This window comes from Hyperolius riggenbachi, chromosome 3, assembly GCF_040937935.1.
Source record: "Hyperolius riggenbachi isolate aHypRig1 chromosome 3, aHypRig1.pri, whole genome shotgun sequence".
NCBI lineage: Eukaryota > Metazoa > Chordata > Amphibia > Anura > Hyperoliidae > Hyperolius > Hyperolius riggenbachi.
Window position 1 is genome coordinate 233836670 of NC_090648.1, and position 144179 is coordinate 233980848.

Consider the following 144179-nt stretch of genomic DNA (forward strand, 5'->3'; position numbering starts at 1 on the left):
ACTCCTTGAACAAAAAACAGGTATTATTTGAGCACTCTGCTTTCTTAGCAGATTAAACATGTAGGTCTGCGTTTGGAATTTTGGACTGTATTGGAGTGTATATGAAATTATATGTAGCATGATATGGTGAACATGTGTATGCATAGTACCACTCCTACTTAGAACTTGCCTAAATTCCTTTTATTTTTCACTGTAAGGATTAATAGTCAAGAACTAGAAATATCAGCCTCTCTGCAGTCAGGTTAAGACCAACTGCAGCATCATTAGATGTCATATGCTTGTGTGGAGCTGAGATGAACACTTCTGGTAGCAGAGATGAGATACAAATTCAATATGCTATCATTACTCTGAATAGAAGGGCATTTAACATAAGGAGCAGCAGCAGATGCCAGTGAGACAGTGAAGTATCAGGCTATGGATTCCAGATAGGTCATATTTAAAATGGGGGGGGGGGGGGGGGACATGGTGCCTCTCCCTGCCCCGATGCTGCTAGAGGAACAGTGTTTACATTTTGGGCCAGATTAAGCAACTAATGCTGGGAATACACGGTTCGTTTTTGCCTTCGTTTAAACCTTCGATTCGTTTGGTAAACGAATCGAGTGTTGAAAACGTATGTGAAAATAGTCATAATCTCATTATAGTTTCGATTAATAGACCCCAAAAACGAACGACTAGTGATCGAACATGTTTGATATTATCTCTCTTTATCCATCTAATCGAGCCATTGGTAGGCTTGATGGCTGTTCAGATCGATTATATATTCGTTTATGCTAGTCTGTCCCTGTAAAAAGGGATTTTCGTTTCGTTTCTTTGCAGCCTTCGATCATTGGAAAAACGAAACCATCAGAATAAAAAAAAAAAACGAAACCGTGGGTGGTGATATTAACCGTATGACCGATTATTTCGGGATCGAAAAGGACAAAAGGCACAATCGAAACGAAGGTTTAAACGAAGGCAAAAACGAACCGTGTATTCCCAGCATAAAGGGGCTGACCACGACAATGGTTTCAATTAACTAGTGTGAGGGTAGTACAAAGGTACACAACAGATTGCTCTGGGTATGGTGCTCATATTAAGTGCTATTAGACAGCTAGCAGGTACATTAGCAGAGGAGCTGTGACCACAGCATTGTGATACCGATTGCTGGCAATCACTTTCAATTACATTTTTCTTTTTTCCAGCACAATACTGCTTTTTTGTAATGTTTTTTTCTTGATTATGCCTGTGTTTTCTGTGCCCTGGGAAGGAATGCACATGTTTGCATCTTTGGAGAGAATGCAAGAATTGCTAGGATGTCATAGAAGGCAACATGATGTCATCATGTATCATCCATGAGAGTAGTCTTAATTCCCTGTGCAGCAGTTTTCTACTGAGATGTGTTTATGTACACCCTATAGAGTTACCATTGCTGAGGATGTTTTATGAGAAATGTCTCTTCGTGAGAACCGTTGCTCAAACATTCATAGGTAAATTGGACAAACCGGATAAAATATTCAGCATTTAAATTCAAGTAAATGCAGAAAAATGTCTGTTTATTCAAGTACCTGTAGCATAACAACAGCACACATACTGTATGCAACCGTCGTTTGGAGGATGACATAAAAATCCTTCCGTTTCCAGTTTTATGGTCTCTCTCAGCTGCATACAATATTGTGGAACCCCTGAGGCTGCCTCTGAGTAATCCCAACATTTACAATATACATTAGCAGTGCATACTTTGCTATATATTTAAACATTTTGAAGTAACTTTTGTTTGTACAAATATCAGCAGCACACCCAAGATGTTTTTTTTTTTTTTTTGTTAAATGAAATGTATGTCAGTCACTTTTACCTCAACATAAACAACAACACTATCCATAAGTAATGAAAAAAAGGCAAAATATGGCAATGCTGCAGACATTAATTTACTACCTAACTAATACCATTGGTTCAAAATACAGGATAAATTGAGCATATGCAATCTGCCATGATATATAGTCACATGAATAGTTTTTTTTTAAACAATGGATAATCTCAACACTTTAATTCACCTGTTTTCTTTGCAAAGATAAGAATCTATTTTATTTTGTTGGTAGTGAGCAAATATCTGAGCATCAAAGAGTTGAATGCTGGCTGACTGACTGACATATGCCATAAAAAGCAGTATCTCAGAATACAGACAGTTCAGTTTAAGGGAGTGTTTAGTTACATTTGCTGGAGGCCCCATGTAAGTCTATAACTGGAGGCAGAGCCTGTGGCAGGTTGTTAGTTGAATGGAAGATCCCAGCTTGGATGAACCTCCTTCAGAAGCTCTACAATCAACATAGAAGACTGCAATTCATTTGGTCAGAAGGCTACAATGTACCATACAGGAAGACCCCTGCACACATATTAGCCACAGCTGAGGTGCTTATTTGATTCTCTAATTCCAGAATAGTACTATAAAGTCTTATTTAGGGTGGAAGGCTAGGCCTCCTCTCCATTTCATAATCCTTACTACTGACAGGTATACAGTAGAAAACTGGTAAATATGAGTTATGTGAAACATCCACACTATATTGGTTTACCTCTGCTCATTACCAGCTCCTATAACTGGGTCGGGGCGCTGGTATATCTCTGGAGGGAAGCCCTGCTCAATTTTTTTTTCGGTTTTCCACAAGATTTAATATACTCAGCAATGTGGAAAGCTTCTCAAGCTGTGGTCATTGAGCTAATAGACAACAAACGCTTTTTCCATGGCTTCCATTGTGTTCCCTGTAATAGCAGAAACGTAGCAGAATGGAAAGTTTGTTGCTGCACATTATCCACTCATTATGCTGCATGCAGTGTTGTATACAGTCAATGTATGTTTCACTATAACGGATAACATGCTTGTTTGGTGGTAACGCACTGCATGCACTGTGTACATCACATAGGACTTCCATTGCAGTGTGACGTTCCACGTTACAGTTCCTCCACTGAATCAGTTTCGCACAGAGTGGAGAAACAATAATTATATGTTGACAGTTATATTTTATGGACAGTAATTATATGAAGTAGACTGTATGTGTGTATTTGGATATTATAGGCGTATCCTCACAGGTTTGCTTCAGGCAGCAAGACGACTAGAACCTGCCCTGCGTGCCCTGGTGTGTAGCCCCAAAAGGCTGTTAAGCTGTCAAAGGGACCCAAATGGGGCCCCCAGGCCAACTGGCCCAGTTGTAGCAGGACCTGCGGAGGGCCCTGTGGACCGGCCATGATTGTGAGTGAAGAGGGTGCATGTAAAAGGGGGTGATGCCACAGACCTATGGAGGCCACCACTGCCTTCCCCAGGTTAGTATGCGCCAGGAGAAGAGGTGGTAAAATAGGCGTGTCCAGGTGGGGCAGGAGGAAGTTCCCAACAAAATGTAACCACTGGGGGGTGATGGTGCAGTCAGTCAGAAAAATCGCCAGATGTGCCATGGTTGAGGAGGTAAGTGGGGGCCCTGGGACCATTGGCATAGGAGGTCCTACATCCCCCATGATGCCCAAGTGCCCAGGGGAATGCTGGCATTGGGGTGTAAAGGACAAGCCAGGATGGCTGGGGGAGGGGGGGCAATAAGCCCTGAGGGGAGTGAGATTTCTTCTCTTGGCGAAGCACTGCTTCTTTTTGGTTCCTGAAGCTTTCACACACACACACACACACACACACACACACACACACACACACACACACACACACACACACACACACACACACACACACACACACACACACACACACACACACACACACACGGCCCAGCGTTGCGCGGGTATGTATTTAACTGGTGTTGGCTCCACCCACTTTTTCTAGCCCTAATTCTCAATTAGGGCTTGTTCACCTTATGGGCATTAGCGTATTTTTTTTTTTAAGCGCTGCCGATTTTAGAAATCGCCCTAAAAGCACTTGTGCAATGATTCCCTATGAAAGTGTACACATTTGAGCGGTTCGATTACGATCCACTTCCAAAAGTTCTGCCTATACCATTTTCTGAGAGCTTTGGCTCAATGGAAGGTATAGGGAAATTACTAAGCACTTGAAAAAGCGCTTTGTATAGCGATTACCCGGTCACTTTTAAGAATAAATAAATTGTATTTATTCTTTTCCGGGTCAAAGAGCTCACTTCCTGAGTGATGTCAGGAAGAGAAAATCTCAATCGCTCATCAAAAACGCTTACAAAATCGCTTACACAAAATCGCTCAACGTTCAGAAAACACCGGGAATCGCTTGAAAATATCATGCACAAAACCGCTCAGTATTGCCCCATGGCGCACCAAATCAGCAACCAAAAAGCAGAAAGCTAATTGGTTTGACAAATCCATCATGGATCTAAAAAAAGAAAGGGTGCAGACTAGAAAGACAGTGGCGTATATCAGGGACTGAGGAGCACAAATCTAGCCTAGTACAACACCTCCGACAATACCAACAAGCAATAACCAAGATAAAATCAGACTTTATCTAGCACAAAATATCTACAGCCAACAAAAGAGCTGCTCAACTCTTTCACACAGTGGAATCACTCTGCAATCCTTCCTGCCTAGAAGCCCCAAACACATTCTCCAGGGAAAGGTGTGAAGAATTCTCTGCCTTCTTCACAAACAAGGTGTCTGCCATCCGTGCCAGCATTACACCATCAATTGACCACTGACCTTTGCATATGCCTACTACCGTACCACCATGGCAACTCTTTGACACTCTGAGTAAAGAAGATTTTGGAATTCTCATTCAAAGTCTCTGCCCCACTACCTGCGACCTGGATCCTGGCCCAAATGGATCCTTAATGCAGTGCCCAGAGCTGATCAGGCCAGTACTTCACAAATTAACTCAGTGCTCCTTGCAAAGTGGACTTTTCCCAGAAGAACTAAAGAAAGCAATCATAAAACCCCTCTTGAAGAAACCATCGCTAGATCCTGATTCTGTGACCAACTACAGACCAGTGGCAAACTTACCATTCCTATCAAAAGTTATCGAGAAAGTAGTCACCAACCAGCTGGAAGCCAGGCTTACAGATAACAACATTTTTGATACATTTCAGTCAGGATTCAGGAAAAGGCACAGCACTGAAACGGCATTAGTCTGAGTAATGAATGATCTACTTACTGCAAGGGACAAGGGTGATTGCTCATTTCTGATTCTTCTTGACTTATCTGCAGCATTTGATACTGTGGATCATGAAATACTAATCCAGCGACTGAAGAATTACTGTGGCTTAAGGGGTACTGTTCTTAGCTGGTTTCAGATCTTCCTATCTGGTAGGACACAGCAAGCATGTCTGGGCACACACTACTCTAATCCAGTGCCACTTGCCTATGGAGTTCCACAGGGTTCTGTACTATCATCATTACTCTTTGCAGTCTACATGCTCCCACTGGGCAAAATAATCCAGAACTATGGCCTAGGATACGATTGTTATGCAGATGACACACAACTGTATCTGTCCTTCAAGCCTAGCACCCAAGACCCATCAGCATCCATAAATGCGTGTCTAGTGGATTTACAAAATTGGATGAACACCAGCTGGTTGAGGCTGAATTCTGACAAAACAGAGGTGTTGGTGGTAGGTGGTTCACACGTGATGGACAAAGTTCAAAATGCTCACCACCTCAAACTAGCATTTGGGGGATAAACCGTACAGTATAAAGACTCTGTGCGAAACCTTGGGGTGATCCTGGATGGAAATCTAAAACTCAGACAGCAGGTATCAACTGTTGTCAAGTTTTCCTTCTTCCATCTAAGAAATATAGCGAAAATCAAACACCTTATCCCAGCTGAAGACCTAGCAACAAAAATAAATCCACAGTTCCACTGCGCTCAATCGGAAAGTAACTTCCAAAGGAGTTATATAAAGCATCCGGGGAGTGCTGCTCCTTAATTACTCTGGGATTAAAGTAAATGCTCTGTAGAAAGGCAAAAAAAGAAAAAAGAAAGGAGCACTCTCTGGTGCATTACCCTTTTTAATGTATTGCTTTTTTAAAAAAAATAGTAGAATAAAACTCACAGTGTTTAAATAAGAACAATGCATATCACACTAAAAAGTGTACATCATCGAGACCCACAGACTAAAAAGTGTACATCACCGAGACCCACAGATGGTATCACCGCCAAGATCGCCTCCGCACTGTTTCCAGTAGTGAGGGGGAACCAAAAGTTCAAAGTGCCAGCGTGTTCAGGGGTTCGGTAAACAAATTGCAGCTGCCCTGCGCCTATTGCGTCATGACGTATTTCGGCGTTCCACGCCTTTGTCAGATCTGACGAAGGTGTGGAACGCCAAAACGCAGCTGCCGTTTGTTTGCCGAACCCTTGAATACGCTGGCGCTTTGAACTTTCGGTTCCCTCTCACTACTGGCTACAGTGCGGAGGCAATCTTGGCGTTGATACCATCTGTTGGTCTCGGTGATGTACACTTTTTAGTATGATATGCATTGTTCTTATTTAAACATTGTGAGTTTTATTCTACTATTTTTTAAAAGAAGCGATACATTAAAAAGGATAATGCACCAGAGAGCGCTCCTTTCTTTTTTCGCCCAGCTGAAGACCTACCTGCCCTGGTTCATGCATTTGTATCCTCCCGCCTAGATTACTGTAACGCCCTGTTCATCGGATCTACAGATAAGGTTCTGCGCCCCTTACAGCTAGTACAGAATGCTGCAGCCAGACTCCTAGCCAATGCCCCCCGCAGCTCACACATCACCCCAGTACTGCAAACTCTTCACTGGTTGCCAGTAAAATGGAGAATCAACTTTAAGATCTGCCTGCTGACATTCAAGGCTCTATACCACATGGGACCCAAATACATAGCGGATCTATTGGAACTTTATGCCCCTCCACGCACCCTCCGCTCTGCCAACAAGATGAAGCTGGTTATTCCCAGGATACACTTAAAGCGGAACTGTAGATTCAAATTAAATACATTGTTTCACAAAGTTCAAAGTGCTTGCAGAAGCCCCAGGTAAGTGAAACAATGTGTTTAATTTGAATCTACAGTTCCGCTTTAACATTTGGTACTCGGGCCTTTTCCTATGCAGCCCCTACTCTATGGAACTCACTTCCACAATCAGTACAAGAGGCTCCTTCTCTGGACAGCTTCAAAAAAAGGCTAAAAGCTCGCCTCTTTTCCCTAGCCTTTGAGACTGCATAATGCAGGGTCACAGCGCTTTGAGTCCCCAGGGAGAAAAGCGCTATAAAAATATTGTTGTTATTGTTATAATGTGAACATAGCCTAACTAAATTACTCAATGACCTAGTTTGTGAGCTTTGCGGTCTTTGGCATCAATAATTTGCATTGAAATTAAACAAATCTGATTGGCTGTGACTCCACCACCTTTTCTGAATTTGAACCCCAGTCACCCAATGACGAACTGTACCAGGTTTGAGGCTTTTGCCATTAACAGTGCAAAAATGGCAGCAATTAAATATTCCCCTTGAAAATCAATAGGTGAATTTTGATTGGCTTTTGTAGGCTTCACCCACTTTTCTGAATATTAATCCCAGTCACCCAGTGACCAACTGTGCAAAGTTTGAGAACCCTACCATAAACAGTGTAAGAATGGCTGCAGTTTACATTTTTCCAGTGAAATTTGTATTTGTCTCCGCACACTGATGATCCGGCATTGCCCGGGTATGTATTTAGCTGGTGTTGGCTGCACCCACTTTTTCTAACTCTAACACACAATTACTCAATGACCAAGTTTGTGAGCTTTGCGGTCTTTGGCATCAATAATTTGCATTGAAATGAAACAAATCTGATTGGCTGTCTGTGGCTCCACCCCCTTTTCTGAATTTGAACCCCAGTCACCCCAAGACCAACTGTACCAGGTTTGAGGCTTGTGCCATTAACATTGCAAGAATGTCAGCAATTAAATATTCCCCTTGAAAATCAATAGGTGAATTTTGATTGGCTTTTGTAGGCTCCACCCACTTTTCTAAATATTAATTCCAGTCACCCAGTGACCAACTGTGCAAAGTTTGAGAACCCTACCATAAACAATGTAAGAATGGCTGCAGCTTACATTTTCCCAGTGAAATTTGTATTTTGGTTATGGGGATAAAAGTATCCTACAGGGAGTGCAGAATTATTAGGCAAGATGTATTTTTAAGGAATAATTTTATTATTGAACAACAACCATGTTCTCAATGAACCCAAAAAACTCATTATTATCAAAGCTGAATATTTTTGAAAGTAGTTTTTAGTTTGTTTTTAGTTTTAGCTATTTTATGTAAGGAAACGCGGAAAGGCCGCCGTCTCTCAAGGTGAGGCGGCTGTTTCCGCGTCCAGCATGGCATCACAACGGGGAAAAAACGCCGCATGCCGCATAGGCAGTGCGGCGGAATCCGCATTGGTAACAGCGGAATCCGCATCAGAGGCGGCCCCCGCATTAGATACATTGCATGACAGTACTGGTGTGGCTGGGACTGATAGTCCACCAAGATTCAGACTTACACGCGCGCGAGCACAGAGGCAGAGTTTAAATAACTGTTAGAAGGGAGTCGGCTGACCAGCTGGGTCAGCTGACAATTTCCACTGCTCTCATTGGACCAGCAATTAGGGAGGTCCTGGAAAGGTCCTAGAGTATATATACTGCTGGTTGTTCACTTGCTCTTTGTCTGGCGTGCGATCACATATGTGGGAGCACCCAGATCCGTAGTCAGATCCGCAAGTGTGCCGGGACCAGCTGGAGCTGTAATCCTACACTTAGCTAGATTCTGTTGATAGCTAAAGTACTAGTTTGATTGTGATTATCTGTTATGACTTTTGCCTGCCTTGACTACCCTTCTGAACTCTGATCTTGTACCTTGATATTTCTGATACTCTGTTGCCGAACCCCGGCTCGTTCCTTGACTCTGCTTCTGCCTCCTGATTTTGTACCCCGATATATCTGATACCACGTTGCTGAACCCTGCCTGTACTTTGACTCCGCCTTTGCCTCCTGATCTTGTACTTTATCTGTCGTGTGTGTACGACCTGGCTTGCCCGACCTCGAGAACCGACCTTACTGTTAGAGGCGGTTCCTTGCTCTGTTAGTAATCCTTCCTCCTGAAGGTTACTTCCAGTCTGTCCTTCCTACTGTCAGTCTGACTCCTCCCGTCTTGGAGAGCTCAGGTCTGCGGAAGGAATCTGTGCAGTACCCCTTGCTGCACTGAGGCCTAGTCCTCTAAGTGTTACTGTTACACCTAACACTACACTCTACTCAGGTGAACAGAGGTTAGCTAGTATATCGGATTATCAGTGATACTGCAGATCACGTATAATCTGGTATACATCTGTATTCCCAGTGATTCTGCAGATCACTGGTAATCAGATCCTCTCTGTGCTTCACCGATCGTTACATTTTAGGAGGATATCTGTGTGTGCAGGTGACTATTACTGTGCATACTTATTAGGCAACTTAACAAAAAACAAATATATACCCATTTCAATTATTTATTTTTACCAGTGAAACCAATATAACATCTCAACATTCACAAATATACATTTCTGACATAAAACAAAAAAACAAAAACAAATCAGTGACCAATATAGCCACCTTTCTTTGCAAGGATACTCAAAAGCCTGCCATCCATGGATTCTGTCAGTGTTTTGATCTGTTCACCATCAACAATGCGTGCAGCAGCAACCACAGCCTCCCAGACACTGTTCAGAGAGGTGTACTGTTTTCCCTCCTTGTAAATCTCACATTTTATGACGGACTACAGGTTCTCAATGGGGTTCAGATCTGGTGAACAAGGAGGCCATGTCATTAGTTTTTCTTCTTTTATACCCTTTCTTGCCAGCCACACTGTGGAGTACTTGGACGCGTGTGATGGAGCATTGTCCTGCATGAAAATCATGTTTTTCTTGAAGGATGCAGACTTCTTCCTGTACCACTGCTTGAAGAAGGTGTCTCCCAGTAGGACTGGGAGTTGAGCTTGACTCCATCCTCAACCCGAAAAGGCCCCACAAGCTCATCTTTGATGATACCAGCCCAAACCAGTACTCCACCTCCACCTTGATGGCGTCTGAGTCGGACTGGAGCTTTCTGTCCTTTACCAATCCAGCCACGGGCCCATCCATCTAGCCCATCAAGACTCACTCTCATTTCATCAGTCCATAAAACTTTAGAAAAATCAGTCTTGAGATATTTCTTGGCCCAGTCTTGACGTTTCAGCTTGTGTGTCTTGTTCAGTGGTGGTCGTCTTTCAGCCTTTCTTACCTTGGCTATGTCTCTGAGTATTGCACACCTTGTGCTTTTGGGCACTCCAGTGAAGTTGCAGCTCTGAAATATGGCCAAACTGGTGGCAAGTGGCATCTTGGCAGCTGCACGCTTGACATTTCTCAGTTCATGGGCAGTTATTTTGTGCCTTGGTTTATCCACACGCTTCTTGCGACCCTGTTGACTATTTTGAATGAAACGCTTGATTGTTCGATGATCATGCTTCAGAAGCTTTGCAATTTTAAGAGTGCTGCATCCCTCTGCAAGATATCGCACTATTTTTGACTTTTCTAAGCCTGTCAAGTCCTTCTTTTGACCCATTTTGCCAAAGGAAAGGAAGTTGCCTAATAATTATGCGCACCTGATATAGGGTGTTGATGTCATTAGACCACACCCCTTCTCATTACAGAGATGCATATCACCTAATATGCTTAATTGGTAGTAGGCTTTCAAGCCTATACAGCTTATACAGTATATATATATATATATATATATATATATATATATATATATATATATATATATATATACAGATTTATATTTAAAGCCACGTAGCTTTCTCCAAAGATCTGAGGTAATAAAGTATCGAATCCTGCCTCTGGAACATTACTGTACTGTATTGTGTATCCTGTAAGAGGTACGGCAGTGACTGTCAAACACATAGCTTTTAGAGGGTCAGGACTACAACAACAGTGCAAATCTACTGTATAGAGTGAAAAGATGGACTTCTCAGAGCTCTCCACAGCTGTGGTTCCCAATGGCTGTTTTAGATTTGGCTCTGTCAGTTAAAGTGAACCTGAACCAAGTAAAATTATTTAAAATAAACACATGATGTCAGTGTAAATTAATATTACATACTTACCTCACTGTCAGTCCCTCTCAAAAGCTGACCATTTTCTTCTTACAATGATCCCTTCCAGTTCTGACAAGGTTTTGTCAGAACGGAAATATATCAGTTGCTGTCACTTATAACTGAAAGGACAACTGATGAGCAAAGTAATGACCATGTTTCCCTATGGATCACGTGGGCGATATTACAGTTTAACAGTGTGCTGAACAGGAAGCTGTTCAGCACACCTCCTTTCAAAATGGAGGACTGAGAATTCCACTGATCACAGTGGACAAACAGGACACAGGAGAGGAGAAATACTGTAGATTGATGAGTAAACTACGCAGGAGGTGATTATGACGTGTGCCATTACCATGCTGGAATGGTGTTACTTTTTCTACCGAGTGAAGGCTCCTTCACATGGCATGTTTCTGTAAACTGGTTCAAATATTGTTTTGTATACATAACGGACATAACAACCAATCTGTTGATTAGTCATTGCAAAGTACTTGTCAAGCAATTCTGCAATTCTGCTTACCTATTAATGGGTTAAAACAGTCCCCTATTGTTATTGAATATGATGTGTTGGTTAGTGAGTTACGGCAATAGATGGTTGATGAACTGAAAGGCCAAGCTTAGCAATTAATTAATTGGGACATTGTTCATTAATATGAACATTCACCCCATTGATTGACTGACTACTATATTATGCTTACTAATAGATATAGGAAATTATGCTTAACAGTAAACATTGTGTAATTAATTGACAATGTACCAGACCATATGTTATACTCATTACATGACTGCAAAGTAATGCTTAAAAGTAATTTGATACAGTATGTTTCAGTGGTGTAGCTAGAGACTATGGGGCCCCGTAGCAAAATATTTATGGGCCCATCTGATCTAGGCACTCTTGAACAATGCCACCTGGATATGAGTTTACAGGGTAATTTAAATTTTCATGCAATGTACACTGTGTATAGACCATGGGCACTGAGACAAAGTCAGAGAGTGGAGAAACAAAGTGAACACATCAAGTACCCCCTGGGCCCTCTCCTGTCCAGGGCGCTATAGCAGTTGCTATGACTGCTATGGCTATTGCTACGCCCCTGGTATGTTTACTAAAAGGAATATCTCAGTTGCCTTGTTATGTAGGTAGTTTTTAATACTGTGTGTTAATCTATTACTTGATGTCATGTATTTCTTTTCTAGTTTAAACACGTTTTGGGCTATTTCTAGTCAGGGACAGATCTAGGGGGGGGGGGGGGGGCAAGCGGGTCACTTGCCCCAGGCGCAGTTTGTTGAATTCTTAAAAAGGCGGCAAAATTTGGATGGAGAATGGCAGTTTAGGCGCCAAAACCTGACCTTGCCCCAGGCGCAACTTGGGGCAACTTGGTCTAGATCCGTCCCTGTTTCTAGTAGAGTTTCTTGTGACTGCAGCCTAGTCATTATATTGCTAGGAGCCATAGCATCAGAGAATTAGCTACTGGCACTGGTAATGCTTTGACCCTCCTTTTGTGCTGGTGTCTGTAGCTGCAGCTATAGATATATGCATATCTTTATTGGAGACTGTTGATTCTTCCTTCCTTGCCTGATTTTTTTTTGCCTGTTTGACTTTCTGTGTACAATCAGCTCGCACCTGCAGTTCAGATGATCATCAAAGGGGTATTTAGCTTTGTGGATACCCAGAATGCAGCATTGGTACATCAGTTCACCTAGGGAAAGTGTTTTGTTGACAACTAGCCCAGTCCCTGTGTTGTGTGTCTTGTATTCTAACTCTGAAGTCCTGTATCCATATACTTGAGTGTCCTATTCCATCTTCTGAACTCTGGCATTTGGTTTGCATCCAGCCAGTTCGTGGATTCCATTTGCCTGCAGTCTGCAGACTTCTTTGCTTTCTAATTGATTTCATTTGCCTGCAGCTTGCTCAGACCTCTTTTTGCATCTCCTCATCAGACCTCTACTCTTTCTTCCTGGACTGTGTTTGCCTGCAGCTTTCCCAGGCATTTGGTCTGTTTATGGACTTGCCCCTAACTATTGACTCAATATCCTGACTTGTTCTCTCTTGGTAGGTAACTTATGTTTGTGCCTGGCAACCCATTTACCTGTTTATTCTTGCTATGTCTGCGTCCCTAGCCTGTGACTCTCATCTCTGTGCTCCTCATACAGTAAAGTTCTGGGTACAGCCAACTGAGCATGGCAACCCATTTACCTGTTTATTCTTGCTATGTCTGCGTCCCTAGCCTGTGACTCTCATCTCTGTGCTCCTCATACAGTAAAGTTCTGGGTACAGCCAACTGAGCATGGCAACCCATTTACCTGTTTATTCTTGCTATGTCTGCGTCCCTAGCCTGTGACTCTCATCTCTGTGCTCCTCATACAGTAAAGTTCTGGGTACAGCCAACTGAGCATTGCCACCCATAACAGTGTGTGACATAGCACTAAGAGTTTCATATGCAGCCTGACAAGGCCAGGTTAACATGTGAGGTTGGGCAAAATACTGCATGACCTTTTTAAAGAGAATCTGTATTGTTAAAATCGCACAAAAGTAAACATACCAGTGCGTTAGGGGACATCTCCTATTACCCTCTGTCACAATTTCGCCGCTCCTCGCCGCATTAAAAGTGGTTAAAAACAGTTTTAAAAAGTTTGTTTATAAACAAACAAAATGGCCACCAAAACAGGAAGTAGATTGATGTACAGTATGTCCACACATAGAAAATACATTCATACACAAGCAGGCTGTATACACCCTTCCTTTTGAATCTCAAGAGATCATTTGTGTTTCTTTCCCCCTGCAGCTATCTTCCACTGAAGTGTCAGGCTGTTTCTTCCTGCAGAGTGCAGACAGCTCTGCCTGTATGTAATTCCTCAGTATGTGAAAGCCCAGCCAGCTCAGAGGAGGCTTTATCCAGCTTGTAAAAGATAATAGAGCAGAGAGAAGCTGCACTAATCTAAATAATACACAGGCAGTGTGCAGAGAGGGGCCTGGAGGGGGGGAGATGCATCACAGAACCACAACACAGAAGAACTTGGCAGCCTTCCAGACACAGGCCTGACAAGTCTGACAAGAGAGAGATAAGTTGATTTATTACAGAGATGGTGATAGTAAGACGTGCTGCAGTAAGCCAGAACACATTAGAATAGCTTTTGGAACTTGTAGGATGATAAAAAACAGGATGCAATTTTTGTTACGGAGTCTCTTTAAAACAGAAAGTATAGATTTCCTAATTTCCATGTGTCCAAAAACAGGAGATTTATCCTCATTTCAGGACAGTGGATTGAGTCAAGAGACGAATTCCGTTACGTCCCTATCAGCGAAACTGTGCATCCAGCACAGACACAACCCTGAACAAAATATGGCTATTCACTAAGGCTTAGAGCAGGGATGTCAAACTCCAGTCTTCAAGGGCCGAGGTCCTCACACATTTTTGGCACAGCTCATATTAATTGATGGGTCTGAATCAGGAAAGGTGTGGTTCATCAAGTAGAACACATTTCTCAGTCCATGCTTAACACTGGCATGGATATGGCCCTTGCGGACTGGAGTTTGACACCTGTGGCTTAGAGGATTAGTAGGATTAGTAACAATGTAACACTGCACTGTACACATCGATCTGGAATGCCAGATCTTTACATGACAGCAAGCCCTGAGTGCATTGTTCTCTTTCTTACCCTCCATGCTATTCCATCATGCACCATGCAATTGTTCCTCCTTGCCTCCCCATAGCAAGAGAGGCGTCAATCTGCTATAATTGGTGTCAGTACAGTGCTCAGCACACACACTGTCTCTTGAAGCATCGAGTTCTGATACCACTGGGCAACAACCATTGTGCATGTGTACGCACCCTACATTTACATAAATGTTTGCTGAAAGATCTACAAAATGAATGTATGCATTTAGCTAGGTGTTTTTGAAACACATATTAGCATTTTAAACCAAGAATTTGTACCCATGGAAATGGTATAGATATGCTGTGCAATGGGGCATTTGGCCATGTTAACACTAATTTCTCTTGATCTGGCAGTGCCCAAACAGCATACTGTATACACAGAACTTTGGAACCCTCATACATCTTTTTGGGTGCTTCTTAAAAACTGTTTAAACACTGGGAAGCTGTCTGTGTAAACACCTAACTAACCACCCGAATTTTATGAAGTGATTTAATAGGAACTAAACCCTCTGCTGAAAGGTATGACAGCAATGCAGTGTAATACAGAAAGTGTTCTCATGTTGTTTGTCTACATTTCTGCACAATGAGTGGAGCCATGCAAATCATTTCTTTATCCTTATGATAGCCAAACTAGGCATCGTCTAGGACCATTCAATGTCGTACCTCGCACTGATGAGAGCCAAAAAAACATAAAGCAGCTGTATGCAAGTTGGAATCCATTTCTCTGAAAACGTAAAGCTATGTCTGTGCTATAAAGCTGTAGTTTTAGATGCACAGTTTGGCAAACACCACATAAAACTAGTTTCCCTGTGATGTAACTGGTCACCTTGCTTCACAAGGTCTGCCAGAAAGGAAAACCCTAAAACATCTCTGAAGTATGCCCATGCCACAAGACTCAAGCCCAAAGGCAAACTGAGTTTTGTGTCAGTTTTATTTGTTTTATTTGTACCTTTAGATCACATGTGTCAAACTCCAGGCCTGGAGGGACAGATCCATGCCAGTGTTTAGGATGGACTGAGAAAGAAAGGAATGTAAACTACCTGATGGACCACACCTTTCCTGATTCAGACCTATCAATTCATTTGAGCTGTATCAAAAATGTGTGAGGATCTCGGCCCTCGCAGGACCTGTTTGACATACCTGCTTTAGACCATGGGCGCAAGTCAATCAGACCTGTGACCCCTGCCATTGCAAGGGGGCCCAGATGCTTTAGGGGCATCTCCTCCTCCCTCTCCCCAATCACAAGTGCAGTCAATTAGCAGAAACAAAGCTCCCTGTTCACTCACAAAAACCATCCCTGCCACCTCCTCCCGCCATGCAGAGTAGCAAGTAGAGGGAGCGTCTGTAATTTTTTCTGCTTCCAGATGCTGCTTCACAGCAGAAAACTCTCTGCTGCCATTTGCCGGCGCCCAGTCACGTGACCTGCATGGGGTTCGGGGACCGAGGGGACCCCATGCTAACATTTTTGCAGTGGGGCTCTATTAAGTCTAGTTATGCCCCTGCTTCAGACCCCATTAAATGGCACTGAATGTGGAAAGTTTATAGAAATGCAGCATGATATGCAATTAAACACAAATGCAAAGCACGGCATAGAGGAAATGCAACAATGGGATTCTTATGGCAAACTGCATGCCTATGTGATTCTTCAAGTGCGCCAAAAACGTGTAAAAACACATGTAAGCGCACATAGGGCTTGATTCACTAACCGGCGCCAAGTGTTAGCGCCGGTGTGCAAAGCCCTTTTTGGCCTCTGGTGCGCGCAAACCTACTTTGTGCGTAGCCCCGCAGCGCAGGTGTGCCTATATTAGTGCGCGGTGCGACGATAACGTTGCACCCGCTGCCCCTTAAAAGCCGAAAATGGCGCATCGGGTCCCCCCAAAGCGGCGAATCACAGCGCTGCTTAACGGGCACCCAATGCACCATTTTCAATGCACCGGGTGCGACTTTTAAGGGGCAGCACCGCGCACTATTACCCGTGCTGCGCGCGCAGTGAGTGGGGCTGTATCAAATGTGTGGGCGCAAACCACCTAACGCCGTGGTTTGCGCACACTAACACTTTGGGCACACTAACCGGGTTAGCGCCGGTTAGTGAATCAAGCCCATAGTGTCAACATTCCCTTATTGCATTATCAGTGCTCTGTTTAGTCTCATGAACTCAATGAAACTGAGGCCTTTTGCTGCATTTTACTGCAAGTTTTAAATACCTCCATTTTCCCATTCATTCATGATGATATACATGAGAACTGAATTGCTGAGGCAAACAAGGGAAATCATAATACTGACTCCTAAAAGGGAGGATTAAAATGACCTGGCTTACTCTGATGCACAGCATATAATCTTCTTGTTACGGTGTAGAGAAATTCAGCTGCGAAGCAGTTAATAATATGAAGAAGGATTACCCCAGTACAGCCATGTCATTATAAGCTTGAGCACGTGACGTGTTCATCTTAATTTTAGCCAATAGGATCCAGAAAGGGCTATTTGTGTCTCATTACATCATCTTTAACAAACAGGCCTCTGACTCCCCCCACCCACCGCACTAAACGCATTGCAGTCCAGAGGCCCATGAATAAGTTATAGGGAGCTGATGTTGTACTGACCCCTTCTGGGGTCTACTGACCCCTTTATAAGGTGGTTTCTTCTTCACAGTCCTTTACCGAGCCTTTACATTGCAGCGTCAGATCTTCGTGGACAGGCAGATGCCACAATGGTGCAGTAAGCTGCAGCCTAGCTAGCATAGGTTCGTCATAGATCTAACAATAAAGGCTGCTAAAAATTTAAAGTCTATCACATGATTAGAAACTACAAAAACACTTAATTTCAGTAAAATAGGTTTCATTTTGCAAAGTGCTGGCAATAAGATCTATCTGCTGAAACTGGTCAGATTCTTCTTAGCTACACTAAGAAAATGTCAGTCCTTTCTGAAAAGAGAGCTCTTCATTTACAGCTCCTATACTGATGTAGCTTTGGCTAAACTGTGTTGTTGAAGTTCCAGGCAAATAGAAAAAGATTGCCATTTAATAGTTTTCAACAGTGGACAATTCTTAAAATATAGCTTATGTGAGTTCCTGCACCTCTGCCGACATTAGAGCTATCAGGGAATCACTGGGAACTTGACTATAGAAGGGTGGACAGAATGATGACTTCATCAGTTAGCTGCTGACCTGCACTGCCCAGTCAATAGATGCGGGGAAGGTCATTGGCCAGACCATGTTGTGCAGCCACAGAAGAGAGAGGCGGGGCTGGGAGGGGGGGGGGGGAAGGGCACATAGCTGCTTATGCTGATTGTTCTGCATTGCTTGGAAGGAGGGAGGTACAAAAACGGGGGCTGCATCACTGCCAAGGGAGACAAATATTACAAATGAGAGCAATTTTCAGTGGGTTATAAGTACTGAATAGTGGCATTGTCCAACTGGTGTGGTCTGCCAGCAAACAGCACTTACCCTTCTGTGTAGTTTTGTCATTTCTATTTGTGCCCAGTAGTGCATATGAACACTATCCACAGCCACAGTACATCTACCACCTAGTTCAAGAAAATTTACTGCAGCTCAAGATCGTGGTTTTAACTGAATAACTGCAAAACATCATCTGTAAATCAATAGTTATAATAATACTTTCATATTTGTATAGCGCTGACATCTTCCGCAGTGCTTTACAGAGTATGTAGTCAATGACTGTAACTCAGAGGAGTGTTCACATTTGTAATGCTGACAGCCATCGCAAATTTGGTTGCATGTTTGGGGCTTCATGATTAACTTGAAAACTCAGTGCCATACTTCAATATAAAAAGCAGAAAGGCAAAACCAAAACTGAGAATGGCTATTTATTAGAAACTGGAACAACCACCCATTAAATAGTGGTTGTCCTCAACACCAAATACACTCTTTTGGAGGGACAGTCCCTCTTTGGGAGCCCTGACCATCTTTCCTCCTCATTTGTCCCTTTTTCAGGACTTTGTCCCTCTTTCTATTTAAATATATATATATTTCTCTACTAGAGATGTAGTGAACCTCCGATTTTCGGTTCGCGAACCTTCGCAGAAGGTTCGGTACATGGAAAAGTTCGCGAACCGCAATAGACTTCAATGGGGATGCGAACTTTGAAAAATAGAAAAATTTATGCTGGCCACAAAAGTGATGGAAAACATGTTTCAAGGGGTCTAACACCTGGAGGGGGGGCATAGCGGAGTGGGATACATGCCCAAAGACCCGGGGAAAAATCTGAATGTGAAGCAAAGCAGCGTTTTAAGGGCAGAAATCACATTGAATGCTAAATTGCAGGCCTAAAGTGCTTTCAAACATCTTGCATGGGTATACATCAATTAGGAAGTGTAATTAGAGTTCTGCTTCACACTGACGCACCAAACTCACTGTGTAATGCACCGCAAACAGCTGTTTGCGTAGTGACGGCCGTGCTGGACTGGTGCGCACCGTGGCGAGAGTGTAGGCCGTGGCGGTTTTCAAGCCCATATGGTCGCCGGGCTGTGGTAGCTCAATGATATAACAACAGTGACTGTCCAGCTGATCAAATTTGGTCTGTCCACAATGAAGCAACAACCTTATTATCTTCTTGTATGTAGGTAGGCATAAGTAGGTGTCCCAGTAGTTAGCTAGGCATAGGTAGGAGTCCCAGTATAGGTAGGTAGGCATAGGTAGGAGTCCCAGTATAGGTAGGTAGGCATAGGTAGAAGTCCCGGTATAGGTAGGTAGGCATAGGTAGGTGCCTCAGTAGTTAGCTAGACATAGGTAGGAGACCCAGTAGTTAGCTAGGCATAGGTAGGAGACCCAGTATAGGTAGGTAGGCATAGGTAGGTGTCCCAGTAGTTAGCTAGGCATAGGTAGGAGTCCCAGTATAGGTAGGTAGGCATAGGTAGGAGTCCCAGTATAGGTAGGTAGGCATAGGTGGGAGTCCCAGTATAGGTAGGTAGGCATAGGTAGGTGCCTCAGTAGTTAGCCAGACATAGGTAGGAGACCCAGTAGTTAGCTAGTCATAGGTAGGAGACCCAGTAGTTAGCTAGGCATAGGTAGGAGACCCAGTATAGGTAGGTAGGCATAGGTAGGTGTCCCAGTAGTTAGCTAGGCATAGGTAGGAGTCCCAGTATAGGTAGGTAGGCATAGGTAGGATTCCCAGTATAGGTAGGTAGGCATAGGTAGGTGTCCCAGTAGTCAGCTAGGCATAGGTAGGAGTCCCAGTATAGGTAGGTAGGCATAGGTAGGTCCCCTAGTATAGGTAGGTAGGTAGGTGTCCCCGTATAGGTAAGTAGGTGCCCCAGTAGTTAGGTAGGCATAGGGAGGTGTCCCAGTATAGATAGTTAGGCAGGGCCTGGCTGGCACAGTAATAACAATTATCAAGGTCCAGCTGCAACAGATAGGGCTGTATAATGTCAGTGAGCAACACATACAAAAAAAAACACATCTGGAAAACATTATCTCTCAAAAGAGCTGTTGAGGGGTGCTATTTTAGCAATAACAATCAGCCAGGAGCAAGCCAAGACCAGGAGCCTAACTAATCTTTCCCTAGGAGAACAAGTCTGCAGCAGCTGTCCCTAGTCTGTCTCTAGCAGGCACACGAGTGAGTGTAATGGCGGGCAAACCTGCCTTATATAAGGAGGGGTGGGGCTCCAGGGCTTAGTGTAGCCTGAATGGCTACAATGTGCCTGCTGACTGTGATGCAGAGGGTCAAAGTTGACCCTCATAGTGCATTATGGGGCGAATCGAACTTCCGCAAAAGTTCGCTTGGTCCAGGCGAACACGAACCCCCAAAATTCGCCTGGAACCGTTCGTCGGCGAACTGTTCGCTACATCTCTATTCTCTACTAAAAAATGTGTTTAACTCCCATTCTTTATATTGATATATTACTAATTTTAAAATGTTAATATGATGGAAAATGAACCAGGATAGAAAGGACCAGTGTGGTTTGATTTATAAAACAACATATTTTACTTATGAATTCTTTATGGCATGCGTGACTAGGTGTGTGGCAGGGGCGTGATTAGGGGTGTGGCAGGGGCGTGGCTTAAGTGTCCCTCTTTCTCAACTCAAAAAGTTGGGAGGTATGATACACTGCCTTTTTTAAATCTTTTGCCACACAGTTAGATAACTAATACATTCAGCCATACATCTGAAACAAGACACATAGAACAGTGGTGTTGCTAAGCACTGTGAACTAGGATGTGAGGCCCATATCTTTAGCCGGACGCCATGAGTTTCTCACCCCTACTTAAGAGATTGGCATATAATGGGCTGGTAAGTATAAAGTTCTTCTGTTGTACTGCTGAGTCATGTGGTAGTGGGGTTGGGGACTGGAAAGAATCACACAAACTAATAACATGACTAGGAATCTTCCTTTCCTCTTTTGGACTTTGCAAGCTACATGGTTATATAAGGTGACTTATTTCCCTTTGATACTAGGAGACATTTTTAAAGAACTAAAAAGCCAAAATGTTGACATTTGCCAACGTGCCAACGGCAACAAAGCAGCAGGAAAAAAGACATAAACATCTTCTGTGAGAGACAAAATACTGTACAGTCAAGGAATGCTATATTCAGTGAGAGACTACTGGCCTTTCAGAGTGTGCTTATCCCACTAAAAAGAAAACTACAGAATAAGCTATAAAATAACATTGCATTCAAAGTTGGTTTGATGTTTACTCAATGTAACAGTGAAAAAGTCCCCTATCATAAACTTCTGCCTTTAGTTTGTAACAACAAATGAAGCATTAACTTCTTGTCGACCGGCTAACGCCACTGGGCGTGGCCGCGGCGGCAGCCCCAGGACCGCCTACCGCCGATTGGCGTCAAGTCCTGGGGCTCTGATTTGCAGGAGATCGCGCGCAGGGTGCGCGCGCATCTCCTGCTCGGGGGGCGGAGCTCCGCCCCCTCTTCAGGGAGACAGTTAGATGGCGTGATCGCCGTCTATTTACATAGTACAGCGCTGCGATCAGCAGCGCTGTACTGGGGACAGCCGTGTGACACAGCTGTCCCCCTGGGGGACAAGAGAGCGATCGGCTCTCATAGGCAGAAGCCTATGACAGCCGATCGCAGGATTGGCTGGATGCAGGGAGGGAGGGAGGGGAATAACCAAACCAAACAAAAAAAGCATTTTTTTGTTTAAAAGACACAAATATAAATATTTATCAGCTTGGCCTTTAAAAGCTGCAGTGGCCATTTTAGTTAAAATGTGCCTGGTCTTTAGGGGGGTTTACCACTGTGGTCCTCAAGTGGTTAAACGCTTCTGGGTAGTTTCACTCCTTGACAGATGCCTTAGCTAAAGCCATTAATTGCAAATTGACTGTCAAGAGAGAGTTAAGCCCCATCTACATGATATGATTCTTTGTGCGATTTGATTACGATTCTATTTACGATCCGATTAAATCCGACATGTTCGATCGGGATTCGTTTCGATTCAATTCGATATGCCATTGCAAAATAATGGCAAATCGAATTGAATCGAATCACGATAGGACATGTCGGATTTAATCGGATCATAAATAGAATCATAATCGAATCGCACAAAGAATCGTATCGTGTAGATGGGGCTTTAGACCTTTTTTAAGCGCTAGTGATTTGAAAAGCTCTTGCTAATGTACTGCTATGGGGGATTTTTTATAAAATAACATCTCTCAAGTGGGATCACACACATAGCATTACATTAGCAAGTGCTTTTCAAATTACAATTGCTTAGCGCTGCTAGTGAGTTCCAGGCCTTAAGTCTCTTTCAGCCAAATGGCTAAACAGCGCATTAAACACAACGTTTAGCTTCTGATTGGCGGGGCCAAGCACACAACCGAATTAGAGCATTCGTACCATATGCATGTCAGGAGTTGAACGCAGTTTGGTTACCGCTTGGTAAAAAAACCCACTGCATGTAGCCTCCAGGACTAGCTACCACTGGCTCGGATGCACATGCAGGGGTGACTGAAGGTTCTGGATGCTTGCAGCCAGCTACAAGATGTTTGTGTAAAAAAGCCCTAAAGCTACGTTCACAGTGCTCAGTTACGTTGTGTCATAACGGAGGTTATTCAGATTATCGCACTGCAATGAAAAGTAAATGCTTGCGATGCGTGTCAACGGGATACATAAAAATAATGAAGATCTTGCTCTGCATTTATGCAAATATATGTGTTAGTCTATAGTAACGTAGGCATGTTTGAATATTTGCATTGAGTCGCACTGCGTTACAGGCAAAATGAAAATATTGCAGTGAAAATATTGCTGTACCTTTGTTCAAAGACATTGGGCTCTATTCACAATAACATGTGCGGTAACACTTTTTTTGGTCGGAAAATTACCTCCAGTGATAATTACCGACTAAAGATAGTTAGTACCACTATCTGTGGGAAGAGAATATTGCCGGTGGGTCCTATGGGATATAGGACCCACAAATGTGAGTGTCATTTTCCTGTACTATTGTACTTTGCTTATTAAAGTTGGATCTGGATTTGAAACTGAGGGAGCCCTCCGCATATCTGTTTTATGTTTCCCTGGTGTGAGTGTCTGCAGAGTTGGACCAGGAGGAGGGACGGCCCAGAATCAGTTTGATCCATTGGAACTTCAGCGCAGCAGCTTTCTACATGTAAGGTCGGAAAGTGCACCTTGACATTAGGCACACCCGTCTTCTCTATCTCCTTCTACGTACAATTGACATGAACTCACACAAACAAAGCCCGAAAGGCTCCATGTGAGACTGCAACAGCAGATATGTGAAAATTATCACCTGCCCCCTATAGGTGATAAAAAAAATCCTTGTTTATCACCATTTATCCGCGCATTTATTCAATGAAGAATTTCAAAGTGGAGGAAATGTAATCATTTTTTACTGCACTTTTACAGCACATTTACTGCATGCGGAAAATTAAGGAGATAAATCTTTGAGAACTACACAATGGTGATCTTTTGGGTGATAATTTGCACATACTATTTTACCGCATGCGGCAAGGCCTTGTGAATAGAGCCCATTATGGGCCTCACTTACTAAGCCGAGGGACTGCACTTTGCTATACCTTGGCTTTGTGTTTTTGCAATCATTATAGCAGGAGGTGAGTGGCAGCAGTATGTAGAGAGAGTTAGGCCTCTTTTCCATAAACTGTTGAACTGTGTGCTCAGCACGCAGTTACCAGGCAGCAGTGAGCAGTTACCAGGCAGCAGTAAGCAGTTGTGAGAGTTTGAGAGGCATTTCACTACCTTTCAACAGTCCGTGGAAAAGAGGCCCTATTATGTTTTATGTTAACCTGGAGCCATGTCCTGCTGCTCCATTGAAATGAATAGAAAAGCAGCACAGGTGCATGCGTGTTTTTGCAGCACCAGCCATCGCTCTGTACAGATGCAAGATTACCTACACTTTTATCAACTGCATTATATCTGCTGTAATGCTGCAAACCTATTTTTTCTTTAGCTTTATTTCACAGATGGATATCTTGACATTTTCCTGCAGTATATGCAAGCCAATCCAAAATGCCTAGTTCCACGAATGATAGCAGTCTGCCCTGTCAAGCAGGCAGGAAAATCCGTCCAACACATGATACTGTCCCTACTACCTTTCACAGAGAAGATAAGGTTCCTATGTTGGAACACAGCATTTGATATTACCACATAAAAGCTAAAAAAATATATCTTTGCTTCATTCATCTGCACAACATTTTTCCAGGAGCCTTCTGGGTAAATCAGGAGGTCTATAGTGCTGTTTCTAAACATTACTATAGCCATACCTCCCAACTTTTTGAGATGAGAAAGCGGGACACTTAAAGGAATATATAGTACTGGAGAGAAAAAAAACAGGCCCCGAATGCGGCATACAGACTGCTAGGGCACTTGTATTTGGCCTGAGGAAGTGGGTATAGTCCCACGAAACGCGTTGCCTGTGCTTAATATCCAATTAAACTTCCTTACTTAAAGTGAGTTTGTCGTCTGTGAGGTAAGCCACCTCAACCTTTTTTTTCTTTTTATTGATTTTAAAGTGTTTTATATACGTTGGGCGCCTCTTTACCCTCTACTTAAAGGAATACTATCGATTCACATATTTTTTTCAATTAACACAGGAATTGTTTGGGAAGTGCTGCTAAGTACTGGTGTATACATTTTAGTAGCAACTTCTTTGTTTACTGTTATCAATATACATTCAAACTTTACTGACGCCAAAACTGAGGCTGACTGAGCCATGAGGAGAGGGGAAATTCCCCTCACACTTGATCAGTTAACTCTATGTGTATCTCTGTGTGTGACAGAGAACAGAGCTCCCAACAGCTGTAGCTTCTGTGTCCTGTGTTTCTGACTGACCTGTCTGAAGAGAGCAGAGGAAATGTAGCTAATTGTCACAGCTTTTTCATACTGTTTTTGCTTTCAGAGTTTGATATGTTTGATATTTGCTTTCTGTAGTCTGATATGCAACTCTGGCTGTGCATTGAAGCAGACACCCCTTCTGCAATTGATTTGTCCCAATATAGCTAAATCCTATCCTCAATAAATTACAACTGTTGCCTCTGATATTTAACATGGAAAGTAGGAAAATGTTTACACAGCTACTTAGACATTATTTGCACATTGTCATTTTAGAACACTTGGGTATCGATAGTATTCCTTTAAGCCACGCCCTGTCACACCCCTGATCATGCCCCCTCACACCCCTAGTCACGCCTACCATAAAGATTTCTTAAGAAAAATATGTTGTTTTATAATTCAAACCACACTGGTCCTTTCTATCCTTGTCCATTTTCCTTCATATTAACATTTTAAAATGAGTAATATATCAATTTAAAGGATGGGAATAAAGTTTAAAGTCAATCAAACACATTTTTTGGTAGCTAAATGCATACATTTACATAGAAAGAGGGACAAAGTCCTGAAAGAGGGACAAATGAGGAGGAAAGAGAGACAGGGCTCACAAAGAGGGACTGTCCCTCTGAAAGAGGGACAGTTGGGAGCTATGCTATAGCATGTAACCCTTTATAACAGCTGCACAACAACCTTGGGCCCCAGTGCAGTTGCAGGAGTTGCTCTCCCAGTAGTTATGTCTTTGGATCAATGAAGGAAAATAGAAAACAAGATCTATTTCCTTGGTGTTCCCTCCAGCCCCTCGCAGCTGATCTGTCCCTCACCGCAGCTCCAGGGTCCCGGGGTCTCCTAGTCAGGTCGGCATCTTCTGCGCCTGTAGTTCCCCGCCTGCGCAGAATGCTCCCGGTCCACAGGAGCGCGACCACTGTGCAGACGACGCCGGCCTGGTGAGGTCGGCATCTGCAACGGGGTGGAGCTGCAGTGAGGGACAGATTGGCTGACACACACACACACGTGATCTTGCTGTGCTGCACCTGGGGGGGGGGCAGTTGTGTTGATATTAATATAAAGGGGTTTGTTTGCATATTCAAATATGAGCAATACACAGATAATTAGATTCACATGAGTTAGCCCAATATTTGTGCTGTATGAAAAATGATAATTGATCGGTGAATACAAGTGTATATTTGTGGGCAGAAATATGATGAAGGTAGAGAAGAACTTAGGGCTGGAACCCACGAGGGTGATTTTCAGAGCATTTTTGGAGCGTTTGAAAACGCTAGCGTTTTGTAAAAACGCTCAGCTACTGATAATGGATGGGGCAACTTCAACTGGAGCGATTGCGATTCAGAAAATCGCAAGTGCAGGACATGCAGCATTTTGGGAGCTTTATCGCTTCAATGTAAAGTATATCATCGCTGGCGTAATCGCTCAGCAAGAAAGATCAGCAGGACTCCCAGGCAACTGGTATCAATTAACCACTTCAGGATTCTGCGTACGCTTAAGTACGCCCCCTGAATCCTGAAGTGGATTCCATACGAGCGACCGTTCCATGTCAGTTCACGGAGGGTGTCTCCGTGAACACCTTACGAGCCTCCGATCGCGGCTCGCAGGGTAAATGTAAACACACGGGGAAGATCTTCCCCGCTGTTTACATATATACGGCGCTGCTGCGCACCAGCGCCGTAGAGGAGATCGGCGATCCCCGGCATCTGATAGGCTGAAGCCTATCCCATCAGGCGCAGGACGGAAATCCGTCATGCGCCGCTCACAGCGGGAGGGAGAGGGAGGGAAGGGGAAGGAGGCCAGAAAGCGCTGCGGAGGGGGGCTTTGAAGAGCCCCCCCCCGCAAGCGCAAACAGCCGGCGGCGATCAGACCCCCCCAGCAGGACATCCCCCTAGTGGGAAAAAAAGGGGGGAAGTCTGATCGCCCTGGCTGCTATCTGATCGGTGCTGCGGGCTGGAGAGCCCATGCAGCACGGATCAGCAATAAAAGCCCTGGCACAGAAGTGGTTAAAAGGAAATAAATATGGCAGCTCCCATAGGTCTCACCCCTCGGGTTTCTTTTAAAGTGGCTGTGCAAGGAGAGCAAGGTTATATGGATTAGATTGTGATCCCCTCTGAGGGACAGTTAGTGACAAGACGATATACTCTGTACAGTGCTGCGGAAGATATCAGCACTATGTAAGTACTAAATAATAATAATAATAATATGCTGGGTACTTGTAAGGGAATAGATGGCATTCCCTGCAACTGCTGCCTGTCACACAAGTGGAATTACTACTGCAGCTTGATAGTTTTTATTACATTTACAAAACAAGACTGACATCTAGTGGCTACATTCTATATTACATATTTACCTGAAACAAACACCATTACTTGTTAACTCTGCAGTTTATATATATACTGTAGTTATATTCTGGATATTGTTCACTTCCAAACAGCACCATCTTTTTCTATGCATAATGAATTCAGTAGTTTAATAGCCTTTAAGGTATATATTTCAATAAGGGCCTGAGCACATTAACACAAATTTAATCCAGTTTTCAGCAAGGAGTGATATGATGAAGTAAAGCAGACAAACACATTTGTGTGCTCAGGCCTATATTGTTTTACTGTATTGCAGTACTGTGGGCCAGTATTCAGTTTCCACTATGCAGTGGGTCAATAATTTGATGATACAACTCTTGGGCTAGTACAACACACCAACACCCCCACTCACACTGCAGGTCACACTCTCGACCTTATATTCACTAAATCCACCACCATTGCAGACCTTGACAACGCACCCTTTCCACCCTCAGATCATTACCTTCAACCTCCTCACGGAAGGCACCTCCAAACTACCTGCCCACCAACCTGGTCGATGGCAGCGAGACCTACGCAAGCTCAAACCTAGCGTCCTTGCTGACCCCTCCATGCCCTCTCCTCCACTCTCCCCACCCTAACCTGTCCTAATCTTGCTGCAGCTCAGTATCGCCAAACTCTCTCATCAGCCCTAGATGAAGCTGATCCACCAATATTTCACCGCAACCGACCCTCTAACCCCCAGCCCTGGCGCACTACCCATACTCACAACCTCCAGAGGAAAACACGCGCCACTGAGCGGAAATGGAGGAAAACTAGACTTAACCAGGATTTCCTACAGTACAAGTCCAACCTGCTGCAGTTCCACACTGCTCTTGCTCATGCGAAGCAGGAATACTTTACGAAGCTCATCGGAGCACAAGCTTCCAACCCCCCGCATCTTTTTGTCACTTTCAACTCCCTGCTTAACCCCCCCCCCCCCCTTCCATTTCCTCCCTCTCTGCCACAGATTTAGCCACCCACTTCACCAACAAAATTGTCTCCATCCGCCAGGAAATATCCAATCTTCACCTCCCACCCCCTCCCAACCAGCTCCTCCTCCACCCTATCCTCCCCTCACATCCTTCACTCCTACTACCACCGAGGAAGTCAACCACCTACTGCAGACTTCCCATACCACTACTTCCCCCCTTGACCCCATCCCTTCTGATTTACTCCAGCCTCACTTCACAGAATTGGCCCCAGTCCTCACTAACCTGTTCAACCTCTCCCTATCCACAGGCACCTTCCCCTCAGACTTCAAGCAGGCCACTGTACTACCCCTGCTCAAGAAACCCTCCCTCGACCCCTCGCTACCCTCCAACTACCATCCTATCTCCCTCCTCCCCTTTGCCTCAAAACTCCTTGAGCGTCTGGTTCACAAACGCCTGACCCAGTACCTCAATGCCAACTCACTGCTAGACCCACTGCAATCTGGATTTTGGCCTGCCCACTCAACCAAAACTGCTCTACCAAAGTGGTCAATGACCTTGACTTAGCTAAAGCTGAAGGTAAATACTCCATTCTCCTCCTCCTTGACCTTTCAGCAGCTTTTGACACAGTAGATCATCCCCTACTCCTCCAGTCCCTCCAGTCCATGGGCATTCACGATCTCGCCCTGTCCTGGCTTTCATCCTATCTCTCCAACCGCTCCTTCACGACCGCCTTCAATGAGTCCTCATCCATCCCCAACCACCTCTCGGTGGGAGTCCTCCAAGGTTCGGTCCTTGGCCCCCTGCTGTTCACCCTATACACTTGCTCCATTGGCAAGGTTATCTCCTCCATGGGTTTTAACTATCATCTGTATGCAGATGATACCCAGATCTACCTCCACACCCCTGACATATCCACCACTACCATGGACAAGGTCTCCTCCTGCCTATCAGCCATCTCCTTCTGGATGTCCGCTAGGTTCCTGAAACTACATCTAGACAAAATGGAATTTATGATCTTTCCACCTCGGACATCCATGAATCTCCCAGATGTGCATGTCACGGTTAACCACACTACCATTCGCCCTACCTCTCAAGCCCGCTGTCTGGGTGTCACCCTGGACTCCGCACTCTCCTTCACTCCCCGCATCCAAAACCTCACAAAGCCCTGCAACTTCCACCTTCGTAACAACTGTAAAATTCGCCCTTTCCTGACCTCTGCCACCACCAAACTCCTCATCCATGCCATCATAATGTCCCGCCTTGACTACTGAAATGCCCTGCTGTCTGGTCTCCCTATGACCCGAACAGCCCCACTACAGTCCATCATGATTGCGGCAGCCAGAATTATCCACTGCTCCCATCGCTCCACCACGGCGGATCCCCTCCTTGAATCCCTCCACTGGCTTCCTATCCAGTCCAGAATCAGATTCAAGATACTGTGTCTGACCTACAAATCTGTCCACAAAACCTGTCCAACCTACATTTCCGATCTTACTCAGAGGTACACACCTAGCCACTCACTCCACTCTTCCAATGAACTTCGCCTAACCGCCCCCCCCCGCATCACCCATTTCCATGCACACCTCCAGGATTTCTCAAGAGCTGCTCCAACACTATGGAACTCCCTACCTCCACCCATTAGGTCAGCCCCTCCTTCAACATCTTCAAGAAAGCCCTCTAAACTCACCTTTTCACTCTGGCTTACTACCCCTCACAAGTGCTCTAAACCCACAGCTGAATTCTGGTCCCCTACCTTTCGTGTCCTTACCTCTCCCTCTAGATTGTAAGCCTTTGGGCAGGGTCCGCCACCTTTTGTGTCCTACCTTATCATGCACCTCTATTACTGTGAACCCATGCTATGCATCTGAGTGAACCTAACTTGCCTAATCTCCATTCTCCGTTCCAGTGACTGACTAAGCATTACCTTGTACTCATACTGTGCTGCCTGATGTGGTCTTTCTTGTATTCATGTATTGTCATTTTGCTGTATGTCACCCCTAAATATTGTCTGTAACCTAAACTAATGTCCAGCGCTGCGTAATATGTTGGAGCTTTATAAGTACAATAAATAAATAAAATAAATAGACCATTTTGTTACTTGCCAAAGTACCTATGTTCTCTATTGGTTACGATGGCCGTGTGGATTGTACTGTCTCTGCGAAAGCGATGCAGAACATGCACAATCATACAGCACAACATAGGTACTCTGTGCATTATGGATTATGTAAGTTACCGTTATTGAAACACTGTGTGGAGATGGGACACTGACATAGTCGCATCGCAGCACAGCTGCACTGCAACCAATGCACGGTAATGGAACAGTTTCCATTGTAAGCTGGTTTTGCGGAGCATTGCGGAGCGATCAAAGCATCTGTAGATTCTCGCACAGCCGCATCCGCCCGGCGTCTCCTCCATACACTTCCGCATCGGCTCCCACACGCAAATGGAAATGGGCCCTTAATAAACGTGAAGTATTCTGGATATATAAATTAGGAACTTTGTTTCCATCCATTGTGAACAAAGATTATGATGTACACTTGTTTCTGTAACCCGTTTTAGGTCTCTCCCGTATCTTTATTACACGGACAAGAATCACCTGTAAAATGAATGGACTTTATACATAGTGTCACAGATAAGTGTGATTATAGACATGTGCAGATGCACATGCCTTGCATTTATGTTTTACTTTTTTGATTAGCCTGTAATTAGGCAATGATTGAGTCACTGCCTGTGTGGGAGGGGATAAATAGTGTTGCTTGTGTTCATTCCAGCTTCACAAAGGCTGGGGACAGCCAAAACGGTTGCTGTTGTCACATTTTGCTTTTGCTCAATAAAGCGCGTCGTGGGCTGCAAACTCCTTGGGTATATATATATATATATATATATATATATATATATATATATATATGCGTCGGCGGGTCGTAAGTGGTATAGCATGTAAACGGAGGCTCAAACGGCCTTTCCATGCCAGTTCACGGAGGGTGTCTCCGTGAACAGTGTGCGAGCCGCCGATCGCGGCTCGCACACGTAATGTAAACACGCGGGGAAGAAATTCCCGCTGTTTACGTCATACGGCGCTGCTGCGTATATTTGCAGGCACCCAGCAAAAGGTGCTACGCACCTGTAGAGGGAAATTCCTGTCGGCAGATGGCGCTGGGGAGTGCAGAGGAACCAATCCTCTGTACCTGCACAAGTGCCAGACAGGAATTGTACGAAGCGCAGAACGCAATCGCAAGAGAGGCGATTGCGAATGAGATTGAGCAAAGGGATAGGTTGTATGTGTGTGCGCCAATCCAGTCGCCACCCCGCGACCGCGCACACACAACAGCAGATACGAAATAGGAACGCGATCGCGAGAGGTGCGATCGCCAGACGTGACACAAGGCAGATCAGAATAGAATACGAGGGTAGCAAAGGCACAGCAAATAATACAATAAGGAGATACGGAAAATAACAAACGCTAGCTAACCGCGAACACCGCACTCATTCGCAACAGTGCACGCGGTTATGCGCGATCTCCACGTGATAAGCACAATAGAGACAAGCACGCCTAACTAACCATTAACAGACAAACATGAAACAGAGGACGCGAGCACTTGCTTAACGGTTACCTCACCGAGCCTCCAGCAAGCGTAGCGGACAAGACAGACACACGAAAACAGGGACAAACGAGAGATAGGATCCACAGCACTAGCGAAAAGTGGCTAGCGTGATCCAGGTACAGAGTAGCAGAACAGAAGGATCCCCAGCGCTAGCGAAAAGTAGCTAGCGCGATCCCAGAAGACAGAACAGAAGGATCCCCAGCGCTAGCGAAAAGTAGCTAGCGCGATCCCAGGAGACAGAACAGAAGAGATAGCTGGTAGCAACCGCTGCACCAGCTATACTCCAAGAACAGAGATCAGAACCATTTCCTGTCGACCACCATTGGGACAGGACAATGGCAACAGGCAAGGCAAGACAAGACAGAACAGGCAAAACAGATAATACAACCTGACTGGGCTAGAAGGGGAGCCTAAAGCAACCCCCAGGAATTAACTATACTAGATAGCAATGGCTGACACTCCAGCAGTGTCCATCAGGAACAGACCATGGAAAGGAAATGACCAGCGAAGCATTGTGGGAAAGACATAGTACTTATAGTACACGCCTCCAATGAATGTGGCCAGGCAATTTGCATGACAACGTACGCAAATTCCTCTGCAAGCACAAGCTGCAAAACTGACAGAAGCTCTTCTTTCCAGAGTCCTGCAGCATGCAAACCTACACAATGGTCAAAGGGCTGCCTGCCTGCACAGGCAGCTGAGCAAATCATCACATGTTTATAGCGTCGTCAGTGGACCTGTTTGCCCTATACGCGAACTGATGGGGGCAAGGTGAAGATCTTGAGGTTGGATAGCACCACCCGCTCTAGAGTTTTCATTATGATGGATGTAAGGGCTACCGGCCTGTAGTTGTTCAGGTCAGAGACTCCTTGTTTCTTAGGGACAGGTATGATGGTCGACCTCTTGAAGCATCTGGGGACTATTCCTTCACTTAGTGATTTGGCGAAGATGGCGGAGAGGATGGGAGTAAGTTGCCTGGAGCAGGTTCTCAGGCAGGCTGGAGACACGCCGTCTGGTCCAGGGGCATTCCTGGTGTTTAATCTAGACAGAAGTAGCAGGACATCAGCTGTGCTCACCACTAGAGAAGCAGCTTGACTCATGATGTTCTCCCCGAGGCGGGGGGGGGGGGGGGGAGTGGGCAGTTCCAAATGTACCCTTGGTTCCTCCTGCTTCTCAAACCTGCAGTAGAACTTGCCAAGTTCTTCGGCTAGCTCCGAACTGGGGGGGGGGGTGTATGTTGGGGGGGGGGGGGGGCTTGTAGTTGGTGGCAGCCTTAAGTCCCTTCCACACAGCTCGAGTGTCATTTGAGCGCAGGTTTTGTTTCATCCTCTCGGCATAGTCCCTTTTGGCAGCCCTCAATTCTCGATTAAGGTCGTTCCTTGCCTTCCTGTAGTCCTCCTGGTTGTTGGTCTTGTGTGCAATTTCCTTTTGCCTCCGCAGCTGCCATAGCTTATTAGTGAACCACGGCTTGTTGTTCGGGTATACCTTGAAGAGTTTGGTTGGTACACAGGAGTCTTCACAGAAGCTGATGTATGAGGCAACATTGTCTGCCCACTCGTCTATGTTGAGTGCCTCCAAGGCCTCCCAGTTGGTGCAGTCAAAACAGGCTTGGAGTTGGAGCTTGTCCTCATCCGACCATACTTTAGTAGATTTAAGAGTGGATTTAGCAGATTCTAAGCGTCTCTTGTAGGTGGGGATCAGGTGGATGACACTGTGGTCAGAGGAGCCAAGAGCTGCCCCTGGGACTGCCTTGTAAGTATCCTTCAGTGCTGTGTAGCAGTGGTCGAGAGTGTTCGCGCCCCTGGTGGGGCACTCCACGTGCTGGTGGTACTGTGGCATCTCTTGGCGAAGATTGGCCTTGTTGAAATCGCCCAAAACAATGAATAGTGAGTCTGGGAGGGACGTCTCCCACTGTGAGATGGTCTCGCTGAGGTCCGACATGGCACCTTTGACGTCAGCGCCAGGAGGAATGTACACACCGACTAGAACATAGGAGGAAAATTCACGTGGCGGGTATGACGGCTTGCAGTTGATGAGTATGAGTTCGAGGTCAGCGGAGCTCTTCCTGATGAGTACCGATGTGTTGGTGCACCATGAGGAGCTGATATAGAAGCAGATGCCACCACCTCTTCTCTTTCCGGAGAGGACAGGGTCCCGGTCTGTGCGGGTGAGGCTGAAACCTGGGAGATGTAGAGAGTTCTCAGGGATGTCCTCGTGTAGCCAGGTTTCCGTGAAGCAGAGGACTGGTGTTGTCCTTCTAAGGTCCCTCTTGTCGCAGAGGAGGCACAGTTCGTCCAGCTTGTTGGGGAGGGAGCGCACATTTGCCAGGAAGACTGAGGGGGTAGCTGATCGTAGGACCTTCCTCTTGAGTCTCTCGCGGGCGCCTGCCCAACAGCCTCTCCGCCTCAGGCCTGCACGAGGGCCAAGAGCCGGATCCAGGACCAGTCGGATGTGGTTCCAAACCAGCTTGGTCAGACTCCTCAATACAGGGGGTGAGGGGCCACATGGTTCCCACTTCAGGAGCTGCTCCCTGGTGTATGTCGTGCGTGTGGCATGGGGTGGTGCATGGTGGGCCCCGGTCCCCGGTGAGAGGGCGAGAGGTGGTGGGTCGCCAGCGGGTGGAGTGGAGCGTGACATTGCCTGAGCAACAATGGAACCAACTAGTGGGCCAGGCAGTAGAGCAGAGATCAGCATGGGGCAAGCTGGCCGGACATAGCACAGGACATCAGTGGGCCCCTATGTAGCCAGCGGCTAGTGGTCTCAGTGGGGCACAACGAGTGGCAAGCAGGTTGGGACCAGGGGGATCAGCAGGGACCAAGCAGAGTTCAGCACGAGGGGGGCAAGCTGTCCAGTCACTGCACGGGGAGACAGTGGGGCTAGGTACAAGCAGCAGTAGGACCAGCAGAGTCAGCGGCAGAAAGTTCAAGCCTAAGCTAGGAGTAGCAGGGGGGGGGGGGGTGTCAGCACAAGGGGTGAGATATAGCAGGCACAAAGTACAAGAGCAGGCCCTTACCCCTTCTCTGTAGCAGACTGTGGATGGCTCAGGCATCTCCTGTGGGATCAGCTGCGTCCAGTGGTTTGACCTCCGCATGACACCCTCCCTCCACCATATTTTTGTTTCATTACATTACCTATTTTTGGGCGCTTCCACCCCCAGTATTATACACTGTGGGCCTGCCAGGTAAATACAATAAGCAGTGGATGTGCAGTTGCATCCACCAACCATGTAACTGAAGCCTAAAACTGATAACTGGGCTGAAAAACAGGTTACTTCTATTGAATTGGATACTACCTATGTATTATTTTCCAGTTCACTATTAAAGCCCACAACATTTTCAGGGAGGGCATATTCACAGTGGGACGTGGCGTTGTCGCGTTGCGACGTTAAAGTCACAACGCAGCATTACAACGCAAAAAAATTGGTAATGCACATTAATGCTGTGTTCCCGTGGCATATATGTATTCTGGGTAATAGGAAAAAAGGGCACCGGCTAAGGGTGGGTGAACAGGGCCCCTGCCGTAGACTCTAATGCATTTATCGTTAATACGGCGTCCAAAGCAGAATAAAGGGCACCGATAAATATCGTTAACAAATTTCAAAAACTTTAATGTTTTAATGTTGTTATTCTAGAAGTTTGCAACGTTATAGCTTTTGTCATATTATTTTGTTTGCATGTACAGATTTTACGTTATCATAGATATTACTATTTCTATGTGTAAAAGGGTGTTTCTACAGGAGAGTGGTAAGTTAGTAGTTAAGCACCACTGAGGGGCGGGGGTTTAGGCACCACTCGGGGGGGCATTTAGGGTTAGGGGGTGGTGGCTAGGGTTAGGTACCACCAAAGGAGTGGTTAGCTTTGGGCACCACCAGGGGAGGTTTCTGTGTGAGAGTAGGGTCAGGTTACACTGTATTGTTGAATTACATAATGATTTTTAACATTACTATATTTTTGTTCTCAACTGGCCCTTTTTCCATGCACCCGTATTCTACCTCTGTAAGGATAGGAGCACATTACTTGGAGCACTAGCTCAGTCTCTCCAGCATAGGCAAGGTTAGTACTGTACAGTAAAAGCAGCTAGCACACAATGTTCTCATGTTGATCTCTGGAGCTGTATTTGTGTCTCTGACCAGAGTATCCCAGGCACCAGGAATATGAGCTATGTAGGTGTGACTGTAAATAATTAGATATCTTTACTGCTAGGAATTAAAACATTTATTAAAGACAACCTGACAGCTGTGCCTTGATTTACTCCCAACATATGATGGTTAGGTGTACAAAATCACAGCAGCTATGTGGAAAGAAAATGCGAATGTAGACTGAATACATGGATAGCAAGGTCACATGCAGGAATGCAGACTGCTTTCAGGGCCTCAGCAAGCTTATCCAACACATGGTGCAACTAAATCAGCTATCCTACCCTGCCAAACCCTGCTCAGAATGTAACCATGTAGAACATCTGATCATATCATTGCCCTAGTGTTCCCAACTACAGACTCCAGCACTGTACAGGACTTTCAGAATCAGCAGGGGTGTAACTAGACGTAATAGGTTTCCCCTGCAAAAACGATAGCATGGGGCCCTCTATTATTATTGATTTAGAAAGCGCCAACATATTCCGTGGCACTGTACAAAGTAAGAAACAAACATGGGGTACATAATACAGACAATGGTGTACACTAATATACAAGATACATAATTAGTGACAAAATACAAAAAATGATACAACATATAGAATACAAAATACAGAATTGGTAATGACAGTGATAAAAGAAACATGATGAATAAAATGTATAATGATTTCCAAGACACAAAAGGGGGAGAGAGCCCTGCCCTTGCGAGCTTACAAACTAAAGGGAATGGGGGGAAACAAGAGGAGGGGTAGTATACGATAAAATATATAGAGGCAGTGTATTTTAGGATACCTAGTAGGAGTGCAATTTGGTCTTAGGACAAAGGGAAGTGGCTTAAGGTAGCGCATATGCTTGTCGGAACAAATTCATTTTTAGAGAGCGTTTAAAGGTAACAAAAGGTTGGCGAGTGACGGATCTGTTGTGTGAAGGCATTCCAGAGAAGGGGTGAAGTGCGTGCAAAATCTTGTAAGCGTGAATGTGAGGAGGTGATTCTAGAGGAGGACAACAGAAGATCGTGTGCAGATCTGAGATTGCGATTGGGTTTGTATCTGGAAATTAGTGAGGATATGCACCGGGGAGAGAGATTGTGGAGAGCTTTGTAGGTTAGGGCTAGGAGTTTGAACTGGATCCTCTGGTTAATTGGCAGCCAGTGAAGAGCTTGACAGAGAGGGTCAGCAGAGGAAGATCGAGAAGAAAGATGAACGAGATGAGCAGCTGAGTTCAGTACCGCCTGGAGGGGGCCAGTCTGTTAGAAGGTAATCCACAAAGTAGTATGTTGCAGTAGTCCAGACGAGAAATTATAAGAGCATGTATTAACATTTTGGTTGTGTCTTGGGTGAGAAAGGGACGGATGCGAGATATATTTTTGAGTTGGAGATGGCAGGAGCTGGTTATGGAGTTAAGATGAGGAATAAAAGAGAGAGATGAGTCGAATATTACCCCCAAGCACCGTGCTTTGGGAACAGAAGTTATGGGAGTGTTATTAACATTTATAGTTACTTCAGGCAGAGAGGTGACCAGAGAGGGTGGAAAAATTGTTAGTTCTGTTTTACTCATATTAAGTTTTAGGAAGTGAGAGGACGTGAAGGAGGATATAGCAGAGAAGCAGTCAGGAACACGTTTGAGGAGAGAGTTAAGGTCTGGTTCCGAGAGGTACAGTTGTGTATTGTCTGCATACAGGTGGTATTGAAACCCAAATGAGTTAAGTTACCAAGACCATGCATGTAGATGGAAAAGAGGAGGGGACCAAAGACAGAGCCTTGAGGAACCCCGACAGACAAAGGATGAAGAGAAGAGATCTGATCTGAGTAGGAGACTGTGAAGGACCTTCCAGAGAGGTAGGAAGATAACTATGTGAGAGCGAGGCCCTTTATTCCTACATTTGAAAGTATTTGTAAGAGTAAGGCGTGGTCGACAGTATCGAAAGCTGATGACAGATCAAGAAGGATGAGTATGGAAAATTGACCTTTGGATTTAGCTGTAAGAAGGTCATTGGCCACTTTGGTAAGGGCCGTTTCCGTGGAGTGGTTAGAGCGAAAGCCAGACTGGAACTGATCAAGTAGGAAGTTAGCTGATAAATAATGGCTTAATTCTGCATGCATATGGCGTTCAATTAGTTTGCATGCAAATTGGAGAAGTGACACTGGGTGGTAGTTGGCGAGTGTGGTAGGATCTAGAGATGTTTTTTTTAAGTAGTGGTGTAACAACAGCCTTTTTGAGTGGCGACGGAAAGATGCCAGTGGAGAGGGACAGGTTAAATAGCGACGTTAGTGCAGGTATGAGAGATATGGATAGCTGCGGAATGAAATGGGAGGGAATAGGATCCAAAGAACAAGTGGTTAGATTAGCTTTGGATATTATAGAGGAGAGAGAATGTTCAGAGAGTGGAGAGAAGGCAGTTAGAGAGCAGTCAATGGGCGGCAAATTGCGCGCGCAAAAGTCCGCAATCGCGCGAATCGCGGCACTTTGCACAAGTCAGCGAACAGCACTTCACATGCTAACTGTTTAGCACACCCGTGCTAAACAGTTTTCACCGCTTTGTGAATCAAGCCCAATGAGAGGTGTGAAGGTGAGATTTGAGGGCTGAGTGGAGAATTCACTTCTGATCTTCTCAATTTTATCAGTGAAGTATGTTGCAAATTCTTCAGCTGATAAGCAAGATGAAGGAAAAGGAGGAGGAGGGGGGTGGAGAACGGAGTTGAAGGTGCTGAACAAGCGTTTTGGATTGTGTAAATGGGCAAATATTAGGGAGGAAAAATAGGACAGTTTTGCCACACAGAGTGCGTTTCTGAAGTTGTTCAAGGCTATTTTATATGAGATGAAGTCTTCACTTGTGTTACTTTTCCTCCAACGCTTTTCCGCTGCTCTAGAGCATCTTTTTAACTGTTTAGTGTATTGTATTTGGTCATCCAAGGTTGGCGACGGTGAGGGCGGACATTGACGAGGGGGGCGAAGTCATCCATGTAATGGAGCTGTTGTAGTGTATAGCAGCTGAGTCTGGGTCAGTGAAGGATTGTGTGAGGAGAGGTGTCAGGGCATCAGAGACAGATTCTGCGAACATGTGAGCGTGCTTGTGCCAAGGTGGTAGGAAAAGAAGAGGAGAGAGAGAGAAGGTAAGTAGATTATGGTCAGAGAGTGGTAGTGGATCATTAGTAAAGTCAGTGACAGAACAGAGACGAGTGAATGCGAGGTCAAGCGTATGGCCATCAGTGTGGGTTGGGGTAGAGGACCACTGAGACAAGCCATAGGAGGAAGTGAGTGATAGAAGTTTGTTGGAGACAGCGTTTTTAGTGTCAATAGGAATGTTAAAATCACCCATAATGATGGTAGGGATGTCAGAGGACCAGGGGCGTCGCTAGCCCTATTTTGGGGGGGCCCGTGCCCCCAATCTGTCCTGGGGTGCCACGGATCTCCCGGCCGCCGCTGGCCCGCTCTGCCCTGCTCCGCTCCGCTGACCCCGCTGCCATTCAGACATCGATCAGCGCCGGGCGACCAGATAGAGCGGGCGCTAGGACCTAGCGGACACAGCTGATATGCGGAAGTGACATCACTTCCGCATATTTGTGCCCGGCGCCCGCTCTATCTGGTCGGGTCGCCCGCTGATCCTGCGGTCTGACGCGGCAAGGTAGGTGGGGTGGGGACAGGGCTGGGCCGAGGCATAGGCTGGAGAGGCTCCAGCCTCAGGGCGCAGTGTAGGAGGGGGCGCATAATTCATTCAGCTGTCATTCCTAATTGTGTTTGAAGCAGAAAGAAATAATAAAAGGGATACATGGCAGTGACTGCAAGCCAGATAACTAGATATTAAGGTGTTGGGGAGATTGTGGGCCCTGTGGCGCCTCTTAGTCTAATAGCAATCAGTGTGTGATGGATGGGGAGGCAGGGATGGAGGGGCGCACTTTGCTGTCTCAGCCTTGGGTGCTAGAGGACCTTGTCCCGTCTCTGGGTGGGGAGCGCGCCTGTCACTCACTACCTAACGGGGGTCCCTGCTGTCACTCACTACCTAACGGGGGTCCCTGCTGTCACTCACTACCTAACGGGGGTCCATGCTGTCACTCACTACCTAACGGGGGTCCCTGCTGTCACTCACTATCTAAACGGGGATCCCTGCTGTCACTCACTATCTAAACGGGAGTCCCTGCTGTCACTCACTATTTAACTGGGGGTCTCTGCTGTCACTATCTAAACGGGGGTCCCTGCTGTCACTCACTACCTAAACGGGAGTCCCTGCTGTCACTCACTATTTAACTGGGGGTCCCTGCTGTCACTCACTATTTAACTGGGGGTCCCTGCTGTCACTCACTACCTAACGGGGGTCCCTGCTGTCACTCATTACCTAACGGGGGTCCCTGCTGTCACTCACTATTTAACTGGGGGTCCCTGCTGTTACTCACTACCTAACGGGGGTCCCTGCTGTCACTCACTACCTAACGGGAGTCCCTGCTGTCACTCACTACCTAACGGGGGTCCCTGCTGTCACTCACTATTTAACTGGGGGTCCCTGCTGTTACTCACTACCTAACGGGGGTCCCTGCTGTCACTCACTACCTAACAGGGGTCCCTGCTGTCACTCACTACCTAACGGGGGTCCCTGCTGTCACTCACTACCTAACGGGGGTCCCTGCTGTCACTTACTATTTAACTGGGGGTCCCTGCTGTCACTCACTACCTAACGGGGGTCCCTGCTGTCACTCACTATTTAACTGGGGGTCCCTGCTGTCACTCACTACCTAACGGAGGTCCCTGCTGTCACTCACTACCTAACGGGGGTCCCTGCTGTCACTCACTATTTAACTGGGGGTCCCTGCTGTCACTCACTACCTAACGGGGATCCCTGCTGTCACTCACTATCTAAACGGGGGTCCCTGCTGTCACTCACTATTTAACTGGGGGGTCCCTGCTGTCACTATCTAAACGGGGGTCCCTGCTGTCACTCACTATTTAACTGGGGGTCCCTGCTGTCACTCACTACCTAACGGAGGTCCCTGCTGTCACTCACTACCTAACGGGGGTCCCTGCTGTCACTCACTATTTAACTGGGGGTCCCTGCTGTCACTCACTACCTAACGGGGATCCCTGCTGTCACTCACTATCTAAACGGGGGTCCCTGCTGTCACTCACTATTTAACTGGGGGGTCCCTGCTGTCACTATCTAAACGGGGGTCCCTGCTGTCACTCACTATTTAACTGGGGGGTCCCTGCTGTCACTATCTAAACGGGGGTCCCTGCTGTCACTCACTATTTAACTGGGGGGTCCCTGCTGTCACTATCTAAACGGGGGTCCCTGCTGTCACTCACTATTTAACTGGGGGTCCCTGCTGTCACTCACTATCTAACTGGGGGTCCCTGCTGTCACTCACTATCTAACTGGGGGTCCCTGCTGTCACTCACTATCCAACTGGGGTCTCTGCTGTCACTCACTACCCAACTGGGGGTCCCTGCTGTCACTCACTACCCAACTGGGGGTCCCTGCTGTCACTCACTACCCAACTGGGGGTCCCTGCTGTCACTCACTACCTAACTGGGGGGTGCCTGTCACTACCTAACTGGGGGGTGCCTGTCACTACCTAAACTGGGGGCTCCTGACACTGCCTACACTGGGGGGCTCCTGTCACTATTTGAACTGGGGGGCTCCTGACACTACCTAAACTGGGGTACTCCTGGCGCTACCTTAACTAGGGGGCACCTGTCGCTACCTAAACTATCCAGGCCATCCAGCCCAGCATCACCACCAGCCAACCAGCTCAGAATCACTATCAAAAAGGCCACAGCATCACCACCAGTCAGGCCAGCATTTACTTCAACCAGCCAAGCACAGCCCAGCATCACTGCCAGCCAACCCAGCCACAACATCAGCCACAGCATCACCGCCAGCCAGGCCACAGCATCACTGCCAGGCCTTTCAGCTCACACATCATCCCCAATCCAGCCAAAAACAGTATTACTAGGTACAGCAGCCAGTAGAGGAGAATTCAGAAGCCAGGTGAGAGGTGTCTACCATATTAAGGGGGCATTCTGCCTATTTATGTGAAATGATGTCTATTTATGTGCCTCATGACTGCTGAATTTGTCTTGTTGGGGGCCTCATGATAGCTGAATTTGTCTTGTTAAGGGCCTCAAGATTGCTGAATTTGTCTTGTTGGGTGCCTCATGATTTGTTGGGGGCCTCATGGTTGCTGAATTTGTCTTGTTGGGGGCCTCACGATTTCTGAATTTGTCTTGATAGGGGCCTCATGAGTGCTGAATTTGTCTTGTTGGGGCCCTCATGATTTGTTGGTGGCCTCAGGATTGCTGAATGTGTCTTGTTGGGGGCCTCATGATTTGTTGGGAGCCTCATGGTTTGTTGGGGGCCTCATGATTGCTGAATTTGTCTTTTTGGGGGCCTCACGATTTCTGAATTTGTCTTGATAGGGGCCTCATGAGTGCTGAATTTGTCTTGTTGGGGGTCACATGATTGCTAACTGCGAGACTATGGGAAAAGCTGAATCATCATCATATGAGACAATCGCATTAAACCTACTTTTTTAGCTTTTTAAAACAGAAAATAAAACTGGGAGGTTCTAAAAAAATAAAATACATTTTTTTCAGGAGTAGGATGGATGAAATTGTTTATCTTTTCAGTTTTTTAACTTGGATTTTCCATAATGTTCATGTATGTGTTAAAACGTTTGTATAGTATTTAGTTTAAATTGCTTTTGCCACTTTGCGATAGATAAGTGACTTGTGGGTTGCAGTTTGGGCCTCCAAAAAGTTTGCCACCACTGTCCTAATCTGATGTACGATTGGCCCCACCCATGGCCAAGCCCACTCACTGCATGGCCATGCCCATTTTTTGACGCTAGCCACCGCCTAGTGCCCCCAGGTGCCACCGATCTCCAAGGACCCTAGGAACGCCCCTGCAGAGGACAGGAACTGGAGAAGCCAGGAAGAGAAATGATCTAAGAAAACAGATGCAGGGCCTGGAGGGCAGTAAATAACTGCAATTTGGAGGTTCGAGGGAGAGTATAGTCGGACTGCACGGACTTCAAAGGATGGCAGGGAGAGAGAAGGAACCCCAGGGTATTGGGAGCCGGTGAATGGCAGCAGAGAGTGTTCCGCTGTGAAGCAGCCCCTGGAAGCAGGGGGAAAAAAAATACACACACTCCTGCACATGGTTTTCGTGAGTGAATGGGGAGGTTTCTTTGCTAATTGGCTGCACTTGCGGTATCGGAGAGGGAGGTGGAGGGGCCCCCAAAGCCTCTGGGCCCCCCTGTGATGGTAGAGGTCGCAGGGGTGATTGCTATGCCTATGACTTTTAGTTCAGTATCCTCTTTCTGATTGTGTATTGGTTCATCCCTTTCTGGAAATCTACACCCAGGTTTGGCAGAAAATAAATAAATATCCCCAGCATAAAGGAGTCAAGGGATACTGAATCAAATACAATCAAGAGGTAAATGAGGAAGCTAAAGATTTGTGTGTGAGGCCTGAGACACAATGTGAGCGCTTTTCTGACTGTTATCGATGTGTCTGCATTTTTTTTTTAAACGCTCCAATTGACTTACATCATGGTAAACAAATCATGGTAAAATCACCACGATCGCGATTTTTCAAAAAATTGTGATTGCAGCAATTTTGCCACAAGTCAATGGGAGCATTTCTTTCTTTTTTTTTTTTTAAACATAAACACAGCGTTGACGGTCAGAAAAGTGCTCCCAGTGTGTCTCAGGCCTCGGGGTTTGTTATTTAGGGTTTGTTTCAACTAGGGGCAATTCCCAGCACTTCCCTGAACACAAATTCAAACAGGAAATTGCAGCCTACTGTAATCAGTGCAAGTGTTTCCAAATTTGCATGCAGGAAAAAACAAACAAAAAATCAAACAAACATAGAGGCTTCAGTATTTTTTTCAGCCGACGCATCCGAAACCCCATAGCCATGCATGGCACAGCTAGAGGGATTTGGATGATAAACGCATAACCACAATTTCCAGCATCTGTCTCTGAGACAGATGCCAGCACAAGTGGAAACAGGCTACAATGAACATTTGTAAAGTTTAAAATATAAGTAAAATGTACTGTGAATAACTTTTTCCAATTGTAGCTGTCACTTATAGTACACATGCCGCATTATTAATCTGATATCTCTGAACCTCTTGCCAACAGGCTTTGGCCTAGTCTGTCACCTCACCAGATTCTCAAGGTTTAATTTATGCACTCCCAGGCAAATAATGAAAGGCATAAATTTAGCATGAAATGTGCATAAACTCAGAATAAGTATCCCACCGACTATTCTCACCCAACACTATGAGGTTCAAAACAGTCAGATTACAGATTGTCAATAAGATGCAAATAATCCCACTGTGTATGCAGCTTGGAACAGGGCTAAATACACCTCCTGCAACTATCTGTACATCTCTACATCAGACCAATACTTACTGTGAAAGATCTATAGGAAAAAGGGATTGATGGTGCATTTTACTGTAGAACGAATAGAGGACAACTGAAGTGAGAGCTATATAGAGGCTGCCATATTTATTTCCTTTTAAAGTACACCTGAAACAAAAAAAACACTTATTTGTCCTTTGAATGACAGATTTATTTACATATTCTTGTTTGTTCATTTGTTTGTTGATCCGGATATTAGTATTATATACTATATATGAAACAACTCGTGAATGGGACACAACTGTCAACTAGGATAATCACTTAAAGAGAGTCTGAAGCGAGAATAGATCTCGCTTCAGACCTCATAGCTAGCAGGGGCATGCGTGCCCCTGCTAAAACGCCGCTATAGCGTGGCTTAACGGGGGTCCCTGTCCCCCCAAACCCCCTCCGTGCAGCGGGGGAGCGCTTCCTGGTTGGGGCAGGGCTAACCGCCGCAGCCCTGCCCCATGCGCGTCTGTCAGACGCGTATCTCCGCCTCTCCCCCGCCCCTCTCAGTCTTCCTTCACTGAGAGGGGCGGGGGAGAGGCGGCGATGCGCGTCTGATAGACGCGCTGGGAGGCAGGGCTGCAGCCGTTAGCCCTGCCTCCAGGAAGAGTTTTCCCTACGACCATTTTACGACCAACTTTTGCGGGGGGTGGGTTGGGGGTGAAGGGACCCCCGTTAAGCCGCGGGATAGCGGCGTTTTAGCAGGGGCACACGTGCCCCTGCTATATATAAGACCTGAAGCGAGATTTAGTCTCGCTTCAGTGTCTCTTTAATGCATCAAAAGAAAAAAAATGATATTTTTCATGCAAAATGCCAACGTAAATTATTATAGAGCAAAAAAGAAGAGAATTGGCTCTCTAGTGCATGAAAAAAATCCAAAATTGCTTTATTAATGGTAACATACCAAGTTAAAATTTATATATGAAAAGTACAAAAAATACATAACAAACACACAAATATATTTTATAACCCCTTATAAGAACAGTGACTATTCTCCATTAGGGCAACGATGAAGGGGCTGCAGTTCCCAGAACCTGTAATGAGAGTTCTACTCTGTGTAATAGATGGTGCAGTCTTTCTGGGTATCCATGTAAAAAGTAAATCCTGTAGGCGGCTCGGCACAAACGTCAGTCTCTATAGCAATGGACGATAGAAAATTGTAACAAGTACCAAGCTTCAGTGTAATATGGCCGCAGAATGTTGAGGCAAACCAGTTTCATTAGCCAGCAATTCACATATGGCCAGATATATATAAATGTAGAAACCCCAGCGATCACAAATAGCATAGCAGGCTCATGCAAATGAAGTAGCAAAGTTCATGCAATTACATCCCGCAATCACAGGGTGTTTGTAGATTATCTGCAAAGCCTTGATGGATGTGACAGCGAAGCAAAGTAATATGCAGTGGTTTCAGAGAGTGACAGCCATGGTGCAAGCCCTATAGTTACCAGTTCCAAAGAAATGCTGCCCGTCAGGTATACACAGAGAGGCTCACAGGTTGCCCAGAGGAGAGGTCGCGCTGTCAGGATCGCTTGACATGTTTCGCCGCACTAGCGGCCTTTTCAAAGGCTGGACAGTGTGAATGGCAGAGCATATACAGGAGGGATCCAGGAGGCTGCAGAGGATGGGGCAGGGGCATAGCAATAGGGGTTGCAGAGGTTGCGAACGCATTGGGGCCCTTGGGCCACAGAGGCCCCGAAGGGCCCTCCCTTAACTGCAGTATTAGCTCTCTATTGGTCCTGTGGTCATAATAATTACTTCTATAGGTATTTTGAATAGTGGTAATCATTAACAAACTGTTCCCCATCCCCTTTTTGCACCTCTGACACTGTAGTTGCCATTGGCAGGTTTTGGTGTGCCGTATCAATTGTTATGTATAAAGTGTTTGGGGGGCCCCAATGTAAAACTTGTATCAGGGCCCACAGCTCCTTAGCTACGCCACTGGGATGGGGAAGCCTCATTAGGATCAAGAGGCTTCCACCTCCCGGGGTCAGTACTCACATGGGAATTTGTTTTATTATTACAGATCCCCTTTAAGCAATACCAGTTTCCTGGCAGCCCTGTTGATCTGTTTGGCTGTATCAGTGTCTGAACCACAACGGAAACAAGCATGCAGCTAACCTTGTCAGAAACACCTGATCTTGAAGTCATATTATGTTGCATGTGTCCTGGTTAAACTATTTGATTGGACATATGGGGGAGGAGTGAAAAGCTGGGTCAATATTGAAAAAGAATTGGTCGGATTAGACCTGGCAAAGGTTTTTTGGCTTCCAGGAGTGTATAGGGGGCTGCCAGGATTAACACCCTTTTGGATTAAGAAAATAATTAAGGTTTGGGATGGAGTTAATAAAAAGTGAGGTTGGTCTGGGGGGGGATTTCCCTTTTGTCACCATTGGAGGGTTTCTCTTTTTTTCTGCCAGGTAAGGAAAACATTTTTTTGGGATTATGGGGGAATAGAGGAGGGGTGGTCTTAAAGGATATTTTGAAAAATGGGAAAATCAAGTCTCTCAATGTGATGCGAGAGGAATTTGGACAATTTCCATTTGACTTTTGGAGATATGCACAGTTAAAGCATTTTTTGGCGGAGAAGGAGAGAACCTCTTACTATAGAGTTGAGTTGTCTGAGTTTGAAAAGTTATTTGTTTTGGAGGCTCCTCCTGTGCATCTAGTGTCGTTCCTGTATAGAGAAATGAATCGGAGGGGAGAAGGAAATTTTCTGGGTTATTTTGATAGGTGGGAGGAGGAAATTGGCATCTCTTTGGATAATGGTCAGAAGAGGAAGATCTGTATTTTAGCTCATGCTACGTCTGTAAGCTCTAGAATAAAAGAAATTAATTTCAAGTTGTTATCTAGGTGGTATAGGACACCGGATAAATTAGCTGTAATGTTTCAGGGAATTAGTGATAGATGCTGGAGAGGATGTGGGGCAAAGGGTACACTGTTGCATTTGGTGTGGGAGTGCCCAGTTATTTTGGGTTTTTGGAAAGGTGTGTTGGAATGTATTGGGGGATGGTGTGAAGGAGAGGGTGGTTTGGATGTTGTGAAAGTGTTGCTGAATGGAACATGTACTACTATGTTCTATTGGTAGATATAAGAGATCCTTGTTACCTCAATTATTGATTGCAGCTTAAGGCCCATACACACGTCGGATTTTCGTGAACGACGGGTCGTTTGAACGTCCCGTCGTTCAGTCGTCGCCCGCTGAATCGGGCGTGTGTACAGACTGTCGTTCGCGTGATAAGGGTGAGTTTGAGCGATCCGCCCGGCGGATCGCTCAAACTCACTCTTATCACGCGAACGACAGTCTGTACACACGCCCGATTTATCGGGCGAACGACTGAACAACGGGGCGTTCAAACGACCCGTCGTTCACAAAAATCCGACGTGTGTATGGGCCTTAAGAGTTTGATTCCGACTAAGTGGAGATGCCAGAGTCCTCCATCCCTTAAAGGACTTACGAGCTGAAATAAAAAAAAAAAGTTAATTACCTTAGTGCACTATTGAAGCTCTGTGTAGACGATCTGTGCCTCCCTTGTAGTTTCCAGACCCTCTGTTATCTTAATCCTCTTATCATTACAGGCCCCGACCTAGCCCAGGGTCGTTTTATCTCTGTGCACTACAATCGCTGCTTTAAAATCCCTCTGCCTGCTTACCTCAAAGAGACATTGCTGCGTAGGATCGCAGCCCATCGTCACTCCGTACACTGAGTCATAAATCATGTGGGCATCACCACATGACCGCCCACATGACTGATTTCACTTCAAGCCAGCCGTCTCTTTGAGCTAAGCAGGCAGAGGGATTTTAAAGCGGCGATTGTAGAGCCCAGAGATAAGGCGACCCTGGGCTGGGTCGGGGCCTGTAATGATAAGAGGATTAAGATAACAGAGGGTCTGGAAACTATAGGTCCGTACACACGCCGGACTGGAGGCAACCTCCAACGCCGTGCGGATCGCTCAGAAGCAGCCGTATCAGTCCGCCGACAGTGCGTACACACGCCGGACTGTCGTTGGAACGCCCACCCAGCGGGAGGTGACGACGGACCAGACGTTGCCTCCAGTCCGGCGTGTGTACGGACCTTACAAGGGAGGCACAGATCGTCTACACAGAGCTCTAATAGTGCACTAAGGTAATTAACTTTTTTTTTTTATTTCAGATCGTAAGTCCTTTAAGGAATGGGTTGAAAGAGTTAATAAGGTAAAGGGGTTGGAGAATCAAATTGCATTACAAGATAAACTAGAGGGGTTTAATGTAAAATGGGAAAAATATAATGAGTCTCAGGATACAAGGGAATATGGGGATATTATGGAGATGTAGGAGGAGGAGTACTCAAGGGAATGTAAGGAGATATTATAGGAGGGTATGGAATTTAAAGGGAAGGTCCAAGCAAAATAAAAAAATGAGTTTCACTTACCTGGGGCTTCTACCTGCCCCATGCAGCCATCCTGTGCCCTTGTAGTCACTCACTGCTGCTCCAGTCCCCCGCTGGCAGCATGCCGACCTCGGAGGTCGGCGGGCCGCATTGCGTACATTTTTACGCATTCCCGCTAGTGCAGGAACATTAACAAATACATTTATACACGTTAGTGGTTCAATGCGTACATTTTTACGCATTGAACCACTAACGCGTAAGAATGTATGCGATAATGTTCCTGCACTAGCGGGAATGCGTAAAAATGTACGCAATGCGGCCCGCCGACCTCCGAGGTCGGCATGCTGCCAGCGGGGGACTGGAGCAGCAGTGAGTGACTACAAGGGCACAGGATGGCTGCATGGGGCTGGTAGAAGCCCCAGGTAAGTGAAACTCATTTTTTTATTTTGCTTGGACCTTCCCTTTAAGGGGATACATGAACATTATGGAATTTTTTTTATTTTATTTTTTATAATGAGATATTGATATGATGATGATTATGTTTGTGGATAAGGGAGGAGGAGGGGATTGGGGAGTTCTGTTTTTGTTTTTGTAAAATTTGGTGAAATGTATACCGTTGCTTGGAATATAAGATTGGAATGTTAATTTTTCCATAATAAATTATATGAAAAAAGAAACGCCTGATCTGCTGCATGCTTATTCAGGGTCTATTGCTAAAAGTATTAGAGGCAGAGGAGGAGCAGGACAGCCAGACAACTGGTATTGCTGAAAAATAAATAAATATGGCGGTCTCATATACCTCTTACTTTAGTTGTCCTTTAAGCTGCCCATTAACAGTACAATTCCACAGCTGATCAATAATTTCCAATTCCTGCAGCAAACCATTGGAAATGATTGAATTGCAGCTAATCAATTCGATCAGATCTATGGGATTAATTAAAAAAAAAAACTGATCGATTCTACTAGCGTGAATTCACCTGTAAATAAGCATGACCAAACGTTTCAGATGGATTATTGCAGCGATCAGAAACAATTGGTTAGCCGTAGAATTGTGCTATTAATGGGCTACTTGAGTACACATTAGGGTCATCTGGAAAGAAACCGCAGTTTTATAGGAAATATTTTATTTTAGATACTGGGCACTCGCTGTAATTCTGCAGAAAAAGCGCTTCTTTCTGCTTCATAAACTAGGCATATGTAAATTACTAATTGCTCCTGACCGCCGGGGGGGGGGGGGGGGGGGGGGGGAAATGGAGTGTGGAGGAAGAGACTCCCAGGAGAATATTCCATGGAGGAAGCCAGTCAAATACAAAGACTACAGGGAATGGAAGGCACCCCGAAGACAAGCATCATGAGGAGTGACAAGTGTATGGCCAGCTTTAGTTTCCTTAATGCTGGTTTTACACTGTGTGCAATGTGGTGCGCGCAGAAATTATGATTTATATGACCCCACACCACAGTGCGGTGATAGGGTCATATGTATAGGCCAACCCCCACGGATCATTACTGGAATTCCTGTTGGGGCTAATTCACACTGGGCAATTTTTCAGCGCTTTGCTGAACGCCAGCGATCTGCAAAGCGCTGTTACAATGTAATCCTATGGATACATTCACACAGCAGAATTTGCAATTTCGATCAGTCACAAATGCGCTGCATGCAGCGTTTTGGGGTTGACTGCGCTGTGATTCTCGCTCTATTGAACGGGAATCACAAGTGCAAATCAGGCTGAATCTCTAGATTTTGCCTGCAAATTGCGATTGCGGAGCCGAACGCAATCGCGGGCAAGCAGTGCTCCAAGTGCCAAGTGTGAACCGTCCCTTGGTCCGCGTATGTGCACCACACCGCACTCCAGTCGTGCACACTGCCTGCATTAGCCCATTGACTTGCATTACTGCATGATTTGTGTGGTAAGTGCGGTTCATGCGGTAACATGCTGCAGCCTTTGCAAAATCATTGCGGCGAATTGGATACTTCTGACACACCGCATTGCATCAACTGACCAAGTCGCCATAGACTTGCATCTCCCTTGAGACAAGCTGAGGAGATGGAAAGTACCACGGAGCAACGCAACAAGGCCAGTGTGCAAGGAGCCGTAGGCAAACCTGGGGGAAGAATAAAGTTACTTACCGCAGTAGCAGGAAGGCTCTTCATGATCCAGAGGCTTCTCCTGTCCTCATCCAAAACACCACTGCTCTCTGGGACTATCATTCTGATAGTGGTGTGTCTTCATGAACACATGCAATTATGCCAACACATTGTCACTCTGATAGTGATGTGTCTTCATAGACACATGCAATTATGCCAACACATTGTTATTGTGCACTACCCCACACCTGTTTGGCACAGGAGACACTCCCCATTGCTCTGCCTGAATAAGGACCGTGCAGTCTCCTATGCTCAGAGCAGGAGTACTTGTGAGGATGATGGCTTGGTGGAACTATCACCTTACCTAGACTATGTTCATTACCACAGCATCTTGCTTAAATTTACATATTTGTATACACACACACCAGTGCGAGGAATGTTAAGAAAAAGCATCTGAAATGGGTTTTAATGGCAACCCCACCTTCATTAGTAATACATCAGTGCTACACATACCATTCTGTAACATATTATGGACTACCTTTTTCATTCCAGTCTGTAGTAGATATAACTTTCATAACGTTATAAACAGTAAGTGTAATCTCAGCTGTGGACTACAAGATAGCAGCATATGAGACTGGTATAAAAAAGGTCTCAGAAATCTGCAGATACCAGAAATAAAAAAATCCAGCATATCAGGGTCTCTGCATTCACTGTAACAGCCCTTTCAGTGCCCAGGAAAGTCTAAGCACATCACTATGGGGGGGCATTCTTTCTATACACACCCTACTCACCACTTCCTGTCAGGAATATATTGTAGCACATTCGACTATCAGTTCCAGAACACAGCAGGTATGCCTGTGTAACAAAATACAAATGCATAACTCATCTGCAATAGAATTGTCCTTTGGTAGTGACAGTAGTGTGACATTTGGAGCTTTATGTTTAGCTTCCAACTTTTATCCTTTTAATACATGGAGAGAAAAAAATGAAAAATAAAACATTTTAAGAATAAGTGATTACATTGCAAGAATTTTGATCACTAATCTGTAACCACTGTTGTGTAAAATCCTGAGAGCAAGCAGTAAATAGAAATGGCTGCCCATCAAGGGCGTTTCTAGGTTCCTGTGAGATCCGGGGCACCAAGAGGGAATGAGCGTGTGGCACTCGTAGCATGCCGCTGTGAAAAATGGGCGTGATTATGCCGCAAAAAGTGGGCATGGTCAAAGGTGGGGCCAAATGTGCATGAACATAGCAGTGATGTAACATAAACATATTCAGTAGGCAGCATTTCACATATATAAGCCCCTCACCTGGCTTCTGCCTTGTCTTCGGCTGGCTGGTTGGTATAGGTTATAGGTCGCTTCCCACAGCGTAGGTTAGATAGGTAGCTTCCCCCAGTTTAGGTTAGATAGGTAGCTTCCCCAGCGTAGATTAGATAGGTAGGTTCCCCCAGTATAGGTTAGATAGGCAGCTTCCCCCAAGGAGGAGGGAGTAAGGAGGAGGGGAGCTGGGCGGAGCGGGCAGTTACAAACTCACCTCCGATCGCGGCAGACACAGCCTTCAGCTCCTGCCGACTTCCTCCTCTGGCGTAGCTCGCATTGGTAACAGCGCCCCCTGTGAGTCATCACAGGGGGCGCCGTAACCAAGGCGACGGAAATCGGAGGAGGAAGTCGGAAAGAGCAGGAGGCTGTGTCTGCCGCGATCATAGGTGAGTTTGTAACTGCCCGCTCCCCGCCACTCCGCCCAGTGCCTCCTCCTGCCACTGAATCGATCCAGGGCACCATGGCAACAGGTTCCAGGCTGGTGCCCCAGATCAAAGGCCCTAGCGACGCCGATGCTGCCCATCCAATCCAGGTTGTGACATTAGTGAGGTATTCTTCATGGATTTCCCCTTCCAATATTAATGGCTCATTGCAGAAAACCTAATCATTTTGTTATGCATTACCTCCAAATCATGCACCAAATTATTTCAAACATGGCAAACTGGAGGTGTTTTGTATATCAATCAATGCCCCATCACTAGGCTGTGGTGAAGGAATGTTTTACAATTTTGGAAGACATAAAAGTAAATCGGAACTCACTTTTGCAGACACCCAACAAAAGTAATGGGAATCTGTTTCCCTCAGGATAGGAACACACTAGGCAGAATCGCACATGCAGTTTCCGCTATAGAAACCGCATATGCAATTCTGCCTAGTGTGTTCCTACCCTTAGACACTTTCAAATATAGCTCGTTTGCAATTTTAACCTCCCTGGCGTTATGATTATTTCCAGATTTGGGGTTTAAAAGCTGTGCAATTTTTTTTTACAAGCTTTAATGCCCTAAAAACAGAAAAAAAAAAAAAACATATCACAGAGAGCTCTACAGCAGCTCTTGCATAGAACACTCACTCAGGCACAGGATTACCGCTCTGAGCTGCAGATTTCTGTCCTGAGCCTGACTTGGTATCACCGCTAAGCTAAACTGACCATATAGGACCACACAGGAAAAGCAATTGGCTGTTGCTGTGCCCTCCTGGGTGGTTAGTGTAATGATTGGCTATTCCTATGTCACCTGCCTGTCTTTTTTTATGCGGTCAGTGTAATGAATGGCTGTTCCTGTGTCCCCCTACATGGCCAATCTAATGATTAATTGTTCTTGCGTCCCCCTGTGTGAACAGTATAGCTAAGGTCGTTAAGAGGTTTCCACAAGTGGCGTTTGAATCCAGGTTTCTTCATTTGGAAACACCAACACTATCCCCAAGATAGAGCCTACATCCACACTTATTTGAACACCATGTAAAAATAGGGATGCAAAGGAATTGCATGGTATAGGTGTGATGCAACGCATAGTCAGTGAAAAGTATGCTACACTAAATGCGCACACTATCTGCCAAATGAAGGGTATGCAGCGCAGTATCAAACAGATTCCACTGCATTGCTAACGCACCAATGTGAACATACCATCATGTCACTAGCTGTTCCTTAGAGGAGCATGAGCTCTAACTTTGGCCTTTCCCCTTCAACCTCTGACTAAGTTGTGCTCCTTACCAAATGTAAACTACAAATACACGACCATGAGGCATACATATTATACATTACCCTACCTTGTTTCCTCCCTATTCCTTAAGATTGTAAGCTTTCAAGGGCAGTGATCTCTCACCCTTTGGTGTCTTGGAATTTGCTATACCTTTATTGAATACCATGTCAGGGCCAGTGCACACACTAAAAACCACTAGCGGATGTGCAAACGCTAGCAGTTTTTGAAGTGGTTTTTCAGAGCGATTCCTGGTATGTTAAGAGAGATTTTATAAACATGCCTGGTGTTTTTTAGAGTGTTTTTGTGCAGCAGATTTTATATTTTGTTACAGTAGAGCTGTAACTGAACAGCTACTGTAACAAAAACGCTTGGAAAACTGCTCTGATCTAGCGCTTTTCTGAGCGGTTTTCCCACTTTCCTATACTTAACATTGAGGCAAAATCGCCTCAGAAATCAGCAAAAAAAATGCTGCAGGACTCACGTTTGCATTTGGGGAAAAGACGAGCCGCTCTGGTGTGCTCCATTGAAATACATTAGCCTAGCTGTTTTCAGCCCGAAAGCGTTTTTAAAACCGCTCAGATACGCTCTTGGTGTGCACCAGCCCTTACTATGATTATTAGGACTACCGATTCTGTATTATGAACCAATATCAATATTTTGTGCGTATATTGACTATCATGTACTCCAGGGGGCATATGCAATTAACCTTTTCTCCTGAGTTTTCTCCTAGGAGATAATTTTTCATCTTCTATTTAAATTAACTTTTTAGCACTTTGCAATTGAAAAAGTACCAAAAAGTAGGTAAAAAATTACTATATTCATTATTTTAAGTGTTTTCTTGCTTTTCAGTGGTTTAAAAGGCATTTTATTGGTAAGTTTAAAAATATCACCTAGGAGAAAACTCAGGAGAAAAAGTTAATTGCATATGGGGCCAGGTGTGTTTCTTACTCTGTACAGCACCACTGAATAGGTTGATGCTTTAAAATCAATACTGTAATATGAAGCTGAAGTGCAGGTAGAAAACCCATATGGCCACTAAGCACTGTGCATAATGAGATATAACCCTTCGATGAAGAAACGCACACGGCCGGACTGCGGCAACTGGCCGAATTACCAGGAGCTGTAGTGGAAGATCCAGGAGGAGGAGGAGGAGGAGGAGGGAAGGACGGCAAGGAAGCTGTAAACCTGGAGGAAGCCCCAAGTATGCCTATCCCCCTCACCCCTTTCGTCTCAGGTACCCTTTAAAACCATAAACTATGCCAGAAAGTTAATTTGCAGAATCAGAATGATGATCAAAGCTTTTATATATTAAAAAAAAAAAAACATACCAAAAATATTCTAAATCTGGCCGTACACATAGATCTCCACCCAATGTTCCACAACAATCCATTCTTTTCTGAAACTGAATAGATTCAGGAGGAATCAAACTGCAGAGTTGCACTGTTCAATGCAGTGCAAATCTATAGACCATCGATCTGTCAATGCCTGCCCCTGACTGGTTTAAATGTGTTTAAAATCAATTAAAAAAATAAATAAAATCGATCTGACATTTTAGAGAATAGATTTCTAGCAGATGAATCAAATCTGCAAGGAAAATCCATTAGTGTATGGGCACCTTAAAGAGGACCCAAACCAAACATTTTTTTAATTCAAAATATTTAGTTGCACCACCCTGACACATACAAAGATAAATAAACACTCCTTCAAGCCTATGAGCATTTCAGTGCATGTTTTTTTCCACCCTCCTCTTTGCATAACTAGGGTTATACAGGTGGCAGCCATTAGCAATTCCTCCTTTGCCTGACACCACCTACTTCACCAGTTTGCCGGATTCTGTCCCGGCAATATGAAAGGAAGGGAGAGGTTCCTCCAATAAATGTAAAATATTTTATATTTGTCATCCTGCAGCTGAAAAAAAGCTGCTATTATTATGATTTAGAAAACAATTTTATTTCTGAAATCTTGTATTTTTAGTTTGGATCCACTTTAATACTTTATTGCATATAAAAAGTACAAACCCCCAAAAGCCCATCAGTTACAATTCCTTGTAGTGACCTTGATCAGATAGTTAGACCTCAGTAAGCTCATATAGCTCCCAAAAGCCAATAAAAACATGATCCCAAAGCACCATATATGGATGTGCAACATGTAGAGTGTTCCGCTTGCTGTGTAGACTACAACTGGAATGAACTATAAACCAGTCCCACACACACCAAACATGGAAGTCTATTGGTTGCAGAACAAAATGCTGATACTGCCTTAGCTCGTAGCAAACAAACAATACACCAACCCATGTTTTGAAGAGTCTGTCAACACAACATCCAGTGTAGGACCCATAGGGTCAGCGAGCTTAGCCTCCCAATGTCTTCATTGCATGAGGAGGATACCAGGAAACCCACATTACTGTGTTGTCTGTAGCAGTTGCCCACAGGCAGGGCAGCATAGGCATTTGTTCTACAACCCATTGGCCTCCATTTTTGGCATGTGTGTGGCGGCTGATGAGTGTGGAACCAGTCTGTAGTTTTGTCATAGTTGTGGTCTACCTTGAAGGCAAATAAGCGCTTATGTATTGCATAGCTCAGTTGTGGGGTATTAGGAGCATGCTTTATGGGCTTTTGTTTGGGAAGCATCTAACTGTGGGGATAGACTATCTGGTCAGTCAGAAGGCATGGCTGAAGGTCTTTCATGGGGTTTGTACCAGTGTTGAGCGAACACCTGGATGTTCGGGTTCGCGAACGTTCGCCGAACATGGCCGCGATGTTCGGGTGTACATGCTACATACCCCAAATTTGCAGGGTATGTGCACCTTGGGAGTGGGTACAAGAGGAAAAAAAAAATTTGAAAAATAGCTTATAGTTTTTGAGAAAATTGATTGTAAAGTTTCAAAGGAAAAAATGGTCTTTTAAATGCGGAAAATGTCATTTTTCTTTGCACAGGTAACATGCTTTTTGTCGCCATGCAGTCATAAATGTAATACAGATAAGAGGTTCCAGGAAAAGGGACCGGTAACGCTAACCCAGCAGCAGCACACGTGATAGAACAGGAGTAGGGCAGCGCAGGAGGAGAAGGCCACGCTTTGAGACAACAACAGAGGCCTTGCATGAGGACAAGAAGCGTGCGGATAGCAATGCATTTTGTCGCCATGCAGTCATAAATGTAATACAGATAAGAGGTTCCGTAAAAAGGGACCGGCAACGCTAACCCAGCAGCACACGTGATGGAACAGGAGGAGGCGCAGGAGGAGAAGGCCACGCTTTCAGGCGCAACCCAGGCCTTGCATGAGGACAAGAAGCGTGCGGATAGCAATGCATTTTGTCGCCATGCAGTCATAAATGTAATACAGATGAAAGGTTCAATAAACAGGGACCGGAAACGCTAACCCATCACAGATGTTCATTGTTCATGTTACTTGGTTGGGGTCCGGGGGTGTTGCGTAGTTGTTTCCAATCCAGGATTGATTCATTTTAATTTGAGTCAGACGGTCTGCATTTTCTGTGGAGAGGCGGATACGCCGATCTGTGACGATGCCTCCGGCAGCACTGAAACAGCGTTCCGACATAACGCTGGCTGCCGGGCAAGCCAGCACCTCTATTACGTACATTGCCAGTTCGTGCCAGGTGTCTAGCTTTGATACTCAATAGTTGAAGGGTGCAGATGGATTGTTCAACACAGCTACGCCATCTGACATGTAGTCCTTGACCATCTTCTCCAGGCGATCGGTGTTGGAGGTGGATCTGCACGCTTGCAGTTCTGTGGGCTGCTGCATGGGTGTCAGAAAATTTTCCCACTCCAAGGACACTGCCGATACCATTCCCTTTTGGGCACTAGCTGCGGCTTGTGTTGTTTGCTGCCCTCCTGGTCGTCCTGGGTTTGCGGAAGTCAGCCTGTCGGCGTACAACTGGCTAGAGGAGGGGGAGGATGTCAATCTCCTCTCTAAAGTCTCCACAAGGGCCTGCTGGTATTCTTCCATTTTGACCTGTCTGACTCTTCAAGCAGTTTTGGAACATTGTGTTTGTACCGTGGATCCAGAAGGGTATAAACCAAGTAATTGGTGTTGTCCAGAATGCGCACAATGCGTGGGTCGCGTTCAATGCAGTCTAGCATGAATTGAGCCATGTGTGCCAGAGTCCTGCCAGAATCCTCATCATCCTCTTGTGAGCGTTGTGATAGTTGTGATGCATCATAGTCGTCACCTTCTTCCTGGTCTGCTTCTGCTGACCATTCGCGCTGAATTGTGGAAGTCCAACGTGCACCGCTCTGGCCCTCGTCAGTGGTGGCATGAAATTCCTGCTCCAACTCCAGCTGTTCCTCCTCCTCTTCTTCGTCATAGCTGCTGGGGCCAGCGTTTCCTAAAGCAGATGGCCTGATGTTGGTATCATCACGCTGATCGTTTTCTCCTTCAGATTCCCCCAGTTGCATCATGACAGCTGTTTCCTTGATTTTCAACATTAACTTCTTCAGTAAACACAGCAGTGGTATGGTAATGCTGACTGAAGAATTGTCACTGCTCACAAGCAACGTGGATTGCTCAAAATTTTGGAGGACTTGGCAGAGGTCCAACATGTTGGCCCAATCGGATCCACAAAAGCTTGGCAGCTGTCCGGATGCGCCTCGGTACTGCTCGCAAAAGCGGGCTAGCATGTGCAGCGTAGAATTCCAGCGCGTAGGGACATCACACAGCAAGCGATGGTGGGGGAGATTAAAGCGCTCCTGCATCTTGGCGAGTGCCCCCGAAGCAGTACTGGAATTTCTACAATGTTTGGCCACTCGTCGCACCTTCAACAGAAGATCGGCCACGCCTAGGTATGTCCTCAGGAACCGCTGAACTACTAGGTTCATCACGTGCGCCAGGCAAGGGATGTGTGTCAGCTTAGCCAACCTTAAAGCGCGAATGAGATTACTCCCATTATCACACACAACCATGCCCGGTTTCAGGTCCAGCGGTGCCAGCCACAAATCCGTCTGTTCCTTTATTCCCCTCCAAATTTCCTCCCCTGTGTGCTGCTTATCCCCAAGGCAGATCAGCTTCAGCAACGCTTGCTGGCGCATGCCAACAGCTGTGCTGCACTGCTTCCACGATCCTACTGCTGCTGGGTTAGCGTTTCCGGATGAGGTACAGCTTTGAGATGCGTTGGAGGAGAAGGAGTCAGAGAGGTAGGTGCTGCTGTTATCCAGTGGTAGGGACGGCGGTGCAGCTGTTTGCGGCGTGGGCAACACCCGCGCCAAGCAGGTGAGGAATCGCTGCCAGGCTCCACAAGGTTCACCCAGTGCGCGGTAAGGGAGATGTATCGACCCTGGCCGAACGCACTCGTCCAGGTGTCAGTGGTGAGGTGAACCTTGCAGGCAACGGCATTCTTCAAGCTTCGGGTTATTTTGCTGACCACGTGCTCATGCAACTCAGGCACTGCAGAGCGCGCAAAGTGGTAGCGGCTGGGAACCACGTAACGTGGGATGGCCACTGACATCATGCCCTTGAAGCGGTTAGTCTCCACCACTCGATATGGCAGCATTTCGCAGGCCAGAAGCTTGGCTATGCTGGCTGTTAGTGCCACGGCCCAGGGGTCATTTGCTGGCAATTTCCTCTTGCGCTCAAACATCTCCGAGACAGACAACTGAACCGTAGGGCTGCACACTGAAGGGCTGTTGGTTGTTGTGTTTGATGAAGACTGGGAGACCTCAAGAGCACTATTCCGGAAAGTGAGTGTCAGCGTCATCTGAAGTTTGTGAATGTTGTTGTGAACCACGCAATGGCTGGGCTACTGCTGCTGCTGAGGAGGGTCTGGTGGTGAGTCTGGTGACCCCAAGGGAGGCAGTGTTGCTGGTACCCTGTCCTGCCGCGTTTGCCCACAGAGTGGAATGTTTGGATACCATGTGGCGGGTCATGCTGGTGGTGGAGAGGTTGTTAATATTTTTCCCCCTGCTCAGGCGGGTCTTGCACACCTTGCAAATCACCATGGTACCATCCTCACTGCAGTCTTCAAAGAAAAGGCCAGACTTTGGAGCACCTGCCTTGCTGGCGATTTCTGTTTGCGCCTCTTTTGCGTCTCACTTAAACTTCCACGCTTGTGGTGCCTGGAATTTCGCGCCGCCTACCTTGTGGCACAAGGCGAACTCGTGCAGCAGTGGGTTCTTCAACAGACTCATCTGTGCTGCCACGACGGCGATGTTCTCCTTCACATACAAAATCTGGGTCTGTGTCCACATTGTCCAAACCCTCCTCTTCCATCTCCTCAAACTAGTCATATGTGATTGTGGGCCGCCGCCGTGGAGTAGAGCTCCCCAGAACAACCTCTGCGCAGCTCACTCCAACGTCGTCTTCCAGATCTTCTCGGCCGACCTCCTGCAATTGAAACCCCTCCTGCCCAACTTGCTCTGGGATTTGGGTTTCAAAGTCCTCGGACTCGCCTTGCATTTCAGTGTGCGGTGCATTTCCCACAGTAAATGGTTGTGAATCCGGGCACAACATTTCTGGCTGTTCCATTGACCTTTGAAAGGTGGAAGTTTGTTTGGCTGGGAATAGCTCCTGCGAATACCCCATTGTGTCCTGAGGAAATTCTTCGGACTGGTTATTTGGCAGTTGTGTGCGTGGTGTCGCTGCCGGTTGTGTCAGCTTTGTGCCCACTGGCTCCTTGTAACTGGCTGAGGACTCGGACCTCGTGCGTGATGTGCTGGTGCTGCTTAACCCACTGCTGGACGCTTGAGAGGTCATCCAATTAATTATCTGGTCCTGTTCTTTTGGATTTGTGAGGGTTGATTTCCTGGACAACATGGGCGGTATTGAGTGGGTTTTCTTCGGTGCTCCACTGTGGCCTGTACGTGAACCGTCAGGGGAAACACCTCTTCCCTTGCCCCTCCCTCTTTCACAGGATTTCTTCTTCATTTCACTTATCCTTAAAGTACACGCTGACTGGCAGCAGTACAGTGGCAGTACAGAAATGCTATATAGTGGTGGGTGAGCGTTGTACTACTGTTCCCAGCAGCAACACAGAGCACAATGCTATACAGTGGTGGGTGAGCGGTGTACTACTATTCCCAGCAGCGACACAGAGCACAATGCTATACAGTGGCGGGTGAGTGTTGTACTACTGTTCCCAGTAGCGACACAGAGCACAATGCTCTACAGTGGTGGGTGAGTGGTGTACTACTATTCCCAGCAGCGACACAAAGCACAATGCTATACAGTGGTGGGCGAGCGGTGTACTACTGTTCCCAGTAGCGACACAGAGCACAATGCTATACAGTGGCGGGTGAGTGGTGTACTACTGTTCCCAGTAGCGACACAGAGCACAATGCTATACAGTGGTGGGTGAGCGGTGTACTACTATTCCCAGTAGCGACACAGAGCACAATGCTCTACAGTGGTGGGTGAGTGGTGTACTACTGTTCCCAGCAGCGACACAAAGCACAATGCTATACAGTGGTGGGCGAGCGGTGTACTACTGTTCCCAGCAGCGACACAGAGTGGCAGTAAACAATGCTATACAGTGGTGGGTGAGCTGTGTACATAGAGTGGCAGTAAACACAATTTTCCCGTCGATTCGTTTATTTCAAACATGTCCGATTTGGATTTCGATGGATCGTTAGGTCGATTCGGCATACTTTGCATGCGAATCGACCTAACAATCCATCGAAATCCAAATCAGACATGTTGGAAATAAACGAATCGACGGGAAAATCGAGTGCACAAACGCACCGTGTGTATCCAGCATTAGAGTGCTCTTGCAGGTTCTGCAGTGTTCATTTATTCAGGATTGTGGTGACACTTGCTATTTTGTAATGTTTACTGTATAAGAGACTTGTGTAGCAATGCTATATTGCAATTATTTGTTTAGTGTGGTGCAATACATTAAGGAAGATGGGACAGACAGTAGAAGAAGATAATCCCCAAACTCACAGCAAATGAGATCTGAAGTCAGTCTGCACACTCCCATCTACACGCCCTACAGTTATGAGATAGAGACCTGTATGTATTTGAGTTTTCTCCTATTATTTTCACACCTTGTCAAAATGCATTTTAACCTCCTAGGCGGTATGGACGAGCTCAGCTAGTACATGACTGCCGGAAGGCACCGCTCAGGCCCCACTGGGGCGATTTTCACAATATTTTTTTTTTTAAATGTGTTGATGACAAATCACCGACGATCACCACCACCCACGTAACGCCCCGGCCTTAGTAATATCTATGCAAGTGGGGCAGTGAACATTCTTAAACAGGAAATTATCTGAAGACCCTCATCTATTTTCTTATAGGATTAGTAATATATAGATTCATGTTAATGTTATGTCACATGTCCATTCAGGTAACCTTTTTAACCTGACCTCAGTCTAACCAATGCACTCCTTAAGTTTAGGTTCACAATGGGTATTGCACCACATATCTGCATGTTGCATCACAATTAATGAAATGTATGCTTCACTTAACGAGTGGATGTTTTGCAGTAATGCACTGCATGCGGTGTGTTGAGATGCCGCACACTCTTAAAGGAATACTATCGATTGAAACGACTTTTTTTAATACTCTATATTAGTGTACACATTACCACTAGTGCTAGGGGCACTTTATTCACCCAGGGCTCTCGCTATCCCTGCTTAAAAATTCATTTCTCACACAGCTCATAGTAGTATAAGATCACCCTGAGCTACTTAATAACTATGTCACACAGCTTACAAATATATTTCACTGTGTCACTCACAGCATGCAGGAGACATGAGGAGAAACAGGCTGATCTGAGGTGGGAACAGGTAACTAAATAAGTTGTAATATTGCTGGAATATAACTAGCTATAACACTAGTCTGTGTTTACACTCAGACTGCTTGCCTGGCTGCCTGCTTGTGGTGATTAATTACAGGCTGCATCCACTTTACAAGCTGCTGAGAGGGGCAGACCACTGTCTACAATTAGCATTATTAGTATCTTTATCAGTCAAGAGAAGCAAAGATAATAAACACACACTACTAGAATCTTTAACCCCTTACCACCATATCAATAAGATTCTTTCAGCAAGGTGATAATTAAACTATAAATTGAGGAGTTGATAGCAACTCCCCTGTGCAGAGACATGGTCTAGCCCTCTATTTAGATACATTTTGTATCCAACACTGACGGAGGATTTTACTGCTGAGAGGAACAGCTGTGTGAGGAATCAAATTGCTCCTAGTACTTGTCCTAATGTGTGCTACAACATACAGCATTTAAAAATAAATGCATACACCGATAATATTCCTTTAAAAAGACTCTGAAGTCTCAAAAAACCCCACATTTTTAACTAGATAAGCACTAATTTCCTACCAAAAACACCACATCCATGCAGCTGAAATCACTATTAAACCCACCAAATCCCAGTGCAAAAATTCACAAACTTACGTGGTCGTGGATTTTGCTGCTGGAGAGGCAGAGCTTCAAGCTGCAGCTCTGCATCCATTCTCATCAATCAGCACTAATTGCCACCTCTCCCCCACCCCTCTCAATGAAAGGCGACAGAGGGGCGGCATGAGGCGACAGAGGGGCGGCATGAGGCGACAGAGGGGCGGCATGAGGCGACAGAGGGGCGGCATGAGGCGACAGAGGGGCGGCATGAGGCGACAGAGGGGCGGCATGAGGCGACAGAGGGGCGGCATGAGGCGACAGAGGGGCGGCATGAGGCGACAGAGGGGCGGCATGAGGCGACAGAGGGGCGGCATGAGGCGACAGAGGGGCGGCATGAGGCGACGATCAGCACCAACTGACGGGAGTAGAGACAGAGCTACTGGCTAAAGCTCTGCCTCTACAGGAAGCGCTGCACAAATTTCCACCCCCAGGATTTCAGGGGGGGGTTAATAGCGTGCAGCGTTTTAGGTAGGGCATTAGTACTTATCAAGTTAGTCAAGCAAAAATGTGTTTTTTTTTTGAGACTTCAGAGTCTTTAAGGTGGCTTTTAACGGGCCAATTTCTAGCCCAAAAAATATATATTTGAGCAATTTTTCTGAACGGATGTAATCGAATTGGATGTAAAGCTGTTGATTGACATTTTCCAGCCAAAATTTGGATTTTCTTGTAGGTTGTGATAGAGTGGAAGCAAAGATTGGTTCTTTGATGGTGTAGTGAGCAATGCATTACAATATTTTACTTCCGATCAGAATTTGATTGCTCAAACAACTTTTCACTAGAAATTGGATTGTTAGTAGCCACCTTTAGACCGCACGGTCCATGCTGTGAACATCACACAGGTATTGCATTGCGATGATTCGTTTAAGCAAACAGATAATTCTGATCAGAAGTGAAATATTGTAATTTATTGTATTTATAAAGCGCCAACATATTACGCAGCACTGAATAATACATCATTCACACCACCATCAATGAACCAATCTTTGCTTCCTATCACAACCAACAAGAAAATCCAAATTTTGGTTCAATGAATATACAACTGTTTTTATAATCATTCATATTAGATTGTGCCCATCAATGGAGATATACAACCAATCCGATCAGAATTATCTGATCACTCGAATGATTTTTTTGCTAGAAATTTGACAGTTAGTGGCCACCTTAAAAAAAAAAAAAAAAAAAGTACTCACACCAATTTTTCCCTTCAATTTCTTACAAATTCAATTTAACTGCTGGGAACAGATGCCGTAAACAGCCAGACAACCGAATTTATATCTAATTTTACCAAAATCAAACTGAAGTATCGATAGAACACGACAAAAAAAAATCTAGGTAAATCAGGGTGGGACAGGAGTGTTAGTTCTATAGGCCAGTGTTTCTTAAACCTGTCCTTGTGACTTCCCAACAGTGCATGTTTTGCAGGCAACCTCACCTATGCACAGGTGGGGTAATTAGAGCCTCAGCTACATGAAATCCCATCTAGCTGAGACTCTAATTACCCCACCTGTGCATAGGTGAGGCTGCCTGCAAAACATGCACTGTTGGGAAGTCACAAGGACAGGTTTAAGAAACACTGCTATAGGCCATAACATTGCACAGTTGTGTGGTAAGAATCCATTCCTTGCTGAATTCACTCCCATCAGAGAGAAAATGAGCATTTTGCCACACTAGGAGGAAATCTATAGGTCTATGGTTAGCTTTACAGTGTCATTGGCTTTATGTGAATGACTGGCTAAGCAAAAATTTGTTGGGGATGAAAATACATCCTCTCTTCTCTGGCAGTCGGACAGCTGAAAGATGGTTACATATTTTGCTGCAGGTTTGGATGCCAGGTGATACATTATGGCTGAAACATGTTAGTTCCCATTTGTCAGCAGTCTTGGTAATCCTCCAAGTCTTCTACGCATGGAAGCATCAGACAACTGTGAAAATGCTAGGTGGCAGGATCGTGAATACTAAAGGGTGTATGCAATAAACTGCATTAAAGTGTAACTGTCGGGCATAAAATTAAAAATCAATTCTTTATTTTTATCTGGTAAACAAGTAATAAGGATGCTAATCAGAAAATCCAAAAGTTAAAATCTATTTTTTCTGGTTTATAAATGATCATTCCTGATTTTACTTAACTCTTATTTGGTACGTTGCCACACAAAGGAAGTTGCAGGGCATGCTGGGTTGTCCTTTTTTGCTTCTGTACATTAGTTACGTCTGAGGGGTAATAAAGAAGCAAAAACGCACAACCCAGCATGCCCTGCAACTTCCTTTCTGCAGCAACGTACCAAATAAGAGTCAGGTAAACTGGGAAATTATCATTTATAAACAAGTAATAGAGATTATAACTTTGATTGCCCGGTTAGTAATACACTATGTATCTGCTCTACTTAGGGGTTTTAGGGATGGAATGAAATGCATAGGCTTACCACATAAGGCTGGGCACACACTAGGGAAAATCATGGCTGTTTTGTGTCATACACAGTGCAGGTACAATAGATTTCTATAGTCTGCTAGCAATCCAGGATTTTTTTTTTGCCATTTGTCCACATTTCATGTTTGTGTTGTAGAAAAATAAATAAAATTAAAGCTACCTGAAGGCTGCCTTTCCCCGAAACTGTATATGAAAACCTAAAGGAAACCAGAGAGGAACCTTCATTAAAAATACAAAAAGCTTTTATACATACATGGGGCTTCTTCCAGCCCCATAAGCCTGGATCGCTCCCACGCCGCCATCTTCCGCTTCCTCTATCGCCGGTACCGGGTCCCGTCACTTCCGGCGGACGCGGCCAATTGTCCGCATCACACGGGCTCCCTCCATACCCATGAGGCTGCGCAGTATGCAGCCTCACGCATACTTATATGGAGGGAGCCCCCTGTGATGCGGACAATTGGCCGCGTCTGCCGGCCGACTGGCGGTTATGGCGGGACCTGGTAGCGGCGGATCCAGGCTGCGGAGGACGGCGGCGTGGGAGCGATCGTGCGTATGGGGCTGGAGGAAGAATATGATTAAAAAGCATATGACTGCCAGGCAACTAGTATTGCTTAAAGGAATACTGTAGGGGGGGGGGGGGGGGGGGGAACTCCGGGGCTTCTAATGGTCCCCCGCAGACGTCCTGTGCAGCCACTCACCGATGCTCCGGCCCCGCCTCCAGTTTCAGACTTTAAAGTCTGAAAACCACTGAGACAATACTGGGCCTGCGCGGTATGCTCCTGGTGACATCAGCAAGAGTGAGGATACGGCAAAGCAGGCGCAGTCGGTTTCAAACTTTAAAGTCTGAAATTCCAGAAGTGAACCGGAGGTGGGACTGGAGCATTGGTGAGTGGCTGCGCAGGCACAGGATGTCTGCGGGGGACCATTACAAGCCCCGGGTAAGTTCAACTTATTTTCCCCCGACCACCCTATAGTATTCCTTTAAAAGGAAATAAATATGGCAGCCTCCATATCCCTCTCACTTTTGCTGTCTAAGTAAAATTTACCGGTACTTATCCGTTAGCCGGGCGCATCCGGCAGGTGGCGCTAATTACTATTTTCCCTCCAGGCCGCCATGGATAGTAGGGAAAGATGCAACTCTGGTGGAGTTTTGTCGCCACCTGCCGGATGCGCCCGGCTAAAGGATAAGTACCAATTTACCCATTTGTTATACAAAAAGCAAATCATTTCAGAGCCTGGAGACAAGCACTACCAGTTACAGGGATGGTCCGTATGCTCACTCTTACATCCTACCATGCCCAACGAATAAAACATACATCTTTGTACCATCTCTGCAACCCCATCACATGTAACAAGCATTGCCCATGTGCTACTATTCCCTACAGTCCCATCCTTATTGTACACTCCCTACCTGTCCTACACAATCATTCTTGAACCTGTGCTGCTCCCAGGCAGCAGCAATTTACCCATGAACACGAAAAAAGTACACCACTAGTAGTTATTGCCTTACATAGCTAATCCATCTAACATTTCATTCTTCATGAAAACAATGATTTTATTTGCTATGGGTAACGGACATTTAACCCCTTTTGCACTTCCCCCAACAGGTCTGAGTTTTCACTAATTACATAATACGACTTCAGTTGATTAACAGAACATTATGTATAGTTAACATTTCTTAAAAACAGACCATTTATTAAAGAACAGGAGAGCTGAATGGGTTTATTTTATGCATCCAACCATATGTAGGAGATTAAAAAAAATAGTGACTTTTCTGTACATCTCTGGATGCGTGAAGTAAGCACAGACTCCCATCGGCATCTACAGATCTGTCCCATGGGGTCATGACCAGTAGCTAGGGGTGCTCAATAAGACATTAATTCTGAGTTGATGCAAGCTGATCCAGCTTGGAAATTGACCAATCAAGCACAACCACACTTGATTGGTCCATTCCCAAGGTAAACAGATTTTAATAAAATTAGCACATTTGCATCAACTCAAAATGATTAGTGTCATATTGGCCATCCCTACTGGTAGCCTGAACAGTATGCCATCTGGCTGTTCAGGCAAAGCCTATTACAGCACTGCAGGGAGATGCCACACCCCAATACAGCATTAAAAGGTGCGTACACACGCACTATTGTAACAAACGATGGGTCCGTCAGACCCTCCTGCTGGGCGGACGTTCTGCTGACAGTAGGACGTGCGTACCGCGGATTTGTCAAAAATAGTCTCATCAGTCTGCCGACAGACTGTACACACGTCCTACTGTCGGCAGAACGTCCGCCCAGTGGGAGGGTCTGACGGACCCGTCGTTTGTTACAATAGTGTGTGTGTCCAATACATTTTGAATCACTGAACCAATATGCAGATCTGGTGTTTTGCAATAAACATGCAGATAGCAAATAAGCAGAATTTTTTATAACAAAGTCACCAATGGCACCTTACACTTTCCCCTCACTTCAGGTCTCAAAAAAAAAAAAAAAAAAAAAAAAAAAAAAATTTAAATAAAAAATAATTTTGTTAATGTAGCCTCCTCACTTAATTCAGCATTTGAAAGTTTACATGTTGGAAAAAAAATTGTCATCAGGCTAGAATGGTAAAGCTGAAATATTTACAATAGAGTGTTTGTGCACAATACCACACAGATCAGTGTACCCAGCCCAACAACATTAGCATGCAGGTAGAAGTACTACCACTGCATGCCTTCTGCACAAATCAAATGTTTAGGGCCCTTTTAGACCTTTGCGTTGCAGTGCAACCAATAAGATCATTGAATTGTAACAATATTCTTATGGGGCTTTCACGCGAGTGCGGTGGGTTCCGACAGTAATGCACAGCATTCTGTGCGTTATCCGGTTAACAAGTGCGATCACAGTGGCAGCGAGGCATACTTTCAATGTACTGTATGAGTCACACCACAACGGTACCATGCAGTGCAACTTTTTGGTCATGTTGTGATCTCATCACAACTTACTGTGACCACTACCTTATGTGTAGTGGTCACTGTTCTCTCCAGAACGCATTTAAAAAGGACACCTGAAGCAAGAGGGATATGGAGGCTGATATTCATTTGCTTTTAAACAATGCATATTGCCTAACTGTCCTGCTGAGCCTCTGCTGTAAAAACGTTTAGCCATAGGCCCAGAACAAGCATATGCAGATCAGGTGCTCTGGCTGACAGACCAAGCTAGCCGTACGCTTGTTTCAGCTGTGCGATTCAGACACTCCTGCTGCCTATGAGATCAGCAGGACTGCCAGGCAACTGAAATTGTTTGAAAGGGAATAAATATAGCAGCCACCACATGCTTCTCACTTCAGGATCCCTTTAGCAGAGTCAGCAAAGTGCCCCAACCTCCTACATCAGCATTGTATAGTATGTATACGCAAGAGATATGCAAACAACTCCCCCAAATTTGCAATTTGACAGAAAACTGGAACTTTGCCAGGGCTCAGAGTCAGAAGCGGCCAATTAAAGGGGCACTATGGCAAAAAAATTGTAAAATTTAAAATATGTAAACATATACAAATAAGTACGTTTTTTTCCCAGAGTAAAATGAGCCATAAATGACTTTTCCTATGTTGCTGTCACTTACAGTAAATAGTAGAAATCTGACAAAAGTGACAGGTTTTGGACTAGGCCATCTCTTTATGGGGGATTCTCAGGGATTTATTTATTTTCAAAAGCACTTAGTGAATGGCAGTTGCTCTAGCCAAGTGTCAAAAAACTGTAGCGAGCAAAGAAGCTGGCCAGCATTGTTTTATTCTTTATAAAGATATTCCCTAAAAAGGATTTAAAGCCTTGCTAAGAATCCCCTATGAAGAGATGGACTAGCCCAAAACCTGTCGCTGTCACATTTCTACTACCTACTGTAAGTGACAGCAACATAGGAGAAAATAATTTAGGGCTCTGGAGAAACATACTTGTCTATGTTTGCACAGATTTTCAAATGTTTCGCCATAGTGCCCCTTTTAACTGACAGTTTGGTTGGCCAGATAACAGTAGCCCCCAAATATGTATTTTGACAAATAGATTTCAAAGGTCTAATCATATTTACTAGTCATTTGCTTACTTCTGGTATCCACTATGCAAAGCCAACAGGTAAAAGATTACTAGTACCAATTCCAAGAACAAGCATGTAACAAGTGGAGTCCAAGGGAATACAGGCCACCTGTTCTGCATATTTATTAAGAGTCAATGAATGAGAAAGTATGAAAGGTTGATGATTAGGACAATAGGCAGACCTGTTTTGTTTAAAAAAAAACAAAACACAACTGAAGTGAGAAATATATGGAAGCTGCCATATTTATTTCCTTTTATACAATACCAGTTACCTGGCAGTCCTGCTGGTCTATTAGGATGCAGTAGTGTCTGAATAATGCCAGAAACCAGCAAGAAACTAAAAACTTTCAGATCTGACAATGTCAGAAACACCTGATCTACATATGCTTGTTCAGGGTTTATGGCTAAAAGTATTACAGGAAGAGGATTAGCAGGATATCCAGGTAACTGGTATTGCTTAAAAGGAAATAAATATGGCAGACTTCATATCCCTCTTGGTTCAGTTGCCCTTTAAGTTGGTGGAAAATTCTTATTTGAGGCTACCTTTTAAAAATGTCCAAATATTTGAAATCACTTTTAGTGGCTCAACCATGTGATCTCCTGCTTAATCTTCCCCACCAAATCAAAAATATACTAGGGAAAATATTGGTAGCTACCCTTCAGTCAAAACACATGCATTCTGTGACCAAGCTGGATTTGCTTAAAGCGGACCTGAACACAGAACCCTCTCTGCTCTAAAGGATAAGAAACAGCATAACCTCTAAAGAAAAACATCTTTGTTACAGTCCACAAAACTCCTGCAATACATTTGCAGTTTGTCTACTTCCTGCTTTCAAAGAAGCAGACAGTAACAGCCTGTGTTTACAAATTTGCTGCTCTGCCGACTGACAAGATTCCTGTGATGACACAAATTACAATTGTGATTACTTACAGCAGGAGGAGAAATTGGGAAAGCTCTTCACTCTAGACAATGTATGGGCAAACTCGGTCCTCCAGCTGTTAAGGAACTTCAAGTCCCACAATGCATTGCAGGAGTCTGACAGCCACAGTCATGACTCATAAAGGCAAATGCATTGTGGAACTTGTAGTTCCGTAACAGCTGGAGGGCCAAGTTTGCCCATGCCTGCTCTAGACACAAACAGGGTGGATTAACCTGTGTTTTCCTTGTGTCCTGTGCAAGAGTTCAGGTTCACTTTAAGTTAGCCAAGCTATGCATTTCTAAAAGTCTGACTATGCATGGGCATTATGCAGTTACATGACAATAAGATAGTTTGAACCTCAAGACAAGCTGAGAAATGCATGCAGAAGCAACTTTAAATAGCATTTGTTAAAAAATAACTACACAATGTCATACAAAGGCAAGGGTGTAGAAACACTAGGTATGAGACACTCACTAGAAGCATTCTGTATTGATCCATATTCAAACATGGTTCCCACTGTTATCTGAGTGCACTGCCCTCTGCTGGAAGTGCATGATAACACCCTGTGTCACTCCTGTGTGTAAGAAAAAGTGATGGGGCAACCTGGCAGCAACATCATTAAGGTGTGTGGATTACTAAACCCCATCAAAGAGCGTATATTTCATTCTGCTACATGCCAACACCCTTGCAAGTGTATGGTGTTGGGTAAACTTAACATATCAGCAAAATGTCTGAATAACAAGACACACAACTGTAGTCTTCTCTATATTTGAAAGTAAATGAAGTCATACAATGCACCACCCTCTTTCTGCAGAAAGGAAACAATGGCAATGGGTTACTTTATCACTGGGTTCAGGCCACACAACTTCAACCAAAATGAACAAACTCCTTCAAGATGGCACACCAGTTTATATAGCAGCTCCACCAATCACATCCCAATCTTGGCTTAAAGAGGGCAACATCCATTTAAAAATGTACTTAAAACCTGAGAGACAGGCATTTATGCAGTCCTGCTCTTAGGGGCTATTTCAAAGTATTTTCAAACTAAATTTGCAGGCATTTTAAAATAAACAAACAAAAAAAAATTGAAAGGGCACCATGGTCAGGTGACCAACAAAAAGGGGCATTTCCTTTCAAATAACCTAAAGGCTTTTGTTTTTAGTACGATGTGTCTCTAAGATCACCATTTAGCTTTGGAGAATGATATTCCAGCACAGTCTGAGGCATAATCCACTTGGCAGGGTGCTGAGAAATTGACAACACTATCTGAGAAAAAGAATGGATGACAGCAGCCAGTTACTTGTTGCTTAGTTTCCTTTGAGTTCAAGTAGCACACAACGTTGGGACTGCTGAGCACATGCACACAGCTACCAAAATGGAATGTGGGGAATACGCTATGCACATTGGGGCGGAGAAATGATCAGAGGAAAAAAAAAAAAAAAAAAAAAAAATCAAAGCCTAAAGGGTGATATATCAATGCTATTATTCATAAAAACCTTGTTTAGTAATAAAAAAAATTGCTTTGTTTAAATATGAATATTATAGTCTGCTTCTCGTGGTTAGGAAATAAGTCTTTGTTTTTCACTGTTGAAAAGCAGATTGCTTTTACTACAACTCCATGTCCTGGGCTTCATCCTCTGAGAAGTCAGACATTGAGCTTTCAGATGAGCTGTCCCCAGTGCGCTCCTCTTGCTCTTTGAGTGCCTCTTCTGTTGCATATTTCTGGATGTATTCTAGAATAGCAGATAAAAGCAGTTAGTAGTATCACTAGGAGTTTGTATACTTAGTAGCTTAAATACAGTCTTTCAATAACGTAAAGTCTGACATTATAAACCTAAACACCAGGAGGCAACCAAACAGAAGACTGATACAGTAGAGCCTGTCAATACAAAGGATTCTGGCTTGCATTCAAATGTAATGCTTTGTATCTGGTCAATTGAAACTAGTAGGAAGTGCATTTGATTGGCCCAATTCCAAGCTGTCTGCAGTTGGCATTAGATTTGCATGCAAGCTGTAGTTACTCGCACCTGACCATCTATAGTTAGGGGCGTGGGCGGAGACTTGGGCGTGGGCTGTCTGGGACGGAGGGGGCGATGGGCGGCCGCAGCGGGTATTTGAATGGCGTCAACCTGAACGACATAATATCGAGGCACTACAGATCTCAGGATGCCAGTTCCTGATGAGGCCGTATTTACACGGCGAAACATGTTGAACAAGTAGGCATCTGAATACCCACTGACTACCAGAGACCTCCAGTATCCCCCGGCATGCCACAGTCTGTATAACCGTCCACCAGGACATCGAAGTATGGGGTAATATGTTGGACTTATCTCTTCATATGCCTGCTTAAACTATTGCTTGCCTGCTGCATGTATTTCATCTATCAAGCCTGCCTCTGTCTGTGTTCTGCGATTGGGATCACGAGCGGAAATACACATGCTGACATCTATGTGGAGGCATCTGCTGTCTGCTTTGGTTTATGACAGACTGTCTGGGCAAGATAGGTCTGATCCTCATGACCATGATGTGCCATATGCATATACGTTGCATGACTACGCATGAACTATAACAACTTCATATGTTGCCAATAACCTGTCTCCCTGCATGGCTTGCTTTCTACCCACGCTTAAGTGCTTTCATGTGGATGCCTACTACGTGGAGCAATTGTTGAAATTTGTTGTTTGTAGTTCTGGAGGCCTAGCAAGCCTGTGTACAAGACTACCAGAAGAACTTGCACGGTTTCTGGCTGCTATTTTGAAGTGAGACACTTTGGCTAAAACAGGCGGCGACACAGGGCCTGGATCATCATTACCCACTTCCGTGGCTCTTCCTATCATCTATAGGAGCACTCTACACAGTAATTCATGATTGATGGGCCAGGAGGCAATTGTTATACTGAACTTAGGGGACTGCAGCCCCTTGTTTTTCTCTTTATGGGAATATAGTGACCTAATAGGTTAATGCACAAGATTATTAATGTTTTTGTCCACTAATTTTAATATGTGTATGTATTTGTATTTATAATAGTTGGCTATATTAAAGATTTCTTCTATTTTTTTCACATGCACCGAAGAGTCAATCCTTCTGTACCATTTTATAGATCCATAAATATTGGACCGACATTTTTCTAATTTTGGTTCTGTACAATAGCACATTGTTAAATGAAACAACTCAGATGCAGTTGAATTGCAGACTTTCAGCTTTAAGGCCTCGTTTACATCTAGCTAACGCAGATGGCTGTGCGATCCGAACGCAACGCATATGATCGCACGCCATCTGCGCCGCTGCCCATCCCATCCATTGACAGTGATGGGACCAGCTTTGCGCTGCCAGGCAAAATGCATGCAGCAGTATGCAAGCGCTTCCCAGCACATCATACTGCTGCGCAGCGCAGTAGATGTGAACGGTAGAAGGGCAGTCTATGCCCTTCTGCTCTTCCAGCAGTACGCAGGGTGTCAGCGTTGCGCAGCAGCGCTTGAAAGCGACCTAGATGTGAACGAGGCCTAATTCAGTGTGGTGAATAAAATTATTGCATAAAAACGTGAGGCAACAGAAGCATTTTTTTTAATGTATTTAATTTTACACATTTTATTTCAGGGGCTCAAAAGTAATTTAACAATTGACTCAGGGTAGGAAGCCACTAGGGTATTTTTGGCAGCCTTTTGGGATCGCTGACAATAGCCGGTGATTCCCGAAAACGCTTTGCCAATGAAAGTGGGTGGGGGAGAACCCATTAGTGTGATTGCAATTAGGGGCAATCGCAGGACATGCAACATTTTGAGCACGTTCATGCTCAATGCAAAGTATATAAGCGGTGCATAAATTGCCTATCAAAGCAACATTGCAGCGCTTTGCAGGCTCGAGCAATTAGCTTTAAAGGATACCCGAGGTGAGGGGAATATCGAGGCTGCCATATTTATTTCCTTGTAAACAATGCCAGTTGCCTACCATCCTGCTGAACTCCTGGCACAGTGATGGGTAAACTTGGCTCTCCAGCTGTTAAGGAACTACAGGTCCCACAATGCACTGCAGAAGTCTGACAGCCACAACCCTGATTCATAAAGGCAAATGCATTGTGGGACTTGTAGTTCCTTAACAGCTGGAGAGCCAAGTTTACCCATCACTGTCCAGGCATAAGTAGTCAGAGTCAAAACCTTGAAACAAGCATGCAGTTAATCCAGAAAACCTGAGTCAGCTGAATCACAGTACCCGATCTGCTGCATGCTTGCTCAGGGTCCATGGCTAAAAGTATTTGAGAGACAGGATCAGGACTGCCCAGCAACTGGTATTGTTTAAAGGGAAATAAATATGGCAGCCTCCATAATCACTCTCACCACGGGTTCCCTTTAAAGCTGTAAGGAATGTTTTTAGAGCAAAGAAGAAAGGCTGAGTTTCAGACCACTTTAAGCAGATAAGAGGCCTGGCGTTTGAGGAAACTTGCATCAGGGGTGTAAAAATCACTCCTGCAACGGATGTAGCCACTGGGAAGGGGCGGAGGGGGGGGGGGGGGGGTAAGAGAACCTGTGCTCTGGGACTTTTTTGGGGCAGTAGGGGGCGCAATGGTCACACAGAACGGCTGGAGGTGAGCCCACTCCCCCCCCCCCCCCCCTCACCTCGGGCTCCCCCTTCAGCACTCTCCCATCCAGCATTAATCAGCAGTAGCAAGCGGCCCCTCATGCGCTGCAACCCTGAGCCACCTAACTGGCTAACTATACTGGGGCACCGATACTTGGCTATACTGGGGCCACATACCTGGATATCTATACTGGGAGCACCCATGTCTGGATATCTATACTTGGGAAACCTATACCTGGCTATACTGGGGGCATCCAACATTTTCACAAGGGGGCCCAGTGATATCTGGTTACACCCCTCCCTTGCACGTGGAAGATTTTGACAGAAAACAAGCGGTCAAAGGAGGTGGTATGCTTTGGATAATGAGCTGTGAGTCAATTGTAAAATTACTTTTGAAGCCCTGAAATAAAGTGATTGTGTATTATGCAGAACATGCATGACTTCCTGAGGCTCAGTTTACACTGTCAGAGTGGTACCATTCCCTTCAGTGCAGATCCACTACCATTCAGAAGGTCCTCTGCAGTGTCTGCAAAACCACAACCATCTATCTGCCATTATGCAGATCCAGGAGACATGCCCAATGTAGGGGACACAATGGAGACAGTCTGACTAGAAGTGTGTGATGCAAGTGTCAGCTGACAACAATTTAGGATCTGAAGTGAAGTGAGACTCTTTCGAGGGTACGTCAGTTAAGTACAGGTTTTCGGTTCCTTTATTTCCCCTTTGCAAGAGCAAGTACAACAGTGGTTTTCGTAATGATAAAAAAAATAAAAAGAAACTAAGCATTGTAAAAAATATTTTGCCAGTGCTTTCCCATTGTAAAAATCGTTCCTCGTCCAGATTTACATGCTTTATTATAGAGGTGTCATCTTTACTGTGGAATGCAAGTTAAAAGTTTAGTGGTTCAAACTCAAGTTATGTTAGGATGTAGTGTATGTGATATTACCATATATACTTGCATATAAGCAGACCCGCGTATAAGCCGACCCCTCAACTTTTACCCCCGAAACCAGGGGAAAAAAAAATAAAAAAAAAATGATTGACCCGCATATAAGCCCAGGGTGTGATATAGAGCTGTGACTAGGGTGATAGCTGTGGGTCCAGGGCTGTAGGCTGTGGGTTTAGGGCTGAGGGCTGATTCTGTCCCCAGATATATAGCTCTGGCTGTGCCAACGCAGAGCACCTGTATCCTATTCCCTGCCTGCCATGTGCAGTGTTGTGAAGGTGTATTCAGTGATGGCTGTGTCCCGTGCCTCCTACCCTCCCACTCCAGAGCTGAGCTGAGTGCATACCTGATGCATGTGTCCCTCTGCCGTGTGTCCTCGAACGGCTCGTGCTTTTCCGGTCTGCACCTCATTGGAATCCCTCTAGCCTCAGTCGCAGCTTCATCTCTAGGATGCTGGTAACAGTGCATGTGATGAGAGACGCCACTAGATGGCGTTATAGAAATGAAACTGCGGCTGGGAAGTAAAGTGCAGCATGGATCAGTAAACAGGAGAAGTACAATCCGTTCTGATGCCGTGCGGACACTTGTCAGAGGGACCGCACTGCTCTGGGGAGGAGGGCAGGGGGAGCGGGACATAGCCATTAACCATCACTAAATACAACCGCACAAAATTGCACATGATGGACATGCAGGGAATCAGGAACCAGCTACTGTATCGGTGACACCTATTTCGGTACCTTTTGCATGCGGGGGGGGGTTGTCGATACCATCTCGAGACTCGCATATAACCCGAAACCCTGACTTTTGGCCCACTTTCTTGGTCCCAACAAATTGGCATATATGCAAGTATATATATCTATATGCACAATGTACTGTGCTGCTTTGAGTTTTAATAAAACCTTTTTTGGGTAAAAAAAAAAAAATATATAAAAATAAAATAAATAGATATGACCTGGTCTGATTTGTAATTTAAAAGGATCCTCCAAAAGGCTTCTAAAGGCCCATACACACGGGGTACGGCCATCGGTGCAGCCACACGCGTGTTGCGGTGACAGGTCGCCCGTGTGTATAACGTGTGCGCCCCGAACAGTTGCCCCTTGGAGCTGTCGCCAGGCGATTGACATGTTCAATCGCCGGCTACAGCTGTCGCCGCGACTTCGCCGGAACTGTCGCTAGTCCCGCGTCAGTACGCGGGCTAGCGACAGGAGACCTACGCGAGTGAATGGATCATCCGGCCGGGGGATGCTCCATTCACAAACAGCTTCCGCCGCGTCTGCCTTTCTGGCGAGACGTGTGGACAGCTGTCGCCAGCAGGGAGCCGTCGCTCCCTGTTCGCGTGCGCGCATGTCCCCCGTGAATATGTAGCTTTACATAGAAAGCACCAATCCAGCACTGGGAGCCTCTGGAAGTTCACACCCTCACTCCTGTCAGTGAACAAATGTGGCCGCACTGCACAGGATGCCTTGCACAGATGGGAGCATGGCCATGCACACACTTAGACATGTTGGAGATTTGGGGGAGGGTCCGAGGGATCAGGGAAGCCTCTGGATTAGAGGCTTAATGGCTCATCGATTTGATTCACTCTGCACACCACCAGATTACCCAGACAGTCTCATAAGCAGCACTAGAATAATTTGTATATTACACAATTTTATGTTGGGTCTCTGGCCTGCGATCCTTTCAAATTACAAAGAAACCGAAGATCAGGGGAAATTGTCTATTACAGCTACCCAACAAAATTCTTATAGTTGCCATTATAAAGAAAGCGCTCACCTTTAATTTTTTGCTTGTACTCTTCTGGTCGATGCAAATACATAGCGGCTGCATCTCCATTAAGTGGATCTATCGGGTTTGGATAAGCCAGCAGCTGGGGCAGAAAAGACTCAAATATATTGGTAAGGTCTATACAAAAAGGAGAAGAAAAAAGTTGCAAGTGAGGTTTTGTATCACGAGATTTAAGAAGCCCTAATTTCCTAAAAGTATTAAAAGTAAAACCAAGTCACACAGCTTTTGGCTTGGTGCAACCACTTGTGTTTGGATTCAGAGAGCATAATCTTGCATCTGTATGAATGTAAGCACTACAAGACCCACCCTGCTCAAGGTATTACCAACCAGGTTAGATATTCCCAGCCAATCTGTAATTTGTTACCATACAGAAGTTCCCTCTGCTTCTCTCCTTTCCATCTGTAAGGAACCATCTCCAGGTTAAAAATCAAACAAGAGGCGTGAACACGAGTTGCTTTAACTGGTGCTGAAACTAAAGCATTGCTAATGCAGCACAAACACCACAATTGCTTTAGGGCCCTTTTCCATGAGCAGTCGATAGGCAGTGAAAAGCCTCTCAAATTCTAGTAACTGCTGCCCAGTAACTGCTTGCGGCGCACGCAGTTCTACTGTCCATGGAAACTGGCCCTGAGGCCTCTTTTCCACGGACAGTTGAACTGTGTGCTCAGCAAGCAGTTACCAGGCAGCAGCAAGGAGTTGCGAGTTTGAGAAGCATTTCACCGTCCGTGGAAAAGAAGCCTTAGTTAGGTCATCTAGTGTTGCCTTGAGCAAGCACAGAAAACTACAGCACTTCAGGTCAACCACCATTGGCAGCAGAAAAGCTCCTCGTTTCACTGTATTCATCCTGGTCATTAAGTTAACAATTAACTAGAGTCACGTTTTCTAATATTAATGGTAAAAATGTGTTGGGTTAAATGGGTTCTTTAAGGGAACCAGAGACGCCGGACATAGAAAAAAATAAAATAAAAAAAGGTTTCATACATACCTGGGGCTTCTTCAAGCCCCATAAGCCTGCATCGCTCCCACGCCGCCATCCTCCGCTTCCTGGATCCGCCGGTACCGGGTCCCGTCACTTCCGGCGGACGCGGCCAATTGTCCGCATCACAGGGGCTCCCAGCATACCCTTATGCGTGCGGCTGCGCAGTATGCAGCCGCACGCGCAATGGTATGCTGGGAGCCCCTGTGATGCGGACAATTGGCCGCGTGCTGACGCCGACTGGCCGAAACTACGGGACCCGGAACTGGCTGATACAGGAAGCGGAGGACGGCGGCGTGGGTGCGATCCGTGCGTATGGGGCTGGAGGAAGCCCCAGGTATGTATAAAATTTTTCCTGGCGTCTCTGGTTCCCTTTAATTACTGCTTTAGATGTACATACCTGTCATACACACAAATCTTTGTGTATATGTGGACAATAATTGGGGGGCATCTACAATATATAGACCCCAAATTTGATTAGCCCTCCACTGCTTGTGATCCTAGATTTTGGACTGCATGCAACTGGGAAATTGTAAGGACATAGGTTTTCTTATTGAACGCTCAACACTGCAGGTCGCACAAGTGTGTTGTGATTCGTGCCGATTCATAAACACACTGCAGATACAGTTTTTGGCTTTTCAGTACAATTATGGGCCCTTTTTCATTTGCAGAGTGATGAGTGTGGCTACCTAGCCGCATCACTTCCACTGCTGACCACGGTGCTTGGGGGGGGGGGGGGGGTGGGGGGGGGACAAGAACATTTTTCAAGACCCCCCTGGACCATGGATGCACCAGGTTTAGATTATATAGTGTTTCCTGTTTTTTGTCATCTAAACCTAGGTGCGTCTTTTAGTCTGAAGTGTCTTAGATTCTAAAAAATACAGCATGTGGTCACTTTGCTTTTATATATGGTTTACATTCACTTGTATGATTGTTTCTGAAATTTGTCTTTTACAGTTTTGTTTGAACAAACTACTGTGATGTCCTAGTTATGATGGGTCATTGCAAACTAAACATTTAATATGTAATAGTTTGAACAGGTTCCTTACCATAAAGAGCTGTCCAGGTTTGATTGATGACATCTAGACACACTGTACCTGACCTGTGGACAGAGACGCCCTGTTTAGAGTAAAGCTGACACTGCCAACAGTCCTGCACAGAGCGTAAGCCAATTTAATTAACAATTGTATGCAGCAAAAATAGTCAATCTAAAAAATAAAACAAAAATTCCTCCATGCTGGCCAAATAAAATACATATACATTATTTCTGTGCTTTTTGCGCTCCCTAGGTTTACTGAAGCCAGCGTTGCCTTCATTTGCTGCCATAAGGGTAACACCAGAGCCGGTTCGTGACTTTTTTGCTGCCAGAGGCAAACTCCATATTTGGAATGATAGTACAGCACCCAACAATTTACTCTGCATGATTTAATGTTCTCACATGACATGCTGCTGCTCAACACAATAGCACACTGGCTGGCTGTGAGTCTGTGACAAACTGCTCACCCTCAGCCACTCCATTCCTCCTCAGGAAGGTACACCGTACAAAAATGCTGCCCCGATGCAAATCTTTCACCTTGCTTCATAAGAGAACCAGCCCTGGGTAACACCCTCATACAGCAGAAAACCTGGAGAGTACACACACACACAGCCCAGACCCAGTAACAGGCACACCGTTATGAGCTGGCCAAGATCTGTCTGTATACTCGTGGCCAGTAGACCAAAAAAAGTCAGGAGAAGAAAAAAAAACCAAAATAAAAACACACACACACACACACACACACACACACACACACACACACACACACACACACACACACACACACACACACACACACACACACACACACACACACACACACACCATCTGAACCACAGAAGTATACTGTATATTAGCTGATCTTCCACTAAGGCCTGGTTCACACTGGTAATGATGGAAAAACTGATCCGTGGCATGGAACAGTTTTTTAAAAAAGGCTCAGTTCTCCATCTGTGGCCCTCCAATTTTTTTGGCTAATGTGAACCAGGCCTAATGCTCTGGCATACAATTACTTCACATTTCTAGCGGAGGAATCATCTAACTGCATATAACATAACGCACTATGCCACAGCATTGCTTGTCAGGCATTAAATGAAAAGCTGCAAAACTCAGTTGCTAGCAAAACCAAATCAAACCAGTCCATCTCTAGTGATGCTATGCATTAAGGTCATGTGCGGTTTTGCTGCATCTGTAATGGGTGTACATACCTCCCATTGTTATACCCTGTATGCTATTTTACAGTGTTGTGGAAGATGCTGGCGCTATATAAATCAACAATAAAATATAAAGACTGCAACATGTCAAACTCTCTAGCAGCTGAGACTTTATTATACAGCCTGTACGGTTCAAATGTGTTCAGCACGGCAAGAAAAGAAAAACCACTTACGCTTCATCGATATTAGGATGAAATATTTTGTTCATAAACCCTGCAATTAAAACAAAGATCAAGATTACAAGAACTATCAATTCGGAACAAAGTAGCTTTGCATTTATATGTACTCAGTAGCACACCATCTAACATTTGGAGTAGAGGGGATGCAAATTAAAAATTAAAGGTAGCCATACACTGGTCGATTTGCCATTAGATCGACCAGCTGACAGATCCCTATCTGATCAAATCTGATCAGAGAGGGATCGTATGGCTGCCTTTACTGCAAACAGATTGTGATCGGTTTCAGGCTGAAATCGATTCACAATCTGTTGAGCTGCTCCTGCCGCCTGTCGTCCCCCCCCCCCCCCCCGCGCATACATTACCTGAAGCTGGCTCCCGGGCGTCTTCTCCGCGCTGCACCGCACAGCTCTGTTCTTGCTCCATCCCGGCGTTTCCTGTGTCACTCCGTGACCAGGAAGTTCAAATAGAGCGCCCTCTATTTGAACTTCCTGGTCACTGCAGTGACACAGGAAGCGCCGGGATGGAGCCGGAACAGAGCGGTGCAGCGCGGAGAAGACGCCCGGGAGCCAGCGTCAGGTAATGTATACCTGATCGGATGCCGCTAGCGACGCGCACCCTACCCGCGGGCGATCGAGGGTAATTTACTGCACGGCGCGATTGACGGACCGATCCGATTTCGGGAGGAAATCGGATCGGCGGGTGTGTTTAGCTCAAACGATTGGCAGCAGATTCGATCCCAGGATCGAATCTGCTGTCGAAACGGCCGCGAATCGGGCCAGTGTATGGCCGAGTAAAGCAGGGCTGTTGGTAGTTTCATAAACTGAGGCGCCTGAGTCGAATGATTTTTGTACCGACTCCATAGCTCTGGAGTAAATGGCATTAAGTACTAGTTGTAGCCTAGATGTTTCAGGCATCCTTTATCCCCCAGCCAAAAAATATGTTCAGAATAATCAAAACCACAGAATTAAGACCAGTGATCTGCAAACTTGGCTCTCCAGCTGTTAAAGGACTTAGAGGCCAAATAGACAAAACATTTTTTTACCTGTATCATTTTTAAATCCAAGGCGGAGACCCTCAGTGCCCTCCGCCAATCTATCTATTTCAATGCCCCCAGGTTGGGTGCCGACCCCAACACAGTGATGTGAGCGCGCCCGACGTACGCTCAGGAGGATGCCGGGACCCAGTACGCGGCTGGAGGAGGGCCAAAGACTGTGCAGCCGCACTAGCGTCCATGCGTACTGCGGCTCCTCTCGGCGGCCATCTTAGAGGTGGAATAGCGCACGACCCGTGCGGTGGGGTCGGCACCTGACCTGGGGGCATTGAAATAGATACATTGGTGGCAGAGCACCCAATAATGTTCAGAAAGTCGTTAACTTGATCCATATAGTTAGAAAACAGAAGGAGATGCTGGCATTGATTTACATTGACATGGAAAAAGCTTTTGATACCATCAAGTGGTCCTACATGATGGCAGAACTGGAGAAAAATTAGGAATAGGAGTGTGTTTCCTCAAAGTGTTTAAGAGATTATATTCAGGCCCCTCAGCCACCCCCCTTCTGTACCTTTTCTAATCCAGGGAACATATCCACAATGCGATTACTCTAGCAGGTGAAGAGCATCAGGCCAACCGCTTTGCCGATGACCTGCCCACACATCCATTCCTAACTAATTGACTTTACTAAAAACTTTTGGTAGTGTGTCGGGATTGAAGGTAAATATAAATAAGACTGAGGGCTTATCCATCAATCATCCCTTGGCCCAAACTAAAGCCTTAACTGATTCTCTGGGTATTGCCCTACAGACGAAATATCACATATCAGTGTTAAGATCTCCCCCAATACATAGGATCTTTCTCTTAGCCTATAAACATCAAATAGCCAAGCTAAAACACTAAGGCTGCTTCCACACAGGGACGTTACAGGCGCACGTTAGTGCGCCTGTAACGCTCCCCCAACGCACAGCAATGTAACACAAGTGGGCTGTTCACACAGCCCATGTTGCGTTACATGTAACGCTGCACGTTGTCGGGAAAGTGCAGCATGCTACGGCGTTAGAGTTAGACTGTTTGCACATGCGCAGTGGGGGGCGGAGAGGAGGCGGGGAGATCCAGCTACAGTAGCCGTGCACATGGCTACTTAATATTCACTGCACTGGCGGCCGCTGATTGGCCGGCGGGACCACGTGAGGCGGAGTGTCTCGCTCCGCATCACGTGGTCCCGCCGGCCAATCAGCGCCACTCTGGGAGACCTTATAGGGATAGAGCCGCCTAACGCGGCTCACTCTACCGTCCTCTCTTGCAGCACCATACGATGCGTTGGGTGCACGTTATGCGACCTTAACGTGGCACCTAATGCAATGTCTTGGTCTGCAAGTAGCCTAAAACAAGATTTGTTCATATGGAACATTTTCTGGGTGATTTAGCTATAACAGAAGGTATAGGGAAATCGTAAAGCGCTTGAAAGGAGATAAAAATAAATAAATAACCTAATAAACCACTCAGCGCTTGAACTAGCACTGGCGATTTATAATGTGAACATAGCCTTATTCTTCCTGCCTTGATGCGGCCCTATGGGGCAGCGCCCACCTAAAATCACCCATGTTTCTATCTCCTGCCCCATAGCTCAAAGCTACTGGTCAGATTTCTGCACTAATAAGCTCTGTACTGAGACAGCTGTGTCCCCAGATCTCTGGATGCTTCTATTAGGAGACAAGCCCCAGAAGTGGAAATTTCCCAGACAGACTAGTTCAACACATTGCTAAAGCTGCACGACTTAGGCCTCTTTACCACAAACTGTTTACTGGCAGTGAAATGCCTCTCAAACTCTCACAACTGCTTGCTGCTGCCTGGCAACTGCTTGCTGAACACAGCTCAACAGTTTGTGGAAAAGAGGCCTTAATGTAGCCAGATAATGGTCTGGTTGTCAGCGCCTTGCGAATGTACGCTGGCTCAGTCTTGCTTGGCTTTCTTCAGAAATATGCAGATCATGTAAGCTGTTACTGCACAGGTACAAGCAGTCTGCACCTGCGTAGAAGAAAGGCCCTAATTGGGCTCAGCCATTTCCGCCGCAGACCTGGCGTGATGGTGGTAACGTGCATGTGCACAGAGGCTACACTTCAGGGGTCCCAGTGCTGAAACAGGCTGCAGAGGATGACATGGGAAGCCTCTTTAGGATGTTGAGGCCTTCCCCTCCAGAAAGCAAGTACCTAGAAAGGTGCATGAAAACCTCCCGGGTTTGCTTTAAAGCAGAGTTCCCCAACCCTGTCCTCAAGGCCCACCAACAGTACGTTTTGCAGAAAACCAAACATGCACAGATGAAGTAATTAGTATCTCAGCAGAGCTGATTAACTACCTCTGTGGATTTCTACAAAACATGCACTGTTGGTGGGCCTTAAGGACAGGGTTGGGGAACACTGCTTTAAAGAACTTGAGTGAAGACTTCTACACGGTACAATTTTCCTTCAGAACGGATCCATTCGATAATTTCCAACCAGTCCAATCGGATTGCGATAGATTTTTGCAATAGATTTTGGGTACTTCTCAATGCAAAATTGAAACAATTTGGACGTGTACACACATGCAATTTGTCAGATCACTGGTCAATCTGATGGAAAATTGTACAGTGTAGATGAGGCTTTAGACCTCATTTCCACTTGTGCACTACTGGTTGCGTTTTCAGCAACACACAGTGTGTGCGACAAGCAAGGACATCTGAAATGCATAGACTGCATTGTCTGAGGTTTCCATCCAAGCATTGGGATTCAGTGCATTATCACACTGCATGGTTGCATACAATTTTGGGCGAACGCAGTGCAATCCATTTGATTATAAATGAATGTTATCTGATCGAGATCAGAGAGCAATGCAAGTGCTGTGTGTACACTATATATGATGATCTGCCACCCGCGCACAAGTGTAAACAAGGCCTAATTGGCATGTTTTCGTATAGGGGTAGAAGATGAAGAATTTTAGTCACGTACTTCCAAGGGTGTGCCAATGACAGCGTTGATTGTATATACTGAGACAAATTGCTGGTCTTTTCTGTTTCCTCCATCCATTTCTTGGTACATCCTTTAAAAGTTTTTTTTTTTTTTTTTTGTTTTTTTTTAATAGCCATCAGATTTGGAAACACTTGATCCTACATACTTAATTTACTCTACTAGTTTTTCAGATTATTTCTATTCTTGATGAGCACCAAACTGTACATAGGCTATGACTGTTAGCACAGCAGCTATCATAGGATTTACTTTAACATTGATTTAAAGCTATAGGTTGTATGTACATTTGTAATTTTATACTCCAACCTTTCTATGCAGTTCAGTACTTCGAGACCTATACATCCCCTTGGTTGTATCCTATAAGTCTGTTGGGTCCAACGCCATAGTCCCACACTGATCCAGGCCTCCGCTCTCCCCTTCTGTGTCGTGATCTTTTGCACATGCGCACCTCTCGTGATCGAGTGAGAACTGAACTGTGCAAGCACAGAACGCTCCTGGCGACGGTAACACAATCACTAGCAGCATACTGTGCGTCTGGCAGAAGATCCCAACCCAGCCACATTCTTCCAGAGTGGAGAGCATTGTGTTACGTTGTACAAGTTGTAAGACACCTTTTCATGAAAATGCAGTAAAACAAAGACTGAAAACAAAAAAACAAAAAAATTGTACAAGTCTATTAATAAGCCCAATCCCTCTAAAGGCCAGATATCGCGCAACATCGTTTTTCAAAAATAAATCACTGTGTGCGTCAAACATCGCTTGAATTTTTGTTAAACAGACATGTCTGATTAAGTCACTGAGAATCGGTATAATCCTCATTGACTTGACACAATTGTTTAATAGTTTACAAGATCTCTCGCTTCCGCTGCAAACAACTTTTCCACGATTCGGCCAGATGGTTCGGGGAACAAATGCTTGTCAGCGGAGATCTCTGATCCATCTGGCTATGTTCTGCTGGTGGACATTTACAACAACAACCACTGATGTTACTAGGATTTAGCAGTACTTACCTATAGAAGGAGATTTGAAGGGATATTTATCAGGAAGATCCACTCTAACTTTCCACACTCCACCTTCATATGGTGCTGACAAAGTGATAAAAACATGCAATATTAAAAAAAATTAGTCTTTGCACTGGTTTATAGGAGGATAACAATGGTCAACGAGAAGCAAATAATTTCAAATTGATGCAGGATTATGCACTTTTTGCATGCAAATTTATGCAGCTTGAAAATGACCCAATCAAATCCTGCTGAGGTCAAATTCAGTTGGTCCATTTTCAAGCTGCATAAACTAGCATACAAAATTTGCCTAATCCTGCATCAACTTGAATTTGATTCTCATTGACCTTCCGTAAGGCCCCTTTTCCACGATCAGTTGAGAGAGAGTTTGAGAGGCTTTTTACTGCCAGGCAACTGCTTGCTAAGCACACAGTTCAACTGTCCGTGGAAAAGAGCCCTAATAGAGGAATTCCTTTTTTCAAACAAGTAAAGTTATGGTCAATTAAACAGCTGCCTATAAAAACCATTTTAAGGCCCCTTTTCCACAAACTGTTTCTAGGCAGTGAAATGCTTCTCAAACTCACAACTGCTCACTGCTGCCTGGTAACTGCTTGTCGCTGCCTGGTAACTGCTCACTGCTGCCTGGCAACTGCTTGCTGAGCACACAGCTCAACAGTTCGTGGAAAAGAGGCCTAAATGTTGAGCAGCAGTGCAAGTCTGCCACATATTCCATCCTTCAGGTTACATTGACACAGACACTTTGCGGTGCATTGTGTCAGACAATTTAATTACATTGAAAACGCAAAGAAATTCTATTGTACTGGTAAGCAGCACAACACATTAGCAGTGCGCTCCAACGGAATGTCTTGGAATAATGCAATGCATGCGGAGTGGTACTGCATAACACACAATGCCACTTTTCCTCAGCGTTCACACGCCACATCCCACCAGTTTAGACCGACACTAGCAATATACACTGTCCAGCCAGTGTTTCTATTTACATATCCACATACTTTGGCGGCAGCTAGTTAGCAGCTAGTGACTACTTATCACTAGACTTTGTGCAAAGTTATAAAAATAATGAATACATACAAGTTTCTGGCAAAATATAAATCATAAATTAAAAAAAAAACCTGCAAGTGTCATATTTGAGAATTCAACTCAACTTACAAGCTAGGGTTACTAGCTTGACACCAATTTGCTGAAAACAGCACAATAGTGAGAGCTCCCTGCACATCACCATGTAACATGACTGAAGAGAATATGCAAAAACTGCAGGCCTTTCAGATTTTAACAGAGGCTGATGGAATTTCAAGCGGGTCAGATAAGTATAAATTGGTAGTGTGCTCACATACTCTTCAGATATTAAGGCCACCAATGCCAAGTCAAGAGCCACAGCAACTGAGTGCCAGAGACATCTGCTCTTGGGTTCAACTTTCTGCAGCTTTGCCACAAACTGCTCTGGCTGAAGATGCTTAAAGTGTCTTGCTTTCTCACACCTATTTTAAGCAAGTAAGTAAATGAATGCTCTGACTTGGCCTATCAAAATTATGCCTGTTGGTCAGACCACAGACTGAAGTGGATAAACCTGCAGGAAAACTTAGGCCTCATTCACAGTACATGCATTTCTATGGGCATGTCGGAACCACGTATAGTGTGCAACACGCAAAATCAGACTGCACTGTCTGACGTTCTCACTATTGAGCTGCACAGAAATGCATTGCAATAACACTACTGAACGTGTTTTTTTGGGGAAACATGGACTCATTCAGGGCAGCGCAACGGACAGCAACGTAGATGGCGCGTGATCACCTGCGTTGCAGTGCAAATGCGCAGCCATCTGAGTTTTACAATGTGAACAAGGCCTAAGGCCTGGTTTACAGTGTGATGCAGATGAACAAACATTGTGGTAAGCTGGCGTAAATGCAGTTAACATGCACACAGCAGATGAGAATCTACTCGTATGTTGATACCCCTCTGCTGATCATCCAGAAACTGATCGGAGCCTGATTGAAGCATGGGGCAGTGTTGGGTTGTAAAAGCAAAACAAAACAAAAACACAGGAATCCTACACAACAGGGAGGATTCTCATAGGTCCACCATGAACCAATGTGAATTCTCTGTTGAAGCAGGACCAATGGGGTGCTCCATGCTTCTGCTGGGCTCAAAACTGCTTTGGACCAAACAGCAAGTGTCAGTGGCAAAACCAAATCCACTGGACAGGAGAGTCAGTGTTTTGTGTACGGTGTGGACAGGAGCAATCTTGCACTTGTGACATTCGTAAACACTGCAACTGCACCACTCATGACTACAGGAGCATGATCGGATGCACTTTTCCAGGGTCATGCATGCACAGTAGCCTGCAACTGGCCCAGTCAGCCAGGTTTTGGAGGGACACAGCAGCTAAATGGAAAAGAGCAGAACTGCAGCAATGGACCAGGGTGACTACCTGGGGATGGAAGAAGCCCCAGATTAACTGAGCACATTTATTTCACTTTAGGTTCCCTTTAAAGTACCCCAAATAGTAATAATTGCTAGCGATGGTCAATGATATGCCAGCTTTCACGCATGCCAATGTAATGCAAAAATTATGCAGCTTGGATTTGGACAAATCACAATATAGTCAGAAGTATTTAATTTGCCCAATTGCAAGCTGCAGCATACAACTTGCATGCAAGTCCGATTTACTATATTATGAACCATCTCTAGTCTTTACAGCACTGCGTAATATGTTGGCGCTTTATAAATGCAATAAATACATTTACAAAGCTTCATGGTACTCATGGAGGTGAGAGCATTGGCCAGATCAGGTGACAATCCCATAACTATTGTCTCACCGTAGGAAGCAGTGGTTGTGCTCTGCAAGATGATGAGTAAGAAATGGGGATGGTCACAGTTAGCCTGACACAGCATCTCCTCTTCAATGCAGAAACCACAAAATTGAGGAGGTTCTGATTTTTTGTGATCAGGTCCTCATCTATGCAGACTTATTTTCTTATCTGAAATTGTACACCTTCAATTTTGGATTGGCCAATTTTACCACCACCATGGTTTAGGAGGGTCAACAGATTTTGACTACTATGAACAGATTGTGTAGATAAGTTCTCATACTACATAGAGTTGGTAACATTGGTCAGCAAAGGAAGTAACATGAAATCAGGAAACAAAAGCAATTATTTTTCTTCTTTAATCGTAGCAGTGGGTGCGTTTGCAGATTGCAAAGAATTGCATCGTGCTAGTGGAAACACCATTCTGTGATTTACATTATAACACTGTTGTCCGGTTGCAATCAGCAAATCGCACAAGATCTGATTATCTGATCAAAATACATAACATACAGCATGAGAAGGCCCCCAAGCAATGCGTGATTCACTGCAAGATACAGTTATGGCAGTTCAGAAAATAGTCATACTTACTTCCCTGTGGTCCATAAAACTTCACTATAAATTCATTTAGTCCTCCTAAGATTGTAACTTCATGTTTGCTTTCAATACTAAAGGAGCCAGTTAAGGAAATTTTTACGAGAGGGGAAAAAAAAAAAAAAAAAAAAAAAAAATACAAAAAGAACCAAAAAAACATTTTTTACAGATTTAGTTAAACAAAATAGTTTCAAAGATTGAGCACCCCTTTAAATGTAAACCCAAAAAAAAAAAAGGAGCTAAGGTCCAGAGGCTAGCACTCACGCCATGCAATGTTAGGATTCCATGTTAGAATCCTGGCCATTATAGTATGTATGGAGCTTGTATGCTCTGCAGGGCTTTTTGGTCCTTCAAATTAGTTCCGTGTCCATTAAAAAAAAAAATTAAGTGTACACTGTATGTGGTATATTCCAGCAATAACAAATCAAGCTCTAGGACCATGCATCTATATATGAGAGCACTGGAAAAAAAGTTTAGACTGATTAGCCCTTCAAAGCATCTTATGCTCTCTGTAACGCAGTTTCCAATTACTCATAACATGGGAAATTTTGTTCCAACTTCTCTCATGTGCACAAGCCCAAAGGAAATATGAGAATGACAGGACACTCAAAACAGTTCTTATTGTACAGCTAAGGACAGCTGAAATAAACTATCGCTGCGGATACATCCTGCTCCAATTGTCCAACAATACCCAGCAACCATAACAGGAAGAAAATTCAGGAGACTAGTCAGGCTACTTCAATCACACTTAAAGGGAACCTGAAGTGAGAAGGATATGGAGGCTGCAATATTTAATCCTTGAACACTACCAGTTGCCTGCTGTTCCTCTGCCTCATACTTTTAGCTACAGACCCTGAACAAGCATAAGCAGCAGATCAGAGGTTTGTGACAACAGTCTGACAATATTAACTGCATGCTTGTTTCAGGTGTGCGATTCAGACACTACTGGTGCCAGAACGATCAGCAGAACTGCCAGGCAACTGGCATTGTTTAATAGGAAATAAATGCAGCCTCAATGTACCTCTTGCTTCAGGTTCCCCTTTGGAACCGTTAACGGTCCATAAATATGTATTAAAGCGGTATAAAACCCTGACAATAAAAACATGTTTTCCTACCTTATTATATGCCATATAGTTGTATTTGCATTTGTGCATAAGTATTATTCATTTAGAAATTACAAGTTCCCAAAAGTACAGTTTTTTTGCTTTGAGAGCTGCATTTGCATTTTATTCATAACTGGTTTTATTCATCTTGTATTGAAGGCAGAAATGCTTTGAGTTTCCTGGAGCTTCTGCACAGTCAGTTGTATCAAGTGAGGAATGTGAAACATCCTAAGTAAAAAGATACCATTATCTCCACTTCAGATGCTTCCAGCTTACTCTGCACTGAACTTTCAAGCCCTGTGTTTAACTAATTGAATGCTGTTCTAGTAGAACTAAAAAAAAAAAAAAAAAAAAAAAAAAAAAAAAAAAAAAAAAAAAGCCGCCAGGGGGCAGTAAATTTTTTTTTAATTTTTTTTTTCTTTCATGTAGCGAGACGGATAGCGGCGGATCGGCGGCGATCGGGCACTGCACGCAGCTAGCAAAGTGCTAGCTGCGTGCAGCAAAAAAAAAAAAAAAAAAAATTATGCAAATCGGCCCAGCGAGGCCTGAGCGGTGCCTTCCGGGGGCATAGCCCGAGCTCAGCTCGGGCTTACCGCCAGGAAGGTTAAGAGCAAAGAAGAAATGCTGGGTTTCATTCCACTTTGAAGCACAACTCGTGGGGGAGCAATTATTCATCACCTCTTATTAGAATTATATCTTGGGGTCAGATGGCCATTTGGTCCTATGCCACCAATAGTACAGCACTAAAGTGCGCCACCTCATAACGTGACCATCTATAAGGCGCGCCCATCTGTGGGATACATGCAAAAAAGGCGTCGCCATATTTGGGCGCAGGATGAAGTCACTAAATGGCTTACTGAGGTTCTGAATAAGTCCCAGCAGCGTTACTATTCCCCCTCCAGGACGCTATGGATAGGGGGGGGGGGGGAAGATGTCTGCCAGCTACTGCTGGCAGACGATTTACACGGGTTCTAAGCAATTTGGGCCCAGTCTTTTGCAGGCACCCAAATTGACTTCTTAGCGTCGCTATAGCTGTAATTCTCATTGCGGTCTATGGTGCACCAAAATTTTACAGCGCCAAATTGTTCTACTTCGCCTCTGTGTGCCACCCGAAAGTTCATAAAGATGAATGGGTCACTTCCCGGCAGGAGTTGCTGTACCCACTTCCTAAACAGTGACATTGCACTTTCATCCTTAGATTACAGCATGGCATGTGGAATTCTGAAATGAATGCTGGTAAAGGAAGAGCTCAGCTTTAAACTACTACATCATACCAACTGGCAAACCATGATCTTTAACCCACTAGGGACCAATTCATAAGATTTAAAGGAATGTATAAGTAAAGTTGCATATATTTTCAGACCATCCGTTCCTAAAGGATTTTTATAACACTTTCCCAAATGGGACCGCAACATCCTGAGAGTGCACAAAGCAAGTCCTGCTATACGCTAGAATTTAAAAGCCTACATTAGAAGCATGCACAGAAATACAATTATGAAGCCAGGCACATTATGTGCTCTTACACACAGCAATTTCTTTCCCCAAAAAGAAAAATCTGTTCCAGGAATCTGCTCTGCCGTCATTACACGCGGCAGCTTGTATTTGCTGCTACAAGACACACAACATCAGCTAAAAATACATCAACATGACTGAACATTAACTCTTAAACACTACAGTCATAAGATATCAGTTGTGTGTAAGTGTGCAGGTGTGCTGCACACCATACACATATAACAAGATATCACTTGGCTAAGGATGCAAACATTTGTTGGAACGTTTGTATGATAGAATACCCGACTAAGTCTTAGAAAACCAGATCCACCATGATCTTATAAGGGACTAAAAGGAAACAAAAACAAAACACTTAAATAGAACCTGTACTGAGTAAAAATATTTAAAATAAACACGTGAGGTAACTTCAAATGAACATTACATAGTTACCTTGCCATCAGTTCCTCTCAGAAGGTCACCATTTTCTTCTGACAATAATCCCTTCCAGTTCTGACAATATTTTGGCAGATCTGAAATATGTCAGTTGCTGTCAGTAAAATATCAGTTGCTGTCAGTTATAGCTGAGAGGAAAACTGATGTACCAGGTAATGTCTATGTTTCTCTATGGCTCAAGTGGGCGATGTTACAGTTTAACTGTGTGCTGACCAGAAAGCTGTTATGGGTAATGGCCATTTTCAAAATGGAGGACGGAAAATTCCCTTTATCACAGTGAACAAATAGGACGCGGGACAGGAGAAAGACACTGAGGAGTAGACTACATGGAATTTAAGTATGACTTGTGTATGCTTATTTTGACTTAATTTACAGTTCAGGTTTTCTTTAAGAAAGCATTTGCACAGTACTTTTAGCATATAGTGCAGCTTTAAAGAGACTCTGTAACATTAAAAAGATCCCCTGGGGGGTACTCACCTCGGGTGGGGGAAGCCTCCGGATCCTAATGAGGCTTCCCACGCCGTCCTCTGTCCCACGGGGGTCTCACCGCAGCCCTCCGAACAGCCGGCGACTGTGCCGACTGTCAGTTCAATATTTACCTTTGCTGGCTCCAGCGGGGGCGCTGTGGCGGCTTTCCGTTCCGAACTACACGGAAATACCCGATCTCATTCGGGTCCGCTCTACTGCGCAGGCGCAGGAAACTTGCGCCTGCGCAGTAGAGCAGACCCGACGGCGATCGGGTATTTCCGTGTAGTTCGGAGCCGACAGCCGTCAGAGCGCCTGCGCAGGAGCCAGGAAGGTAAATATTGACGTCACCACTGCCCGGACTCCACGGAGGGCTGCAGCGAGACCCCTGACGGATGGAGGACGGCGTGGGAAGCCTCATTAGGATCCGGTGGCTTCCCCCACCCGAGGTGAGTACCCCCCAGGGGATCTTTTCATGTTACAGTTCCTCTTTAAAATATTGTATGCAGCCAAGCGTATTAAGTTCATGATGCAAGGTTTTTTGCCCACTTCCTGGTGGACCACATTGAATTCTGAAATATTCTTATATGCTAAATGTGGCAGATCTACAGATACACAATGTTTAAGTAAGGGCACTGTGAAGGCCACTCTAAAGCCTGGTACACACCATGCAATTTCCCATCAGATAGATGGGTCGATAGATAAATTCCGATAGATCCGATCTGATTTCCGATAGTTTTTCTGGTTACTTTATGCAAATCGATCAGAAAAACAAAAATCACATTGGACATGTCAGAAATTATCTATTCGACCCATCTGACAGAAAATTGCATGGTGTGTACAAGGCTTAAAACCTTTAGCCCACTTTTTCATTAACTAGAATGAAACAGATTTCGCAGTATGTTAAGGAACATTGTGGTTGATTTACTAAAAGTTGAAGAGCCCTGGAGAGCAGGCAGCAAACTCGCACTGGACGTATTAGGGGGCAAATGTTTTCAGCCCGCACCTAAAACAGAGGAGGAAAGAAAAAAAAAAGCGAAATATTTGCTAAACATTTGCAGTGATGTGGTGTAATTTATAACTCCTGTTTGAGTTATCAAATGCAGTGACAGTTACTGGAGGGTTTACAAATTACAGTTTATGCTATGGCAGTCGAATGAACTCTCCCATAGCAAGGACTTTTATAAATCCTGGAAAGGTTTGCTTCCTAGCAGATAGAGGATATGATCTTTTCCCACAGCCAACTACAATGTAGAGAGCAAAAGATTCCCTTGTACATTGCTTTCACCCACTTGAGCAAGGCATTTGACTGGCAGGAAAGGGAGATTCATCCATCCACTACCTACAGACATAGGCATCATAAAACTGGCTAGTCTGAGGAGTTCCATGCGTGAGGGAAAGGGAAAAAAAATAAAAAAAAATTAAAAAAAAGTAGGTTTGCACTATTTTTTTTTACATTTCAACCTGGACACATTGAAAACCTAGAAGCACTGATTTCAGTTGTGCAAGCTTGGCCGTGGATATCTTTAGCCACTCAATATGGTCATGGAAAGACCTTCATGCAAAAATATTACCAGCCTGAGAAGGAAGAAAAGGTCAGGGTAGTATTAATGTAAAGCTGAATACTCACCTGAGGATGGATGAGGGAACCTCACAGCGAAGCGGGCCGACAAACCATCCTGTCCGTGGGAACACGCGATGGCACACATCAGGCGTGCAAACTATTACAGCACTTTGTGTGGGAGTAGTTGGGGATTTTAAAGATCCACTGTGATGTTATCGCCATGCGTCGCGAAGCGTAGTTCACTTAATTACAAGCCTGTACTCATGTCGCTAGATTGCAGAAACAATCGCTCAAAAATTGCTGGTCAGAAGAATATGGTGTAATAAATTTGTGAGGTGGGTATGGGCTTTATCATTTGCTTAGATTAGCATCAATGTGGTCTGGTTTGTAGTAAGCAGGTCTTCAAACATTCTGTGAAAGCCCTTCTTGCCCGACTATTACAATACCACTGCTTTGTAACAAAAAAATCCAAATGGGCTTTCCATTGGTAGCAGGCATATATAGTTTAGATACCGGTATATAGTTGCAGGACCATAGCTTTTTTTTTTTTTTTAAACATTGTAGGAATGCAGCATTCTACATCTATGATTGGCCTCCTGCAGTGATCAATAGGAAAGGGCATGTCAACTCTGGCAGAGTGCCATATCTTACCTGGAAGGGGAAAAAAAACAAACAAACAAACAAACGAGGACTAGAGCAGCTGCAGTCACAAAAACTGAATGAAAGTAAACTTTTGGAATTTTCTTTTCTAATGCATCTTAAGACACAGAAACCTAATCGGGTCTTCCATATAGCCATGGCAAAACCAGATAACCTGTTATTAGGGCTCGTTTACACTACGGTAAGTAGGTGGCCTTCCAACACAGATACTTCTATTACTGTGGGAGGTCACAATGACTCAAAATATTACATTGAATGAACAAGTGCTAGCAAGTGAGAGCAAGATCTCAGGATACACTGTCACATAACTGAAAAAATCCTGGGCACCTAGTGAGCTGGTATTTAGGTGGCAGAGCAACAAGCTGGCTGATTCAATGTTCTAACACTTTAGTATTCCTTTCATTAAACAATTGTTAAAATTTGCAGGTGATACGACTGTCATTGGGTTTATATCAGACAAGGAAGTTGCATACAGGGAATAAGTTAGGTTGTTAATGTCACACCACGCAGTCAGGTCCTTGTTAAAAACAAAAGAAGTTATTCTGGACTTAAAGGGAACCCCCCCCCCCCCCAAAAAAAAATGATTTTATATATCCCTGGGGCTTCCTCCAGCCCCATCCGCATTGATCACTCCCACACCGCCGTCCTTTGCTGCCTCTATCGCTGGTACCAGGTCCCGTCACTTCAGCCAGACGCAACCAGTCTTTGCATGCGCACGGGGTCCCTCCAGCTCTTTATGCATGCACAGTACGAAGGGAGCGCACTGCGTTTGCGTCGACTGGCCGAAATGACGGGACCCGGTACCGGTGGATAGAGGCAGTAGAGAAAGGCGGCATGAGAGTGATCCAGGCTGATGGGGCTGGAGGAAGCCCCAGCTATGTATAAATCTGTTATGCTCTTCGTATCTCGTTCTCTAAGAACCATCAAAAAGACCAATCACATACCAATAATGATCAATGCAGAGGCTGTCCAGCTTTAAAGAGGAGCTGTCAGCCATACCATCTCAGGAAAAAAAAAAAAAAAAAACACACACAAACACAATACTTGCTCTACTTATATAACATACTGTATATTGCACTGTCCACATTTTGATAAGTGATTTTTCTACAGAAAAAAAAAAAAAAAAAAAAAAAAAAAAAAACTTCTTGGCATTTCCTATGTTAACTGTGGCTATTTTGAAGCCAATCCTGATGTAATTTCCTCCCTTACTCTCCTCTGCCTGATTTGCACACCCTTCACTATAGAAAGTGAATTGTCTCAGCATGAGAAATACTGGCCAATCAAAGAGGAACAGAGGTGTGGGAGGGGAAAACAGGAATGAAAAAGGCTGCAGCCAATCAGGATGCATTAGTGAAGTCTGAGGGGTAGTAGAGAAGCAAAAAAGGACAACCAAGCATGCCCTGCAACTTTCTTTTTTGTGTACCAAATAAAAGTCAGGTACAAGGGAATGATCATTTAACAAGAAAAGTAAGTGATTTTAACTTTTGGATTGCCTGGTTAGAATCCATATTACTTGTTTACCAGATAAAACTAAAGAATTGATTTTTCATTAAATGCCCGACAGTTACACCAAGTCTTTAGGAGCTACTATTGCAGATGACCTGCACTGGGCTGACAATGCTTTATCTGTAATTGGTAAAGCATAACACCACTAGATTTTGAGAAAGCGAAGGCGCGCTAACCTTCTACAGAAGCTGCTGGTTAATTTTTAGATGCACGATACGACAGCATCTTGACCAACTTTGTGCTCTTAAAAAAAAAAAAAAAAAAAAAAAAAGGGGCAGTATCAATGAATCCGACAAACTTGGGTCAGAAAATCTCATCTGCATGTTTGTTCCAGCCAGGGTCTATGGCTATAACGATTAGGGCTGGTTCACACTGAGAGACTGTACGCAGTATGGCGATCACCAAAGCACTATAGCAGCATCACCCTATAATGGAGTGCTCACTGCAGCATTTCGTTTGAGAAAGTTAAAACGTGATGCCTGTACAAATTTTAAAGCGATTTTTTCTTTAAAGAATGTGCAAAAACCCATATTCCTTTAAATATCTTTTTGCAAAATCAAAATCGCAAACACTAAGCAATTGCATTTTGTGGTGTGAACTAGGCCTTAGAGGGAGAAGATCAGTAGGACAGCCAGGAAGCATCCTAATGGGTGTCCTTTGCAGCAGGGCTGTGGAGTCGGAGTCGTGGAGTCAGAGCAATTTTTGGGTTTTGGGGGGGGAAAAAAAAATAAAAATATAAAAAAAAAAAATGCACCTACTCCTAATGAATTTAAAAACTAATTAAAATAGAAAATATGATAAAATGTTCTATTTCTCAGATAATAGACATCATAAATTATATATACACAGTAATATCTGTGCTTAGTCCACAAAAATGAAATAAACCAATCAAAAATTAGTTACTTGTGCTGCTTCAATCAAGCAGTCCCTGTATTTTTAAAGTCAGCTACACATATTTAGATTATGATGTGTACACAGGAATATTTTATATATACTAAACAACATCTATGCTGTAAGAATAAAGCCCGATGTGTAGCTGTGTCACTAATAGAGATGGTCAATGAGATGGAAATTCTGCGTTGATGCTGGTTTATGCACTCCCTTTGCTCATGAAATGAACTAATTTGAGAGGTTAAAATTTGGTTTGGTGACTACGAATTAAAGGGTACCTGAGACGGATGAAAAGAAATGTTTTACACATACCTGTGTCTTCCTCCAGCCCCCTTCAGGCCAATCAGTCCCTCGCTGTCCTTCACCACCTGGATCTTCTGCTAGGAGTCCCGGTAATTTAGCCAGTCAGTGCAGTCCGGCCGCATGCCGCTTCCACAGCCAGGAGCGTTCTGCACCTGCGCAATAGTGTTGTGCAGGTGTAGTACGCTCCCGGCGGCAGAGTGTGTGCATGCGCAATACGCCCAACTGGCTCAAGTACCTGGATCCATAGCAGAAGATCCAGGTGGCGGAGGACAGCGTGGGACTGATTAGCCTGAAGGGGGCTGAAGGAAGCCCCAGGCATGTATAAAACTTTAATTTCATCTGTCTCAGGTTTACTTGGTTACACAGTAGTACTATACTCTACATATGCACTCTCTACAGGGCTGCAGAGAATCCACTGAGAATGTTGTGCACATTGAACATAGAGGTGTTGTCTGTCACCCATAAACCTGGTTCAGATTGTACCTGAAGAATGTGTAATAGAGGAAGAATAGCCTCATTCTCCTGCAGAGTACCTGCACATGACTCTTACATGCACCCAGTTATATTGCCTAGGACTTGATCCATGTTCAGATAGTGCATGAAGAATGTGTAGTAAGGGAAGAATCCCCTCATTTCCCTGCAGAGTACCCACAGTCACATTGCCTAGGGCCTGATAGATATTCCTTGTTCTTGTCTGTACCTTCTACAAGTACTCTTACCAAGGACTAGTTTTAGTCTATGACTAAAAGCATTAGAGGCAGACGATTATTTAAAAGGGAATAATTATGGCAGCCTCCACATCCCTCTCACTTCAGTTGTCTTAAAATTTCTAAGCGCTGGCAGTTAAGAGATGCATTTCATGTTACATACTTTCAATCAACAAAATTGTAATACGCAAATTAGAGGCATCTGAGTCGAGAAGTCGGTGGAATCCTAACCTGAGGAGTCGGAGGATTTTTGTACCGACTCCACAGCCCTGCTTTGCAGGAAAGGCACTCTTGTAGAAGCCCAATTCGGTATTTGGAACACCACTTCTGTTTTTACAGTGCAGATCTTAGTAGGTTGAGATGCTGCAGCATTGTGACCCCAGGTTTGCAGCCATCTAAAAAAAAAAAAAAAAAAAAAAAAAAAAAAAAAGTCCCTACGAACAGAGGAACGGAGCTAAGAGGGACAGCAAGAAGCGGATAGTTAGACTCCAGGAGAAGACCTGGTTCAGGTAGTAGGCTTTTTTTTAAATCATCTTTCTGCCTCTGGATTCGGTATTGGCCCTTTTCACAACGCTAAGCATATCCAGCATCATAAAGGCACAAGAACATTTCAGCTTTTTGATTCTTCAACAACTGATTGCATGAAGTTAAAAATTCAGTAGAATGAGAATGTCATGCTAAGCCCATCCTTCAGGAACCCTATAATCATGCTGCCTAGTATAGATATTCTGTGAATTAATACTGAATTATGGCCTTACTTGCTCTCTACATTTTGACTTGATGTATACAGTGGCAATCCTGGCATCTAATGTAGAGATGTATGTCATTCTATTCCACTCAGACTACCACGTGGGTCATAAATATAGAACACCTCCATATGCAAGCATACAGATACATGTAACCTGACCCTAAGACAGAGTGAAGTTGTAATCAGTGTACAGGCAGTTACTATTTCTAAGGCCTCGTTCACATCTGCTGCGCTGAAAAACGTGTTAAAGCGCATGGTAAAAAACGCATGCGCTTGTGCGCGCTTTAGTCCGCGTTTCTGTGCGTTGCGCTGCGCTTCTTTAAAGCACGTTTTGCTTGTTGTACCAGCAGCAGTTGTCAATAAAACTTTGTTTTTGTATGTAAATGTATTTTTTTCTCCAATTAGGGGTAAAAAACGCATGCGCTTCTATGCGCTTGTACGCGCTTCTATGCGCTAAAAAAGCGGACCCATTCACTTGCATTGCTGTGCGCTTTCCAGCTCAACGCACAGAAATGCCTGCAACACTACGTTTCTGTAACGCTGCTCAGCGCAGCGCATAGATGTGAACCAGCTACATTTAGTTACATGGAAAAATCAATACCTTGCTGAACGCACAGGGCAGTGCGCTGTGGAAAGCGCACAGAAACGGCCCTGATGTGAACGAGGCCTAAGCACAATGCTATCCATCCCCACAGGCTTGAGAAGTTCGTGCCAGACACTGCACAGGGAAGAAACCTTTTCCATGCCAACTGCTCTCTACACAGAACAGCAGCAAAGAAATGCTCCTACTATATTGCACACATACCTGACCCATGCTCTAGCCTTGTAACTACATTTCCTGAACCATTAGATAGATAAAAAAAAAAAAAAAAAAAAAAAAAGTACTTTAAAATTCAAGATTATGCTACTATACCACAAAAATCGCATGTAGTGTGCAAGAGGCCTTAGGCTTTTTAATTCTTTTAACTCCTGCATGGCTGAGAAGGATGGGGGAGCACATGGCTACCCAATTCTTGTATCGTAAGGCACATGGCATACTGTATGGTTTTATGTGCTTTTGCTATTAGCTTCTATTAGTAGCTTTATAATTAGCCCTTAAAAGATTACACCTATTACCTAGATGTTTTGTTTTCAGACTTCTGAAGTTATAAAATTACACAGGTCAAAGCCTTATCTTTTAAAGAGAATCTGTACTCTAATATTCTTACACTAAAAAGCATACCATTCTATTCCTTATGTTCCCCTGTGCCCCTCTGTGCTGTTTCTGCCACTCCCTGCTGCAATCCTGGCTTGTAATTAACCAGCTGAGCGGTCTGGACGAGCTCAGCTCGTCCAACACCGCCAGCGGCTGCCGCTCAGGCCCTGCTGGGCCGATTTTAATGAAATAAAAAGCAGCACACGCAGCCGGCACTTTGCCAGCCGCGTGTGCTGCCTGATCGCCGCCGCTCTGCGGCGATTCGCCGCGAGCAGCGGCGAAAGAGGGTCCCCCCAGCCGCCTGAGCCCAGCGTAGCCGGAACAAAAAGTTCCGGCCAGCGCTAAGGGCTGGATCGGAGGCGGCTGACGTCACGACGTCGATGACGTCACTCCGCTCGTCGCTATGGCGACGATATAAGCAAAACAAGGAAGGCCGCTCATTGCGGCCTTCCTTGTTTATTCTGGGCGCCGGAGGCGATCGGAAGATCGCCTCCGGAGCGCCCTCTAGTGGGCTTTCATGCAGCCAACTTTCAGTTGGCTGCATGAAATAGTTTTTTTTTTATTTAAAAAAAACCCTCCCGCAGCCACCCTGGCGATTTAATCAGAACGCCAGGGTGGTTAACAGTTTTAGGCAGGGTTTACAAACAAACTAACCAGCTTGTAATAGGCTCACATAAACAGAGTGTGTGGGGGAGGCGCCAGGCTCTCCTGCGGGCGATCGTCGGCATCCATCAAGATCGTCTGTTTTTGTCCCCACAAGGAGACGTGAAGACGCAGGGGTGAATAGACTCTGGACGGCGCATGCATCGTCCAGGGTCGCCTGAAACGACTGGGGGTGGTGGAAGGTGGGGTGGGGGATACACCCGGGATTGGAACACAGTGTTTGCATAATCAAGCGATGCTAAATGCTCCCATTCACTTGAATATGAATGTTTAGATGCCAAGCATCCGTGTGAACCGGCCCTCTGGAAAATGTCTAGTCTTCAAAAAAGTTACAAATTTGTTGACATTTATGCTCTAAAGGAAAAAAAAATTGTTTTCTAACATACCTGGGGCTTCCTCCAGCCCCATGCGCTCAGATTGCTTCCCCACTGCCGTCCTCAGTCCTGTCAGTCTTCTGTACCGGGTCCCGTTACTTCCTCCAGTCACAGCCAGTCTGATGCAAGTGAAGTGCGCCATTTACATATCTCTCAAGCAGTCGCCAGAGATCCGAACACGACGCACTTCTCTTGCGCAGACTGGCAACTGAGGAGAGTAATGAAGAGCCCGGAGCCAGCAGCTGACTCGAGGGCCCAAAAATTGCTCTGACTCCATGTCTTGACAGCCGTGGCCAGAACCACCATGATTAAGTATGGCGGGCTCAACAAGAAAATGAAAATCCCTCTACAAAAGCACTTGAGTATAGCATTACCTTGCTAATATGGAAACAAAATTTAAGGGAACAACTTCTACATGTGCAAAAAGTCAGACCACAATACACTACTTCAGAATAAGCAGAGGCCATGATTCAAAGTGGTTGAATGCAGATTGCCCAAAACTTCAAATGCCATTTCTATATGTTCTGTTGAATACTGATCTATCTGCATGCAGGCAGGGAAATCAAGCCCCACGCCACACAAAAAAAAAAAAAAAAAAAATATGCATTTGATTAGTGTGTGACAGAAATACCCACATCACAAAAGCAAGAAATCTAGAACATTCTTCTGAAGAGGAACACCGATAGGGTTAACCATGTCACATATAATCACTTTTGAAGCATGTTGCTGGATAGTTTACCAATACATGCAAGCTCAAAGTTTCTAAGGTGAAAATTTTAGTAGCCAACCCCCTGTTGGCAAAGCAGGACTTTTTGGCATCCTGCTTTGCTTCACGTAGCGCCACAGATTGCCTATAGCAGTAATGTTATAGTCCACGCCCAAGCAATTTGGGGATCCGACCCCAGTTTACTTCTCCCTCTGGGTTGCTACAACTTGGAGGGGGAAAGGTATTTAAACACACCATTCCCCCCCCCCCCTTGAGGCAGCAGGGTGAGCAGTTATTAGGCTCACCCTGCACCAAAAAGCCCTGCCCAAAGCAAATGTACGCTCTATGAGAATATTGTTATTGGAGCCCACCTTTCTGTATTGTAATAGTTTATGCGAATTAGATATTTGGTCACCCATACTAGCCCATAGCCCATGTCATGATTTAATGTTTGCCAATTATGCATCACACTATTGATGTATTTATATTCCAGCGATTACTCGTTTTAATAGTTTTTAATTTGACTAAATTCAATAAAGGTGATCATTTTTTCATGATTAATGGAGGTCTGATGTGTTATATCTAGCTGTCTTTCTGATGTATGTTACAACAGAGGGTGTAATAAGTTCTTAGCCATTCTATAATGCAGAAAATGGATGCCTAGTCAACAGCCACAGCAAATATAAAGTCTATCATAATTTATTAAATCCCCCACCGACTTGCCAAGGGAAAGTCAGCAAGGTGACAAGCCTGCACAGAATTGGTGGAGAGTACTGCAGCCACTGCCGATTGATCTTTCTAAGAGTTAGGAATCTCTGCCACACAGTAATGGTGTGACATACCCTAAACAGACCATCAAGCTCCTAGATGCAGAAGGTTTCCTGAGTTAGGCAGTCATACATCTATCGACTTGGTCGATCAACCAATTGACTCAATTATTGAATGAAAATCTGCAGTCAAGAGCATGTCCAAGCAATGATGTGACCAATTTCGAGACTAAATCAGTCGAATGTATCGATCAGACATGCTGCAGGGAGTCAGGCTGTCATGGTTGATCGGGTGTGCAGCAGCAGCAAACTATAGTGGTATGAATGTAACCAAACCCCCCCCCCCCCCCCCCCCGGCACTGTTCCCCTAATGTCAAATGTGTCCACCCAGTGCACTATGCTTTACCTCTCAGTGTCTGCCACTGGCTCCGGCCGCAATCCGCATGCACCCACCCAACATGGTTGCCAGAGCAACGTGGGCGTGCGTGACATCACACACGCACCTACGTATATGCCTGCAACCATGTGAGGAGAGTATGAAGATTGCTGACAGAGGGCAGAGCCAGCAGCTGACATGGACAGGTAAAGTATAGTGCACCAGGCGGGCACATTTGACATTAGGGAGGCCAGCATCGGGCTGGCGAAGCAGCAGATGCAGTTTAACAAGGCAGATTACTGATCGATTTCAGCACGAAATCCATAGGAAATTGGCCTGTGGTGTATGGGCAGCTGACAGATCACTAATCAGATTCAGAGCGATTTTTCTCTTGGGTCTAATTTGCCCATCATCGCTAAAGGTGTGGCTACCTTAAACATTTTCATGTCCAATACTGTACCACCACTTTTTGTAAACTTTTAGCATAAGCTAAACACCATTTTGAACTTTGAACTTGTCCACTGACAGATGGCAGAGAAAGTTGCTCACAGACTAACAGGTTCTTTCATGATGTAAATCTTCTGAAGACACTGTACTTCACAGCTGCACTCCCCACACCTGCCGGTCTCCCTTCCACTACACTGCTACAGAAGCACAAGGCACCAACATTTTCATCCTAACTGGTTTAACACCTGTACTGCCAGAGAGAAATTCAACCCTCAGTTTCAAGCGATTCTAGCAGCTTATCCTGCTTTTTCTTGTTCAAGGCTGTTCCATTGCCGTTTATTGTACATGCAGCAAAGAGCCCTTGGATCTGTGAATTATGCTGTGAATTATGAAACAGATGCAGTAATCTAATGCATCAAATCAAATGCCAAAGAAACAAAAAGCATAGAGGGACTTCGTCAGATTTTTGTTTTAAGACTACTACACACTATTCAAGGTAGGCCTACACTACACACTATTTCAAAACAGACCAGACGTTAAAAATATACATCAGATCTAAATAAAATAATTTACCATTGACCATACTTTGTCCAATTGATGCTGGTGGGAATGATGGGGGTAGTGTGTAAGGCAAGTGCCGGTGCACAGCTCTGTACTACATTGGGCAGCGCAAAACCATGATCGTAGCTGTGGCAGTTTGATCAAAGACTACATTTCTGCAGAAACCTTGCCCAGTATCTACTGTTAAAAAGTGTCGGAATAAGTAAATATTTGGAAGAGGTTTGTTGTATACCTGATCTACTACAAATTATAGTATCCTAAGAATTAGACTATCATAGTTTAGATACTGCATTCAAAAATGCTGAAACTAATGAAAATCTAGTACTGAGCACTTGAGTGGATTCCCACAGCTTTGTATGGTACAAGCAGGAGAAAGCTGGTTAAAGCAGAAGTCAAACATTTAAAGGGGCACTACGGCGAAAAAAAATGTAAAATTTAAAATGTGAAAACATATACAAATAAGTACATTTTTTTCCAGAGTAAAATGAGCCATACATTACTTTTCTCCTATAATGCTGTTACTTACAGTAGGCAGTAGAAATCTGACAGAAGTGAGGTTTTGGACTAGTCCATCTCTTCATAGGGGATTCTCAGCAAGGCTTTTATTCTTTATTAAGATATTCCCTAAAAAACATTGATGCTGGCCAGCTTCCCTGCTCCCTACAGTTTTTGGGCAGTTGGACAGAGCAACTGCCATTCACCAAGTGCTTTTGAAAATAAATATATCCCTGAGAATCCCTTATAAAGAGATGGACTAGCCCAAAACCTGTCACTTCTGTCAGATTTCTACTACCTACTGTAAGTGAAAGCAACATAGAAGAAAAGTAATTTATGGCTCATTTTACTCTGGAAAAATGTACTTATTTGTATATATGTTTGCACATTTTAAATTTTATAGTTTTTCGCTGTAGTGCCCCTTTAATGATATATGGTGATACCCACCAAAATTATCAAATCAGATATTTGCAGTTTTAAGGCCCTTCTCTGCATACAGTCACCGTGCCATGGTCAAGATAGAATCAAGCAAAGATTTATATTCTTCAAGATCAACCATAGTCAAAATCTTCATCCACAAGGTGACAGCTGGTTACCACCTGCTAATGTAAAGCCATACATCAAACTCTAAAATTAGATTAAAAACAGTGCCACTAAATAGCCCAAATCATTTAGTTTGCAAGCAGCAAAACCATGCCAACATTTTAGTAGGGAAGCAAAGCATTCACCTCTTCCCTAATGAAGCCCAGTGTTCTGGTAATTAAAATATTATGAAGACTTGGACTGCAAGGGAAATAATGGCTGGTTCACACAGACAAGCAAACAGTTTCTGCAGCCATTTTGCCCTTTGTAGTGCGTTTTCTGCAGCGTTCAGCTTACTGTCAGCAGACTGACAGCAATGGGAATTGCACTCTGTATGTAATAAAGTAGTTCAGGTAGCAAGTATATTTCCCACATGCAGGAACTGCACTAAATGTGACCCCACTAATTGATGAAACATGGGCTGTCACATCTGATGTGGTGCTGCATGTGGGAAACCCACGTGCAATTCCTCCAAGTGTGACCCCTGCCTTATTCTCTAACAGCAGCCTTAGAGGCAGGATGTGTATAATCTGTTACCAGCATAGAGCAGAGGAGCAGAGGAAAACACTAGAGTCTGCTCCAATTCCGTTTACTAACACCCCTTTTCCTTTCCTAGTTTCATCAGCGACTGGAAAGCACCATTGTAGCTGACTGCTTCATGCTCAGATGCAACATGACAACTCTGCCGAGTAACCATAGAGGAAATAGGAACCATGGAGGTGAGCCAACTAAATTTGTTGTTGGATAGGTTTACCTTATATAAAGAATGTCTGCAGGAGGACCAAGTTGGCTATACATCTGTAGATTTGATGGTTGATCAACCATCCAATTTAATAATTATTGAGTCAGATAAAAATTGGTGCAGCCAAAAGCATGCCCATGATTTGACCAATTTGGTCCCGGACCAATTTATCAGACATGCTGTAAAACCTAGGGCCGACATGCTCATCAGATGCAGTGCGGTAACGGGATTGTATAATCGTGGATGAAAACCCAGTTGCTGTCCTCTCACCCCCTTGAACATGTACCCCCCTCCCCATTCATTAATACTTTACATGTCCAGTGTCTGCACTCCTCTTCTGGTCTAGCACCCCACAGGGTTGCCAGCGGGTTGCATGCAGAGCACATATGTGACATTACACGCATGCCTCGTGCAGTAAAGTGGCAACCACGTGGGGAGCACACTCGGAAGAGGAGAGTGGACATTATGTTTACAAGGTGTTATGCATGTGTAAAACACACACACACCTCAAGGCCCTTTACAGTGAACAGTAAATGGATGATTAGGAGATAAGCCACTTACTGATTACACTTGTTTCAACTTGTTTTCAAAGGGAAAAAAAAAAAGAAAAAAAAAACCCACCTGACAATTGTTTTAAAAATGACTGTACAAATGCACTGATGACTGTAAGCGCCCTTTTCCACCAGCGCGTTTGCGCTGGCTGAATCGCAAAGGAGCGATATTTGCTGCGATTTTGCTATGCAGTGCATAGCAAAATCGCGGCCGCAAACGTCGGGAAATCGCCGGCTTTGCGATTCAGCAATCGCTAGCGTTCAGCGTGAACGCTAGCGATTGCAAGTGGAAAAGGGCCCTTAATCACTTGGAATACTGTTTTCTAAGAAACAGCTTTGGAAAAAAAAAAAGTGTTCCAATTCTAATAACTACTTAACCACTTGAAGACCGTGGGCTTTACCCCCCTTAAGGACCAGGCACTTTTTTTTCCCATTCAGACCACTGCAGCTTTCACGGTTTATTGCTCGCTCATACAACCTACCACCTAAATGAATTTTGGCTCCTTTTCTTGTCACTAATAAAGCTTTCTTTTGGTGCTATTTGATTGCTGCTGCGATTTTTACTTATTGTTATATTCATCAAAAAAGACATGAATTTTGTCAAAAAAATGTTTTTAACTTTCTGTGCTGACGACATTTTTCAAATAAAGTAAAATTTCTGTATACATGCAGCACGAAAAATGTGGACAAACATGTTTTTGAAAAAAAAAAAAAAACCCATTCAGCATATATTTATTGGTTTGGGTAAAAGTTATGGCGTTTTACAAACTATGGTGCAAAAAGTGAATTTTCCCATTTTCAAGCATCTGACTTTTCTGACCCCCTGTCATGTTTCATGAGGGGCTAGAATTCCAGGATAGTGTAAATACCCCCCAAATGACACCATTTTGGAAAGAAGACATCCCAAAGTACCGGTATTCACTGAGAGGCATAGTGAGTTCATAGAAGATATTTTTTGTCACAAGTTAGCTGAGTTCATAGAAGATTTTTGTCACAAAAGTTAGCAGAAAATGACAGTTTGTGACAAGAAGGAAAAAAAAAAAAAAAAAAAAAAAAAAAAAAAAAAAAAAAGTTTCCATTTCTGCTAACTTGTGAAAAAAAAAACAAAAATTAAATCCGCCACGGACTCACCATGCCCCTCTCTGAATACCTTGAAGTGTCTACTTTCCAAAATGGGGTCATTTGTGGGGTGTTTACTGTCCTGGCATTTTGGGGGTGCTAATTTGTAAGCACCCCTGTAAAGCCTAAAAGTGCTCATTGGACTTTGGGCCCCTTAGCGCAGTTAGGCTGCAAAAAAGTGCCACACGTGGTATTGCCGTACTCAGGAGAAGTAGTATAATGTATTTTGGGGTGTATTTTTACACATACCCATGCTGGGTGGGAGAAATCTCTCTGCAAATGACAATTGTTTGATTTTTTTTTTTTTACACACAATTGTCCATTTACAGAGAGATTTCTCCCATCCAGCATGGGTATGTGTAAAAATACACCCCAAAACACATTATACTACGGTACTTCTGAGTATGGCGGTACCACATGTGTGACACTTTTTTGCAGCCTAGGTGCACTAAGGGGCCCAACGTCCTATTCACAGGTCATTTTGAGGCATTGGTTTTCTAGACTACTCACGGTTTAGGGCCCCTAAAATGCCAGGGCAGTATACGAACCCCACAAGTGACCCCATTTTAGAAAGAAGACACCCCAAGGTATTCCATTAGGTGTATGGCGAGTTCATAGAAGATTTTATTTTTTGTCAAAAGTTAGTGAAAAATGACACTTTGTGAAAAAAAAAAAAAAATTAATTTCCGCTAACTTGACAAAAAATAGAATCTTCTATGAACTTGTCATACACCTAACAGAATACCTTGGGGTGTCTTTTCTAAAATGGGGTCACTTGTGGGGTTCCTATACCGCCTTGGCATTTTACGGGCCCAAAACCGTGAGTAGTCTGGAAACCAAATGTCTCAAAATGACTGTTCAGGGGTATAAGCATCTGCAAATTTTGATGACAGGTGGTCTATGAGGGGGCGAATTTTGTGGAACCGGTCATAAGCAGGGTGGCCTTTTAGATGACAGGTTGTATTGGGCCTGATCTGATGGATAGGAGTGCTAGCGGGGGGGGGGGGGGGGTGACAGGAGGTGATTGATGGGTGTCTCAGGGGGTGGTTAGAGGGGAAAATAGATGCAATCAATGCACTGGGGAGGTGATCGGAAGGGGGTCTGAGGGGGATCTGAGGGTTTGGCCGAGTGATCAGGAGCCCACACGGGGCAAATTAGGGCCTGATCTGATGGGTAGGTGTGCTAGGGGTTGACAGGAGGTGATTGATGGGTGTCTCAAGGTGTGATTAGAGGGGGGAATAGATGCAAGCAATGCACTGGCGAGGTGATCAGGGCTGGGGTCTGAGGGTGTGGGCGGGTGATTGAGTGCCCTAGGGGCAGATAGGGGTCTAATCTGATAGGTAGCAGGGGGTGATTGATGGGTAATTAGTGGGTGTTTATGGTAGAGAACAGATGTAAACACTGCACTTGGGAGGTGATCTGACATCAGATCTGCAGGCGATCTATTGGTGTGGGTGATCAGATTGCCCGCAAGGGGCAGGTTAGGGGCTGATTGATGGGTGGCAGTGACAGGGGGTGATTGACGGGTGGCAGTGGGTTATTACAGGGAAGAACAGATGTAAATATTGCACTGGCGATTTGGTGTGGGGGGGGGGGGGGGTGATTGGGTGCCCGCAAGGGGCAGATTAGAGTCTGATCTGATGGGTAACAGTGACAGGTGGTGATAGGGGGTGATTGATGGGTAATTAGTGGGTGTTTAGGGTAGAGCACAGATGTAAACACTGCACTTGGGAGGTGATCTGACGTCGGATCTGCGGGCGATCTATTGGTGTGGGTGGGTGATCAGATTGCCCACAAGAGACAGGTTAGGGGCTGATTGATGGGTGGCAGTGACAGGGGGTGATTGATCGGTGATTGACAGGTGATCAGGGGGATAGATGCATACAGCACACAGGGGGGGGGGGGGGGTTCTGGGGGGTGATCAGGATGAAGCAGGGGGCAGTTTAGGGAATAAAAAAAAAAAAAAAAAAAAAATAGCGTTGACAGATCGTGACAGGGAGTGATTGTTGGGTGATTGGGGGGGTGATTGGGTGCAAACAGTGGTCTGGGGGGTGGGCAGGGGGGGGGGGTCTGAGGGGTGCTGTGGGCGATCAGGGGGCAGGGGGGGAGAAATCAGTGTGCTTGGGTGCAGACTGGGGTGGCTGCAGCCTGCCCTGGTGGTCCTCTCGGACACTGGGACCACCAGGGCAGGAGGCAGCCTGTATGCGGCGATCCGGGTTCCTTGTAATCCGCCGGTGCTTCCGAACGGCCGGCGGGTTACAGCACGAGGGGGGCGGAGCCAGTCGCCAGTGGAGGATCGCGGATGACACGATCGCTCAGCCCATGCCCCTACAAGGACCGCCGCTTCTGTGCATGCGGCGGTCCTTGCGGGATCCACTTTCCGGCCGCCCCTGCGCAGTGGGCGGTCGGTAAGTGGTTGAAGAGGAACTATAGTGAAGACAATGTAATGAAAATTATAAAAAAAAAAAAAAAAAAAAAAAAAAAAAAAAAACACGCTTTCTATACTAGTCAGTGTTTGCCTATTGTAAAATCTTTCCCCTCGATTTACATTCTGAAATGTATCACAGTTGGTGATATTTTTAGCCCTGCCAGGTGGTCTTTACGGAATGTTTAGTCACAGTTCTATGCACAGAGGGAGATACTGCTTGCTTGACAATTGGAAACAGCTGCTATTTCCCACAATGCAACAAGCAAACAGCAAACTTATGACCATCAGCCATACAGACCCCCCCCCCCCATGATCCATTTGAGAAAAAGAGAAAGATTTCTCACGGGAAAGCCGGTTTTGGCTACTGATTGGGATGAAGTTCAATCCTGCTTAAAGTGGACCTGAACTCTTGCACAGGAAAGGAGGAAAACAGAAATGCACCCTGTATGTAGAGAGTTTAGCATGTTTAATTCCCACTCATCTGTGACTAATCACCACCGTAATTTGATCTCTCCCATGGCACCTGTCTGCCAGGGTAAAGCCAATTTGAAAACACATAATGTTACCAATATGTCTGCTTCCATGAAAGCAGGAAGTATAAATAGTGCAGATATATTTTAAGATTAGTATCATCTGTAACAAAGAAAGGTTTTTCTTGAAATGCGATGCTCAGGTCCACTTTAAAGCGGAACCAAACCAAACTTTTATTCAAAATATTTAGTTGCACCACTGACACATACAAAGATAAATAAACACTCCTTCAAGCCTATGAGCATTTCAGTGCTTGCTTTTCACCCTTCCCTTTTCATAACTAGGGTTATACAGGTGGCAGCCATTATGCTGGGTACACAGATTTTGTGGCCAATTTACTGTCAGATTAATTATTTCCAACGATCGACCTCCGAGCATTTTCTGATGGATTTCCTATTAAAGAGACTATCAAAAACATCCCCTGGGGGGTACTCACCTCGGGTGGGGGAAGCCTCGGGATCCTAATGAGGCTTCCCACGCCGTCCTCTGTCCCACGGGGGTCTCACTGCAGCCCTCCGAACAGCTGGCGACAGACCCAACTGCAAATTCAATATTTACCTTTGCTAGCTCCAGCGGGGGCGCTGTGGCTGCTTTCGGCTCCGAAGTAGACGGAAATACCCGATCTCAAGTCGGGTCCGCTCTACTGCGCAGGCGCCGGAAACTTGCGCCTGCGCAGTAGAGCAGACCCGAAGACGATCGGGTATTTCCGTCTACTTCAGAGCCGACAGAGCGCCTGCGCAGGAGCTGGGAAGGTAAATATTGCCGTCATCTTGTACGGAGGGCTGCAGCGAGACCCCCGTGGGACAGAGGACGGCGTGGGAAGCCTCATTAGGATCCGGAGGCTTCCCCCACCCGAGGTGAATACCCAGTAGGGGACGTTTTGACGTTACAGATTCTCTTTAAAGTTAACAGAAATCGATCAGAAAGCAAATCCGGTTTTAGATCATGGGTGTGTGTGTAATCAGCTACCCTCCCTCACAGGGGCATCGTCTATGTGAAATCTCACAAGCTGAGATTAACCTCCCCTCTGACATCAGTAGCAGCCTGTGTTTTGTTTTCGTTTTTTATCTCTACCAGTCTGCAAGATTCTGTCCCAGCAATATGAAAGCAAGGGAGGGGTTCCTCCAATAAATGTAAAATATTTTATATTTGTCATCATGCAGCTGAAGTTAGAAAATTGATTTTATTTCTGAAATCTTGTATTTTTAAATTTGGGTTCACTTTAAATTGCAGTTGACAGGCTCCCTGGATCCCTTGTGCCTGATCACACCTAACAATGGTTCTACTTCTAGAGAAATGCATTTGACGGCTATTAAATTGCCTCAAAAAATAAAAAAACACCTTTAAAGGGAATCTGCATTGAAAATAAACGCAATAATTTGTACGTGTAATACAGCCAATTAGAACATTAGTAGCACAGAAACCAGTCTCTTATTGTTTCCAGTACAGGAAGAGTTAAACTTCACTTATCTATGCAAAATAGCTTCTCTGAGCAGTTTAGCTGGGGTGCTGTTTTCTGAGGCACTTATACTTCAAAGAAACAGTGAGAGGCAGCTTCAGATAAGCCTTTTACTGCAGGGAAGTTTAACCACTTGAGAACCAGAGGTTTATAACCCCCCCACCCCCCCCCCCCCCCCCCCCCCCCCCCCGGTGCAGTGATGGCTAACCTTGGCACTCCAGCTGTGGTGGAACTACAAGACCCATTAGGCATTGCAATACTCTGACAGCTCTAAGCATAACTCGGGGAGGCAGCGGCATGATGGGATTTGTAGTTTTGTCACAGCTGGAGTGCCAAGGTTAGCCATCACTGCCCTAGTGACCAGATAATGTTTTTACAATTCCGCACTTCACAACTCTAATGGTTTATTGTTCAGTCATACAACTTACCACCCAAATGAATTTTACCTCCTTTTTTTCTCACTAATAGAGCTTTCTTTTGGTGGTCTCTAATTGGTGCTGCAATTTTTTTATAGATTTTATTCCCCCTTAAATTAGCCCTAGACTACAGTAAAGCTATGTGAAAAGCTATTTGCCACCTTCCTGATTTCTTATTCTTTTGCATGTTTGTCACACTTAAATGTTTCTGCTCATCAAAAACCGTTAACTATTACTCAAAGATAACATAACATAATTGAACACAAAATGCAGTTTTAAATGATGGTTTTTATTTAGTGAGAAAAAAACCTCCAAACCTACATGGCCCTGCGTGAAAAAGAAATTGCCCCCTGAACCTAATAACTGGTTGGGCCACCCTTAGCAGCAATAACTGCAATCAAGCGTTTGCGATAACTTGCAACAAGTCTTTTACAGCGCTCTGGAGGAATTTTGGCCTACTCATCTTTGCAGAATTGTAATTCAGCTTTATTTGAGGGTTTTCTAGCATGAACCGCCTTTTTAAGGTCGCGCCACAACATCTCAATAGGATTCAGGTCAGGACTTTGACTAGACCACTCCAAAGTCTTCATTTTGTTTTTCTTCAGCCATTCAGAGGTGGATTTGCTGGTGTGTTTTGGGTCATTGTCCTGCTGCAGCACCCAAGATCGCTTCAGCTTGAGTTGACGAACAGATGGCCGGACATTCTCCTTCAGGATTTTTTGGTAGACAGTAGAATTCATGGTTCCATCTATCACAGCAAGCCTTCCAGGACCTGAAGCAGCAAAACAACCCCAGACCACCACACTACCATCTCCATATTTTACTGTTGGTATGATGTTCTTTTGTTGAAATGCTGTGTTACTTCTACGCCAGATGTAACAGGACACGCACCTGCCAAAAAGTTCAACTTTTGTCTCGTCGGTCCACAAGGTATTTTCCCAAAAGTCTTGGCAATCATTGAGATGTTTTTTAGCAAAATTGAGACGAGCCTTAATGTTTTTGCTTAAAAAAGTGGTTTGCGCCTTGCAGGCCATTTTTGCCCAGTCTCTTTCTTATGGTGGAGTCGTGAACACTGACCTTAATTGAGGCAAGTGAGGCCTGCAGTTTTTTAGATGTTGTCCTGGGGTCTTTTGCGGCCTCTCGGATGAGTTTTCTCTGCGCTCCTGGGGTAATTTTGGTCGGCCGGACACTCCTGGGAAGGTTCATCACTGTTCCATGTTTTTGCCATTTGTGGATAATGGCTCTCATTGTGGTTCGCTGGAGTCCCAAAGCTTTAGAAATGGCTTTATAACCTTGTCCAGACTGATAGATCTCAATTACTTTTATTCTAATTTGTTCCTGAATTTCTTTGGACCTTGGCATGATGTCTAGCTTTTAAGGTGCTTTTGGTCTACTTCTGTGTCAGATAGCTCCTATTTAAGTGATTTCTTGATTGAAACAGGTGTGGCAGTAATCAGGCATGGGGGTGACTACAGAAATTGAACTCAGGTGTGATAAACCACAGTTAAGTTATTTTTTAACAAGGGGGGCAATCACTTTTTCACACAGGGCCATGTAGATTTGGAGTTTTTTTTTCTCACTATAAAAACAATCGTTTAAAACTGCATTGTGTGTTCAATTATGTTATCTTTGACAAATAGTTAACGGTTTTTGATGAGCAGAAACATTTAAGTGTGACAAACATGCAAAAGAATAAGAAATCAGGAAGGGGGCAAATAGTTTTTCACATCACTGTATGTTACATACATAGGCATATGCCTATGATAGGGATCAGATTGTGAGCCGCTCGGAGGGATGGTTAAGTGACAAGGCAGCTGTTTGTACAGCGCTGTGCTAGATTGCAGCCCTGTACACCGGTTTTCACTATTTTAACTGTAGCTGGCAGGCTGATCACAGCTGCCCCCCTGTGTTTACGGCAGGGACGGTGTGCTCAAGCAAGTGCTCGTTCCCTGCAAATCGCGTCTCTTGCGAGATCACGCCATATGGTGTGACTGAAGAACAAGAGAGCCACTCTGCGGTCACCATCCTGCTTTAGGCGGTCGCAGAGTGGTTAACTATGAAGCAGAGCTAATGAGCTTTAAAATAGTGTGGTTTGTAAACTGCACATATGATAGAATGATGCAGTGCTATGAAAAAAAGCTATATAGACATGAAAACAAAAACATGACACTTCTTTGCTACCAATTCCCCAACCCTGTCTTCAAGGCCCACCAACAGTACATGTTTTGCAGAAAACCACAAACATTCACAGGTGAGGTAGTTAGCGTCTCAGCAGAGCTGATTAACTACCTCTGGATTTATACAAAACATGCATTGCTGGTGGGCTTTGAGGACAGTGTTGGGATTACTGACCTAGGGGACCAAAACGTTGAAAGATCCATCTTTATACACTTTCAATCCTGTACTTGTGTATACCATTGTCTGCATTATGTAACCCCATGTTTATTACTCGGTACAGTGCCACAGAATATGTAACAATGTAAGGAACTGATAACACACAGATGAATGAACCATCATACCTCTGTGCAGTGGTGTAGCAATACGTTAACAAAACTGTTCTCTTTTTACAACACTCATACTGTGGAGCAGGTTTTGTTGTGGCATTTGAAAAATACTTGAGGCCCAATGTAAAATTTGCTATGCCACTAACTCTGTGCTTAGCTTAAGTAAGCTTTGCCAGGTTTTTAGCCAATTAAAAACTACTGGGTGCCCTTAAAAAGTTCTACAGAAAACGGGTGGGTGTGGCAATGCACAAGTACACTGCAAACATAAACCAATTTCCTTGCTAAAGGGCACTTGCTAAAGGGCAACCATTGCAAAATACTGCCTAGCCAAATAATGATTAAATCAGCTACATATATTGCATCACATCCCAAACCATACACAAAACTAGAGACAGTATCTTGCCAACAGTCATGTGTCAAATTCAAGCTCATACACAAATGACTCAAAATGTTTTGTGTAACAAAATAGCAACTTTTGTATTTACTGGGACAAAACCCATGGAAAGCTCTCCCCACCAGCTGCTTACTTCTGCACTTTCAGTGAATATAGTGAAGCTGACTTTTACTAACTGCTATGACCCTTGTCACTAGATTAACAATGACACACAGTCTATTAGTAGCAAGTCAGGAAGGAGAGGCAGATTTCTGGTCAAATACAGCTACAAATCAAAAGAGACAACTTTCTTATTAAAGAGACAACTACACAGTTTCAAAATACAAAAATTAATAACAGAGGAGAAAAACTGCTTTTAACTGCATGCTCAAGGCACCATCTAGCAATAAAAAGAAGGGGGACCCCAACAAAGCATAGCAGTACCCCCAAGCACATATGTTCACTGCAAGGCATTTCACTGTAGGAGCATTTATCAATTCATACTCACAGTAAGTAGGAAGAAACAGGAGTAGTGGGAATTTAATGCATTTTGTTGTAAATCTCAATCTTCTGCTCAATAATACTGCATCCAAATAAAACAAACCCTACTTTGTCTGTCTAGCTGTTCCCAATTTTCTCACAAAAAAACAAAAAGGCCCCCAATGGCTTAGATAAGATGTACCCTTAACTGCATTAATTATTAAATATAACTGCATTAAATATTAGTGTGCACAATTAAGGTGCCCTAATAGACTCATTCTGACCTCAATTACCTGTGTGCAGCGAGAGGAACCAAGGATGGGCAAAGAGTCCAAAGAGCACTTTTCCCCCGCCCATAATAGACATCTCAGTCAAATCAGGCTGAGCACAGAAGAGGACATGAGGTGCTGGAGGAGGAGGATTGTGCTGTGACATGTCACAGCACCAGAAATAAAGTGGTATAAAAAAAAAAAAAAAAAAAAAAAAAAAAAAAAAGGAGTTATTCAAAACCCGGTTAACGGGTACTTTAAGCGAGCCATATTTTAAATTTTACAAATCTAACCGATCGTAAATTGAAGTAGATTTAAACATTTATTATATTAAGATCGATATGAAGGGCAGCAATTGATCTTAACACTGAACTGTACTGTTGGCTTTTAGCCAGTCATAAAATAAATTACCTGGATGTTAATCATAATATTGATCAAAAACAAAATCAAATTGTACATGGCCAGCTTTACATAGATCAGCAATGGGAGATATTCAAACATAACAGAATTACGGGGTACTATTAACCATAAGTTATAAGTTAACCAAACAAAACAAAACAAAACAAAAACAAAAAAAAAGTAGGAAAAAGCAATAATGTTGCCCTGTGTACAGAAAGGAGTGAGTAACAATGGAACCATGCAGAGGTCAGTAGTAAAAATACAAAACCTTGAAAAAAAGAAAGCAGCCTAAACCTCACTAACGCTGCACCACCTTTCAGTGAAAGAGCAGCCCTTAATGATGGGCAGCAGCATTATGCTGGATACACACGGTGCGTTCCCGCACTCTATGCGCCACTCGATTCCTGTCGATTCGCATCCACTCTATTATTTCTGACATGTCTGATTCGCGTTTCGATGGATCGTTGGGTCGATTTGGCATACTTCACATGACAATCAACCTAACAATCATCGAAATGCGCTCGGAAATAATTGTGCGGCCGGGAATAGAGCGGCGCATCGAGTGCGGGAACGCACCGTGTGTACCCAGCATTAGGGTACGTACAGACATACGATAACGATTGTTCGTTCTGAACGACGAACGATGTTAAAGGAGGTATCAGCCGATGATCGTTTGAAGAAAGGCTACTTTGAACATCGTTCGTGTACGAACGATCTTGGAACGAGCGTTGCGTGCGCAACATGATGTGTAAACTGATTTCAAACACAAGTGTCAAAAAGAACTGTTTGAGCATGTGCAAAGCTTTGAGAACGAACGATCAACGACCGATCGTTGTACAGACATTACTTTTTGAACGATGGTCGTTGGAAAAGATCTGGCAGAATGGATCGTTCTTTACCAACGACATATCTCGTTGGTCGGTCGTTTTAATGATCGTTCGTGCACTTTTTACAAACGATTGTCGGGCAATGCCATCGGTAACAATCGTTTTAAATGACTATAGTCGCATGTCTGTACGCACCCTTAGACTAGAGGGTGATCAGGATCGCTTCTAGTAATGCACTACAAAAGACACATGGGCATGATTTCTAGAAATGTGAGCCATTTGACTTATATAAGTGGTGGAGTAAGCCAATGTGGTGGAGGAAGCGAAGTGGTGGAGGAAGCCAAAACACTAAGGGCTCGTTTCCACTAGTGCGTTGCGGAATCGCCTGCATTCCACCGCGGACGAAATCGCATGCGGGTGCGATTCCGCATGCGTTTTTGCCGCGATTTCGCATGCGATTCCGCATAGGTAAGGTATATGCGAATTTAACCATGTCACTGCCTGTGTAAATTAACATTAATACCTATGCGAAATCGCATGCGATTTCGCGGCAAAAAACGCATGGTCACCCCGCATGCGATTTCCCTATTAGATACATTAGCGGCGATTCGCGCACATTCCTTCTGCACGCGAAATCTGACGGCTCTGCCGTGCAGATTTCTGCCGCCCCAAAAAACGCTCCCGCAGCCGCACAAGTGGAAACAGCCCCATCCACTTACATTGCCTATGCGAATCCGCGTGCAATGCCCGCATGCGGATTCGCTATAGTGGAAACGAGCCCTAAGGTTACTTTTAGGGTGTAACTAGATTTAACAACTAAACAGACTAAATATAAAAGATCATTCTACAGAAATGTTAATAGGCTAGAGAATGTACTGGTTTTTAAAACTTTAAGAAAATGGTGTTGCCTCCTACTGTAATAGACGAGACATACCTGCAGAATGAAAACCACCTGCATCCATTGTCTTATAGGACTGCCATCTTCCCAACCACCCCCCTTGCCCAATATAGTCAGAGGTTACTGGAGCAAAAGCTGACAGCTCATTAAGACAAACACTGCTGCTCCCTTCCAGACACTGTTTATTCTAACTGTGCAGAGCAGGCTCAAATGATGCTGCAACTTCAGAGTCTCTACAGTGAAGTAGGAATTCCTAATGAGCAAAGCTGTACAAAACAAATGTTCTGTGCACTTAAGCTTCTGTGGGGGAGCTAAGCCATAACTTTTGCTTAAAAAGGACAACTATTATCAAAAATGTTAAATACATATAAAAAAAAAGTACATTCCTCCTAGCGTAAAATGCACTTTAAGTTACCCTTTTACTATGTTGCTGTCACAGTAGATAGTACAAAGTGGACAGATTTGACGCATTTTGGACTAGCTCGTCTCCTCGTAGGAGATTCTAAGTATAACATTCATTCTTTAGCACTCTGGAAAGGATCTATACATTGTCAGCCAGTTTCCCCACTTGTTAGCACACTATTTTGGCAGTTGGATTGAGCAACTGCAGTTCCATAAGCACTTTTGCAAATAAAAAAAAAATTAAACTAAAGAGAACCCGAGGCGAGGTTCTAACAATGAAATCCCCATACAGAGGCTGGGGTCTGCCTATAGAGCCCAGCCTCTGTTGCTATTTAGATTCCCCCTAAGCCCCGCCTGCGCTCAGCGAGACCCCATTATTCACAGCCGCGCTGCAGACACTGAGCGTGTCAGCAGCGGCTGAGTTTACCTTTGTAATGCCAGTCTCCGCTCTCCCCCGCCTCCTGCATCGCTCTGGTCCCCGCAGGAGGCGGGGGAGATCGCAGACTGACGTTACAAAAGTAAACAGTCGCACAGCGCGGCTGTGAATTATGGGGTCTCGCTGAGCGGAGGGGGGGCTTAGGGGGAATCTAAATAGCAACAGAGGCTGGGCTCTTTAGGCAGACCCAGCCTCTGTATGGGGATTTCATTGTTAGAACCTCGCCTCGGGTTCTCTTTAAAGGAGGGTAGGAACACATTAGGCAGAATCGCATATGCGTTTTCCACTATGTGCTATGGAAAACGCATATGCGATTCTGCCTAGTGAGTTCCTACCCAGAATCCCCACGAGGAGATTACTAGTCCAAAACCTGAAAGATCTGTCAGCTCTTCACTAGCTATGGTGACATGGGAGAAAAGCAATTTATAGTTCATTTATACATATGCATTTTAAATTTTTCGCAATAGTTGCCCTTTACCCTCTTGAGGACCACAGGCTTACATCCCCTAGTGACCAAGCGATTTTTTTTACAATTTAGCACTGCGCAGCTTTAACAGTTATTCGCATGGCCATACAACTTGGCACCCAAATTAATCTTGCCTCCTTTTTCTTCCCACCAACAAAGCTTTCTGTTGGTGGCATCTGATTGCTGCTACCATGTGTTTTGTTTTTGAAAAAACATGGTTTTATTTTTATACAATTAGGAAAAAGTTATTGTCCACGTACAAGACAGTTTAGAGCAGGCTTTCTCAATCAGGGCTCCCTGGAAACCCAGGTTCATTAAAGCGGATCCGAGATGAAAATCTAACTAGAACAAGTAACTTGTCTATAGATCTTATCTAAAGTTTAAATAGTTTACACAGCATATCTAGCTGCAAACAGCTTCAAAAGTTTTTGATTATTTATTCCTGCGATACAATGAGGGCAGCAATGTTCTGTTTGTCACAGGCTGAGGACTGGAGATGCTATCCGCTTGCCTGTGTGTAAATTCAGTCCCCTCCTCTCTCCTCCCCTCTGCCTCTGAAATCAATGGCTAGTAACCTCCTCCTCCTCCTGCCCAGACTGAGCTCCCATAAGCCCTTGCTACAGTGCCAAGGCACTGTGAAAAGCTGTGGGTGAGGCATGTTTAGTTCATAGGGAATTAGAGTATTAAAAATAAAAAATTATTGGGCTTGAGGCATGCCCTATAAACTATATGAAAGAAACACAATTATACAGCGAGTAGAAGTTCATCTCGGATCCACTTTAAAAGGAACCTAAACTAAGAAGGATATGGATTTTTTGTTTAAATACCAGTTGCCTGGCTATCTCACTAATCCTTTACCTCTAATACATTTAGCCACATCCCCCTCAACAAGCATGGGGACCAGGTGCTCTGACTGAAGTCAGACTGGATTAGCTGCATGCTTGTTTCAGGTGTGTGATTCACACTACTGCAGCCAAAGAGCTAAGCAGGACTGACAAGCAACTGGTATTGTTTAAAAGGAAACATACGTAATCTGCAGGGGCTCCTTGGCATTCCACCCATTGTAGATTGTAAAATGAAGCACTAAATTGGGGTCAGACTCAGGATAATAATGAGCACATTAATAAAAAGCACTAAAATAAGGAGACGGTATAATTAGAGGCACTGTTCTAGGGGATAGTGAAATAAACAGCCACACCTACTTTTGAAGACCATGCCCCCTGCAAAATAAATGCATGGTTCTTTGAGATCTAAAAATGTGCAAGGTTCCTTAAAGGTTGAAAAAGGCTGCTAAGGCTCATACGCACACATACTACTAAAGTCTGAGTCGGATAAGGCAGCTGATAATGACCGACACGGCCGATAGTCAGGCGTGTGTACAGTAACCCCGACCACCGCTCCGCAAGCAATCCGCCTGGTGGATCAACATGGCCAAGAGACTGACAACTTCATTGAGGACACCGCTCCCCCGTATGATGTAACACACACGCTACTCCTCCGTCCCTACACCCCTCCACCCAGAAACAGAGCATGTCATCAGCTATAGAGCCGACTTTGCACTTGTGCAGCCCAGCCCAGCGATGTCACACGAGATAAAACAGTTAACCTGTGACATTTTAAGCACATAGAGACTTATAATTTGATCTAGGGAATAGGATTATTTTCATTGATCTGCTTTAAATCCCAGTTCTATTTCTCTTTTCTCGTGAGGTACAAGTGGCTTAGGTATCTGAAAGGGTTCTGTATTCCACGTAGACCAAATTCCAGTCATTTGAGGTTGCTTGTGGCACACAATGTAACACCTGTTACAGATATTGGAAATCACTGGATGAGCTATCAACATGCATACTCAATTGATCAAGCAAGTACAGAGTCTAAAGAAAAAAAAAAAAAAATTATATATACATACACATGTATACATACACATACATTATATATACATATACATACATATACACACACACACACACCTATACATGCACATATGCACATGCACATATGCACATATGCACATGCACATATACATGTATACATACACGTATACATACACGTATACATACACGTATACACGCATACATACACGTATACACGCATACATACACGTATACACGCATACATACACGTATACACGCATACATACACGTATACACGCATACATACACGTATACACGCATACATACACGCATACATACACGCATACATACACGCATACATACACGCATACATACACGCATACATACACGCATACACGCATACATACACGTATACACGCATACATACACGTATACACGCATACATACACGTATACACGCATACATACACGTATACACGCATACATACACGTATACACGCATACACGTATACACGCATACACGCATACACGCATACACGCATACACGCATACACGCATACACGCATACACGTATACACGCATACACGTATACACGCATACACGTATACACGCATACACGTATACACGCATACACGTATACACGCATACACGTATACACGCATACATACACGTATACACGCATACATACACGTATACACGCATACATACACGTATACACGCATACATACACGTATACACGCATACATACACGTATACACGCATACATACACGTATACACGCATACATACACGTATACACGCATACATACACGTATACACGCATACATACACGTATACACGCATACATACACGTATACACGCATACATACACGTATACACGCATACATACACGTATACACGCATACATACACGTATACACGCATACATACACGTATACACGCATACATACACGTATACACGCATACATACACGTATACACGCATACATACACGTATACACGCATACATACACGTATACACGCATACATACACGTATACACGCATACATACACGTATACACGCATACATACACGTATACACGCATACATACACGTATACACGCATACATACACGTATACACGCATACATACACGTATACACGCATACATACACGTATACACGCATACATACACGTATACACGCATACATACACGTATACACGCATACATACACGTATACACGCATACATACACGTATACACGCATACATACACGTATACACGCATACATACACGTATACACGCATACATACACGTATACACGCATACATACACGTATACACGCATACATACACGTATACACGCATACATACACGTATACACGCATACATACACGTATACACGCATACATACACGTATACACGCATACATACACGTATACACGCATACATACACGTATACACGCATACATACACGTATACACGTATACATACACGTATACACGTATACACACACGTATACACGTATACACACACGTATACACGTATACACACACGTATACACGTATACATACACGTATACACGTATACATACACGTATACACGTATACATACACGTATACACGTATACATACACGTATACACGTATACATACACGTATACACGTATACATACACGTATACACGTATACATACACGTATACACGTATACATACACGTATACACGTATACATACACGTATACACGTATACATACACGTATACACGTATACATACACGTATACACGTATACATACACGTATACACGTATACATACACGTATACACGTATACATACACGTATACACGTATACATACACGTATACACGTATACATACACGTATACACGTATACATACACGTATACACGTATACATACACGTATACACGTATACATACACGTATACATACACGTATACACGTATACATACACGTATACACGTATACATACACGTATACATACACGTATACATACACGTATACACGTATACACGTATACATACACGTATACATACACGTATACATACACGTATACACGTATACATACACGTATACACGTATACATACACGTATACACGTATACATACACGTATACACGTATACATACACGTATACACGTATACATACACGTATACACGTATACATACACGTATACACACACGTATACATACACGTATACATACACGTATACACGTATACATACACGTATACACGTATACATACACGTATACATACACGTATACACGTATACATACACGTATACACGTATACATACACGTATACACGTATACATACACGTATACACGTATACATACACGTATACACGTATACATACACGTATACATACACGTATACACGTATACATACACGTATACACGTATACATACACGTATACACGTATACATACACGTATACACGTATACATACACGTATACACGTATACATACACGTATACACGTATACATACACGTATACACGTATACATACACGTATACACGTATACATACACGTATACACGTATACATACACGTATACACGTATACATACACGTATACACGTATACATACACGTATACACGTATACATACACGTATACACGTATACATACACGTATACACGTATACATACACGTATACACGTATACATACACGTATACACGTATACATACACGTATACACGTATACATACACGTATACACGTATACATACACGTATACACGTATACATACACGTATACACGTATACATACACGTATACACGTATACATACACGTATACATACACGTATACATACACGTATACATACACGTATACACGTATACATACACGTATACACGTATACATACACGTATACACGTATACATACACGTATACACGTATACATACACGTATACACGTATACATACACGTATACACGTATACATACACGTATACACGTATACATACACGTATACACGTATACATACACGTATACACGTATACATACACGTATACACGTATACACGTATACATACACGTATACACGTATACATACACGTATACACGTATACATACACGTATACACGTATACATACACGTATACACGTATACATACACGTATACACGTATACATACACGTATACACGTATACATACACGTATACACGTATACATACACGTATACACGTATACATACACGTATACACGTATACATACACGTATACACGTATACATACACGTATACACGTATACATACACGTATACACGTATACATACACGTATACACGTATACATACACGTATACACGTATACATACACGTATACACGTATACATACACGTATACACGTATACATACACGTATACACGTATACATACACGTATACACGTATACATACACGTATACACGTATACATACACGTATACATGTATACATACACGTATACACGTATACATACACGTATACATACACGTATACATACACGTATACATACACGTATACATGTATACATACACGTATACATGTATACATACACGTATACATGTATACATACACGTATACATGTATACATACACGTATACATGTATACATACACGTATACATGTATACATACACGTATACATGTATACATACACGTATACATGTATACATACACATATACATGTATACATACACATATACATGTATACATACACGTATACATGTATACATACACATATACATGTATACATACACATATACATGTATACATACACATATACATGTATACATACACATATACATGTATACATACACATATACATGTATACATACACATATACATATACATACACATATACATGTATACATACACATATACATATACATATACATGTATACATACACATATACATATACATGTATACATACACATATACACATACACATATACATACACATACACATACACATACACATGTATACATACACATATACACATACACATACATATACATGTATACATACACATACACATATACATACACATACACATATACACATACACATGTATGTACACACACACACACACACACACACACACACACACACACACACCTCTTTTTACTTGACATTTATGTTAAGGAATTGTGTGCAGAGCTAAAACGCAGAACCCCTGCAGCAGAATGATGTAATTAAACCCCCCAAATTCTGGGGAAAAATTGCATGACTTCACAGGTCATGGATTTTGCTGCCCGGGGAGGCAGAGCTTTGCACTGTAGCTGTGCCCCCAGTCAAGACAATCTCCGCAGATCTCTGCCTCTATCAGTGAAAGAAGATGGAGAGGGGCGGGAGGAGGCAGAGATCCACAGAGATTGACAGAGACCGAGTTACTGCACAAAGCTCTGCCTCTACCAGGAAGGAGCCCCGAATTTTGCCCCTGGGACTTCGGGGGTTTCATTGCATCATTCTGCCGTGGGAATGCAGAGTTTTAGCTCTGCACATATTGCTTAACATACATTTCAAGTAAAAAGTATTTTTAAGGCTTCAGACTCTTTAAATGACAGAGGATCAAGCAAGCATCCCTGGAGCAGGAACAACAATTGCAATCAGCTGAGAAGGCCCAACCCATCCAACGTTCAGGGCCCGTTTCCACTTGTGCGGTGTTGAATCGCCGCTGACAAAATCGCATGCGGGTGAGATTCCGCATGCGTATTTTACCACGATTTCACATAGGTTAGTATTTATGCAATTTTAACCATGTCACTGCCTGTGTGATTTAACATTCGTTTCTATGCGAAATCGCGGTAAAATATGCATGGCAAAACTGCATGAGATTTCCCTAATAAATACATTAGCGGCGATTCGCATAGCGGTGTGTGAATTCTGAGGGCTCTTCCGTGCAGATTTCTCCCGCACAGAAAAAACGCTCAGGATTACTGACAAGTGGTAACAGGGCTATCCACTTGTATTGGCTATGTGAATCCGCATGCGGACGACGGATACGGATTCGTGATAGTGGAAACGGGCCCTCAAAGTACCATATATACTCCAGTATAAGCCAAATTTTTGGGTCCAAAAAAATTGGCCCAAAAGTGGAGGTCTCTGCTTATCCGCGAGTCCTAACAGGCCCTGAGTGCCCCCCGCCATGTGCTCAGTGCAGTAGTGTTCATTCCCCGCTCGGGATTTCCCTGCTTGCCTGTTGCCGGCTCATGTCTATGACGCCCGCTCGTGGCGAAAGGCCACTGCATAACGTCAGACGCGAGCCGGCAACAGTCAAGCAGGGAAATCTGAGCGGTGAGGAGCGGTGAGTGAAAGCTTCCGCCGTACCCCTGCACAAGTAGCCTGTAGGGGGGGGGGGGGGGTGTGGAAGGGGGGAGGTTTAGAAACTCAGGGAGGGGGTCGGCCACATGTCATAAATCACGCCGTGAACATTTTACCCTCACGGAGATCACAACAGCATATGGTGGAATGGGCACTCGGAAGTCACTGCTGCACTCTGCATATGGCAGGGGCACTTGGGGAGAGGTGTCATATTAAAGCGGACCTGAACTCAGAACTTTACTCTCTGCTCTAAAAAAAAAAAAAAAAAAAAAAAAAAGTTACACTACAGCATAATAACCTTTGCAGAAACTTTTTTTTTTTTTTGATTACAGCTGATACAAATCCAGAAATTAATCTGCACCGTTTCTACTTCCTGCTTTCTTGGAAGCAGAAATATTAACATCCCGTGCTTTCAAATGAGTTTATCTGCCATGGCAGTCAGGAGACATAGGGGAGAGAGTGGGGATTACACAGGCTAAACTCTCTAAATACATACAGGGTGCATTTCTAGCAGTATTTTTATAATATTATAATCATATTATAAACATAATATTACAGTTTAGTAGAATCATAAGGCTTACAGACAGTATTGTGGAGAGTATAGCTTCTGTAATTCTTATCTCCCCCCCCCCCCCCCCCCCCGGCTTATACTTGGGTCAGTCATTTTTCCCTGTTTTTTTTTTTTTTTTTTTTTTAGTTAGAAGTTGGTCTATACTCGGGTCGGCTTATATTAAAGTATATACGGTAGTTCAGTTAGGAGCTGCACAAAAATTAGATACAGTATTATTCAATCTAACGTATCTAGATTCCGGCACAGTTCTGCTTAAAGGGGAACTGAAGACAGAGGCTGCCATGTTTATTTCCTTTTAAGCAATACCAGTTGCCTGGCAGCCCTGTTGATCCTCTGCCTTAATATTATTAGCCATAGCCCCGGAACAAGCATGCAGCAGATCAGGTGTTTCAGACTTTAAAGTCAGATCTGACTAGCTGCATGCTTGTTTCTGGTGTTATTCAGATACCACTGGAGAGAAATAGACCAGCAGGGCTGCCAGGCAACTGGTATGGATTAAAAGGAAATAAATATGGCAGCCTCCGTATCCATCTTACTTCAGTTCCCCTTTAAAGGAAACCAGAGACCGTATAAAATAAAAAGTTATACACACCTGGGGCTTCCTCCTGGCCCATGGATCGCTCCCACGCTGCCGTCCTCAGCCTTCTGTATTGCCGGCACCATAACTTCGGCCAGTCGCAGCCAGTCTGCACAAGAGACGTGCGCTCTCTATGTACCTCTTCGGCAGCCACGGCAGAGATACACACTTCTCTTGCACAGACAGGCCGGAAGTTACGGGACCCGGTATCAGCTATACAGAAGGCGGAGGACGGCGGCGTGGGAGCAATCCATGTGCATGGGGCTGGAGAAGGCCCCAGGTGTGGATAAAACTTATTTTGTACGGTCTCTGCTATACTTTTAGGTAGAGAGAGTGAAGTATGGTCTTTTGAAGGCTTGCAATAAACCATGTACAGTTTGTCATTAAAACTATTACCTGAACAAGCAATTGTTAGATGTCAGCATATCAGCTATAGGTAGCCATTTTTTCTCTGTAGGCTGTCAAGCACCTATGGCTATCAACTGACTAATCGACAAGCCAGAATAAAGTCTACCCAAACAGGGCCTGTTAGCTGTCAAACTCTGGCAGAGTGCGCCAACATAGCAGGGTATGGAGTTTTTCTATTCACTCACTGCAAGCCTACGGGCTTACCATGGGTTTGAAACACAGTCTGAGATACCACACCTAAGAAGGATAAAGTCTGATAAATATCAGCACTAGGGTTCCTGATTGAAAGCTGGGCCAAGTTTTGCACAGAGTTTGTATGTTCTCCCCATGTTTGTGTGCGTTTCCTCCGGGTACTCCAGTTTCCTCCAGCATCCCCAAAAGAGAACACAAGTTTCCTCGATTTCCCCCAAAAAAATGTCCTGGTGGATCACTTCAGCCAAGTGGCAGGAGATAACATTGTTCTTCCCCACGCCACGCACGATGTCACTCCCACTCTGCCTCCCCACTGCATAGAACAGAACACATCTCTCACAAAGCAAGCAACACATCTGCACAGCCTCAGGCCTGCAATGTCGCTTGAGAGATCAGGTCCCGATACCAATCGGGCAATATCGATTGGGTGTACAGGCCTTTAGTCTACGACAGGACTATGATCAGGATTAAAGGTCTGTACACATGCTGGATTAAAGTCTGTGCACAGATATAGACTAGTAGGAGAACCATGGCACTTAATTTTCAATTGTTTTTTCACAATGCCCATATATTTTTAAACATATCTAAGATGACTTTTATACTGCAAATCACAATTGCAATTCGCGATTCTGAATTTCACGGGAGCCTAGCAACACAAGAAGAAAAATGCAGAATTTATTTTTGATACCGGATGCAACTCACCGTAACCTCAAATTATAAACAGACATGTAACCTGAAGTGAGAGGCATATGGAGGCTGCCATATTTATCCCCTTTTAAACAATACCAGATAGCAGGTGTCACACCTGAGACAAGCATTTGGCTAATTTAGCCAAACTTTAGGTGCCCACACGATACAATAAAGTGATCCGATTTTATTGCAATTCGATAACAAGCGGATCCCCCCCCCAAAAAAATAGAAAGCTTTTTTTTCATGCGACTGAAAAATCCGATTTCCCTTTTTTTTCGATTTTTATCTATCCGGGAATGCTAGATATTTTTCTTCAATTTCTCTAAAGATTGCAAGGTGTGTGTTAGATTGACAATGTATTAATATACAAATATACACACAAGCAATTTTCTCAGAGTTTCCAATCATTTTTATCATAAATGGGGAAGAATTGAACACAGGCGTGTGGTACATTGGTCATGTTTTTGAAATTTTATAGAACCGGATCTACATGCTTGTTTAGGATCTATAGCTAAATGCATTAGATGCAGAGGATCAGCAGGCAATGAAATGTTAGCCTTTGGATTCCTCTCACTTTAGATTCCTGACAATTCAAATCATCGCATCAACACAGAAATAGAAGAAAAAATTATTAATATCAAACAAACACATTAACTGAATGTCAGCAAAGCGTGTATATATTCAAACATACAAGATGTCCAGGATTCTGAATTGCAAGAGTAATGAAAATCTGATGCAAGAAAATCTCTTTTCTAATTAACAAATGCTTTTTTTAAGTGCTTGTATTTTACAACTGAGCGTACATCCTGTAAGGCCAGTCTTTAGTATACAAAACACCTTCCTTTGTCACTTGATCAGCTGTTTCCTTGGCCCATCCTCTCTCCCTGCTTCCGGGTAGTAACAGACCAGCCAATAGTATGACAGCAAGCTGACAAAACAAGCAGCTCAGCACTCCTCTGCTCTAGTAATATGCAACAGTTTAATAAGGAAGTTAAAGGGAAGGGGGTTGGGGCTACATATTTATATCAGATACTTTCCAGGTCTTTCAAAACACATCCTAAATGACCTTTTCCCTACTTAAAAGCTACACTATTCAGGGATAGCAATTATGTTTCTAGTTAAAGAGAAATCTGTTCTCAAAGTGCACAGAAACAATATTTTGGCAACTCACTGGAATTAAAATACATCACAGAAGATACCCAGAATCATGTGGTTAACTACATATTAAATGCTAGACACTTGTGAAAAAACTGGCTCCAGAGGTAAGAGAAGAAAAAAAAAAGAGCCCACATGATGGGAGGGGGAATAAAATCATGCGAGTGAGTCAGAATTTCTGCAGGCTGGTTGTCATTACAAAGCCCAAAACATTTCCACCTTAATATTAAACAGATCATTGGTCTTACACAAAAGAAACAGACTAGGGCAATCACACTATCCTTTGTCTAATCAAGGAACAAGAAATAATTTTCAGAATTAAGCTTTTGTTAGCTTTCTCAAAGCAACATGCTGAGCAGAATTCAGGCCTGCTTGTGGAACATTACTACAACAGGCAACATTCCACCTCTGCTACATCACACATCTACAACACTCCTTTCACAGAAAGCCACCAAGTGAATTCACCAGACAGAAAACAAAAAACGTAGTGTCCTTAACCGCTAGGGTAAACTGCTGGATTGACAAAATAGAAAAGATGCAGTTGAGTCGAGTAGGAGTCTTACAAAAACAAGTTCACTACTAGATACCTACCCCCCCCCCCCCCCCCCCCCCCCCTTCCAATACACCCTATAGCACAGCCCCCTTATAGCCACTGGTGCCAGACAGACCTCTATGGAGAATATACAGGCCGTCATGAAGCAAGGTTAACTTTTGAACTGCCATGGAGTATAGGTATGAAACAGTTCAATAACACTTCACTGTATACAAAAAAGAATACACACACACCACCTTATATAGCCTTACGCAAGAAACAGCAAGACACTGACTTTATATCACATCCATACCAAACAAAAATATAGATAAAAAAACATAGCTAGGTGGCCCTTTCTTTGCTGAAGAGTCCTGCATTGCAGACCTGACAAGTCCAATAGGATTCTTTGTGCTCATTTAATGCAATGACACTTTCAGAACTCATTGTGTCTGAGGCAAGAAGCAAACAAAGAAAGAGCTGTACATTTTAAACCTTCCCTTCAAAATTAGACCTATACACAACATGTACCCCGTGGTTAGTGACCTCATTAAAGCTCTATGGTGAGGAACTTGAAAGTGTCACATGGAATGTTGCCTTTTTTCCATCTAAATAATTAAAAACAAAATAAATAAAAAGGTGAGGGCCTGAACAGTTTATGCCTGCTTCAATAAACCAGCAGGAAGCTAGGGATTACAGCCTTTTGTTAGCTGTCATTTGATAAAACTAGTAGAACATAAAGGATTATGGGACTCTAACAAGGTAAATATGACAAATAGGAAAAAATATATATATAGAACTCACACATACTAACATCTGCTTGCATGATTGCCATACTGCTTGTTAAGTTTAACATTACTATAATTTAAACAAATTACTGAACAAAGAATGTAAGCAAAACAAATTATGTGCCAATAAGCAAAGAAAAAGGCAACTAGGTTTTGCAACCTTGCTGTAAATGTCATGAGATCCTGATTTCAACACCACAGTGTAAAGACACGGTGGAAGAGTAAAAAAATTGTCGCAATTACCAGATCCCCTTATCATAGAACACAAACAAGCCAAGTCTGTCTGCTAGTTAAATATGAGGCCTTCCACAGTGGCCAGCCTTAGGACTCAGCAAATACTTGTACAGGGGATCCTGGCAATAGGATTACACAGACAGACAGGTGCCTTTAACAATCTTCGATGGTGAATTTTAATTTCAATAGGTTTTAAAGTACTCCGTAGAGAGCTATGCTGGGGGGAAGCATATTGTTTACATCAGAGCCCCCTAGAGCAGAACTCTATAGGCTGGCCAGCATACTATCCACACATCGGAAGCATTAACGGATTGCAAACGTCCACAGAGAGAGGCAGCGGCCCCCACATACGCTGGGCAGACCCGAGTGGGGGGGCTCTCGTACGCTCACCCCAGGTCTCATCATCAGCAGTGACAGCACAGTGACAATGGCAGCAGACACAATAGCCGCCGAGCTGTGGGCTTATGTGAGGCGCTCCCGGGCACAATGGTGTCACCCCAACACTGATCACCCCTCCTGCCCCGCCACCCCGACTACAGCCCTGCCAGAAGGATACAGTTTGACAACATCCGTGTCCATCCGCCTCTTGCCCGGGCTGGGAGATGACATGGCTGCAGCTCCCCCCCGGGGTGTCCCTCTCCGCTAGACAGACACGGCTCGGGCTGCCTTCGGGGTTTAATCGGCGACAGAAAAAAAAAGTGGGGCGCTCTTCTTCTCGGAGACTTCCTACTCGGAGGGCTCTCTATAGGACTATGTTGAGGTGCTGTGGGGGCCGAGTCTCACTGTCGGTCTCCCCCCTCGACTCCTGTTGCTGCTGCAGCAGATCCCTCCGCTCACCGGGGACCCCCTTCAAGACATCAATATACAACCGACTACAAGCACCCCCTGTCACGTGACCTCACCAACAGTGACGCGCCGGTCGCGGAGGAAGACTTAAAAACAGAGCTGGCTATGGGCGGGGCTAAGTACTGTGGGAGTGGCGTACGGTGTGCGGTTCAAGCCTCGGTGCGGAAAGACGGTTCACCTTCGCTGTTGCTTTTATAGTGGATCGTTTTTTTTCCATTTTGAGCATAGGCGTAGAGGGCAGCAAAGCCTTCTGGGATTTGTAGTGTCACAATGTGTCACAGTGTAAGATAGTGCTGGGTGTGTTTGGGGTCTAAAATAGTTGTAGAATTCCAGCCTGTGCTTCTTCTTTGAGGGATTCCTCGTTTCCTAAAGCTCACAGCTTTATGGCTACATCGTCAGCTATATTTTTGAATTGAGTTCCCAAGTGGAAGGGAGTGACAGTAACTTACAATTGTGTTCTTTTAAAATATTTAGTCTGGTGTACATAACTATATTAACCCCTTCCCGCTGATAGGCGTCGGGAAGGTGGCATCCCCAGGATCACCTAACGCCGAAAGGCATCAAGAGCGGTGGGTGCCGGATTGCGCACGCCAATGCGCGGCGCATTCCCACTTCAATGATGGAACTCCGTCATCAGTCTACCCGCGGCAATCGCCGCTAGCAGACTGTTAGACGGCGAAACCGCCGTCTATTTACATTGTACAGCGATGCAATGGACAGCAGTGTCACTCAGTTGTCCCCTAGAGCGGCTCCAACACGATCGCCTCTCATAGCTAATGACTATGAGAGGGATCGCTGTGACTGGAGGGTGGAGGTATAAAAAAAATACACATTTTTATTACAGAAAAAATACATATAAAATTAATAAAACAAACGGCAGCAGAAATCAGATGCCACCAACAGAAAGCTCTGTTGGTGGCAAGAAAAGGGGGGGGGGGGGATTCATTTGTGTGTTAAGTTGTATGGCTCTGCAGTGAGCTTTTAAAGCTGCAGAGCACTGAATTGTAAAAAATTACCTGGTCACACAGCACTGGACAATAGTTTAGGTTACAGACAATATCTAGGGGGGACATACAGCAATACGACAATACAGGAAAACAAGAAAAAACAGATCACGCAGCACAGTATGAGTACAAGGTAATGCTTAGTCGGTCACTGGAGGGGAGCATGAAGATTAGGCAAGTTGAGCTCACTCAAATGCATAGCATGGGTTCACAGTAATGGAGGTGCATGATCAGGTAGGACACAAAAGGAGGAGGACCCTGCCCGAAGACTTACAATCTAGAGGGAGAGGTAGGGACATGAAAGGTAGGGAACAGAATTCAGCTGTGGGTTTAGAGCACTTGTGAGGGGTGGTAGGCCAGAGTGAAAAGGTGAGTTTTGAGGGCCTTCTTGAAGATGTTGAAGGAGGGGTCTGCCCTAATGGGTGTAGGTAGGAAATTCCATAGTGTTGGAGCAGCTCTTGAGAAGTCCTGGAAGCGTGCATGGGATTGGGTGATGCGGGGGGCAGTCAAGCGAAGTTCATTGGAGGAGTGGAGTGAGCGGCTTGGTGTTTACCTCTGAGTGAGATCGGAAATGTACGTTGGGCAGGTTTTGTGGACAGATTTGTAAGTCAGACATAGTATCTTGAATCTGATTCTGGACTGGATAGGGAGCCAGTGGAGGGATTCACAGAGGGGAGCCGCCGTGGTGGAGCGATGGGAGAAGTGGATAATTCTGGCTGCCGCATTCATGATGGACTGCAGCGGGGCAATTCGGGTCATAGGGAGACCAGACAGCAGGGCATTGCAGTAGTCAAGGCGGGAAATTATGAGGGCATGGATGAGGAGTTTGGTGGTGGCAGAGGTCAGGAAAAGGCAGATCTTGCAGATATTACGGAGGAGGAAGTTGCAGGACTTTGTGAGGTTTTGGATGTGGGGAGTGAAGGAGAGTGCGGAGTCCAGGGTGGCGCCCAGACAGCAGGCTTGAGAGGAAGGGCGAACGGTAGTGTGGTTAACAGTGCCATGCACATCTGGGAGGTTTAGGCATGGCTGGGGTGGGAAGATCTCATATCTTTATTCTCATATTCTTATTTATTGATATAATGCCATTATCCTCTGAGACACTGTAAGGGTACACTGTGTCGCAATGGACAATATAATCGCAATGCTATTATTTATTTATTGTATTTATAAAGCATCAACATATTATGCAGTGCTGTACATTAGTTAAGGCTACAGACAAAATTTAGAGTTGACATACAATACAGGAATACAAGAAAAACCAGACCACACAGCACAGTATGAGTACAAGACAATGCTTAGTCCATCACTGTACGGGAGCATGGAGATTAGGCAAGTCGAGTTCACTCAAGAGTTCACTCAGATCCATAGGATGGGTGTACGATAATGGAGGAGCATGAACAGATAGAAGACAAAAGAAGGAGGACCCTGCCCGAAGGCTTACAATCTAGAGGGAGAGGTGGGGATGATATTGTAAAATAGTACGTTTGCATCTATATGTCAGTTGTGCGACGGATGACGTGAGCGATTACAGTTGCAGTGATGCACACTTGTATGTACTGTATATATACATCCCATTGAGTGGCATAGCAATAGGGAATGCGGAGGCTGTGACTGCACTGGAGCCCTTGGACCAGAGGGGCCCACTAGGGACCCTCCCTCAACTGCAGTATTAGCTCTTTACTGGGGCTATGATCATAACAATCACTTCTTGAATAGTGGTAATCCTTTACAAACTGTTCCCCTCCTCTGCTTACACCTCTTATACTGTGGATAATCTAAGCAGGTTTTGTTGCTCCATATGAATTGTTATGTATAGAATGCTTGGGGGGCTCAATGTAAAACTGGGCCCAAAGCTTCTTAGCAGTGCCACTGATCCCATTTAACTCGTAATGTTGCAATCCTGTTTGTCAGGATGCACAATGCAAAGTGTATAGTGTGAAAGTACCCCAAAGTAGAAAATATATATGGTTACACATGAAAGGGAAGTGCAGTAATAGTTGCCTTGTAATTGTACAAAGAGGTGGAACAACAGCTTACAACCTTGTCCACACTTGCAATAAATGTTCACCTAGGTTACTTTTCCACTGTAGCGTGATATTTTCGCCTGCAAAAAATCATGCAAAATGTTTCTGCTTGGTGAAAATTCGCATGTAGATCTTTACATGTTTTTATGTGATTTTTCGTACACATTAGTTAAATAAACATAATCTGCCTAGTAACAGCTTAGTCATGACTGCTGACAACTTCCTGTAACCATGGATCTAATGCAAATTTTCATGCAATTAACGCAAACATTCGTGTTGCTATGCGTTGCCTATCCAAAGCATTGTACGTGAATCATACGGTATGTCCGAAAAAATGATGCAGGACGTCAGATTTTTTCACGCGTACGAAAATTCGCACTGTATGGAAACAGCCCCATTCACTAATATTAGTTGGCAATTCAATGCGAATTTTCTGAGAGAAAACTGACACAAAACGCACAAGTGGAAAGGACAACTGTAATGAGAGTGATATGAAAGCTGACATATTTATTTCCTTTTAAACAGTATCAATTTCCTGGCAGCCCTGCTGATCTATTTGGCTGCAGTAGTGTTTAAATAACACCAGAAACAAGCATGCAGCTTATCTTGTCAGATTTGACAATAATGTCAGAAACACCTGTTATGCTGCATGCTTGTTTAGGATCAGTAGCTAAAAGTATTACACGTAGAGGAACAGCAGGATACTGGTATTGTTTAAAAGGAAATAAATATGGCAGCCTCCATATCCCTCTCGTTACAGTTGTCCTTTAAAGATTGTTGCTTGATTGTTAGAGCGATATCTTGGGCATTGGCATAATATTGATCAACATGACAGCATAGCAAAGTGCTTGTGCGTTGCTTGTTGTTGCATAGTATTGATCAACATGACAGCATAGTAAAAGTGACTGTTTGTTTCTTGTTGTTTAGTTGTCCGGCATTTCACATTGCTAAATGACAGTGGGCTCTATTCATAAAAAAGTTGTGGCGAAAAAACTCCTGGAGGGAAAATACCGCAGCGGTATTTTAGACTTCTGGGTGGTCATTCAAAAAAATGTTGCCAGCTGCGATGCAAGAGCGGAGATCTCCCGCTGAAAGCTGGCGGTAAGCTGTCGGAAGGCATGCGGAAACACTTCAGCCGGCAGAGTCCCTCCGTGCACTGCTCTCTCTGGGAGGTCTGTCCCATTCACTTGTATGTAATCCGCAAAATCAGAGGAAGCGGTATTTCCTGTCCACATACCGCTTCCTCTAAACTTTATGAATGGCCATTTTGTTACTTTTTTCTAGATAAATCTAGAAAAACACTGGAGAAGGAGGAAATTTCTCGCTCTGCTAGGGGATTGTAGATTTTCATGCGGGAACAGCTTTTATGAATGCCCACTTTGCTAAATGGACGGGAAAATCCGCTGTTTTGAGCGTAAAACTTGCGGTAACCTTTTATGAATAGAGCCCATTGTGGTACAGTTGTAGGAATGGTAGATTCGCAGCTGAGACTTAAGCTGGCCACTAACGGTCCAATTTCTAGCGAAAAATCGTTCGAGCGATCAGAAATTTTGATCGGACGAAAAATCATTCACTACACCATCTGCTAACCAATCATTGCTTCCTATCTATCACAACCACCAAGAAAATCCAAATTTTCGTTCGACGAAAATTCATTCGGGCGACATTTTTTTTCACTCGTTCATAATCGATTGTGTCCACCAATGGAGATTATTTACAAGCAATCCGATCAGAATTTCCGATCGTTCGAACGATTTTTCGCTAGAAATTGGACCGTTAGTGGCCAGCTTTAAGCTGGCCACTAACAGTCCAATTTCTAGGGAAAAATCGTTCGAGCGATCAGAAATTCTGATCGGACGAAAAATCGTTCACTACACCATCAACTAACTAATCATTGCTTCCTATCTATCACGACCACCAAGAAAATCCAAATTTTCGTTCGATGAAAATTCATCCGGGCGAAATTTTTTTCACTGGTTCATAATCGATTGTGTTCACCAATGGAGATTATTTACAACCAATCCGATCAGAATTTCTGATCCCTCGAACGATTTTTCGCTAGAAATTGGACCGTTAGTGGCCAGCTTTAGCAGAACAATCAGCTCTGCTCATTTTTTGTTTTTTTCTAGCATGTCGATAAAACTCAAAGTAAACTTGAGACGGGGGAACAAGTCCTATTTTACTTACCTTCTTTCAGCACGCCTCTTTCAGCTTCCACCAATCAGAAGCTAGAAAGTGGGTCGCGACTTAGCTTCCACTTGGAGGAAGCTGAAAGAGGCGGGGAGCAATGCGATGGAAGAGACAATGCGGGTGGAGGGGAGGCGGAGGAGACAGCGATTGACAAGTGCAAGGTAAATAGCAGGCTAGCGACAAGCGACTAGCGACAGGCAGCCTGCCGCTGTTTTCAGAGGGGGACAAGCAGCGCACAGTAAGGACACAGAGCATGTCATTGTGCAGAGCACATGCTTCTGTGTCCTATTATCTTTTGTAAAAAAACACCTCGGGTTCTCTTTAAGGTTAGATTTAAACAGTAGCGCAATGGGAGGGGAAATGTGGCATAGTGCAGTATGCCTGCGTATTCATGCATACAGTGATGCATGCTGTAAAAAGGAATGCTTCACTGCAACTACACACACGTTGTACAGTACCGCACAGCATGCCTTGTGTTATTCCAACAGATTCCACTGCAATGCTAACTCACTGATGTGAATGTACCATTACAATATAATTGTATCATGTTAGCAATGCGATTCTATTGTTCACCGCAAAGCCCAAGTGTGAACGTAGTCTTAGGGCCCATGTGTACTGTGGTTATGCTGCATTCACGTTGTGTTTGTAGTGAATTATCTGTTTTATTAATGTAGAAAATGCTACATTAAAAAAACAACCCTGTGCAGAAGAGCACAGAACAGCCATGCTTACAAGCTATATGTACAGCAGTAATTGGAAACAATAGGATAGAGTCATTGTGCCCTTGAAATGAGAGAGGTAGCTCAAGAGCGTCAGGAAGCTGTACACAAGGTGGTAGTGTGTGCCTTACTGAACAGAGAATAGCACAAAGTATAGTGCATAATACACTGCACAGGACACCTCGCACCTGCACTCTAGCACAGACCGCTGACCGTTTCATCCCTGCACACAAGTGTGCATGCATGAGCAGGCTTCATAGATAGGCGCATGCAGTCATGTCTTATTCCCTCCGGCAGCGGGAATAGAAGCAAGAGTGGAACTAAGTAGTAGAAACTTCAGTGGCCTATTGATCATTATGTTGCTGTTATTGTTGCAGCCAGTGAGCTGCTGGGACTTGTAGACCCACCTGAGTAGCCCCCAGCCAGTAGTTTTACCCTTGTCCAGTGCTTGTGATAATGTTTGGTTTTTGTGTGCTACTCTGCTGGGTGTGATTATTGGACTGCTTTTGTGTAATAACCTTGCATGAAATTTGACTTCGTATTTGATTTCTGCCTGGACTGACCCTAATTGTGTATCTTGACCTGCTCTTTTCTAGCTCCTTGGAAACTGAGCCTCTGACATCCTGTGACCTTGGCCTGTTGGACTAATCTCTTGCTGTATGGATTTGTGCTGTGCTTTCCTGTTGCTGCCTTAGACTGTTCGACTACTCTTCTTGTCCATATCCTGCTCAGCAGAACTCTAGTGGTACTTCTGCCCTCGCGCCTTCAGTTTCTGTACCTTGTGCTCTTAAAGGACACCTAAAGTGAGAGGGATATGGAGGCTGGCATATTTATTTCCTTTTAAACTATACCAGTTACCTGGCAGTCCTACTGATCTTTCGTGCATCAGTAGAGTCTGAATCACCTACCTGAAACAAGCAAGCGGTAAATCCAGTCAGACGTGATCTGCATGCTTGTATGGGGTCTATGGCTGAGGCTGCTTTTATACTTGAGCGGTGCAGTGATCCCACTGCAGGGGAGCCTGCTATGGGATCACTGCACAAATCTGTACGTCATATGACCCTGCGTCAGAGTGCGGAAACAGGGTCATATGCATAGGTCCGCCCCAGTTCAGTGACACATTCCCTGCTGGACAGGAAGTATGTCACTGGGATTCCCGTTAGTCCGCGCATGTGCACTGCACTAAATAATGTATTCCAGTGGTCCTGCCTGGACAGTTCAGAGGCCTTGACAGGAGGAATAAGGTGTAGAGATAACATTTTAAATGTTTTATGTGAAATTGTATTGTTACCTTACAACATTAGTTGGAGAGATGGGGGGCAACAAACACTACTGACCAAAAGACACTGAGGTGTAAATACATTTTAGAAAAACTATTTCACCTTTTTTTATTTTCTCACTGATGAGGCTTTCCAGGCAGTGTCTGCCAAAGGGAGGGCTCTTGCTTCTTAGGATATTGCTAAATAACGTACCCTAAAGACTGAAGGATTTCATCTATACTTTCTATTTTATGCTGGGAATACACCATAACTTTTTTCAGCAGATAGATGGTTCGATAGATAATTTCCATCATGTCCAATCTTATTTTCGATCGTTTTTCTGTTCGATTTCTCATAGAAGTGAATTGAAATTGATAAGAAAAGACAAGAAAATAAATAGGAAAATCGGTCAAAAATAAGATCGGACAGTAAATCGACTGAAAAATCTCATTGTGTATTCCCAGCATTGGAATACAATTTAATAAAATATTACTAGTAGATTATTCCCAGTTATACATTACTACCGGCTGGAGTGAATATATAAGTGAACCTATCTCTAAGCAAGCTAAACTGAGCACTTATGCTATACTCCTCCCAGAGCACTTATGCCATTCATGTGTTATAATCCTTTTACAACGTAATAACTCAGAATATTCTAGAAGCACAGGCACTATACACACACACAAGATTCTAGAAGCACAGGCACATGACACACACAGACACACACACACACACACACACTATAATCGTGGGTCACCCGGAGAGTAACAGTTGTTTTCAATTATGAAAATTTTTTATTAATTTTATTTCAGACAACCTGTATCTTCTGACTATTTCTCCATATAACCACCTTATTTGTTTAAACATTTATCATATCTTGGGGGGTGGCTTCTGTGACTTGCTGCGACAAAGTGTGCAGCATGGCATTGTTTACTGTAGATTCTTTCTGTCCCAGAAGAATGTAGAGTTTACCTCTCTTCCTCTAAAATGTGGGATTAAGTCCAGCAGTTTCTTAAAATGGGTGTCTCTGATTGCTGTTTATTTGGAGCAGCAGCAGCAGCGAGTGAGGGACTCCTGGTCACAGTGCTGGTACAGTCAGTTCTCCCTGGGTTTGCATGTATGTCTGTGTCTCCTGTTTTCCAAGTTGTGAACACTCTGTCTGTAGAGACTCAGGACCTGCTTCTCTTTCAAATTTTGGAGATTTTCCAGCTATGATGCCAGTTCATAATCTCTCTGTAGGTAGTGATATATGGTTTATGTCACTCCTCCATTCATCCACATATTTCTCTTTTCTTGGCTGTGTTGTATTAAATCTGATATCTTGTTAAGGTGCCAATACACTGATCGATTTTCCCCATCAGATTTGATCACTGTGATGAAGCAGATTTGACCACTTTGATGGAATCTGCTGGAGATCAAGGCCACCCAGTCATAATTTCAATCTATTTCCAGCCAAAAGCGATCTAAATTATTGATGGTACTGGGCAGAAGATCTCGCTGGCTGGAAAGGGAGTGTGTCTTTGCACAGCGGTATCAGTGGCAGATTTAAGGCCCATAGTGTCAGGGCCCCAGAGTCGCGTGATGGCCCCTAGGTCTCCCCCAAAGTTAATAGTACACCCACGGAGCCCCGCTTTGCAGCAGAATATTTGCGGCAGCAGAGCAAAGTCATCTGTCTAGCCAATACATTCCCTCGGGTCCTTCTGTCTCCATTCCTGCATTCCTCCTATTCTTCAGGACCTGGCGGCATGTAATGTAAATTGTGGAGTGCAGGGACGGATCTAGGGGGGGGGGGGGGGGCAGACGGGTCCCTTGCCCCAGGCGCAGTTTGTTGAATTCTTAAAAAGGCGGCAAAATTTGGATGGGGAATGGCAGTTTAGGCGCCAAAACCTGATCTTTAGGCGCCAAAACCTGACCTTTAGGCGCCAAAACTGGATGGGGAATGGCAGCTTAGGCGCCAAAACCTGACCTTTAGGTGCTAAAACCTGACCTTGCCCCAGGCGCAACTTGGTCTAGATCCGTCCCTGGTGGAGTGAGTTGGAGAACAATGCACTTGGGGTTCGCTAGACGTTGCTAAAGATGTGGCATGCCAGATTAGATGATGTTGGCGGAGTCCAGTATACATGCTAGGTTTTTGCCCATGATGGTCTTTATCAGCCACCCTGGACTAGTTTATCTAGCATGTGTATGTAGCTTATCTTAGGGCTTAGGGTCTGACTCATGGCATTCCACAGTCTACCTTTGGTGGCATTGTTGATGTGGCTAGTCAGCTGGCCAAACAGCTGGTCCCAGTGAGGGGTTATTTTCTCAGTTAGAGCCACAATGTATTATTATTATTTATTGTATTTATAAAGCGGCAATAGAGTTGGGCCGAACGGTTCGCCTGCGAACGGTTCCATGCGAACTTCCGTGGTTCGCGTTCGCGTCCCGCAGGCGAACCTTTGCGGAAGTTCGGTTCGCCCCATAATGCACCATGGAGGGTCAACTTTGACCCTCTACATCACAGTCAGCAGGCACAGTGTAGCCAATTAGGCTACACTAGCCCCTGGAGCCACTCCCCCCTACTAAAAGGCAGGCAGCGGCGACCATTACGGTCACTCGTGTGCCTGCATTAGTGAGAGTAGGGCGAGCTGCTGCACACTCTCTCTCATAGGGAAAGATTAGTTAGGCTTAGCTTGTCCCTGGCTGCATACCTGTTCTGTGAACCCACCACTGCATACCTGTTCTGTGAACCCACCACTGCATACCTGTTCTGTGAACCCACCACTGCATACCTGTTCTGTGAACCCACCACTGCATACCTGTTCTGTGAACCCACCACTGCATACCTGTTCAGTGAACCCGCCACTGCATACCTGTTCTGTGAACCCACCACTGCATACCTGTTCTGTGAACCCACCACTGCATACCTGTTCTGTGAACCCACCACTGCATACCTGTACTGTGAACCCACCACTGCATACCTGTACTGTGAACCCGCCACTGCATACCTGTACTGTAAACCCACCACTGCATACCTGTTCTGTTCAGTGAACCCGCCACTGCATACCTGTTCTGTTCAGTCAACCCGGCACTGCATACCTGTTCTGTTCAGTGAACCCGGCACTGCATACCTGTTCTGTTCAGTGAACCCGCCACTGTATACCTGTTCTGTTCAGTGAACCCGCCACTGCATACCTGTTCTGTTCAGTGAACAGTTTGGTGTGTCACTGTGAAGCAGTACCTTAATTACACTACCTGATTGATGTATACACATGCAAGATGTTTTAAAGCACTTTAGGCCTGTCATTTAGCATTCAATATGATTTCTGCCCTTAAAACGCTGCTTTGCGTCAAATCCAGATTTTTCCCGGGGACTTTTGGCGTGTATCCCACTCTGCCATGCCCCCCTCCAGGTGTTAGACCCCTTGAAACATCTTTTCCATCACTTTTGTGGCCAGCATACATTTTTTTTTTTTCAAAGTTCGCATCCCCATTGAAGTCTATTGCGGTTTGCGAACTATAACGTGAACCGAACCTTCCGCGGAAGTTCACGAACCCGGTTCGCGAACCTAAAATCGGAGGTTCGGCCCAACTCTAAGCGGCAACATATTACACAGCGCTGGACAATAAACAGTGATACATACAACGTAAACAAGGAGTGACAGACAGAGATGTAGCAAACAACAGTAAGGCCCCGTTTACACTTCATTAGTTGGTGTGCGTTAGTATGCGTTAGTACGCGATTTTTCCATAGCAGTACATTGGGAAGTAGATTTCAGTTAAAAT

General features: G+C 44.4%; 1 protein-coding gene and 1 long non-coding RNA gene across 2 annotated transcripts; both read right to left on the reverse strand.

Annotated features, from left to right (window-relative positions):
• Positions 1-2629: 2629 nt before the first annotated feature.
• On the reverse strand, positions 2630-65824 carry LOC137563484 (uncharacterized). The gene is made up of 4 exons (XR_011030363.1): positions 65786-65824; positions 51605-51668; positions 44365-44481; positions 2630-2733 (listed from the first exon to the last, which is right to left on the reverse strand). It is a non-coding gene; the product is annotated as an uncharacterized lncRNA (long non-coding RNA).
• A 5536-nt stretch (positions 65825-71360) lies between these two features.
• UBE2H (ubiquitin conjugating enzyme E2 H) lies at positions 71361-133336 on the reverse strand. The gene is made up of 7 exons (XM_068275966.1): positions 132929-133336; positions 89733-89809; positions 86326-86400; positions 81314-81353; positions 79940-79992; positions 77903-78031; positions 71361-72341 (listed from the first exon to the last, which is right to left on the reverse strand). The coding sequence occupies exons 1-7, from the start codon at positions 132979-132981 to the stop codon at positions 72217-72219; spliced, it is 552 nt and encodes a 183-aa protein (XP_068132067.1). The 5' UTR covers positions 132982-133336; the 3' UTR covers positions 71361-72216.
• Positions 133337-144179: the final 10843 nt, after the last annotated feature.

What these genes read in the sequence shown, in the direction of transcription:
- UBE2H (XM_068275966.1), bottom strand. Translation starts at nt 132,981, where the DNA reads ATGTCATCTCCCAGCCCGGGCAAGAGGCGGATGGACACGGATGTTGTC. An exon ending in AACCTGGACAGCTCTTTATG is followed by an intron (nt 78,032 to 79,939) that starts GTAAGGAACCTG and finishes CTTTTTGTATAG; the next exon opens with ACCTTACCAATATATTTGAG. An exon ending in GTACAAGCAAAAAATTAAAG is followed by an intron (nt 72,342 to 77,902) that starts GTGAGCGCTTTC and finishes CTGCTATTCTAG; the next exon opens with AATACATCCAGAAATATGCA.